At 43.3% G+C, this 144,179-nt stretch overlaps 1 protein-coding gene across 2 annotated transcripts; it reads right to left on the bottom strand.

The window, feature by feature from the left end:
- Positions 1-81,088: 81,088 nt before the first annotated feature.
- On the bottom strand, positions 81,089-134,177 carry STAT2 (signal transducer and activator of transcription 2). Of its 2 annotated transcripts, none has more exons than XM_069970469.1 (24): positions 134,073-134,177; positions 125,258-125,421; positions 119,301-119,445; positions 115,420-115,515; positions 113,389-113,481; positions 110,643-110,721; positions 100,783-100,880; positions 99,889-100,037; positions 97,402-97,560; positions 96,435-96,527; positions 94,815-94,874; positions 93,756-93,776; positions 93,560-93,647; positions 92,761-92,817; positions 92,599-92,682; positions 91,830-91,928; positions 90,781-90,916; positions 90,456-90,505; positions 89,947-90,041; positions 89,080-89,219; positions 88,459-88,647; positions 86,651-86,705; positions 85,115-85,257; positions 81,089-82,768 (listed from the first exon to the last, which is right to left on the bottom strand). In XM_069970469.1, exons 2-24 carry the CDS (start codon positions 125,386-125,388, stop codon positions 82,656-82,658), a joined length of 2,373 nt encoding a protein of 790 aa, XP_069826570.1. In that variant the 5' UTR covers positions 125,389-125,421; positions 134,073-134,177; the 3' UTR covers positions 81,089-82,655. The 2 variants fall into 2 exon arrangements, with proteins under 2 accessions (XP_069826570.1, XP_069826571.1); XM_069970470.1 differs by having other exon boundaries at positions 100,795-100,880.
- Between the last annotated feature and the right edge of the window lie 10,002 nt (positions 134,178-144,179).

Genomic DNA, 144,179 nt, shown 5'->3' with positions numbered 1-144,179 from the left:
TGCTATTCGGGAGCCCTGTTATAGATTTTTACATTTGGATCCAGAAGTTTTAAGTTACCTCTCTGACATTTATTCCTAATGGGATCTATAAGATCCCATAGCGTTTCTGTGTTTTTCCTTACAGTCTTGCTGTCAAAAGTATAAAATTTTCAGAGCCTTCAGAGCCTTAGGCTCTATTCATACGTCCTGTTCATGTCCTTAATTGCGGATCCGCAATAATATAGGACCAATGTATTTCAATGGACCTATACACACATCCGTGTTGTGTACTGGGCTGCAATGCGTTCCGCAAAAAAAAAAGGACAGACCCTAGTACGGACAGTAACTGACACATCCAATACAACTCTATGGGGTCTGTATTTTACTGAAGCAATACGGATGCAATACGGATGCAATACGGATGCAATACGGACTGAATTTGCGGATTGTATACTGACTGAAATTTGCGGATTGGAAAAATATACTGACGTGTGAATAGACCCTTAGACTTAATATTTTAAATGTGACGTCATAAGTAGAAACATGAGAATGTAAGTATGTATTTCATGCTAATATGCTTACATATATATATCTGTAACAATGCCATATTATATGTTTTACATATTCATTACCATATTATGTGTTGGTGGGAGAGTTCATTCAACCCACTATGGATTCATCATATGCTTACTTGTGGTATGCAAATATAAAACTACGTCAACGGTTCTTAGAAAATCTGATTAGAAGAGGCTTCCCTTTTTTACAGGTATGTGTTTGTTTTACATTCATCGTTGAATTACCCACAGTTATTTCCCTTTCCAAAATTATCACTATGATTATAGTAGCTTTCTGGAGAGGCTGATACATAAAGTAGGAAAGCCTAGCTATGACTATGACTCCACCTCCTAGAGTAGGCAGCGTAGCTTATGTGTCAATTTGTGCCGAAAAAACCCAGGCACAGTAGTCCAGGAGGTGGGACCAAGCTGAGTAAGAGCCTTGCTAGTGAATTGGCTCCCCCTCCCTTCCCTGTCTTGTACGATTGACAAACAGTTCTTGGCATGCAGCACATACCCACACACTGCGTATACAACTTGTACTACACACATAATGCAAGTTCCTGTTGTGGCGAGAGGCTTGCTCCATTGTACTCCAGATGTTATACCCTAGAAATGATTCACTCTTAAAGGGAACCTGGCATTGAACCATCTGTATTAACACCTCTGTGAGAATGATTACCAGTGCAGGAGCCTGCAGGGTCATAGAGGAAGACAAAGAATATATAAGACAAGGCCACAGCACCTCATCGGGTGACATGTAACTAGGCCAAAAACGTAAAAGCAGCTCAATAGGTGCACTCTCACATGACCACAACTGTTTATCATGCACTTTTATCGATAGGAAGATCATCAGCCGCAGCTAGGGAATCGCTCAACTGTATACCACCGGTAATCAGTCAACAAGATCGATTGCACAAAAAAACAAGCAAATTCTGATAAGCACAGGGCCCCTAACTAAAATAATTTATTCAGAAGTCCATAAAAAAATATAAATATAAAATAAAAAAAATATATATTTGCTATTGCCACATGCCGAATTGCCCGAGCTATTACATTATAACATTCTTGATCTTGCATGGTAAACGGCGTAAGTGTGAAAACCCGTAAAAAAGTGCAAAATTGCTGATTTTTGGTCAAATCACTTACGGAAAAATTGTAATAAAAAGTGATTAAAAAAGTTGTATATACACAAGCAAGTTTCAAACATGGCAATTTTCCAGAAAGAACAATGGAAATATGCCACAGATGCTGCACATCTGTAAAAGTAAAAAAAAATCCAGATGTTATAAAAATAAAATATATATATATATAGTCATGGCCAAAAGTTTTCAGAATGGCACAAATATTATATTTTCACATGATCTGCTGCCCTCTGGTTTTCATGTGTGTTTGTCAGATGTTTTTATCACATACAGAAATATAATTGCAATCATATTATGAGTAACAAAAGCTTATATGGACAGTTAGAATGAGTTAATGCAGCAAGTCAATATTTGCAGTGTTGACCCTTCTTCTTCAGGACCTCTGCAATTCTCCCTGGCATGCTCTCAATCAACTTCTGGACCAAATCCTGACTGATAGCAGTCCATACTTGCACAATCAATGCTTGCATTTTGTCAGAATTTGTTGTTTTTTGTTTGTCCACCTGTCTCTTGATGATTGACCACAAGTTCTCAATGGGATTAAGATCTGGAGCCCAAAATCTCTATGTTTTGTTCCCTGAGCCATTTAGTTATCACCTTTGCTTTATGGCAAGGTGCTCCATCATGCTGGAAAAGGCATTGTTGATCGCCAAACTGCTCTTGGACGGTTGGGAAAAGTTGCTCTTAGAGGACATTCTGGTACCATTATTTATTAATGGCTGTGTTTTTAGGCAAGACTGTGAGAGAGTCGATTCCCTTGGCTGAGAAGCAACCCCACACATGAATGGTTTCAGGATGCTTTACAGTTGGCATAAGACAAGACTGGTGGTAGCGCTCACCTTGTCTTCTCCGAATAAGCTGTTTTCCAGATGTTCCAAACAATCGGAACATGGATTCATCAGAGAAAATGACTTTACCCCAGTCCTCAGCAGCCCACTTCCTGTACCTTTTGCAGAATATCAGGCTGTCCCTGATGTTTTTTCTGGAGAGAAGTGGCTTCTTTGCTGCCCTCCTTGAGACCAGGCCTTGCTCCAAGAGTCTCCGCCCCACAGTGCGTGCAGATGCACTCACACCTGCCTGCTGCCATTCCTGAGCAAGCTCTGCACTGCTGGTAGCCCCAACCCGCAGCTAAAACACTTTAAAGAGACTGTCCTGGCGCTTGCTGGTCTTTCTTTTGCACTGTGGAGCCTTTTTGGCAACAATGGAACCTCTCTCCTTGAAGTTCTGATTATGCGATAGATTGTTGACTGAGGTGCATTCTTTCTAGCTTTGATACTCTTCCCTGTTAGGCCATTTTTGTGCAGTGCAATGATGACTGCACGTGTTTCTTTAGAGATAAAGAACATGGTTAACAGAAGAGAAACAATGATGCCAAGCACCAGCCTCCTTTTAAAGTGTCCAGTGGTGTCAGTCTTACTTATTCATGACAGATTTATCTCCAGCCCTGTCCTCATCAACACCCACACGTGTGTTAATGGAGCAATCACTGAAATGATGTTAGCTGGTCCTTTTAAGGCAGGGCTGCAATGATGTTGAATGAATCAGTCAGTGAATTAAACCCCTTTTTTAAATTAATGTTTAAAATTGATAAAAATTAATGTAATACTATAGTCTGTGGTCTCTGCAGCCACTGGGCAAGCACAGGCCCCAGGCTGCTATGGCAATGGGTTGGCTCACTGTGATCTTGTAGAAGGGAGCCAATTTGTCCCACTATACCATCAATGGCACACATTTAGGCTATGTTCACACTACGTAAGTTGCGTAATAATCTACTAAGGAACTTACGTAGTGCTGCCTTCTAAGGAATCCAAGCCAGAGTGTATACACATATACAGATTTATACAGACACACACAGATTTCAATGAAAATCTGTCAGTGCACACAATGGAGCATGCGGCTCCAGCCACATGCTCCATTGTGTGCAGCGGTGGATTTGGATGCGGGTACGCATGGATGGCAGGCATGATCTTCTGTGACACCGGCCGTTCCATGGTAGAACAGCCAAAAGGTGTGGCACTTCAGATTCCAAGGAAAATCATACAAGCACATAGCTGTGACACTTCAGCTTCTGAGGAAAAATGCAATTTTATAACTTTGCAATTGGCCATCAGCAAAGACTAAAGCATCACTTGTTTTATCTCGCTACCACCTATCTGCCTGTGTCTGCAACTCTGTAACTGGTATGGACCTGACGGATTTCCTCTAACCCCCTCCTGCAGAAGAAAGTACCGGTACGGAAGTATCTGCTGTGGGTGGGGAGGTTCAGAGAGGGGCTGTGCCACGACCCCTCTCTGAACCGCTGCGATCCCGGCTGCTTTCTGCAGCCCAGGAATGCGGCTGTTAGCTGGTGCGGCCGATCCCCGCACCCACTATTTAGGACAGTTTAATGCAGCTGTCAAACATGACAGCTGCATTTAAAAGTCCTCAATAGCCCGTCTTCCTGGTGTCTTCCTGGGATCAGCAATGCGATCCGTAGGGGAGATCCGTTGTACTGGCCGGGCCAATGACGATGATCCCGGCTTGACAATCCATGTATCTGGTCTGCAGCAGACCAGAGTAATAGACCACTGATCTAATGGATCAATGCTCTATTATATACACAGCATTGATCTCAATGGGAGATCAGTGCTGTGTATATAGAATTCCCCCCCAGATAAATAAAAGTAAACATATTTGGTATTGCCATGTGCGTAATCGCCTGAACTATTATAATATAACACTTCTGATCTCGCATGGTAAATGTCTTAAGCGCAAAAAAATTCCGAAGTGTAAAAATTTAGCATTTTGGTTGCATCAAATCCAGAAATATATACAAGTAAGGTACCGTTATATACAAGTAAGGTACCGATAGTACATATAAGCAAAAAATGACACCTCATACATCCCCATAGACCAACGGATTAAAGCGTTAGGGTAGGTAACACTACGGAATTCACGCAGATAAATTCCGCCAGCTCCATAGACACCCTTTATGGCAAGGCAGCTTCCGCTGCCCGCCGAAATAAAAGTTATGCCTGTCGTTGTAATCATACCAACTTAACAAACATAGATAAGATGTCAGTTTTACCATAGGACGAATAGCGTAAACACAAAACCACCCCAAATAAAAAATATTGCGTTTAATTTTCAATTTCAACGCGCATATAATTTTTTTCTGGTTTTTGCAGCATATTTTATGCAAATATTAAGTGTCATTGCGAAGTACAATCAGTGGTGCTAAAAATAAGGGCTCATGTGGGCCTGTAGGCGATAGGTGAAAAAATGCAAGCGCTATGGCCTTTTAAAAGCGAGGAGGAAAAAACTAAAAGGAGGGAGGGGGTTAAACAGTTAATAGTCCACATAGAGCAGTTGCTCCATGTGGGCTATTAATGGCTATTCAGAAGCAAAAGCTGCCAGATATGGAGTGCACAGGACTACAAAAACCACCATCGTGACAGGAGTTAAACGTTGTGTGTTTTTTTTTTATTTACATAAAATTTATTTTCATTAAATAATTTTTTATTTAATTTTTTATTTGTTTTATTATTATTGTCTTAGGCTGGGTTCACACTACGTATATTTCAGTCAGTATTGTGGTCCTCATATTGCAACCAAAACCAGGAGTGCATTGAAAACACAGAAAGGCTCTGTTCACACAATGTTGAAATTGAGTGGATGGCCGCCATTTAATGGCAAATATTTGCTGTTATTTTAAAACAACGGCTGTTATATTGAAATAATGGCCGTCATTTACTGTTATATGGCGGCCATCCACTCAATTTCACCATTGTTGGAACAGATCCTTTATGTGTTTTTAATCCACTCCTGGTTTTGGTTGCAATATGAGGACCACAATACTGACTGAAATATACGTAGGGTGAACCCAGCCTATTAGGCTGTGTTCACACTGCATTTTTGCATTCCTTTTAATATATATGTTTGATAGAACATATTTATTTGTGGATACAAAAACATTTGCAATTGTGTACAATCCGTTTGCATCTGTTTTTCCATTGACTTCCATTATAAAAAAAAAAAGGATCAAAATGGATGTTTTTTTTCTTTTTTACTGTACACAAAAAAGTACAAGAATACAAAAACAGATGCAATTGCGTACAATCCATTTGTATCCCTTTTTCTATTGAATTCCCTAATAAAATAAAAAAAAGGGTCAAAACGGATGTGGTTGACCACATTTTTGTGTACGTAAGGTGGATATGTTAAACTGACTGCAAAAACTGAGTGTAAACCCAGCCTTTTACTCTCATAGGGTGGGTTCATATAACAGAAGAAACAGAGATAACACATTCATTAAGCTTATAAAAGTGATCTAATGGATAGATAATTTTGTTGCTAGTAATAGTAATTTACATCTAGAGAAAACATAGGTCGAAACCACCCTGCACCCCTTGATACATGTGACAGTTGAATGTCCTTTCAACATCATGGATTTTCATATCAACCACCCAAACCTGGAAATGTGAAGAATCTTGTGATGTGAAATGTTGATTTGAAAGTTGGGTTCACACACTGTAAAAGGAAGGCAATAGATGGTTGTAAAATAGGTATGCAGAACTGCCTTTTTTTAATCTAATTGTGGCGGTTGCTTAACCGGTCACTTGCTAGATGGCTATGTGTGACTCCACTACTGTGGTGGTTGGTCGTTGGAATATAGCTCAGCTGGTTAGGAGGTTATCGTGACACCAGTGCTAACTCAGCACACAGGTGTGATAGTATACCTGCTTGTTGTGTGTGTGGCTGGCCATACCTTTCCCCAGTGGTCGGTGACCTGCCGGGCTGTCATGGGTCCCTTGGATGCTTATCACAGTGGTCCGGAGTGGAGTTATGACCCACCTGGACTGTTGGTACCGCCACTCACAGAAAGGGGATATGACCCAAGGTCTGTGTAGCTTGTGTGTAGGTGCAATGATCAGAGTCCCAATAGAATAAATAAACTTTTCTTTACTAGCAAGTAGAGATGAGCGAACCTCGAGCATGCTTGAGTCAATCAAAACCCGATCGTTCGGCATTTGATTAGCGGTGGCTGCTGAACTTGGATAAAGCCCTAAGGCTATGTGGAAAACATGGATATAGTCATTGGCTGTATCCATGTTTTCCAGACAACCTTAGAGCTTTATCCAAGTTCAGCAGCCCCAGCTAATCAAATGCCGAACGTTCGGGTTCGGATCGACTTGAACCCGAACCCAGTTCGCTCATCTCTACTAGCAAGTCTCTGGTAATACAAGATAAATAGTGACTGTGGAGGTACAGACTTGCGTTCACTGAATCTGTGCTGAGAGATACTAAGGTAGTGAGTAGAATAGCAGTGTGGACTTGGTTACGTGCTGAGAAGAGTAGAGAGTTCAGAGTAGTGGAGAGGAGTTTGTCTTAAGAGTCCCAACCCAATGTAGTACTGTGCTCTGCTGGAACTTTAGTACAAGAAGAATACTTGAGAAGTAAATACTTTAGAGAAGAAGAATACTTGTGCCCGTGTTTCAACCTTTGTTGCTATACCACCTTTTGCCCTGCAGTGTCAGGGTACCCATCCTATCAGGGTGACACAAGCCCTAGTCTTGGTTACCTGAGTTGAGCCAAGTGTCTGAGAGTGTCCCGGTGTTTGCTCCATCCAGATCAGCTCCTCTGCTCTAGGATACTGTCCTGTACTGTGTTGAGATGGTCACGGCGTGAGTTGTGGTGTCATCTGACTTGTCCTCTCTTTGGGGTTTAGCACTGCATCTTTATTGGAAGAGTTGCTTTAAGAAGAAGAGTCTCTGTGTTCCCCATACGTATTTACACTACAGCTGGTCTGTCCAGGACAGGGAACCTGGCAGAGGCAGGCTCCTGGCTAAACTCAGCAGGAATTCCTGATCTGTGTGTCTTGCTCCTCAGAGAAAGAAAGAGAAACTGCCCTACACTTCCTCTCCCCATGTGACTACTTCCTACAGGGTGTATGCAACAGCTTCTGTGAGTGGTGGAGAAGAGAGTGTGAGAAGAAGGATAATGAAAGGTAGAAGAAAAGAGTCTCATTGGTGCACAGAATCATAAGATACAATACAGCTGACTACAGCTGTGCAACATATATACATGAATCTACATAGTGACATCTAGTGGCAAAACTTCATTACCACTTTACTTTTGGAGTACCTGGCTTTTTGCGAGGGGTGTTCAAATTAGAAACACCTGTGATGGGACACCACATGATGTCTACTAATGTCTACGAAAAAGCAGCAGTTAACGCACACGTTGGGGGGCTTTGTGTGCAAAATGTTTGCACAAGTCTAAATTGTTTTGACTCTTTATGTAAACGTGGGTGGGGCTTGAAGTTAAGTGGGCTTGGTATGGCCGAAACGCCATATTGATCATTGTTTACCCTGCAGAGTTAGCATACATTGTTGCTAAAATCTGCAATACTTTTTATCAACATGGCCGAACAACCTGCTTCACTGTAGGCTTTATTAAGAAGCAGGTGTCTTCCAATAAATTAGGGTAGTGGAAAGCAGCATATTATCATCTAAAATGTTGATAATTTGATCATTTCATTGCATTGTACAGGTCCTTCTAAAAAAATTAGCATATAGTGCTGAAGTTCATTATTTTCCATAATGTAATGATAAAAATTAAACTTACATATAGTTTAGAATCATTGCACACCAACTGAAATATTTCAGGTCTTTTATTGTTTTAATACTGATGATTTTGGCATACAGCTCATGAAAACTTAAAAATCCTATCTCAAAAAATTTGCATATTTCATCCGACCAATAAAAGAAAAGTGTTTTTAATTAAAAAAAAAAGTCAACCTTTAAATAATTATGTTCAGTTATGCACTCAATACTTGGTCAGGAATCCTTTTGCAGAAATGACTGCTTAAATGCGGCGTGGCATGGAGGCAATCAGCCTGTGGCACTGCTCAGGTGTTATGGAGGCCCAGGATGCTTTGATAGTGGCCTTAAGCTCATCCAGAGTGTTGGGTCTTGCGTCTCTCAACTTTCTCTTCACAATATCCCACAGATTCTCTATGGGGTTCAGGTCAGGAGAGTTGGCAGGTCAATTGAGCACACTAACACCATGGTCAGTAAACCATTTACCAGTGGTTTTGGCACTGTGAGCAGGTGCCAGGTCATGCTGAAAAATGAAATCTTCTTCTCCATAAAGTTTTTCAGCCGATGAAAGCATGAAGTGCTCCAAAATCTCCTGATAGCTAGCTGCATTGACCCTGCCCTTGATAAAACACAGTGGACCAACACCTGCAGCTGACATGCCACCCCAGACCATCACTGACTGTGGGTACTTGACACTGGACTTCAGGCATTTTGGCATTTCCTTCTCCCCAGTCTTCCTCCAGACTCTGGCACCTTGATTTCCGAATGACATGCAAAATTTGCTTTCATCAGAAAAAAGTACTTGGGACCACTGAGCAACAGTCCAGTGCTGCTTCTCTGTAGCCCGGGTCAGGCGCTTCTGCCGCTGTTTCTGGTTCAAAAGTGGCTTGACCTGGGGAATGCGGCACCTGTAGCCCATTTCCTGCACACGCCTGTACACAGTGGCTCTGGATGTTTCTACTCCAGACTCAGTCCACTGCTTCCGCAGGTCCATCAAGGTCTGGAATCGGTCCTTCTCCACAATCTTCCTCAGGGTCCGGTCACCTCTTCTCGTTGTGCAGCGTTTTCTGCCACATTTTTTCCTTCCCACAGACTTCCCATTGAGGTGCCTTGATACAGCACTCTGGGAACAGCCTATTCAGAAATTTCTTTTTGGGTCTTACCCTCTTGCTTGAGGGTGTCAATGATGGCCTTCTGGACAGCAGTCAGGTCGGCAGTCTTACCCATGATGGCTGTTTGGAGTAATGAACCAGGCTGGTAGTTTTTAAAAGCCTCAGGTATCTTTTGCAGGTGTTTAGAGTTAATTAGTTGATTCAGATGATTAGGTTAATAGCTCATTTAGGGAACCTTTTCATGATATGCAAATTTTTTGAGATAGGATTTTTGGCTTTTCATGAGCTGTATGTCAAAATCATCAGGATTAAAAAAATAAAAGACCTGAAATATTTCAGTTGGTGTGCAATGATTCTAAAATATATGAAAGTTAAATGTTTATCATTACATTATGGAAAATAATGAACTTTAGCACTATATGCAAATTTTTTGAGAAGGACCTGTATAAACCCCCCCCCCCCATTTTAATAATTTTTTGTTTGTTTGTTTGTTTATACCATGTGTGCATAGTCAGATGCTGACTTTAAATAGACTTTAAATACATTTTATACCTATGTGAACATGCCTGTATGTATACGTTGGCAGTCTGTTGGATGTATAGGGAGAAGGGTCAGGAACTGAGCCTGCTCCATACATAGCTGGCGTCTGCTGCTATGTGCTGTGTAGCAGATGCTCACTGCAAATGACTGACATCAGCAGTCTCGCTGATGTAAGTAATTGAAGTCTTTACATTTTGCAATCAATAATGATTATGGTATTTAAATGCCCAATCGGTACCCCCGCAGTGTGATTGTGGTGTGCCAATAGGTTATTACTGCAGCTGGAGGGCTTTATTTACCCTCTCTACCTGCCAAAGTGACTCGCAAACTTGCTTTATATCACATCTACTGTTGATTTACATTTTGAAAGTTATAACAACAGTGACACTTTAATGAGAAATAATTACTGTTTTTTTAAAACAACGGCTGTTATTTGCCATTAAATGGCGACCATCCACTCAATTTCAACAGTGTGTAAAAATTTCTGTGTTTTCAATCCACTCCTGGTTTTGGTTTAAACATATTAGGATAATACTGGTGTCTGCCCTCTATAGGCATCCAAATACATGAACCATTTGATTCCAAAATTAGAACGTAAGTACATCAGGTGAATAGGAAGGTTTTTGAAAAGTCCTAAAGTTGATGAATATATACAACACTCGCTTAGGGTGGGTTCACACTAAGGAATTCTCGCGGATTTTCAGGAGGATTCCACGGCAAAATGTGTGCGGAATCCGCACGGAATTCCACCCATAAAGAATCAACATTGTGAATGTACATTGGCTTTAATGGGCTTTCCGCTTATTTGTTCACACAGCGGAATTTCCGCGCTGAAAGTTCCGCCGACATGTCAATTCTTTGGGGGGATTCCGCTGGAGGAATCCTATTGAATCAATGGGGCTTTAATTCTGCTTGAAATTCTGCTTGAATTCCGCTCACATTCCGCTCGAATTCTGCTCCTTTTCTGCCAGAGCTAAATAGGCAAGGAATTTCATGCAGAAAACTTTCTGCTTCAATTCTTTGAGAATTCCTCAGTAAACTCAATAAACTCAGCCGGCTGTACGCGCTCATGGACGCGCGCCTTTCCGCCGGCTCCATAGACACCATTCTATGGGCTGGATAATTCCGCATTCCGCCGAAAGAATTGACATGTCAGTACTTTCGGCGGAATGTGGAATCAGCCGGCCCATAGAATTGTGTCTATAGAGTTGGCGGAAAGGCGCGCGTCCATGAGCGTGTACAGCCAGCGGAATTCTGCGGAGTTTATCCGCAAGAATTCCTCAATGTCAACCTACCCCTACTGTTTTTTTTTAGGCACTATCCAAATCCAGGCCAAGCGGACCACACACTCTATGACCCAGGTCCCGGCTCAGACCAGGAAGCAGCCATGGACCTGGGGACCGATGCGGCGGTATGCGACCGCCAGTGCTGGAGCAGGGGAGGTAAGAGCATGTTATTTCTTTTATCCATCCCACTCCCCAACACTTGTTAAAAAAAATAGTTTTGCTCGGACTTCTCCTTTAAACATCAGTGATAGGGATGGTAGGGATGCAAGTTTAAAAAAAATGATATGTTCACCTGTCCGCGCTCCCCCAGTGCCCTCCTCTGTGTCTCCGATGTCTTCAGCCACCTACAGCATGCTCAGCATCTACTGACTGAGATGGGACAGTGCCGCCAGTGGACTCCAAAAACAAAGAGGAGGATACTGGGGGAGCACGGACAGGTAAGCATCCAGACAGGAGTGACAGTCTGCTGAGCGGAAATTTTTTTTTGCAAAACCTGGTGAACAAAATTTAAAAAAAGGTTCCTACACAAATCACAGAGAATTTCTTTGCCATGCACAGCATAGAGCTGTTAGACACGTGTTTAACAGTTCTTAGCTTGTATTATTTCTGCTTACATGCATGAAAAAAACCTGCTGCTCTACCCTCTTCCATGGTGCAGCATGCTGTTTGAAAGATAATAGTTTTTAAATAAATTGTACCATGTAGGTTGTCCTTAGTTGACAACTTTGTTTTGTTATACCCAGGCCCGCCATGAGTTGCAACATTATGCAAGCAGATCACAACACATTCCAATTAGATGCTCATAAGTTTAAAAGTTTACTAATCAATATCCAATATTCCTGTGTTAAGCATACACGGTTACACGACAGCAAAGCATTTCGGCCTTCCCAGAACTTGATCACAGTAGTACAAGGCTAGTAGTACTATGGATCAAAATCATGTCCAGAGTGAGCAATTCACTGAAGTGTTAGGTTACAGATTCAGTATAATATAATTCTGTAATCAGAAGAGAAGGGGTGACTGGAGAGGGAAAAAGGGAGGGAGAGAGCCTCCAGCGGCTTATAGTGGGTGTTATATCACAATCCAGTGCTCTGTAGTAATATCCATGCTGCTGGTGCAGAGTGTATGCTATATAGATATAAGAAAACAATATCGACTCTTTATGTATGTAGTATATAGGTTGGGGACAACAGAAAATTAGAAATAAAACCTGGAAGAAAAAATGCCATACTCATATTCAATTTATATACCCCATGTGCATATATATGACAGCTTATCATGAAAAGTTGCTTAAAAGGACAGGCTTTAGTCTAAAAACAAACAAACAAACAAACCATATATTAAATAAATTCCCATTAAGGCTTGGTTCACACTATATATTTTTTTCATCCATTTTTTTAAGCATTTTAAGCATTTGTGTGCATCTGTTTTGATCCTTCTTCCATTGACTCCCGTTATATAAAAAAAGCATCAAAATGCATCTTTTTTTTAGCGTACACAAAAATGTGGTCGACCACGTGGATGTGTTTTGATCCATTTTTGTTAATAATGGAAGTCAAGGGAGAAACGGATCAAAATGGATGCACACAAATGCATCTGTTTTTCCTCCGTTTTTTTGTAAAACCTGATGAAAAAATGCAGTGTGAACCCAGCCTAATCTTAAAAATAAAAATAGTGCTTACAGTTAAAAAATGTCTTCCTCCATTCTGGCAGGGGTGCGTCTTTTTACATCATTGCACATCATCTGTCAGGTTGGTGCCCAAAGCAGTTGCATCCCCCGCCCGATGCTAGCAACAGCCTTCGGTGGGAGGGGTTAAATAGAATTCAGCTCAGTTTTCGGGTGATCCTTAAAAATTTAGCTTAGGAAAAGGTTGCTGATCATGCTAGGGTGGCTTATAGGAACGAATAGGTTTACATGCCGGTTATTTAATGCATGTATAGTATAGTCCACCAGAACATTAGCTGGAGTAAACTCTACTATGCTTACTTTAGAATTTGCAGGCAACACCACTCAGGTCTTATGCACACGTCCTGTAATTTACGGATCTGTATTTACAGATCCGAGTTAGTGCACATTGATGTCTATTGGGCTATTCACACTATCAGTAGCAGAAATGGATGAAAATCTATCCTGAAAAAAAAAAGGATGTGTCCTAGTGCGGACCCGGTGCGGACCCATTTTTTTGCGGATCCTCTCATTGAAATGAATTGGTTACGGATTGTGTACAGATTGTAACATGTTGGCATCCGTATTTCCGCAAAAAATACGGATGAAGTGCATTGAAAAGCAATGAGTAGTAAAAAAATGGAATTACAGAAATACAGATGGAATACGGATGGAATACGGATGTCCAATCCGTAATTTCTCATGGGTTGTTTCAGGACCAGAAAAAAATACTGAACGTGTGCATAAGGCCTCACTTGGCGCTGTAGTGGTTGCTCTAATTGGCTGATACCTGGGTATAATAATAATGGATATATTAAATTAACATTTTTTCATGGGCAACAAGACTTCAGGTATAACTATAGATTTCCAGGTAACTATTTTTTTTATGGAAATGCCATTATGTCAACGTAGAATTTCCTGTGTAAATTCTGTGTAATTTTAATGCCTACCTCTTTGTTGTTAGAATGTGCTTGGGTCATTGCATAGCAACGATGCAAGAATGCACTAGGTAACAATTGTAAATGAATAGCATTAGGGTGATTCACACACCCACTACCTGCTTTGATTGCTATGAAGTAATATGGTTTTAAGAAACTCCTAATGGAAACATTTCTACATGTTGGTGATATTGTCTATATCTATTAATATTATTATTATAATTACTAATCTTTATATATCATCAACATATTCAAACAACATTTTACAATACAGAAGGTACATGTGCTTACAAAATACAGTATGTAGTAACAAACTAGTAATTGCAAACAGAGAGGAGATATAGGAAGGTGCAACACTGTGGAGAGCTTTGTGGATTTAGGATTCTAAGGGTCTTTTTAAACAGACGGATTTATCTGACAGATTATTGAAGCCAAAGCCAGGAACAGACCATAAACAGAGGACAGGTCATAAAGGAAAGATTGCGATTTCTCTTCTCTTCCATTCCTGGCTTTGGCTTCAATAATCTGTCAGATAAATCTGTCTGTGTAAAAGGATCCTCAGTTGAATTCTAAAGCGAATGAGCAACCAGTGCAGTGACTGCCACAGAGTACAGGCAATGGTGGATTGGAGGATCCCCTATTGGACCTCAATAGCTGTACAGCTCTGCTGCAGGGCCCTCCAAGGTATCCAAGACACCTGTCCCGGATTTCTGGGTGACCTTTCTATGCAATTCTGTGTGCACCTTTAAGAGGCACACATTGTTGAATAGGCGATGCTAAGCTTTCAGGAGCTTCTTAAGAGTGGCCGATGCGATCCCTTCATCTTATCACGCCAGGCCTCAGTGTTGCAATGATGCTGATCCCAGCTCTGTAATGGATTGCAGTGGGCTTCATCAGCCCAAAGCAATCTAGCACTAATGTAACTGATCAGTGCTGTATTAGGCTATGTGCACACTGCGTATCAGACCAGCCGTTCCGTGACCCCGGCCGGGTCACGGAACGGCTGGTCTGTGCCCGGATCATTGCGGCTGGTACTTGAGTATCGGCCGGATGATCCGTCCGGCCGCAGAGCTCTGATGCGGGCGCATCAGCGCGCGCCCGCATCAGAGCTTCCCATAGCCCACAGTGAAGCGAGCGAGCTTTACTGTGTGAACTGACAGGTTTTTCTGCGGCCGGAATTCACTGACATGTCAGTTTTTTCCGGCGCCGCATGGGATCCCGGCCGGAGCGCATACGATGTGTGTATGCTCTGGCCAGGATCCCATTGAAAATAAGGCATTGTTACACCCCTCAAAACTACGGCCGTAGTTCTGCGGCGAGAACTACGGCCGTAGTTTCACGTAGTGTGAACACAGCCTTAAGCATATTGCACCTATCGCTACATCCAAACATATTTGGTATCGCCGCGTGCATAATTGCCCAAACTATTAAATTATCACATTCCTGATATCACAAAGTAAATGGCGTAAGCGCAAAAAGTGCCAAAATTGTATTTTTTTTAATGCATCAAATAAAGAAAAATTGTAATAAAAAGTGATCAGAAAGTTGCATATACACAAGCAAGGTATCAATAGAAAGTACAGGTCATGGTGCAAAAAATGACAGCTCTCATTGCCCCATACACCAAAAAATAAAAGTGGTATAAGGATGGTAACAGAGCAATTTTAATCACATGTAGATTTTTTTAAATGTTTACATTTTTTTTTAAAGCAGTCAGATAAAAATAAAAGTTATACAAGTTACATATCATTGTAATCATACTGACTTGATAGATACAGTAGCATGTCTTTTGTATCATAGTGAAAACAGTGAAAAACACTCCCCCCCAATGAAAACAAATAGCTTTTTTGTTCAATTTCACTGTACATTTTTTTTTTTTTTTTGTTTTACAGTATATTTTATAGAAAAATTAAGTCTGTGATTGCAAATTAGAATTGTTGTCGCAAAAAATAAGGGTTTATGTGGGTCTGTAGGTGGAAAATGCAACACTATGGCCTTTTAAAAAAAAAAATTTTTACACCAAAAACTTGTAAATTCAATAATAAATCTTCGCCTATAGGTTTACAAAGCACATATGTAAACCTTTCTATGGTTTAGTTTGTATGGCACAGTTGGATCTTCCTTTGGAAGTTTTCTGTTGTTTTCTGGAAAAACTATGATGATACCAGATATAAAATCCTACCATCAGCTGCTGCTTCTCTCTAGGAAAAATCTGCACTCACACAACAAACAATAATTATGGGAGATTTTCTGGTTACATATAAGGCAAAGGTCATTCATATTGTGTGTGTTTCATTGTCAGCTGGATACTGTTCCTCATTTCATTTACTTTCCTTGAACTGTCAGAGGCTGGGATAACAAAGTTATCCAAGTGTTTCCTCAACTGTTACATAATACACCAATTGAAACTGAAACTGAAATCCAGTTTGTACAACTGTGATGTCACTTCCTGTGATGTAAGGAAACAAGGAAATAATCTGCTTTCCCAGTTCATTCCCCAGCAATGTGGCCATTCAGGAGTGGAGAGTGTTGTACTTTGTACATCTCTTGGCATTTCCAATTCAGTCACAACACATGGTCCAGTTTGTCAGCCACTTGTATTACATCTTCTGAAACTAGTGTAGGAAGTGAGTAACCACAGACCGAGATTTATGTGCACATTAGGCTGTTACTTGACATGCTGCATTGTGCAACAAGGAAGCTTTCTCTGGAAGTTTGCATGTTATTCATTGCAGACTTTAATCACTTACAGTTTTTTTTTTAGTAATTTCCCTACATAGAGTATCTCCACTGACATCATCCATGGGTTTGGTCCAATATATCCCCTGCATCATGTTTAAATAAAAAATAGGTATATATTAGGTACATGCAGAAAGGCTCATTGTAAAGGAAAAAACATACCCTCCTGCCCCCCCCCCAATAAACATGCACAAGGCAAAATGTATCTACCATATTTTCCAGTGTTTAAGACAACCCCTGACTCTTAAGAAGATTTTAAGGGGTTTATCTTATATGCTGGAAAATGTTAACCCCTGCCTGACCACAACAGGGTTTACCAGCTGGTGCCCTGCTGCGGTCAGGCAGGGGTGAACTGAAGCAGGAGGCTGGAACCCCACCACCACCACCACCATCTGACTCCCCCTGGCTGCAAGGCCCCCATAAAAAAAACAACAAAAAACAAAAAAACACCTTTCACCCATTCCCCGCAGCCGTGTCTCCCCTCATGTTCCAGGCGCAGGCATCGTGATTTGGACACCCTGCCTGCGCCGGAGGTGCCGAAGCTCTCCCGGGCAGCCGAGTGTCTCATCGGAGAAGCTCAGAGACGCTCAGCTGCCGGGAGAGCTTCGGGAGAATGGCAGAGGCACCAGAAGTCCTCAAAGCCTCTGCCATTCCCTTGAAGCTCTCCCAGCAGCCGAGCGTCTCCGGGCTTCTCCGATAAGATGCTCGGCTGTCCGGGAGAGCTTTGGGGACCTCCGGCGAAGGCAGGGTGTCTACATCACGCTGCCTGCGCAAGGAACATGAGGGGAGACATGCGGCTGCCGGGAACGGGTGACAGGTAAGTTGAATTGTTTTTTTTTATAGCGGTCACCGCATACGGTTGGAAGTTTTTGAGCTCCCCCAGCGTTTGCGGCGACCATTCCCGCCATATAAGACGACCCCCGACTTCTGAGCATATTTTTTGGGGTCAAAAAGTCATTTTATACGCTGGAAGGTTTGAATATACTCTCAAGCCATATCTACATGTCAGTTTGTGCTGATTTGGCATCAGAATTAGCTTGGTTTTGCCAAAAAATATCACCCATGACTACCCTCAGCTACTTTACCTAACTTCAAAAGCCACGTAAAAGCGGCAATATGCACTAGGATTTTTAGAAATGGACCACCCTAGACTCTCCTCCACCCTTTTCCCCCCGAAACAAATCCCCCTAACACAAAAAGAAAAACAAGCTAGACTGGTCTGGTTGCAGGTGAAAAAACATATCTTAATTTACTGGTGTACCTTCTGAAATGCCTTTATGGGCCAACAAATATCATCCTCAGCTCAACTCTCATGATAGTCCCTATGTTTGGATTGCCCATAATGTATGTACTATAGGCGTTTTTATGAAGGATCTGTGTGCATCTCCTTCATCCAATTACAATCATGGTTTGAACTCCCTCGGGTACAATTCTATTGCTTCTTACAATTATGTAGTGGGCTTCAACAACATTTTAGAGGTATGGGAACCACACCCGTTGTTTTCTCCCTCTGATTGGTGTAATCAAATCGCAGGAACCTCAGGAATCATGGGCAGGAAAGCTGGGACCACAATGCTAGGTAGCCCCTGCACATGGGCTCCAGTGTCCGCTTTAACAGAGGAGCGGGTGCAACGGTGGCCCGCCACAGCCATAACAATGTCCATGTATTTCTGTGAGAAACTTTCCTTTTTGTTTGCAAAACCATTGTTTTAAAGTGTATGAACTAGAGTGCAACCCATTTGAGCATCCCGTTTTTGGTAGATGACTTGCTCATAAGAGTTCAATCGTTTGACATTTAATTACCGGTGGCTGTAGGCTGTATGCATATTTTTCCAAACACCCTAGGGCTGTATCCAACTTCATCAGACACCGGTATTTAAATACCAAATGATTGGACTGGAGCATAATTGCTTATGAGCAAGTAGTCTACCAAAATGGGATGCCTGAACAAATTTACAAAGATTTGGGATAACTGGAAACCTCCACACTCACTGTTGTTTTCTCTCTACCTCTGTTGTAGGCTGGTCCACGCGCTCGGCTCCTGGCACCGCTGGAGCGCGCAGCATGCCTGTCACATTATAACGCCTGGAGTCGTGGATCCACTGAACCGTCACTAGCGATGGTAGTAACCGCACCAGGGAGCGGAGACTAAGGGGCCGCTGGTTTTCACCAGAGCCTGCCGCAAGGCGGGATGGACTTGCTGCGGCAGGCGACCCCCAGGTCGCTACCCCTGGCTTGGTTGCTAGTGACAGCAGGTGAGGCGTGGCAGGAGCAGTAGGCAGAAGTCTGTAGGCGTAACCGCAGGTGGCAGGAAGTGCTGAGGAACAATGGGTAAGCAGGGGACGCGCGTGCCGGCCGGCACAGCGGGTGACTGGAGCGGGGCGAGGTAAGGCGCCCCCCCGGGGCCGAACTAGTAGCAACGCCGGGTCCCTGCACATGGACCCCGGCGGCTGCATGGAGAGGTGGCGGCCCGGAGCACGGGACGCCGCCGTGGCCGTGACAGTACCCGCCCCCCCTTTGGCCTCCTCCTCTTTCTTGCCTGCAGATGGAGGCAAATCAGTGATGAAGTCCATCCCTATGTGGCGCCAGGAATGGTCTGGAACTGGCAATGGCTGAAGTAGACCGGCAGGTCTTTGACGGGGTGATTTGTTTTTGGCACAAAGGGCACAGGAGGCCACAAAGTCCTTGGCATCCTGGAGGAGATTGGGCCACCAGTAGTGGCGAGAGATCAATTGCCCGGTCTTTTGAGCTCCCGGATGTCTGGCCACAAAAGAGGAATGACCCCACTTCAAAATTCGTCTTCGAAGTGCAGGGCGCACATAGGTCTTTCCGGGAGGCACTCTCTGAAGAGTAGAGGTGGTGATTGTCACTAGGCGATGTGGATTTGCGGATGAAACCCTTCTGTAAGTTCTCTCGGATGTAGGAGGACATGGCCTCAGTCTCGGGTACGGAGAGAGGGTACACCCGACCTTGTGGAGGAGAAGTTCCAGGAAGGAGGTCTATGGGACAATCGTACACCCGATGAGGTGGTAGAGAGTCCGCCTCCTTGGCAGAGAAGGCATCAGGCAAGTCTTGGTATTCCGCCGGTAGGCCGGATAGAGGCTTGGCGGGGTCAGGTGACGACATAGAGTACTTGGGCTGAGGTGACTTCAGACACCGGTTGGAACAGTCCTGACCCCAACTGAGAATCTTCCCAGTTCTCCAGTCTAGCTTAAGGGCATGTAATCGCAGCCAAGGGAGTCCTAGAAGGATGGTGGAAGAAGAATGGGGCAGGACGTAGGAGATCTTTTCCTGATGTGAAGTGCCCACCTGGAGGACTAGAGGTGCGGTCTGGTAGTGCACATGGTTGGTAAGAATCTCGCCCGTGACCGAGGAGATAGTCAGGGGTCTGGCTAGTTGGGTCACGGGTAGCCGCCATCTTTGGACCAATGTTGCTGCAATAAAACTGCCTGCTGACCCAGAATCGAGAAAGGCAGTAGTCTGGTGATTTTGTCCCGTGGGTGTCTGGATGGAGACTGGCATAGACAACCTTGGAGAGGTGGCATTCACACTTAGGGAGGCCTCTCCCACCGGACCTAGGTGCTGGCGTCTCCCGGACGCTTGAGGACGTTGGGGACATCTCAGCTGAAAGTGATCCGGACCACCGCAGTAGAGGCAGAGATTCAGCTCCATATGACAAATTCTCAGGCATCAGGTGAGCCCGTTCCACCTGCATAGGAATCTCAGGAGTCGGCTGGGACACCGGAACGTCAGGATTCTGGAAGACCGGCGCCAGCTGGTGATGGCGACGGGACAGGCTTAGTCGCCGTTCATGCCGGACCTCATCCTCTCTCTCAGAAAAACGGTATCGACCCTGGTGGCCAGTAGGATGAGTTCGTTCAGGGAGGTAGGTAGGTCTCGGGCGGAAAGCACGTCTCTCACCCGACTGGACAGGCCCTTCTTGAAGGTGGCTATTAGAGCGGCCTCATTCCAGTCTAATTCTGCTGCCAGGGTGCGGAACTGGATGGCGTAGTCGCCAATGGAGGAACTCCCTTGTGAGAGATTGAGTAGAGCAGTCGCAGCCGAAGACGCACAGGCAGGTTCCTCAAAGACGGAGGGAAACTCGGCCAGGAAGGTTCGGAGATTGGCAGCAGCAGGGTCATCTCGGTCCCACAGCCGCGTGGCCCAAGCCAGAGCTCTAGCCTCCAATAGGCTGATGATGAAAGTCACTTTAGAGCGCTCGGTGGAAAACTGACTACTTAAGAGTTCAATATGCATGTTGCATTGAGTCAGGAATCCTCTGCACAACTTGGAGTCACCACCGTATTTGCTTGGGAGAGCCAGTCGAAGTGTCAAAGAAGCAGCAGGAGGTGGTGTGCGTTGGGCTGTAGTATGCTGCTGTAAGGCGGCCGTCAGTTGCTGGATCTGCTGCGACTGTTGCTGGATTTGTTGAGCCTGTTGGGCGACCACTCGGGCTACGTCGCGATATCAGGCACCTCGCCGGGATCCATGGTTGGAGCCTACTGTAACGCCTGGAGTCGTGGATCCACTGAACCGTCACTAGCGATGGTAGTAACCGCACCAGTAATCGTGGAGTCTAAGGGGCCGCTGGTTTTCACCAGAGCCCGCCGCAAGGTGGGATGGACTTGCTGCGGCAGGCGACCCCCAGGTCGCTACCCCTGCCTTGGTTGTTAGTGACAGCAGGCGAGGCGTGGCAGGAGCAGTAGGCAGATGATGTGCATACACCAATTAGGGGCGGACTGGCCCTTTAAGGCTGGGTTCACACTATGTATATTTGAGGCTGTATTTGGTCCTCATGTCAGGTCCTCATAGCAACCAAAACCAGGAGTGGATTGAAAACACAGAAAGGCTCTGTTCACATAATGTTGTAATTGAGTGGATGGCCGCCATATAACGGTAAATAACTTCCATTATTTCAATACAACAGCCGTTGTTTTAAAATAACAGCACATATTTGCCATTAAATGACGGCCATCCACTCAATTACAAAATTATGTGAACAGAACCTTTCTGTGTTTTCAATCCACTCCTTGTTTTGGTTGCTATACAGCCTTAAACATACAGCCTCAAATATACGTAGTGTGAACATAGCCTAATTAATCTGAGACAGCCGGCGTGCGCACCCTAGGAGACGGGGACGCGCGCGCCGGCCGGCACAGCGGGTGACAGGAGCGGGGCGAGGTAAGGAGCCCCCCGGGGCCGAACTAGTAGCAGCACCGGGTCCCTGCACATGGACCCCGGCGGCTGCATGGAGAGGTCGTGACACACATGCGCTGATGGCATCCCTGGTAACCGGCCTGGCCGGCATCCGCGGTGTCCCTAGTGATTCAGACGGCTCAGGTGTTCAGCTTTAAGATTAGGCAAAAAAAGAAAGGGCACCCCAGCTTTAAGATTATGCTGACTGGCAGCCGGCAACGCCAGTCAGCTCTGTGTGTGTGGGGGGGGGGATGGAGTACAGGATAGATAATGTGATGATGCCCTGATTTGTGCAAAATTGCCATAAAAAAACTGTGATTTTTTGCAAATCATGGCAGAAGTGTAGCCAGGAGACAGTACACCATTGAAAGTATCAGTCTTTTTGGGTGGTCATGGGCCCCCCAGGAGCTCAGGGCCCCGGGCTGCCGCCCAAAACGCCCCTATTATAATCCACTGCTGCTTATCGCTATGCTGTTAGTTTCTCATATCTATTTTCAGTGCCTCTTTCCTGACTAGTTTTATCAGTCTCACTGACTTTATAAAAGTTGGCATTGGCGTGCAGGACACCAGTCGTTTTTTTTATACCCTTCTTGTATACGTCACCCTTGGTCATACATGCAATAGCCTATCATTATGTTGCTCTGTGATGAGGCTGACAGTTAATGTGCTGAATCAGTGATTGGCTATGAGATTGCCAACTGTCAGAATCACTAAGATAGGTAAGAGAATTTATCACAAAAAGTAGCACACCAGATTTAGAAAATTTGGGGATGCAATCTGTCCAAAATAGCCCACGTCCTCAAGAAGTTAATAGCTGGCATAAATGGACAAGGTTATTAAAAATTAAGGTTCTCCCTAGGTCTTTTCTTTATAGGAAGTTTAACAAAAACAAAAGTTCCTTATTTTGACGAAACAGTCTGGAAGGGTCATACTTTCAGTTCCAGGAATTCTGGGTCAGCAGTATCAGTATTTGAGGCTAGAAGGAACATGTAAACGCAAAACAGTTTGAAAACAAAGTGATAAATAGTGCTGAAATCACTGGGGCTGTCCCTTTTAAAAGGTGTATTTTGATTTTCATGCATCTCTGATTTTTATTTCATGAACAGATCTTATATTATCGCAGATAATAGGTGTTAGGTAATTGTAAGTATTACATGGTTTACTATCATACATTGTATAGAGTACTTTTTCTATTGCTATTTGCAGTGCATTAGGGATTGCCATAGGTGTTCTCCTAAAAATCATGACCTATTGGAATGGCAGTTTGGGCATTGACTTCATTTTTTTTTCGCACCTTCAAACATTCCACAGGATGCCAATACGGATCCTGTGTGCCTTGATACTAAAAAGAGAAGTCCGGCAAATTTTTTTATTAAAGTATTGTATTGCCCCCCAAAAGTTATACAAATCACCAATATACACTGATTATGGGAAATGCTTATAAAGTGCTTTTTTCCCCTGCACTTACTACTGCATCAAGGCTTCACTTCCTGGATAATATGGTGATGTTACGTCCCGACTCCCAGAGCTGTGCGGGCTGTGGCTGCTGGAGAGGATGATGGCAGAGGGATGCTCAGTGTCCCTCCAGTGCCCTGTGTCCCTCAGTGTCCCCCTGCTATCATCTTCTCCAGCAGCCACAGCCCGCACAGCTCTGGGAGTCGGGTTGTGACATCACCATGTTATCCAGGAAGTGAAGCCTTGATGTAGTAGTAAGTGCAGGGAAAAAAAGCACTTTATAATCATTTCCCGTAATAAGTGTATATTGGTGATATGTATAACTTTTGGGGGCAATACAACACTTTAATAAAAAATTTGGCAGGACTTCTCCTTTAACCACATTTCTTGTACAACATACGTATCCTTTTTCTTTAAAGGATACCCTTTTGTGTGAGGTGCCCTTAAGCGATCTTAAAACGATTGTAAAAACTTTTTTTGAACGATTTATCTCTTCATCTAAAAGCTGATCGGCATAAAAACCAAATTGTTGCTTCAAAATCGTTAAACGATCAATTTGCCGACTTAATATTCCGTGTAAACGGAAAATATACTCTGTTATATTTAGTTACATCATTGTGTGCAAGTGAAACAATAATAAAGTATAACCAGATATAAACATCAAGCTTTTAATGTTCTATCCAATCTGCTTTATCTGCAAGACAAATAAAAGCGAACAAAAACAAATATTAAAGAGATTCTGAGAGAACTGGCTAATTTCATAGGGAGACATGTATCATCTGGAGTAACTTTGATTTTCGGCGGAAAGTTCCGTTTTGCGAATATTTTATTCGCAAAACGCCCATTTTGCAAATAAAACATTCGCAAAGCAGCACTTTCCGCCAAGTACACCGGGGGGCGGGAAGGGAGCAGAACGGGGGCGCGGACTCATAGTCCACGCAATTCATTATTTTTTTCTCTTAAAGTTACGCCGAAAACCTACTCCAGCCCTCAGCTGGCGTAGGTTTTCGGCCGCGCGCACCGGAGCGCACGGGATTTAAGTAGAGGCAGTCCACCTCTACATAAATCTTGGTAGCGTCGGAGATGCGGGGACATTTTTAAGTCATAAAAAACGTCAGACTTAATAAATGTCCCTCATAGTCTCTATGTGGACCATGCGGTTCTTGTGTGATCAGAACATAAATTTAATAAGCCTCTCTGTATAAAAGCCCACACAGGCATTTCATGGCATAAGTCACATTACTGCTATTACAGCTATGATGTCCTTTTGATTTGGGAAATAGGTATTGCTCATTTAGTAGAGTAAGGCTATGTTTACACAAGTCAAAAAAAGAGAAAAAGTGTCTGCTTTTTCTTTTTTAAAAGACGTCTGTTATTGCCGCGATTTAACTGACTGCAATGCAATGCATTGAAGTCAATGGAATGATGGATGTCCAATGCACACAATGTATGAAATGTTGGACGTGTGTGCCGATGTCAAAATAATGGTCAATTATGTCTTATTTTCGGATATCTATTGCAAACAGCGGACGTAATTTTTTTTTTTGCTGTTCACACACAGTTTGACTTTTTCACTGTCCTTTCTCCGTTTTTACTATTAAATTCAATGGACTTTTCAATTAGCCCCTTGCCTCTAAAGCCTGTTTTGGCCTTAATGACCAAGCTAATTTTTTAAAATCTGACCTGTCTCACTTTATGCGCTTATAGCTCAGTGATACTTTAACGTATGCTAGCGATTCTGAGATTGTTTTTTTCGTCACATATGGCACTTTATGTTAGTCGCAAAATTTGGTCACTACTTTGTGTTTTTTTGTGTGAAAAACATCAAAATATCATGAAAAATTTGAAAAATTTGCATTTTATGAACTTTGAAATTCTCTGCTTCTTAAAAAAGGAAGTCATAACACATAAATTAGTTACTAAGTCACATTACCAATATGTCTTCTTTATTCTGGCATGATTTGGTAGACATATTTTACTTTTTTAGGGTGTTATGGGGCATAGAAATGTATCAGCAAATTATCAAATTTTCATGAAATTTCCAAAACTGATTTTTTTTAGGGACCAGTTCTTTTTTAAAGTTGATTTAGGAGGCTTGTTTACTTCAAACCCCCATAAGTGACCCCATTTTGGAAACTATACACCTTAAAGAATTAATCTAGGGGTATAATGAGCATTTTAACCTTACAGGGACTTGAGGAAAGTGTTCACCATTAGGCCGTAAAAAAATGGAAAATTTAAATTAAGTTTCTCATTTTTAAAAGGAACATGAGAAAAAAAGCATGCCAAAATTTGTAATGAAGGTTCTCCTGAATACAACGGTACCCCATATTTGGGCGTAAACCACTGTAAGGGCACACAGGAGGGCTCAGAAGGAAGGGAGCGCCAATTAGCTTTTTTAATGCCGATTTTTCTGAAGAAGTTTCTGAGCGCCATCTGCGTTTGCAGTGTCCCTGTAGTGTCAGCAGAGAGAAACCCCCCCATAAGTCACCCCATTTTCGAAAGTGCACCCCTTAAAGAATACATCTTGGTGTGTGGTGACCATTTTGACCCCACAGGTATTAGAGGAAAGTATTCAAAATTAGACAGTTAAAATGAAAAACCTTATTTTTTCCAATAATATGTTTGTTTAGTTTGTAATTTCTCAATTTCACGAGGAACAGGAGAAAAAAAAGTACCCCAAAATCTGTAACGCGGGTTCTTCTGAATACAACGGTACCCTATATGTGGGCGTAAACCACTGTATGGGCACACAGCAGGGCTCAGAACAGAAGGAGCGCCAATTAGCATTTTTTGTGCAGATTTTGCTGAAGAAGTTTCTGAGCGTTCAGGTGCGTTTGCAGAGCCCCTGTAGTGCCAGCGGAGTAAAATCTCCCCATAAATCACTCCATTTTGGAAAGTACACCCCTCAAAGAATTCATTTTGGGGTGTGGTGAGCATTTTGACCCCACAGGTATTACAGGAAAGTATTCGAAAGTAGACAGTAAAAAAGAAAAACTCGAATTTTTCCAATAATATGTTTGTTTAGTTTGAAATTTCTCAATTTCACGAGGAACAGGAGAGAAAATTCAGCCCAAAATCTGTAACGCAGGTTCTCCTGAGTAGAACGGTACCTCATATGTGGGCATAAACCACTGTATGGGCACACAGCCGGGCTCAGAAGGGAAGGAGCGCCAATTAGCTTTTGCAGTTCAGATTTTGCTGAAGAAGTTTCTGAGCGCCAGGTGCGTTTGCAGAGCCCCTGTAGTGCCAGCGGAGTAAAATCTCCCCATAAGTCACCCCATTTTGGAAAGTGCACCCCTCAAAGAATTAATCTTGGGGTGTGGTGAGCATTTTGACCCCACAGGTATTAGAGGAAAGTATTCAAAATTGGCCATTAAAAATGAAAAACTCGAATTTTTCTAATAATATGTTTGTTTCGTTTGAAATTTCTAAATTTCACGAGGATAAGGAGAAAAAATTCACCCCAAAATCTGTAACGCAGGTTCTCCTGAGTACAACGGTACCTCATATGTGGGCATAAACCACTGTATGGGCACACAGCAGGGCTCAGAAGGGAAGGAGCGCCAATTTGCTGGAGCAAAACCGCAGCTAGTAATAGTTATTAGAATAGTGCAGTTACTAAAATACAATAAAAAAATGAGATTACAGGTAATGCGGGGTGGTTGCGGACAGTCTGGGGTGGATACTGGCAACCTGGGGTGGTTACGGATAATCTGGGGTGGTCACGGGCAACCTGCTGTGGTTACAGGCAACCTGCTGTGGTTACGGGCAATGTGGAGTGGTTACGGGCAACGTGGGGTCGATACGGGCAACCTGCTGTGGTTACGGGCAATGTGGAGTGGTTACGGTAATCTGGTGGTGGTTACGGGCAACCTGCGGTGGTTACGGGCAACCTGGGGTGGATACTGGCAACCTGGGGTGGTTACGGATAATCTGGGGTGGTCACGGGCAACCTGCTGTGGTTACAGGCAACCTGCTGTGGTTACGGGCAATGTGGAGTGGTTACGGGCAACGTGGGGTGGATACGGGCAACCTGCTGTGGTAACGGGCAATGTGGAGTGGTTACGGGCAACGCGGGGTGGATACGGGCAACGTGGGAAGGATACGGGCAACCCGCTGTGGTTACAGGCAACCTGCTGTGGTTACAGGCAACCTGCTGTGGTTACTGGCAACGTGGGGTGGATATGGGCAACGTGGGGTGGATACGGGCAACGTGGGGTCGATACGGGCAACCTGCGATCAGCGGTATATAGTATATACCGCTGATCGCTTGTACTGGGACCCCGATCACTACCCATGCTCTCCGCTACCTCCGGTGGCGGAGAGCATGGGGCTTTCATTCATTTTTTCTTTTCCATCCCTGTGAACAGATATAATCTGTTCACAGGGATGGGGACGGCCATCCTGGAAATGATGGCCGCCCGGGGCGGGTTAGTTACTGGCTACTAGGGGGCTGATCTGGGGTCTGATGAATACATTTTCATCTCCCCCCACCGTGAATCGGGAGATGAAAGCGATCGGCGGCGCCGGTACCGGATATCGCCGATATAACGTTGATCGTGGCAATCTCCGGTACCGGCGGCAGGGGAAAGGGGGCCGGGGGACACAGTTACAGTGGCGGCGGGAGGAGGCAACGTGCTGCAGCCTCCTCCCGCTGCCCGATCGCAGGCTGACAGCAGATCTCTCCCATAGACGCTGCGGTCCCATCGACCGCGGCGTTTATGGGGTTAACTGTCCGGGGGGAGCGCGGCTCCCCTCCGGGCATAGGCAGCGGGAGGATGCTGTGTGATACAGCCTCCTCCCCCTGCCCGATCTCACTCAGGGACAGAGGGGGGAGGCAGGGAAAGCATGATGTTTGGGGAACGTCATGTTGCGGGAACTACCTGCTTTACATGACGTTTCCCAAACGTCATTTTGCGGCAAGGGCTTAAAGACACACCCAAAGGCCAATTAGTCCACCTAAACTAGAATAATGTACCAGCAGTTGTTATTGCACTGACGGGAGGCAAAACAGCTAAGTGACGTCCATCATTTTGGACTCAAAATGACGAATATTTTGGCTGAAAAAATTAACGTAGACTAGGTGTGACCACCAGTAATGTAGGAGACTGTTACTGTCTCTTTCCTTGCAGAAAATATCAGTACTCAAACAACCTTGAGAGTCAAAGAAGACAGTGGTATCAAGGAAATTAACCCTGTCGTGGCTATATGTAACAGTTAAGTTCAGCACCTTTCAAACTTCATTAAGATCAGAAAAGAAAGTAGTCACGCTATCAAGTGGCTCCTAGGATAGAACATTTAAAGCTGGATGACAGGAACATGTTTATATCTGGTTATACTTTATTATTGTGTTGTCACACTTACTCTACTAAACGAACATTTAACCCCTTAACGACATCGTGCGTAAATTTACGCCCTCGCGCCCTGGTACTTGGCGCATCAGGGCGTAAATTTACGCCCGATGTTTCCCCGATCGCTGCGTGTTCACACACAGCGGTCGGGGAAGATGGCCTGCTATAAATCATAGCAGGCCATCTTAGCTTCACGGCACGGGGGGTGGTTAACACCCCCCGTGCTTACGATCGCCGCTATAGGCTGATCAATTCAGATCAGCCAATAGCGGCGATCGGAACCTTTCCGGGTCATCGGCGACCCGATGACCCGGAAAAAAATGGCGGTCGGTGCTGTCCGAGGACGGCACCGACCGCCATTACTGTAAAAAGTAATGGTGATCGCCGTGCCACCGGCCCGATCGCCGTGAACGGCCGGCCGGGCCGGTGGCACGGCGATCAGAGTCCCACAGAATAGTAAATACCTGCCCTGGACCCCTCAGCTAGGTAGCCGAGGGGTCCAGAGCAGGTATTTGTACATTACTCACCTGTCCCGGGCTCCTGATCGGCGTCTTCCGGGTTCGCGGCATCCTCGTCTTCGTTCGGGTCTTCGGCTTCTTCCGTGACGTCACGTTCGGCTTCTCTCGGCTATTTTCGGCTCCAGCGTCGGCTCTTTCCGTATTTTGCGCTCTGCTGCCCTCTAGCGGCTGATATGTGTAATACACTTATCAGCAGTTACAGGGATGTTCAGAATGTAGAAATTTTTTTTTTTTTTTTTTTTCAAATTTTTTTTTTTCTATTTTCCGCACCCTATTGCCGCTGAGTGTTGATCATCATCGCACGAAAGTGCGCTGCTAATCAGCAACTCCTCCTTTTTGGCGTAGGGTGTTTTTTTTCTATATTCTACTGCCACGGTCTGCTTATAAGTGCCGCACATAAGTGCGGCATTTATCAGCAACTCCTTTGTTGGCGTAGGTTTTTTTTTTATACTTACTGTAAAAAAACACATAAAAAACACTACATTACACCACACTACATTGAATAAAGTTTGACACTACACCACTACATACCCCATATACCAATCCCCGTATAAAGATGGCCCCCAGGGTGTTTTCGGCGTCAGAGGGATACGTTATTATTACCTCCGACACCGAAACAGCCAGTGAGGATGAATGGGGGGTCCTTCTTTCCTCCATTCATCCTCATCATCCTCATCATCCAGTGACATGTCTGGGGGTAGCGTAGCGTACGCTGCCCCCCAGACACGTCTTTTCCGCCAGTACCGTCCCAATAAGAGATCACGGTATGGTGTGAAATTCTACAAACTCTGTGAGAGTACCTCAGGGTACACTTACAGATTTAGGGTACGTACACACTGCGGAATGGCGAAGGATAACCCTTTGTGCATTCCGCAGCTGGCACCCACCGGCGGACTGATGGAGGCGCGCGTCTCCCCCTGTGTCATAGACTCCATGTTATGCACGGGCGGATTCCATCATCCATCCAAAGAATGAACACGTTGGACGGAGAGCGGAATCCGCCCGTGCATAGAATGGAGTCTATGACACGGACGGAGACGTGTGCCTGCATCAGTCCGCCGGTGGGTGCCAGCTGTGGAATGCACGAAGGATTATCTGTCGCGATTCCGCAGTGTGCACGTACCTTAGAGTGTATGTAGGAAGGGACACCCGAATCCAGCCCCCAGATGCCCCCGCCCCCCCCATCCTCGGAGTTAGTGGGGAGATCGTCCGGGAACTGATCTTCCCACTGCTGGATAAAGGTTACCACCTGTATAGGGATAACTTTTATACCAGCACCCCCCTCTTCCGGTCCCTCGCTGCCCTGTAGCTTGCGGCACGATCCGAACATATCAGAAGTAGTAATAGCGCCCTAATATTTAGCAGCCATGGAGCGGACCCAGCGCTTCTGGATATGAAGGACCCCGTATCGCACCAGGACAACATTTTCCAGGCGACGTCCCCCACACTGGAAAACAGGAGACCCCAGAATAAGTGCAGAGTGTGGCGTAACAGGGGGATCAGGAAGGACACCATTTTCCAGTGTGACGCCTGTCCTGATCCCCCCGGCCTCTGCATACTGGATCGCTTCAAGGCGCACCACACGTCATTGGGGTTCTACATTATCTAAATTCTGTCCCTTATTCCTATTTCAGGGGTCACGTTGATCCAGGGATTATTCTGATCGCCATTATGGAGTCAGGAAGGAATTTTTCCCCTGTGATGAGGCTACTGTCGTCTGCCTTACGAGGGTTTTTTTTTGCCTTCCTCTGGATCAACACAGGTTGAGTTTGATGGACACCTGTCATTTCCAACCTTATAAACTAATAATTGGCCTAATACCCCCAAATAAATTAGAATGGTCCCTTTTCCCCAGCTAAGTAGGTATGGCCGCCATTCCCATTAGAGGATGCCATGATGCAATTACAAAGCCTCTGTGCGGCCAGGACAGTAGAAACCCCCCACAAGTGACCCCATTCTGGAAACTACACCCCATAAGGAATCTAAGAAGGGGGGCAGCGGGGATATGGCCCCCTGGTGACGGCCACATTTGGGACGTGAAAATGAAAAAAATTGTATTTTTTATTTTCTCGGCACATGTTCTACGTAAGTGCCCGTCACCAGTGGGGTCCATATGCTCACTGCACCCCTTGTTAGATTCCTTATGGGGTGTAGTTTCCAGAATGGGGTCACTTGTCGGGGGTTTCTACTGTCCTGGCAGCACAGGAGCTTTGTAATTGCGACATGGCCTCCATCCTCCATTCCAGCCTCTAAATGGCGCTCTGTCCCTTTGGTGACTTGCCCTGTGCCCATATGGCACATTATGCCCACATGTGGGGTATTTTCGTACTCAGGGGACACTACCCTACACGTTTTGTGTTCATTTTCTTTTTTAACCCCTTGTGGAAATGGAAAAAAATCAAGGCTAGACCAACATTTAGTGTAATTTTTGTAAAATTTTTACTCTAAATCATTAATCTTGTCATGTTTTTTCATTTTCACAAGGGGTTAAAAGATAAAAAAAACATTTAATGTGTAGAGCAATTTCCCCTGAGTACGGAAATACCCCACATGTGGACATAAAGCGCCGTGCGGGTGCAGGGTAAGCTTTCAAAGGGAAGAAGCGCCATTTGGTTTTTGAAGGCTGGATTTGGATGGAATGGATTTCGAGGGGCCATGTTGCATTCAAAAGGCCCCTGTGTTGCCAAGACAGTTGAAACCCCCCACAAGTGACCCCATTATGGAAACTGCACCCCTCAGGGAATGTAACAAGGGGTGTAGTGAGCATATGGACCCCACTGGTGACGGACACAAATGTGGAACAATGTGGCGTGAAAATGAAATATTACATTTTTTACACTATAATGTTGGTTTAGCCTTGAATATATCATTTTCACAAGGGGTTAAAAGAGGAGAAAAAAAACAAAATGTGTAGCGCAATTTCCCCCGAGTCCGTAAATACCCCACATGTGGACATAAAGCGCCATGTGGGCGCAGGGCAAGCCTCCGAAGGGAAGGCGCGCCATTTCGTTTTTGAAGGCTGGATTTGGATGGAATGGATTTTGAGGGGCCATATTGCATTCAAAAGGCCTCTGTGTTGCCAAGACAGTTGAAACCCCCCACAAGTGACCCCATTATGGAAACTACACCCCTCAGGGAATGTAACAAGGGGTGTAGTGAGCATATGGACCCCACTGGTGACGGGCACAAATGTGGAACAATGTGGCGTGAAAATGAAATATTACATTTTTTACACTATAATGTTGGTTTAGCCTTGAATTTATCATTTTCACAAGGGGTTAAAAGAGAAAAAAACACACAATATGTGTAGAGCAATTTCCCCTGAGTCCGTAAATACCCCACATGTGGACATAAAGCGCCATGTGGGCACAGGGCAAGCCTCCGAAGGGAAGGAGCGCCATTTGGATTTTGGAGGTTGGATTTGGCTAGAATGGATGATGAACGCCATGTCGCATTTACAGAGCCCTCGTGCTGCCAAAACACTGGAAACCCCCCACAAGTGACCCCATTCTGGAAACTGCACCCCTCAAGGAATCTAACAAGGGGTGCAGTGAGGATATGGACCCCTTGATGATGGGCACATTTGTGCCATGAAAGTGAAAAAATGAAATTTTTCCCTTTCACGTCACATTGTTCCACATTTGTGCCCGTCACCAGTGGGGTCCATATGCTCACTGCACCCCTTGTTAGATTCCTTGAGGGGTGTAGTTTCCAGAATGGAATCACTTGTGGGGGGTTTCCAGTGTCTTGGCAGCACGAGGGCTCTGTAAATGCGACATGGCCCTTGAAATCCTTTTCAGTGAAATTCAGCTTCCAAAAGCCAATTGGCGCTCCTTCCCTTTGGAGGCTCGTCCTGCGCCCCCTTGGCACTCTATCGCCACATGTGGGGTATTTCTGTACTCGGGAGAAACTGCGCTACACATTTTTTGTCTTTTTTTGCCTCTTATCCCTTTAAGAAAATGAAAAATTGAAGGCTAGAACAACGTTTTAGTGTAAAAAATAAATTTTTCTTTTTTCACGCCATATTGTTCGGAAAATCTGTGAAGCACCTGTGGGGTCCAGATGCTCACCGCACCCCTTGTTACATTCCTTGAGGGGTGTAGTTTTCTGAATGGTGTCCCTTTAGGGGTGTTTTTTAGGTTTTGACACCCCAGAGCCTCTGCCAACCTGAAGTGGTACAGTCAAAAATGACCAAATATAACGGAGGCGTTGAAATTCACTAGGCGCTCCCTTATATCTGAGGCTTGTGGTTGCGTCAAATAGCGCAATAGGGCCACATATGGGGTATTTCTACAAACTGCAGAAACGGGGCAATAATTATTGGGGTGCATTTCTCTGGTAATAGGTTTATAATTATGAAAAATATTGGATTACAATAAAATCTCTGCACAGAAAATAAAAATTTTCAAATTCCTTACACACTTAGCTTTTATTTCTGTGACTCCCCTAAAGGGTTAAAACACTTTCTGGATGTGCTTTTGCAGAGTTTGGGGGGTGCAGTTTCTGAAATGGGGTGCTTTGTGGGGCTTTCTAACATACAGGCCCCTCAAATACACTTTAAATCTGAACAGGTCCCTAAAAATATCTGATTTTGAAATTTTACTGAAAATTTGGAAATTTGCTGCTAATGTTTTAAGCTTCCTATCGTCTAAAAAAAATGAAAGATAGTTTAATAAATGCCGCCAACATAAAGTAGACATGTTGCTAATGCTATTTAATATATAATTTATGTGGTATAACCACTTTCTGTATACGCAAAGAAGTTTCAAAGTTGGAAAAATGCATTTTTTCACATTTTTTCACATTATTTGGGTTTTTTTCATAAAGATTTGTTATGAGTATCGACTCCAATTTACCAGAAATGTAAAGTACAATATGTCACGAGAAAACAATCTCAGAATCAGCCGGATAGGTAAAAGCATCCCGAAGTTATTAATGACTAAAGTGACACTGGTCATATTCATAAAATTTGTCTCTGTCATTAAGGCCATTTCAGGCTCTGTCCTTAAGGGGTTAAAGCTTGATGATGTTTATATGTGATTATACTTTATTATTGTTTCACTTGCACACAATGATGTAACTAAATGTAAGAGACTATATCACAGGTTAAAGGGGTTAACCAGCACTACAAAAACATGGCCACTTTTCCCCTACTGTTGTCTCCAGTTTGGGTTTGGTTTTGAAACTCAGTTCCATTGAAGTAAATGGAGTTTAATTGCAAACCGCACCTGAACTGGAGACAACAGTAGGGGGAAAAGTGGCCATGTTTTTGTAGCGCGGGATAACCCCTTTAATGATCTGTGAGGGTAGCAATCATTTCTCATGATGCACCCAATGATGATATCTCTGTTTGATGCTGTGAAGATTAATTGCTGCACTGTGCAATTCTCTGTTGGATAGATTATGGTCGGAACGGGTGCAGTGTCCAATATGTGTGAATAAAACACATCACCTTGCTTTAAAGGGGTACTCCAGTATTAGAAAATTGTATTTAAATTAGACACCAAAAATCGAAAAAAGATAGAAGGGCACTCACCACGTAGCGTGAATTCTTCTCTTTATTTGGTGATACAAATCACATAACAAACTGCTGGGAGAGGGAGCATGGTCTTGGCGTCCTCCGCGATGCACGTTTCGTGTTATGATAACACTTTGTCAAGCTGAAGTGAGACCTTTTTCTATTGTTGTTGTCTGGATTTATGCTGCCCCATTGACATAAGCACCAAAATAGCTTAGCTGAACAGTGTCTAAGTAATTGAAGTCACCTGGCTCCAGTAGTGCCGAGTCTTTCGCTTCTTTTTGCTTTCTGTATTTAAATTAGGCTATCACCCAAAAATATATACCTTTCTAATATAATGTTATTGCCAATAGTCCTTGCTTCAGAGGCTTTTCTAGCTTTTCACCACTGACAGGAAATGGAAAATGGAAGGACTACAAAAATTGTATTGACAAAGGCCAGGAGGCCGAAACGTTGCATTTTTTGTGTACCCTGATGTGTGAATAAACACCCCTATTTCATAGTGGATGCCAACGTCGGACTGGGGTACCTTGGGCCCACCAGGGAATTTAATTCCAGGGGCCCACCCTTCATATACCAGATATAACCAGCACCAAACCTTTACTTTACTATAGCGAGTTAGCATGGCATTTTGTATATGACCATTAATGCTAGTTCACTGCTAGTAACTTGTCAGTCACTCTGCGAACAGGAGAAGTCCCATGAAAGTAACAAATCTCAGGAAGGCAGGGGTGTTTGGGAAAATAATAACAAAAGTATACTTACTCGACCCCGTGCCCTCGTAGCGCTTCCTTAACCCCCTTAAGGACTGAGAAAATTTTTGTGCTTTTGTTTTTTTACTCCTCATGTTTAAAAAGCCATAGCGCTTGCAATTGTTTTTTATTAAATACATTTTCATGCCGCACATGTTTGTGTCCTAATCACATTCAGCGGCATACGTGCATTTTTATTTTACATTTTTGGCTGGTTCCGCTTTCATCTTATGAAGAAGTCCTCTTTTATCTGCATGGTCCGGGCCGATGTCCCTGTTTAATTTGTAAAACACCAAACACATATCCTGCTACGATTTCACAAAAAACAAACAAAAAAACATAACAGAAAAATGTCCCATGGGTATTGCGTTTCGCCATTCTCCACTGACTATAAGCTAACATCTGGTCACAGCGTTTTTGACCTGTAAAAATGCCATATTTCTGAAAAATGCCTAGTCTGAATCCGGCCATATAGTACATGAGAACATACCCCTCTCCCAAAGTTATTTACAGGATAAGGGATAACAAGACCCATAGAGAATTATTTGTTTATTTGAGGGGAACATATTCCCCCCAATTTCCTGACCACTGGTACCCCTACCAATCAGCTTGATATCCCCTATCCTGTGGATTTTAGGGAGGGGGGGCAGGTACCTAGGCCACACCTGGATGTATGTGTGTGGGGGTGCAGTACTTTGCATTGTCCCTGATAATGCCTACACACACAAGAGCCACTGGGTTGTGTATATATGATGTATATTTATGTTGGTGTCCATGTTGCTATGATATGCTATGATTGGTGTGACCCTGTCACTTGAAAAAAAAACTTTTGACAAACCTTGCAGATTTAGGTATAAACCTTGCGATGCATGTTTTTTCTTCAAGAGTTCTACTATCCACTGCTCCATCCTACTTGCCCTCACTGTGCAGGTGATAGATCTGTGTAGCAGGCAGATGTCCAGCTTTATGACTCTGCAATATGTGATGGATCCCCAACTCCCAAGTATTATAAATTACATCAAAGAACGCAAAATAAAGACACAACACAATGAAATCAGGTGTCAAAGGGGTCCCATTTTATTTAAAATTACATGACGCCGAAAATGTCAGACCCCCGACTCAGAAAGAGTCACCATCCAGCACTCAGGCGAGGAAAAACCTCCTGTGGGGGAAACCTTGAGGGAGCCATGGCTGGAGAGCTGCCCCTCCCCTGGGCTTAGAGGGTGATACCATACTATAAATGTAATCTGGATGTGAGAGAAATCTGGCTGCAATGTCACCTTATTGATTGCTAGGCGGCTGTAGCTCTTCTTCCTCACAGATCCAGGTTCATTTCTCATGAAGGTGGAGACTTGATGAAGGGGTAGTCTAATGCAGATCACCCCTTTTCCCCTGCTAGAACCTCCAAATTCCATCAAGGGTAGGGGCAGTAAAGTATACAAGCTCAAGATCCTCTGGCGCATCCAAGATGGCACTGATCAGGGCGCGGTGCATTGCTTTATGGAACCTTCTTTATGACATAAGCGCTTGTCATCATGCTGCACAGTTACCATGGTAACTGCAGGTAAACACATCTGAAACATTAACTCATTAATTACTGGCGATGAGCTTTACTGCTTGGTTACTAAGCACACTTGTAACCAAGCTAACAGCTTATGGTTAGGCCACACTAAAACACTAAATAATATGTTTTCATATGGCCCATAGCAACCAATCACTGCTCAGCTTTCATTTCTCAAATTACTTTGGTAAAATAAAAGCTGAACTGTGATTGGTTGCCATGCGCAACTTAGACAGTCTAACCTGCCCATAGCAACCAATCAGAGCTCTGCTTTAATTTAATAAGAGCTTGTTAAGATATGAAAGGTGAGCTGTGATTGGTTGCTATAGGCGAATCTCTGGCAGGTTGATGCTCCATTGCTGAAAAGTTCATGATGATGATGATGACTGAAAACACATGACATCAAGCTTCCCCATAATGCTTTGCAGTCAGCCCTTCCTCCATACCACCCAACTTTTTGGAGGGACACTTGTGGTTCACAGACATTTCTATACACTACAATTCCCAGCATTTCCGGTCACTCAGTTTAGAATCCACCAGTATATGGTTTTTTTTTATAATTGTCATTTTTATTGAGATTTTTTCAAACAGAAAAATTTTGTTTTTACATGAACACATATAAAGGTATCCCCGTTACCGGGAAATCATGAAGTAAACAAAACAAGGCATATAGTGGGCATGTACAAGTAAGTAGCAAAACATCAGTGCCGCATAGCACTCGTGAGGTTCAAATTAAAGACGCAGAACAGTATACAGGCCCTAAACACAGGTCCACTAAAACAGGGGGTACAGACAAGACAAACCAACATAGAAGACAAGGGCGAGACAAGAAGGGATAGGTAGAGAGGAACGTAAGGCTCTAGGGTAACCCAGTGGCGGAGAGGAGGGGAGCATAATAAGAGTCCCATGGAGACCAGACCGACTCAAACATGTCCATTTTATTATTAAGAGAGGCCGTTAGTCGCTCCAGGGATCGTAATTCCTGGATCCTAGCCGTGAGGCAATCTAAAGTGGGGGGGGGAGGTCTGTTTCCAGCCCCTAGCTATAAGAGACTTGGCGGCTGTTAGGAAAACCAGCAAAAGTTTAGCTTGTTTTTTCCCAAGGAGCTTGGGGAAGAGGTTGAGCAGGCATACTGCAGGGTCCCTAGGGATATCCACTCTGAGGACTGTGGCAGCCAAGCCGCAAACATCCCTCCAGAACTGTTGAATAAGGGAACATCCCCAAAAGATATGAAAGAGGGACCCAACAGCACTCAAACACCTCCAGCACGAAGGGGAAATTGTGTTATTCAATTTATTGAGTAGTTCTGGGGTATGATACCAAAGCATCAACAGTTTATAATGTGATTCTTTATACGTAGTACAAATGGAAGACTTTGCCGCCCTCTCCCAAATAACACCCCAGCATTCCGGTGGAAGCTGTCTACCCAGGAACTCCTCCCATTTTAACATGTATGCGTGTCTCACCAAGGATCCCCCCACAGGTGAATTAATGATGCGATAAATGTCTGAGATTAGCCCAGAGGTAGAGGTGTTACATCTCACTAGCTGCTCAAACGCTGAGGGTTTAGAGACCGTGAGGGAACCCAGGCGAGACATCATGAAATGCCGCATTTGTAGGTATGTCAGCCTTTCGGAAGACGGCAGGTCCGATCTGTCCATGAGTTTGTCAAAAGGTAGCAGGGTCCTAGTCAGTGGGTCAACAATATCTGCAAATTGAAAAAGCTTTTTAGTACCCCATAGTCGTACAGTTTGGGACTGGAGGCCAGGTAAAAAGTCTGGAAAAAGAAGGAAAGAATTAAGAGGGGAAACTTTAGACAGGAGCCCAAACTTAGCCGAGCAGGACGACCATATGTGCAAGGTAAAGCGTATGGGCCCTAGTAGTCGGAGATGGGAAAAGGAGGGAGGCGATAGGTGCCAAAGGAACGAGTTAGGATGGAATGGAGCCAACCACACCTTCTCTATCTCGGTCCATTTTTTGTAGGCTAGGTACTTAGACCAGGCTAGGATTTGTCTCAAATGTGTCGCCCAATAGTAATGGAGGATGTTGGGTACGGCTAGCCCCCCCTGGGTTTTACTGCTCATCATCACCGATTTGGGTATTCGATGTCTCTTTGAGGCCCAGATAAAAGAATCCACCAGTATATGGTTATATACAGCGTATTCGTTAACATGAAGGAGGCTTCTGACAATCTGATGTAATTGTATGTTTAAAGGGCTGGTGAAGAGTATAATTAATAAAGCTGTTGAGATGAATAGGAAAGGAGGGAATCCATACCTGGAGAGTACAGAAAAGCAGTATGGCTGGCATGTAAAACTACATTTCCCAGGCTTTCATAGGAAATCGGTGATCACTGGAGAAACTGCACTGACTGTACAAAAGGGGTTGTTAAAAAGTAAAATAGTTCACAGTATTAAAGTGGTACTGCAGCAAAATAAATGTTTCAATTATTTGTAATATATTTCTATATAAAAAAAATCTGCAGTCTTTCAGTACTTATCAGCTGCTGTATGTCCTGCAGGCAGTGGTGTATTCTTTCCAGTCTGACACAGTGATCTCTACTGCCACCTCTGTCCATGTCAGGAACTTTCCAGAGTAAGTTCCTGACATGGACAGAGGTGGCAGCATAGAGCACTGTATCAGACTGGAAAGAATATACTACTGCCTGCAGGACATACAGCAGCTGATAAGTACGGGGCGGGTTTTAAATAGAAATATATTACAAATCTATATAATTTTCTGGCACCAGTTGATTTGAAATAAATTTTTTAGGGGGAGCACCGCCCCAGCCAGTGTCAGACTGGGGTACCTTTGACCCACCAAGGAATTTAATTCTTGGGGCCCACTCTACTTACAGATATAACAAGCACCAAACCTTTTACATTACTATAGTAACTGCACTGTGTATGTGACCAGCAATTCTCGCTCACTGCTAGTAACTTTTCAGTCACTCTATGCAAAAAGCATAAAGTGGCACTTAAGGAGGTACTCCGGCCTATGTGTATTTTCCTTGTATGGCCGGGGAGGGGGTGGGTATAGAGGCTGCCGTTCACTTACCTCCCTGGTTTCAGCACTGGGTCCCAGATTGCGCCGCCATGTTCTTCCGTCCCGCGCCCGCCTCCTGGTCCGAGCTGCGGCTTGAGACATGACATCTCAAGGCTGCTCAGCGATTCAGCGGCCGAGGAGCTGAATGGCTGAGCTTCCTTGAGACGTCACGTCTCAAGCCGCAGCTCAGACCAGAAAGCGGCAGCCGGACGGGAGAAGGGGGCGCCACAATCCAGTACCTAGCGCTGGAACCGGGGAGTTAAGTGACCGGCGGCCTCTATACCCACCCCCTCCCTGGCCATACAAGGAAAATACACATAGCCTGGAGTACCTCTTTAAGTTTCTTGAGAGAAGTCCAATGATACTAACAAATCTCAGGTAGCCACCGACCTCCTGCAGCTCCTCCAGCTGCAGCATCACATACTCGGCTGATGGATTGCCCAATCAGCCAATCCCTAATTGGGGATGGACACCGCTGCAGTGATTGACTAGCTAGGCAGGCAATCCATCAGCTGAGTATGTGACATTGCAGCTAAAGGAGCTAGGGCCATGACATACACGGAAACCAGTCAGAAATGATTGAAAATGACTTCCATCGGCTTTGTGAGAGAGTGGTGCAGGAGCACAGGGACTGGTGAGTATAGTTTCTTTATGATCTTCCCGCACCCCCCTGCCTGCCTGTCATTTGTTAGTTTCAGGAGACTTTTCCTTTAAAGGAATCTGCTGACACTGTTAGATGCTGTTAGGTCAAGAAGACACATTGTACCTTAAAAATATTTGTCTGTGCTTCTATAGCATAGAAAATGTTTTTATTCTCTGGTACAAAGAGGCTTCTCCAACCTAATAGCTAAAAGCTGGAAAGTCTCCCCTCTTCTCCCTCCCTGCTTAATTGACACCGGCTGGTTTAGGTTTGGGAGGGGGAGTTTTCGGGGTGTGCACAAAACTTGTACATACATATTACATACAAATATGCACAATACATACACACCTCATACACAAAGAAATGCACATTACCTATATGCATACATAGCATGCACACTATACACACATCTAAACAAATGCACAATACATATATGCATATATAATACACACATGCACCATACACACAGACTCACATAATATACATACTTCATGTCCACACACAGATTTACCTCTGTAACAGGAAAGCACCAGGTACAGCTCACATACTGTCAGATTTGCAGCTCCACTTTGCAGGCTGTAGCTCCTCTCCCTCCTCTCCTCCAGTGTCCCAACTGCCAGCAGCAGCATATAGAGCAGATGGGGGTAGCCTGAGAGGAGGAGGTGGTGGAGGGTCCCAAGGGAGAGGAGAGGGGCTGCACTAAATCTGCATGTTACATGCTGCTGCCTGTCACCCTAGTCACTCCCTGCCATTATATAATATTATGAAACCCCAGGTTACTCCATAGAGGCAGTGAGTGACTGGGTGAAAGGTATGTGCTGGATATGTCATTCTGGAGCTGCTAGACAGGGAGGCCTCCTGCTCAGGGGCCCACCAAGGGGTAGGGCCCACCGGGGGATTCCCCTGTTCCCCTGTGGGCCAGTCCGAGCCTGGTGGATGCTGTGGGAATTCCTTTCTTACAGCACGCTGTGTGGTGTTACAGGTAGAGAATACATTGTGCTGTGTGGTGTTACAGGTAGAGAATACAGTGCGCTGTGTGGTGTTACAGGTATAGAATACAGAGTGCTGTGTGGTGTTACAGGTAGAGAATACATTGTGCTGTGTGGTGTTACAGGTAGAGAATACATTGTGCTGTGTGGTGTTACAGGTAGAGAATACAGTGCGCTGTGTGGTGTTACAGGTATAGAATACAGAGTGCTGTGTGGTGTTACAGGTAGAGAATACAGTGTACTGTGTGGTGTTACAGGTAGAGAATACAGCATGCTGTGAGGTGTTACAGGTAGAGAATACAGCGTGCTGTGTGGTGTTACAGGTAGAGAATACAGTGTGCTGTGTGGTGTTACAGGAAGAGAATACAGCGTGCTGTGTGGTGTTACAGATAGAGAATACAGTGTGCTGTGTGGTGTTACAGGTAGAGAATACAGTCCGCTGTGTGGTGTTACAGGTACAAAATACAGCGTGCTGTGTGGTGTTACAGGTAGAGAATACAGCGTGCTGTGTGGTGTTACAGGTAGAGAATACAGAGTGCTGTGTGGTGTTACAGGTAGAGAATACAGTGTGCTGTGTGATGTTACAGGTTGGGAATACAGTTCGCTGTGTGATGTTACAGGTAGAGAATACAGTGTGCTGTGTGGTGTTACAGGTAGAGAATACAGCACGCTGTGTGATGTTACAGGTAGAGAATACAGTGTGCTGTGTGGTGTTACAGTTAGAAAATACAGAGTGCTGTGTGGTGTTGCAGGTAGAGAATACAGTGTGCTGTGTGGTGTTACAGGTAGAGAATACAGAGTGCTGTGTGGTGTTACAGGTAGAGAATACAGTGTACTGTGTGGTGTTACAGTTAGAGAATACAGAGTGCTGTGTGGTGTTACAGGTAGAGAATACAGTGTACTGTGTGGTGTTACAGTTAGAGAATACAGAGTGCTGTGTGGTGTTGCAGGTAGAGAATACAGTGTGCTGTGTGGTGCTACAGCAAGAGAATACAGTGCTATGTGGTGTTACAGCTAGAGTCCTAGCCCCCTGGCTCTGAGCCACACTGCGCTGTAGCAATAATTAATTTTGCACAGCACCGCACCAAACAGAAGCAGATGGATAAGCTCATCATGTGCCAGCCAGTGAACTGAACAGTGTAAGGCCATGTTCCCACTGCGTAAGTTTTGTAGTAATCACGGCTGTTGTAACAAAGGAAAGACCTGGAATTTTTCCTATTTTCAAATCCATTCTTGGCTTTGGCTTCAAAAATCTGTCAGATAAGTCTCTCTGTGTAAACACACCATTAGGGTGCCTTTACTCAGATTTATCTGACAGATTTTTGAAGCCAAAGCTAGGAATAGATTTGAAAAGAGGAGAAATCTCAGTCTTTCCTTTATGACCCGTTTTCAGTTTATAGGCTGTTCTTGGCTTTGGCTTCAAAAATGTGACAGATAAATCTATGGCGTAAACACACCATAAGATACAGACCCTATAAAGAATTGTTAATTAAAAATAACTGAGCTTGGAGGAGTGCTGGAACAAAGAAAAAAAATTAGGGGACAGAATATACCAAAGTAATTCTACAAGCTATACACTGATGCTCTGCTTCTCAGCACAATCAATACTAATACTAGTCAGATATATTTTATACATTATACGTTAGCACAAAACAAATTATAATTTAAAGAGAAAGGATTAGGCATTTTGCAACACAAGTTATATGAACACCTGGGCTTGGAGTAGTGCTGGAAGACTTGAAGTTGCATTGCATCTGCTGCAGATCCTGTACGTGTGAACACACCCTAACTGTATATCATTCTGTTTATCATACCCAACTCTCACTGCCTATCATAGGCACAGATTCTGAGCTCACACCAACTGTATGTCAAATTCTGACTAGGCACTTAGAAATGTAAGGGAGTTAATATAGAAGGTACTGTATATTACATAATTATGTAACTCTCCATTATACAAAGAATATGCCCTGTGTGCTTAAACTGCGACACTTCTTTTTTCATAGGTAGATCATGTTAACATCTATTATTGTAATATCCTCAAAAAAATAGGCCATTTTCTAAAACATACAGCAACCTCCAAAGTCCTCATTTTGAATATAGTTTTGCAGTTCACTTGCTTTGAAGTGAATGGAGCTAAATAGTTATACTACTCAGAACCTGGGGACAGAGGTAGTGCTGTTTTTGCAAGAAAGTAGCTGTGCTTTTTTTAATCCTGGATTATCCCTTTAGAGGAGATAGGTTATACCTTTTTACCTCTTCTGTTTTCCTTGGGGAGGGAAGTTTCCTGCAGCCCCTTATCTATAAAGATAATAAATACACTTACGGTTATCTTTTACAATCAGTTTATCATATCTGGCTTTACTATGGTGATTAAAAAATAAAATCTAATGTTTACAAATAGAGATAAACATTTAAAACATAAATCGCAGCAGCATGCACAGAGCCCTGAGGCTAAGGAGAACCCCAGCTTCCTTATAAACTTCATGATTATGTAACCTTGGTGGTGGTGATGATGTTTCCGTCCGTGGTGATGAAACAGACTGCTAGGAGAAAGATCTAGAATTGTGATAATTGCTGCACGAGTTAAAATAGGAATTTCATCCTTTAACACAAAGTAAAGAAAGTGACTAGAGATAACTACATTCTTTATGAAGTGTGTACAGTGTCTATGCAGTTTATCAACTGATGTGTAAGTAAGAACACCTGTGCTTAGTCAAAATAAAGATCTGTTCTAAGGGTGTTCTAAGGTTTTTGGTTGCGTTTTTTATGCCACAAAAAACGCCAATGTGGTGCATGACGTTTTTTTCATGTGGTTGTGTTTTTTCTGGCTTTTGAAGCCTTTTTTTTACTTTATGCGAGAATTATCTGTTTATTATGTGTTTTTGCGTGGTGAACTTTTTTTTTCCTCTGCCATCACATGACCTAGCTGCTGGACCACAAAAGGTCACAAAAATGCCATAAAAAAACATTATATATACGCACAGCAATGGCATTTTTGCGACAAACAGAACAATCCCATTGAAGTCTATAGGAGAAAAAAAAAAACAATTTGCCCAGAAAAACGCCACACTCTCAGCATGCTACGTTTTGAAAAAAAAAATGACACAGAGCCTCAAAAACGCCACACCAATAAAAACTCTATGAGGGACATTTACTAAGGAGTCTAATGTGTGCAACTATTCTAATGAGGATTGGTGTGTATTTTGTTCCAATATCTTGTGACTGAGTTATTAACATGCAGCTGATAAGGCCAGGTATTGGGATTTTACCTACTTGTACCATACCTATATGACTACACCTATATATACTGCCCTCTGAAGAGACTGGAGATGATCAGAGCGTGATCAGAGGGTGACAGAGAGTTGTTATGGATGAAGAAGAGGAATGCTGGAAGCACGTCAATGAGAACAACTCCTGGAAAGTTATCATTTATAGTTACAATACCCAAGGAACGAAGGGTCGAAGGAGAGAAACTTATCTATAAACAATTTTTGAATAATAAAACATTGTGTTACCTTGACTGCGCAGTACAGGATGCTACTGACCATTTATGGACTGAGCTACCAGAGTGTGACATGTGTGTGTCTTGTGACTTGGAACCCCGCCTGTATTGGATGTTACATATTTCATATGAATGAGTAGTAACGCCCCATATTCTGTCTATAAAATGTGATTACCATAATAAAACTTGGGCCATTTATCCAGGCTTATAATCATGATACAATGTCTTATCTGTGTCCGTGATTTATAAGTGACGAGTTGGTAATAATGCAGGTTACAGCTCTAGATATATTGAAAAACCATCCATCCTGGGTATTTGACTTTTCTCCATAGAGACAGGTCAACATCTAGACTTATCACAGCTCTACCATAGTAAATGTATCTAAGTAAAATATGGCAAAAATGTCGCACAAAAAGTCGCAAAACATATTCACGTGACCAGACGTAAGGCCGCAACTGTTTGTGTGACTTTTTTAAAAGTCGCCAATAATAAATTGGGCGCTAATCCCAGATTATGCAAAATTTTGGGTAAATACTCAAAACAGGCCAATTAAAAAAAGTTGCATCTAAAAAATATTCGCCTGTCGAATACTGGTTCATAAACAGAGCTTAGACCAAAAGTGGGCGAAAAATCCAATTATTCACCTAAAAGTAGGCACAAAGCCTTTGATAAATTTCCCCCTTTATGTGTAAGGCATATCATTGACCTCCAGCTAACATCTGCCATGGCGGTTTTATTGGCGTTTTTACAAAAAAAAAGAGGCAGTGTAAAAGCAGCCTAAGGCCATGTTCACACTCTGTATTACACAGGCCGTTTTGTGACCCGGCTGGATCACAGAATGGCCGGTGTTACTGAAGATCATCCCGGCCGGTACTGCAGTTGGGCTTCACTCCTAATGAATTCGCATGCAGGTGCACCCATGTTTAGAATCTGAAAAACTATTTGTAAGATAAAATTAAAAAAAAAAAAAAAAATATGTGTGTGTTGTGGGGGCTCATGTCGTGTTCAGACATGATCCATCCCACTATACCACCTACAAAGCGCATTTAGCCTATGTTCACACACCTGGACAGCCGTCATTTAACTACAAATAACGGGTGTTATTTTATACCAACAGCCTTTATTTGTATAATAAAGGCTGTTATTATTATTATTATCATTTATTGAGCCCCCTTGATTTCAGAGCACTATAGAAGCAATAGGGGTTGAGAAACAGGAAGATTAAAAGATCAAAACACATTACATAAAGGTAAATGGCTCACTGGTACATGGGGAGAGAGGACCCTGCCCGCAAGGTATAAGGTTAGGGGAGGGAGACAGAAGGTAAAGTGCAGCCAGTCAAGTGTGATGCAGAACTATTATAGGTTTTAGCCTAGTTTGAAGAGTTGGGTTTTCAGTAGAGATGAGCGAACCTCGAGCATGCTCGAGTCCATCCGAACCAGAACTTTCGGCATTTGATTAGCGGTGGCTGCTGAAGTTGGATAAAGCCCTAAGGCTATGTGGAAAACATGGATACAGCCAATGACTATATCCATGTTTTCCAGACAACCTTAGAGCTTTATCCAAGTTCAGCAGCCACCGCTAATCAAATGCCGAAGGATCGAGTTCGGATCGACTCGAACCCGAACCTGGTTCACTCATCTCTAGTTTTCAGGTTACTTTTGAAGGTCTTGATGGTGGATGAGAGCCTGATGTGTTGGGTTAGTGAGTTCCAGAGTATGGGGGAGGGTCGGGCAAAGTCTTGGAGGCGGTTGCGCGAGGTGCGAACAAGGGGGGAGGACCAAAGGAGGTCATTGGAGGATCGTAGGTTACGTAAGGGATGGTAGCGGGATATCAGGTCAGAGATGTACGGAGGGGACAGCTTGTTGACGGCCTTGTATGTCATGGCCAAGAGTTTAAAATGAATACGGTGGGCAATGGGGAGCCAGTGAATGGATTGGCAGAGGGGAGAGGCAGAGGTAAAGTCAGGGGAAAGGTGGATTAGTCGGGCAGCAGAGTTCAGGATAGACTGGGGGGAGCAAGGCAGTCAGATGGAAGGCCAGAGAGGAGGATGTTACAGTAGTCCAAGCGGGAAATAATGAGCGGATGTACCAGCAGTTTTGTGGACTCAGGAGTGAGAAAAGAGCAGATTCTGGAAATATTTTTGGGGTCAAGGCGGTAGGAGGTGATCAGGGTCTGAATGTGCTGTTTAAAAGACAGGGTAGAGTCAAAGGTGAACCCAAGGCAGCGGTTGTTATAAAATAACAGACGTTATTTGTAATTAAATGATGGCCGTCCAATAAAAACATCCATCCTTTTGACTGTGTGTGAATAAAGTGTTACAGTTTGTACATGCAACTGTCACCTTTAATGTTTCTCTCTGACACATCAAAAGTTTTTTTTTCACACTGTCACCCAGTTTTTTTTTCACCCTGTCACCCAGCATTCCGACGCTGAGCCCGCCCGACCCCCCGATGCAGCCCCGGATACTCACCATTTGCTGTAAGTCCCGCTCCTGGAGCCGGTCCCGGGACAGAGATATCGTTGTCAGCAGCCGTGCCTGCGTGCTCCAGAGATGAGTCCGACAGCTCCAGTCATTCTCTATGGGCATCGGACTCATCTCATATAATTTGCATACAGCGCGCGGTCACCTTCCGGCGCCGATATCTCTGTCCAGGGACCGGGTCCAGGAGAGGGACTTGCAGCAAAGGGTAAGTATCCGGGGCTGCATAGGGGGTCGGGCGGGTTCAGCGTCGGAATAGGTGACAGGTACATGCAGGCGTAAATAATGCTAAAAATTTATGCGTGTTATGGTATATTTATGCAGTTGGAAAAAAATAAATTCCCTTAGACCCCTATACTTTTTTCTGCTCAAAAACACATATGGAGATGGGTTGTGGTTTTATGGCATTTTTTTCATACTGTTTTTGGAAAAAGCTAAGAAAAAAAAACACCAATAGTCATTTTTAGTGGCCTTTTTTTCAAGCCAAAAAGTATTTGTGAAAGATGCCTTTTGGTGGCATTACATGCTGCACTAACATAAAGTACTCAGTTTTTGGCATGCTAAAACATTTGTGCTGATTGGGCTCCCAGAACACACCTCGCAGCCGGCTCTTCAGTGGGGTTGGGGGATCCGCGCTCCACGTGCTGTAAAATGCATTTTAATTTGGCGCACAAGGAGAGCCGTAAACTAGTCATCTGCACTGTGACTAGTCACGGCTCTCTGTCCTTTACATGGATAGATGGGCATCTGTTTTGGCATCAGTATTGTTCCCAAGAAAATGCGTATCTGCAATAGGCAAACTGGTTACATCTTTGTCTTAACCTGACAATTTTTTTAAAACTAGTACAGTACAGATCTGCAAAAAAATACAGATTGCGGATGTACAATCCATATTTTATTAGCAGATTGTGAATGTTGATAGCGGAAAGAAAATGCGGGCCATAAAAAAATGTTGAATTTATGCCTTATGATCATCTACAGTCATACGACAAACAAAGATGTTGGACATGCACAGCTGAATAAAAATAATGGGTGGTAAATGGTAAGCATATAAACCAATATAAGTATACCAAAGATAAAGCTATGCCAAAAATATATACCATAGCACACCAAAAAATTGGAGGAAATAAAAGTACTTTACTCCCATACTTTACTTTACTCTCATAGGCTTAAAAACAATTAAAAAAATACAACAAACATGGAGGTATCCGGTATGGTACCACCCACAATGACACCCCAATATAGGTATATCACACACCCCGTACAAATAAAGTGCAAATACAATGTGTAAATAACCAAACAATAGGTATGAGACCTAAGTCACACAAATAATCCACAGTACTATAAAGTATAAGCACTATGACCAATATCGCATAATAAGAGAAGAGAAAAATATTTTAGGAGCAATCAAACCAAGTAGTGAAATGTCATCATAGGTATTCAGGTAACAGGGTGGTGATGGGCTCCTTCCCTTGACACCCCATCACCACCCTGTTACCTGTATACCTATGGTGACATTTCACTATTTGGTTTAATTTCCACTCTATTGCTCCTAAAATATTTTTCTCTTCTCTTATTATGCGATATTGGTCATAGTGCTTATACTTTATAGTATTGTGGATTTTTTGTGTGACTTATGTCTCATACCTGTGACGCATAATGTTGAAGTATTCAGCGCTGCACATAATTATGGTATTGACTGTATACAAACTAGATTGTTGTGAAGTATTTAGTGTTGCATGGACTTGTTCTTGATATAGTTTATATACAAATGGACATTACCATAATTATAAGCAGCGCTGAATACACTACTCATATTACTTAGCTTATAGAGGCACAGGGTCTTTTTTGTATTTAGCAGCCGGCATACAACTCTGCAGTGCAGCTCCGTAATTGTGTATCCTCCTAGGAGATATACCACGTAATTCATTACTATATATTAAAACCACAAATGACATGAGTTGTGCCAGCTCTTAGCTCTGCTGCAACTCACAGACTAAGCTCTGCTAAACCTGTACTCTTCAAATATTTTATTCTAATGCAATTTATTTATTTTTTGCTTAATGAAAGAACATATAATATATAAATAATACATAATGTATGCTATATTACTATTTATCATTTTATGTCTCATCATAATAGAACCCGCACTTTTTATCCCGCTAAGGGGAAGTCAGCAGATAAGAGTTATGATCAACTACAGAGATTAGAAACAACAGCGTTGTGACATTAGAGCATCGTAGAATTTGTCATCACTTTTTGTAACCTATGTGATTCATTGGTTCCTCTCTAATATCCTAACTTTCTGTGACTAAATGAAGTCGCAATGCAATATATTCGGATTGCTTGGTCATTGATTTGTCACTAAACTTTTTGGGGGCATTATTGTGTGTTCACGCAGCCCCACAAAATGTGATGAACTCAGCCCTGATCGATCTTTAGATAGAGGAAATGAAATATCTGGACGTCATTTAGATTACAAACATCTAAGGCTGGGATTACACATTGATTTTTGGTCAGTGTTTGGTCCACATTTTTGTCAGTATTTTTAGCTTTAACCAGGAGTGGGTTCGAAGCATAAAAAAATGCAAATCTTTCCATTATAGCTTCTCTCTGTGTTGGTCCCACTCCTGGTTTAGGACCAAAAATGTACTAATATACTACATATGAAGCAAGCCAAAGGATAGTTGTCAGGACAGGGAGGTAGGGATAAGACGAGATAGTGAGCCCTAGGTCTGAACCTGCACACTGTCCCTACCTACTTGCCTCAAACAGCCCTAGGCAGCCGCGGACAACCACAAAGGCGATCCCTGCTCTGGTATAAGTGTAACACAGAACGAGGCCGAAAAACAAACACAAAAGGAGAGTCAACAAGCCAAAGTCAAAACCAAACACAGTACAAAATCAGGAAACAATCAGGTAGTCAAAGGTCAGGTGGGAGGTCAGGTAACAGGTCGAGCAAGCAGAGGAATTAGGAACGGGGATCGCAGGAATAGACGGGGAGCAGGGATCAGGGTATGAACCTTAATAGCCAGCAGGGAAAGACTGGCTTCAGCTTTCATTTATGAGGATCCAGAGCCCGGTCCGGATCCCCATTAATCCTCAAGACTCTGGAGAGGCAGAGGCATGTGTTACTCAAACCACACTGCCCAGCTGCAGCGATCAGGCTAGCAGTGAGTAGTGTAACTCTTGCATTGCCAGTAAGCTGAAAAGCAAGCGGGTGTGTCACACAAAAAGTAAAAAACAGGCCCAGTTCACACCAGGCTTACTGCACATTCCTGACAATAGTATCACATACAGGATGGATTAAAGAGGACTTGTCACTACATGAATGGCTGGAAACCAGGAGGCTCACTAAATATGCAAATGAATCACTGGCTAACCATCATGGTTTACACGCCAGTCCAGAGTTCTGAATTGCCCACGTGCCATCACCAAAATCTACACCACCTCAGAGCTGGCATAGATTTTAGCTACAATTTACCATTATAAATAAATTGTGATAAACGAGGTGCGTGAAGAGGCCACACCCCCTTCATGCACAACCATGTCTCCCTTCCTGTCCCCTTGCTGAGCCTGGAGCGGACCTTGCAAGAAGTAGCACATTTTTGCACAAATAATGGCGGCTTCTCCGTGCTGGCCCCATTCTATACATGGGGAATACTTAAAGCGAATGTACCTAATAGTACATTTGCTTTAACGGTTGGGATATATAAAGTTACTTTACAAAAGGTATATATGATCTTAGGTAGTAACATAATTTTAACTATTGCAATTCGACCCATCCATGGTGATGGAAGTCTTTAAAAAAAATAATATCTTATTCTATAAGACTTTGAAATAGATCTGAGAAAAGCCATTAGGAAACTAAACATCCAGAGATTTTTCCTGCAGAAATCCAGCAACAGCGAGCAGATGGAATTTATGGGACAAACGCAGGTCCATGTAGGCCCTTTGGGCTTTATAATAGCCGGTAATCCATCTTCGGCAGATCAGGCTGTATTATCCTTACTCATGGGTTTAGAAGATAGCTCCCCAGGTACACAGGTCGACCATACTCCAGCAGCCCCTTCTCCATCCACACCTTTCTTAGGAGGGGTTCCGTCCAAATTTAACCCACCCTTGCCTGCCGGGTCTCCTATCTCTCTGTTTATGGACAAGGTCATACAGGATGTCAAGGCGTTAATTTATCCTCCGTCCAGTCCGAATCTTTCGGATGGTGAACGCAGGGCCTTGGTATGGCTTAAGTCTCAGAGCGAGATAGTGATACGCCCGGCAGACAAGGGTGGCAATATTGTCATTCTGTCCAAGGATTACTATTTACAGGAGGCACATCGACAGCTGTCAGATGAATCCACATATACCAAATTGCCAGCAGACCCTACACATTCATATACTAACAAAGTGCGTGACGTATTACGTAAAGGGGTAGAGCAACAGATATTTTCCAGTAATTTTGCAGAGAAACTGTTTGTGGATATTCCTAAAAAACCCTATTGGTATTGGGTACCCAAGATACACAAGGATATACAGCGACCGCCTGGTCGCCCTATTGTGGCGGGTATGGGATCCATTATGGAACCGATTTCTAAATACCTAGATTGGTTGCTCAGGCCTATCCTAAAAAATATTCCATCTTACGTTCGGGACACGGGAGATCTGCTGGAGACATTGGATCCTTTTTGCTGGCAGGAGGACCATCGCCTTGTGAGCATCGACGTTGAGAGCCTGTACACCCGGATCCCTCATGACCGGTGTGTACAGGCTGTCAGGTGGTGTCTCCAGGTGATAGGTGGATATGACACATTGTTTGTGCAGTATATCTGTGATCTTGTATACCTGGTCATGACATGTAATGCGTTTGAATTCAACGGTCAATGGTACCGCCAGAAGTCAGGGGTAGGGATGGGTAATCCGGTAGCCCCAACGCTAGCCAATATATTTTTGGCATATATGGAAAGTGAAAAGGTATTTTCAGTAACCAACAGATTTTCTTGCTTTATACATCTATATTTAAGATACATAGATGATATTGTCATTGTGTGGTCAGGAGGGGAAGAAAGTTTCCTGGAGTTTGTGGGATACATGAATGATAATAATTTCAACATGTTTTATACATCTGTGTATGGGGGACTGGAGCTGGACTCTTAGATGTACACCTGGACATTAGCAGCGGCACACTTACCACATCATGCTATAGAAAAAAGACGGCTGTCAATTCACTGCTTAATTACTCTAGCTACCATCCACACCACACTAAGAGAGCGTTACCGTACAGTCAATTTATCAGATTGAGACGCATAAATAACAATGAAATTTTATTCACTAAACAGGCAGAGGAATTGAGCCACCGACTGAGAAAAAGAGGATATCCCCAACAACTAATTAGCGAGAGCCTACAGAGGGCGTCAAGTGTGAACAGACTCCAATTGCTCACAACAACAAAACAGCGTAATATACATGTAAATAAAAAACACAAGGCAGATAAAAAAAGAGTGGTATTCACATTTGATTATTCACCCCTGGAGAGAACCATTAAGAACGCTATTTACAAAAACTGGCACATTGTAGAACAGGACGAACACCTAAGAGGACACATTGCTGAGCGCCCCACAGTGACATTTAGACGCACTCAGAACATTAAAGATCTACTAGTCCATGGGAGACTTGACAAACAGAATCCACAAAAAGAAGGGTCATGGCTTACATCCAGGTCAGCCAAGGGTAATTTTAAGTGTGGCCATTGCCACTACTGTAGATCATTAAATAATGGTAGATACATTAAATTAGGTGGCCATGAACATGTGGTTAATGACTTTATGACATGCAAAAGCCAGTATGTGGTATATGCTTTGATTTGTAACTGTGGCAAATATTATATAGGGAAGACCATCCGTCCCATGTGGAGGAGATTCTCAGAGCATGTCAGATCAGTGCAGACAGGGAAAGGTAGCCCCCGCATGATCAGACATATTCAGCAGGAACATGATGGGGATTCCTCACAGTTACATTTTGCTGGGTTATGTATTGTCCCTCCCCCAAAAGGTGGGGGTGATAGAAAGCGGTTGCTCCTTCAAAAAGAAACTGAACTTATTATTAAATATGATGCGCTTGGCGCCCTGGGTCTTAATACTTGTAGTGATGTGAATATTGCATGAATCCCTATATCCGAATATGCTAGCCAGTGTAATTTGTACTTTATTTTAATGGATGTTTGTTTGTTTGTCACTCACATTGTTTGATAAAGTTGCACACATAAAAGGAAGTGACGTACCAGTCACATGAGGGTTCGTCAAAGCGGCACTAAGCCGCGAAACTGCGGTCACCCACCTTGTCTCCCCCGCTCCCCCTGCGCACAGCAATAAAAGCCGGATGGTCTGAATACACTGCTGGTGAGTGCCTCCTTTTATCCTTTATTCATTGCTTATTCTATAGTATTGACCCATAGGTTGTAATTAACTTTCTAAATTTTAGAAACTGGAAAGCACAACGTTATGCCAAGATACCTTATGTCCGCCAAGGGCCACAGAAAGGGGTAATCTTTTTTTTAAGGTATCCTTTATTGCTGTGGGCAATCCTATATCTAGAGCCATGCATTTTGTTAAGTTAAGCTTGTAGTATAACATCTTCTGTTCGCTCCCTTCACCTTAATCCCAGTAATATCAGGGGAGGCTCTGACACTATGGACCAATAATTCCATAATTAAATCAAACAAAAATAGCGACAAGGGGCACCGTTGCTTAGTGCCATTATGTTAATCAATTTAATAAGGCACCATCTGAGTGAACATGAGCTGATGAACAGTCAAAAACAGCCATAATAGAGGACACCATATTATTAGAAAGACCAAGGGGTAGATTTATCAAACTGGTGTAAAGTAAAATTGTCTTAGTTGCCCCTAGCAACTAAGGGAAAGTGAGAGGTGGAATCTCATTGGTTGCTGGGGGCAAATAAGACAATTCTACTTTACACAAGTTTTATAAATCTCCCCAAAATGTCTCCAGTATATGACCATATAAAATAGTTACATCTCTGTATGACCATATACTTTAATATATGGCATTTACAAGTTGTAAATTATTCCACAGAAAAGTAACACTTTAAAAATATTGATTACATATAAGTAATACTGGTTTATTAAGCAAAAGAGTTTCTGTTTTCCTCCTCCCCTCTCACTTCAGAAGAAGCAGGATTTCTGTGTCTATTATGCTTTATGGAGAGGGGAGGGGGTAGAGGGTGGTGAGTGCACATGGAGAGGAGAAAAGGCAGCCCTGCAAAACACTACATCCTGCAATCTTCTCTCACCAAGCTCCCAGATAAGCGCTGACCTTTTTGACCTGCGAATCCAGAGTTTTAGGCGCAGTCTGCAAACTGTACAAGCTGCTTGTCTCCTCTTCCTGCTCACTCAGAACAGCAGCAAATTTCTATAGAAAACCTCTCCTGCTCTGGACAGTTCCTGTCTCGAACAAAGGTGGCAGCAGAGATCAATGTGTCAGACTGAAAGAAAACATTTCCTGCAGGACATACAGCAGCTGATAAGTATGGGAATATTTGAGATTTTTAAATGGAAGTAATTTACAAATCTAGATATTTTTCTAAAACCATTTCATATGAAAAGGTAAGATTTTCGCTGCATAACCCCTTTAAGACCTGATTTCTCAGTCTTGCCTATGAGTCTGATAGTTCCTGTGAACAATGATTTACCTCCCAGCCTTTTCTCCAAATGTCTCTTTCCTTTCTCACACCAATATGGCTGTACAAGCTGGAGAAAATTCTGAAATGGTATATAGAATAAATATGGATGCAATAGAAATGTGGAATAGAAATCTGAACAGAAATAACTGCAATTATTACATCATATTTTATTTGCCTTCAAAAGGTCTATTTAGCTGTATATAAAGGTACACTTGATAGGTAGACTTCTTTGCTAACTTTCATAATGTTATACTTTAAGTCCTATTAATTGAGTTACTTTCATTTTGGGCGGAAAACCCATCTTCAAACAGCCATAGGCAAAACGTATGTTAGGAGTTATTTCCGTCCCCATGTTCAGCATACCTTGTTCCTTTTGTTCCTTTACTATGCTGTGCATTCAGTGCTTTACCTGACATGGACCAAATTTTATCTATTACATTATCTTTTCCTTAAAAGAATTAAAATATAACAATAGTAAAATAGATCACAGGAGTCTGGCAGTTATACATCCTGTAGTATTGTATAATGGTTTTACTTGGTTTTTAGCATGTTGTTACCATAAAGATTAAAAACATTTGTTTCATATGTTTATCTGAAGTTTTTGTATCATTTCTAACACAATTTTTTTTTTTATCTGACAGATTCCCTTAAATTATATCATCCCTGATGGTTTAGGGTGGAAGGTGGATTAAAGCGACTCTGTACCCACAATCTAACCCCCCCCCCCCCCCCCAAACCACTTGTACCTTCGGATTGCTGCTTTTAATCCAAGATCTGTCCTGGGGTCCGTTCGGCAGGTGATGCAGTTATTGTCCCCAAAAAACAACTTTTAAGCTTGCAGCCCCGTGCCCAACGGTTGTGGCTTGGAGTATCTGTGCCCTAATTTTGCACCACCCCTCCGTACCTCCTCCCCACCCTCTTCATCATTAGGAATGCCACTGGAACGTTTTCTCCTGTCTATACATTGCACAGGTGCCTTAACGATCCAGCCCATGTGCCAGGCTGACAAAGGTGGGGAATAGGAAACAATCTGCCTGGAGCATTCCTAATGATGAGGAGGGCGGGGAGGAGGGACAGTAGGCATGCAGACAGTGTTCAGCCTTCTAACTAATTACATCTGGTGGGAAACATCTTCAGTAATCAGGCTTTTCTCAGAGCATCAGGCCTCAGGGGTGGTCCCTGGCCAATTGGCCAATGCTCCTGGGGAGGTGTGATTACCAAAGATGTTTGACTAGTTATCTGCCAAGGATCGCCCTGATGCCTACAGAGGTATGATTTACAAATGGAGTGGCACATATATAAAGTGCATTTTTGGCCCATATACTGTATATATATATATATATATATATATATATATATATATATATATATATATAATCGATATGAGCACTATGGCTGGAAACTGTGCTGGGCGCTGTATACCAACGTATTTATAGGTGCAATCTTGTTTTTCTAGTGATTGGTTCCCCTTAATAGGAGTTAAGCAGCGTCACAGAGAAAGATGGCACGTGAAAAGCATGTTGGCGATCATTGAGGGTAAAAGGGGCATGTATTGCATAGAAATTATTTCACTGGTTTGAACCATTAGTACAGATTTTTTTTTTTTTTTTTTTCATTTTTGGGTGATAAGGCTGGCATTCACCACAGAAAATGGGAGAATCTGCCCCTTTTCCATTTCCTACACTGGGGGCACATGATAATAAATGTCCTTCATATTGTTAATTTTCTTGCCCTTCTTGTTTTATACAGACAAGAGAATGCTGTGTGGTGCAATGCAGTAGCACAGTTATCTGTGTAGCCAGAGTGTTTCATATATATATATATATATATATATATATATCCTCCTGCTTGCAGGAAGTGACAGTGAAATGTTTTCATGTTCCTCCTGGTACAGAGTGCTGGGCAATTGTCCAGTTTGCAACCCAGTTATGCTGGTTTAGGATATTCTCCTTCTAACAAGTGTCCTTTATTTCATTAGACACCAAATACATGGTGCATTAATTAATATGTCAAATAATGTGTAGCGCCATCTACTGGAAACATATTTTACTGTACAAACCAAGCACTTTCAGCAACTGATCTTTCATCAGATTACAAGGATTTCTTCTGCTGATCTCCTCCCCATTTTTATAGGAAAAATACACAAGGACCCAGAGCTGATTCATCTACATATAATTCATTGTTCATGTTTTCCAATAAAAAAAAACCCTCCAATTATTCCCACTGTGAGATCATTCATTGGAAAACAAATGTTGCATAGGTGCTTATGCCAATTTTCAGTTAGTTTTTAGCATCTTAGCATCTATAAATGAGCCTTATTTACTAGATAAAGCTTTATAAATAATAAATATGGTAATCCCATTTATTTCCTACATGGTTGTCATAAATAATCCACTGGGAATATTGCACACACTGCGACAAATTTACTAAAGACCAACATTTTAAGCCACATGGCATTTATTTTGCCTTGTTGGTGCTACGTCACTGCGATCACACAATACGCAACAAAATAGCATTAAATTCGAGCCCAAACCGCATCAGTAACACAAAATAAATGACAGGTGTGAACAAATGCCTTAGTGCCAGTCTTTGGTTAATTTGCACTAAATTGGTCCAACTTTATTAGGAGATGCATCACAGCAAAAACAGTAAAGGGCTTCAAAACAGGCTTAGACAAGTTCTTAGTACAAAATAACAGAAATGCATATGTATAGAACCTACCCATTACCCTCCCCCTTCCCTTCATCCATCCCCTCCTTGTATATCCCCCTTCCCTTCATCCATACCCTTCTTATATATCCCCCTTCCCTTCATCCATCCCCTCCTTCGTTGAACTTAAAGGGGAACTCCGGATAAGAAAAACTAGTTTTCTATTAAAAGTACATTAAAAGTTATATAGATGTGTCTATACAATGTATTACCGTATCTGTGCGGTTCTGCCACACTGGTACTGTAGTTGATAGAAATCCAGGAAGTGAAAAAAAGGCCCCTGTGCCAATTCACATTGTCTTCTGCTCCTTCTGCTATCCCCCCTTAGGAGACAAATCCCGTGCTGTGTGGTGTTACATGTAGAGAATACAGCGTGCTGTGTGGTGTTACAGATAGAGAATACAGCGTGCTGTGTGGTGTTATAGGTAGAGAATACAGCGTCACTGGCGGAACTACCGCCGTAGCAGCCGTAGCGGCCGCTACGGGGCCCCGCCGTATCGGGGGCCCGTGGCGCGGGCCCCCGGAGCTCACATAGCCTGTAGCACCCGGCGGCCGAGCAGGCCTCCCGGGTGCTACAGCTGTTTGGGGTCCAGGCAGTGGCCACAAGGGGGGCCCGCGGGGCCCTCCCGATCAAGGCTCCGTCTTCCCCCGGCTGCTGCGCGGCTGCCGGGGGTGTCGCGTCTTATCCCCGGCAGCCGCGCATCCCAGAACTCCCTGCGCGCCTTGGGCCCTGACTTCCGGTTCCGGCGCGCAGGGAGCTCTGGGATGCGAGCGCTGCCGGGGATAAGACGCGACACCCCCGGCAGCCGCGCAGCAGCCGAGGACAGACCAGGAGGAGTGAGGATCAACGTGGGAGCGTGTTGTCAGGTGAGTTAAGTTTTGTTTTTTATCAGCCTGCAGGGTGGGGGGGAAGGGTGGGGGGAAAGAGGGGGGCAATCTATGAGGGTGGGGGGGGGAAGAGGGGGGGAAGAGGGGGGGAAGAGGGGGGCAATCTATGAGGGTGGGGGGGGAAGAGGGGGGCAATCTATGAGGGTGGGGGGGGGAAGAGGGGGGCAATCTATGAGGGTGGGGGGGGGAAGAGGGGGGCAATCTATGAGGGTGGGGGGGGGGGGGGAAGAGGGGGGCAATCTATGAGGGTGGGGGGGGAAGAGGGGGGCAATCTATGAGGGTGGGGGGGAAAGAGGAGGGCAATCTATGAGGGTGGGGGGGGGAAGAGGGGGGCAATCTATGAGGGTGGGGGGGGAAGAAGGGGGCAATCTATGAGGGTGGGGGGGGGGAAGAGGGGGGCAATCTATGAGGGGGGGGGGAAGAGGGGGGCAATCTATGAGGGGGGGGGGGGGGGAAGAGGGGGGCAATCTATGAGGGTGGGGGGGAAGAGGGGGCAATCTATGAGGGTGGGGGGGGAAGAGGGGGGCAATCTATGAGGGTGGGGGGGGGAAGAGGGGGGCAATCTATGAGGGTGGGGGGGGGGAAGAGGGGGGCAATCTATGAGGGTGGGGGGGGAAGAGGGGGGCAATCTATGAGGGTGGGGGGGAAGAGGGGGGCATCTATGAGGGTGGGGGGGGAAGAGGGGGGCAATCTATGAGGGTGGGGGGGGAAGAGGGGGGCAATCTATGAGGGTGGGGGGGGAAGAGGGGGGCAATCTATGAGGGTGGGGGGGGAAGAGGGGGGCAATCTATGAGGGTGGGGGGGGGAAGAGGGGGGCATCTATGAGGGTGGGGGGGGAAGAGGGGGGCAATCTATGAGGGTGGGGGGGGGAAAGAGGGGGGCAATCTATGAGGGTGGGGGGGGGAAGAGGGGGCATCTATGAGGGTGGGGGGGGGAAGAGGGGGGCATCTATGAGGGTGGGGGGGAAGAGGGGGCATCTATGAGGGTGGGGGGGGGAAGAGGGGGGCATCTATGAGGGTGGGGGGGGGAAGAGGGGGCATCTATGAGGGTGGGGGGGGGGGAAGAGGGGGGCATCTATGAGGGTGGGGCGGGAAAGACGGGGGCATCTATGAGGGTGGGGGGGGAAAGGGGGCCATCTATGAGGGTGGGGGAAAGAGGGGGGCATCTATGAGGGTGGGGGGGAAAGAGGGGGGCATCTATGAGGGTAGGGGGAAGGAGGGGGGCATCTATGAGGGTGGGGGGAAGGAGGGGGGCATCTATGAGGGTAGGGGGAAAGAGGGGGCATCTATGAGGGTAGGGGGGAAGGGGACCATCTATAAGGGAGGGGGAAGGGGACCATCTATAAGGGAGGGTGGGGGGAGAGGGGGCCATCTATAAGGGAGGGTGGGGGGAGAGGGGACCATCCATAAGGGAGGGTGGGGGGAGAGGGGACCATCCATAAGGGAGGGTGGGGGGAAAGGGGGCCATCTATAAGGAGGGGGGAGAGGAGGCCATCTATAAGGGAGGGGGTAGAGGAGGCCATCTGTATGGAGGGGGAGAGGAGGCCATCTATAAGGGAGGGTGGGGGGAGAGGGGGCCATCTATAAGGAGGGCAACATGGGGGGAGAGGGGCCATCTATTTGGGGGGGGGCAAATTAGGGGGAGAGGGAATACACAGAGGGGGGCATATATTATTAGGGGGTCACATAGAGTCAGGCTACCCACTAAATGAGGGTGTAAAGGGGACAGTACAGATGTGCAGTGTGTATAGAGATGAGGTTGGTGCCAGAGTGAGGAGTCTAATATGTCTGTCTGGCAGATTCTGTGGATTCGTGGCTCGGAGAAGTTCTCATAATGGCCCAGGACGGATGGAGAAGATGAAAAGGAAAGAACTCCGATCAGAGAAGACGTCCCCTGTGAGTCACCTAATATAACTGTACTGTAATTTATATGGTGTACAGAACCTGTGTAGAGCTGAGTGTGTTTATGGCGTAGTGGTCGATTGAGAGGGGGTGGGGCCCCAATCAAAAGTTTGCTATGGGGCCCAGCCATTTCTAGTTACGCCCCTGTACAGCGTGCTGTGTGGTATTACAGGTAGAGAATACAGTGTGCTGTGTGGTGTTACAGGTAGAGAATACAGTGTGCTGTGTGGTGTTACAGGTAGAGAATACAGCGTGCTGTGTGGTGTTACAGGTAGAGAATACAGTGTGCTGTGTGGTGTTACAGGTAGAGAATACAGCGTGCTGTGTGGTGTTACAGGTAGAGAATACACCGTGCTGTGTGGTGTTACAGGTAGAGAATACAGCATGCTGTGTGGTGTTACAGGTAGAGAATACAGTGCTGTGTGGTGTTATAGGTAGTAACTGTGTGCTGTGTGGGTGGGACCACAATGAAATCATAAATTACTGCAAATAATTCAGTAACACAATGAAACTGCAATGTGTGAACACAGCCTAGATGTTCTGCAACAGCTTGAGGCGAGGAATAGGCAGGTTGGAGGACTGTGATGAACAGCTGAGGGAAAGCATTGCATTCTGGAACCTGTAGTACTGTGTACAACTGATAAACCAGGAAGTGCAGAAACACAAAAAAGAACAAAACCCCCAAAACAAATGGATTTTTGGTAGTTTTAAAAATGGAATAGAAAGGTAAGTAATGCTTTATGCTTCTGCAGAAGTTTCATTTTTTTAACCTCTACCTGGAGTTCCCCTTTAATGGACCTGTGTCTTTTTTCAATTGTACTAAATATGTAAGTATATGCATGCCTTTTAATACATATTTCACATCTGTGGCTGTCTGTGAACCACAGACAGGAATCTACAGCAACTAGGAACTGGAGTGGATTTTAGCTGGATTCACACAGTGTCAAATAAAAACAAATTTCATAACAACGTCCGTATTTGCGCAAACAACGGCTGTTATTTGTGAAAAAATGCACAATTACGGCCATTGTTATAAAATATTACTGTTTTTTACGCAGTGTGAACGTAGCCTAATAATGTGATTCATTAAATAGGCACCATCGTGAAAAACAAATCAACGAGAAATCAACAGGGGTTAAGAAATTAACAGGGGTTGTGATCGTAAGCAGTTTTGCAATAATAAGCAGCCTGTATTTTTTAAAAAAAGTTTTCTATGATTAATTTAACTTTATACATATGGCCAAATTTTGATCCAGGCCCCCACCATGCCGAGATGTGGTCTTTCCTCTGTTCAAAAAAGAGACTAAACACAGAAAGTCCCTGTCCCTTGCGTCCTCATACAAGGAAAGACACCTGTTCATCATACAGGTTGTATATAAACTGACAGCAATTAACTCAGGCTCATTATATTATCAACTATGCATGCTACCCAGGAGACAATGCTCTTTGTTATTAAACAATTCAGTCAGTATAATGTTACTGTGTGGTTACAGAAGTTTTGGTGCTGTGTGACAGGAGAGCTGACCATACAATGCGATCACCCCCAGGATTCTCTGCTGCTGAATTTGGACATGCACCAGCAGTAAACAGGCACAGTAAAGACTTGTCCCGTTCCATGCGCGCTCAGGACACCCCAGGACCCTGTACGTCCTGCTGAAATTAGGTGGGTCCAGAGAGCGCTCAGTACTGTGCAGCTTTAAGCGCCTATCAGTAGCCAGGGACAATGTGCTGTGCCATCAGCTGTGCAGGCTAGTTAAATGGCTGAAAACCTCATACCTGGTGGTCTTGTGGTGGAACTGCCCTACAACAGCACAATGCGATCGCGGAACGGTAATCTCTGCTTCTTTTGAGCCTGGGTTCTTCACCCCAATTACGTTGATCCCAGCTCAGCAATTCTTTACTATGGGCTCCAGCAACCCATAGTAATCGAGTGCTGATTTCATTGATCAATGCAGTTACTGGAATAATTGTAGGAAAAAGTGATCAAAAAGTCACAAATGTGCAAGCAAGGTACTTATAGAAAGTAAGGATCATTCTCTGATGGATTGTCGACCCACTATAAAGTGTGCACGGTGACCAAATTATTTGATCTAAAAAAACCACACCTAAAAGACCACTTTTCAATGCAGTTTTGGGGCCTATAGATAGGTTTCTAAGGTGGTAGTATTTAAAAGATCTATAATAGAATGTCTTCTATAATTATGGGTGAGAGGGTTAGTTTTAGGAGGTGGCACACTGGTCAAATGCCTGGGGGGTGGTAAGGGGGTCCACAGGGATTAATTTGTATTCATAGGAAATCCTTTTACCACCATAGGCTACCAAGATGTTGTAAACCAGCAGCGGGGAACCTCCGGCCCGTGGGCCGCATCCCGCCCCTGAGACCTCCCAATGCGGCCCGCGGCTTACACAGCATCCTCCTGTGTCTTTGATGTCATTTCATCGCGCACGCGATCACGTCATTTCATCGCACGCCACTTGCAGGAGTAGACGTCTACAGGTTAGAAGGGAGAGCGTGGGAGCGGAGAAAAGGTGAGTGGGATGTTTATTTTTTTTATTTGAAACAGGCTTTGGGGGGTTAACTAGGCTACCAGGGACATGACTGGGGGGTTAACTAGGCTACCAGGGACATGACTGGGGGGGTTAACTAGGCTACCAGGGACATGACTGGGGGGGTAACTAGGCTACTAGAGACATGACTGGGGGGTTTAACTAGGCTACCAGGGACATGACTGGGGGGGGGGTTAACTAGGCCACCAGGGAAATGACTAGGGGAGTTAACTAGGCTACCAGGGAGTTAACTAGGCTACCAGGGACATGATTGGGGGGATTAACTAGGCCACCAGGGACATGACTAGGGGAGTTAACTAGGCTACCAGGGACATGATTGGGTGGATTAACTAGGCCACCAGGGACATGACTGGGGGGGTCAACTAGACTACAAGGGGCATCACTGGGGGGGTTAACTAGACTACAAGGGGCATCACTGAGGGGGTTAATTACAAAAGCAGGGGCATTAGGGGAACAATACTTTGCCTTGCTCCAGGTGCTGCAAACCCACGCTACTAACTACCGCACACAGTATGCGGCCCTTGAATTATTTTATTAATGCTTGACTGGCCCTCGACATGGAAAAGGTTCCCCACCCCTGTTTTAAACCATTAGTAAATTGATGTATTGATCTGTACATGCTGAACTGCTTGTTAGTACATCAGTAAAGAGAACCATGATTATATACCAATTATTATTATATCACAATTGCAGACTCCTCTGTACATAGACATCACTTTGGAAATGTATATACCCATAGCAGAATAAAGGAAGTCGTGCAAAGGCTTCTAGACACCTCACTATAGTAATTTTAATTTCCTCTAAATATGACAATGATGTCATGCATCCTCCTCCTACTGACCACATAGTGGTTTAAGCTGCCATTATTATTTGATGCAGAAAAGGAATATGACATGGGAAATCCACAGCTTAATAGCACCTCTCTTCCCAGTATGTAATAAAACTTCCAACAATGTAATTTCCTTAATTACTCTATGATTAATGGTATGGATTACTGAGGGCAGCCATGGAAATTCAATTGGCCTGCCTTAGCAATTGGAGTGTTTTCCTGATAACAAGTTTTACAACATTCCTTAAATTCAGAGACAAAATTTATACTACACTGCTGGAACACACAGACTATGCTTCTGTTCAAATTAGCATTTTGTCTTTTCTATCATGATATTTTTTTTATAACCCTGGCATTTCATCAAAAGTTCCAGAATTCTGATGCAAGCCAGATAGCTGGTATCCCCCTTCTTTTTTATGGGTGCTCTTCGAAAATAGAGCAGTTGTAGCTGTTAAAGCGCGTTAAAGTGTGTGTTGTTTTTTTGCCAATAAAATATATTGTTTTATATTAATACTGTGCACGGACTTTTTTTTGCATCCCAACTTTCTATTCTGTATTTATGTTTTTCTGATATGCAGGATTTGTAGCACAAAAAAAGGTCTTACCTATTGGTGCCTGCCTATCTTTGTAGTCTTTATCTGTTCTAAATGCCTACGATAACCAAGACTATTTATTTTAATTTGTAAAGGAATATTCATTGACAAGAGATGTTCTATAAAATAAATTCAATGAGAGAAAAAATTGACATAGCCGCACATCCTATAAAATAAGCTGCACAGTAATGTATACTGTATAATAACTGATTTCAATTGTATGTTAGCACATTGCAGAAACCTGGAATTTACCATTACATGTACCCATAACTTATGCACCTATTACATATAGAAATTATCATGCAGGGAAAACCTTAGCAATTGCTGCATAGTAAGAGCAAAGTGGCTTAAAAAAGCCACATAAAATCCATTTATAATATTATTATTATTCAATAATAATAATTATAGTAAAAATTTTGAAATTGAATTATGGTGTGGTTTTGTAATGCACAGCATGTCAGCTAGTGTTATGGAGAATCTGCAGTCTTTAATAGGCTATGTTCACACAACATTTTTTCAGCTTAAAATAATGTCTGTTGATGTCTGTTTTAGACGTTTGAGTCTAAAATAATGGACGTCATTTAGCAGCCTGGCCTCCCCTTAGTGCAATGATGGCTGTTGGTACATTATTCTAGTTTGAGGTTACTAATTGGACTTTGGGTGTGACTTTATTGAAAAGTCCATTGAATTTAAAAGTAAAAACGGTGAAAGAACGGTGGAAAAAGAAAAACTGCGTGTGAACAACTAATAAAAAACGTCCACTGTTTGCAAAAGACGTCCGAAAATAATGATCATGTTCATTATTTTGACATACGCAGCACAAACGTCCGTTATTCAACACATTGTGTGCATTGGACATCCGTCTTTCCATTGACTTCAATGCATTGCCATTGCTGTCAGTTAAATCGCAGCAAAAACGGGCGTTATTTTGAATATCAAAATCGGACACCTTTTCTCTATTTTTGACGTTGTGTGAACATAGCCATAGGGAGAACGAAAATTCTTAAAGCCTGCGTTTTTTAAAAGCCGACAGCCTGCAGGGGGAGGGGGGAATTTAATTTCAAGTACTAACTTACCTCTCTGGGTGCCCGCGGTGAGAAGTCCCGTGCCCGCCAAAAGTCATTTTCCCCTGGGTTGTGATGATGTCACGACTCAAGAGAAAATGCCTGTCCCTGCTGATGGACTGTCCACTCAGCCAATCAGTGACTGGAGCAGCGTCCCGCAGCGTCACTGACAGGCTGAACGGGCAGTCCATCAGCTGGGTTGTGACGTGGACATATCAAAGATCCCAGACCCTGGCGGGGGTCCCGCGGCTGCCCACCCCCCCACTCAACGCAGGCACAGGGAGAGGTAAGTTGTTACTTGAAATTCCTCCCTTGCCCCTGCAGGCTGCCGGCTTTTTAAAAGCACCTGACTTCTTTAATAAATGCACAGTGCTGCGGATGTGCAGAAAATCCACTACTGTGGGTTTCAAACGAATAGCTTTTTTGTTTTTTTGTTTGTTTGTTTGTTTGTTTGGAATCAACTATTGCCATTCCCAATTCACACCAAAATCAGCAGTGGAAAATGTGTACCAACTCCATTCAAATTGTTGCAGATTTACTGCCAAAGCAAATCCGCTGGAAATCAGCCACCAGTTATAAGCTCAAAGTGCACCTCCAACTTTATGCAGATTATAGTCTAGCATAAACTTTGGTAAAAAGTAGTACAAAGGAAAAGTCGAAGGGCTTTCCATAGTAAGCAATTGGATTCAAGCTCTCATTTTTCAAAAGCCTTTTTTTTAAACTCTTTTACAGGATTGCAAGGGGCAACTGCTCCACTGTACCAAATGTTTTGATAAATCCCCCCCATAGTTAGTGTAGCTGTAAGTCTACTTGTTTTTGTTTTTGATAGGGGTGTTTGATTTCGGGTTCTTTAGGGTTCTGGTCTATGGTCCCTTAGTCCACATCTCTGGACCTTGTATATACAGTATTATGGAAACATGGTACACTCTAAGTAACTCGCCTCATTGCCTGGAACCTAGGACCCTTATATAAGACTATCATGGCTTATTAATGTGCTATTGAACCCCATTAAAGTAACATTTTCAGTGGCCAAAATAGCCCCCTGGTTTATATTTTATACTACAATTCTCACACCCTCCTATGGTTCAGTTGTTTGCATCCATGTCCATTTTAGTTAAAATTATACACACATTTTTAATGATTCATAGTTAAAATAATTATGGTTATATGTTATAGTTTGACTTTTTGTCCTGTTACCAGTTATTCCAATAGTGGCTAATGCCTAGGTCATTTAGGGACTCTACAGAAGAGGTGGACACAGGCTTGTCCCTTCATTGAATTACAGAATGAAACTAAACAAGAGTTAGAAGGACATAGATGGAATTTTTTTTTATGTTGAGCAATTCAATAACAACTAAAAGTGTCCCCATCAGACAAGTGAGTGATTCAGCCGCCCTCTCTGTGTGCCTTTGAGTGCTAGGCATATTGTTACCAAACCCTTCATGTATGAGCAGTGGGCCTGCCCCACAACTCAGGTACATACAATTGGGGATGCCCCTTTCTGAGTCAGAAGAAGAGCATATATACAGTATCCAGAAAGCATGGTTCAGTATTTACAACTAGTGCACTGAACAGGATACATCCAGAGCTTGTGCTGAACAGACAGAAGATGCCTTCCAGGAATCTACTACTTTTACTGGTCATTTTCCTGACCCAACACCAGGACATGGCAGTCTCTAACCCAATACATAATACTCACTTTAGAAATTGTCACTGGGATGATTTCAAGAACCTGACGCAGGAACTCTACAATCAGGCACTGAAGATTTATAATTCTATGGTAAGAAGGGCAGCTTTATTTTTAGATAATACCATACATTTATTCTTAAGCATTGCAATACTAATAGTTGTGTCCAACATTCCTGTCTCTTATCGTATTATAAATTGCTGATAATTTTATCCAGGACATCAGATGTAGGGTATTTATTCCCACCATCCATAAAAAAAAACTTTTTTTACAGAGTGGGTTGCTTGTACAGGTTATTGTGAGTGTACCTACCAATAACTATGCCAAATGTGTTCATCTTGGTATGTGATCTCTCTCTCTCACTATATATATATATATATATATATATATATATATATATAAAATGAATTATTATGCTTCTCCAATATTTCTGTGATTTTGGATGGGTAAGCAAGATAAAAATAAGGATTTCAACTCTTGAATTAAATTAAATATAATTGGTTTGAATGAAATTAAAACCATTGTAACACAATAACACAACATTACTATTTGAAGAACGTGACAAAATAAAACTCAAGCAGACGTAGCTAAGTTGAATTTGTTTGTTGTGCACCATTTTGATGAATATGCTTCAGTTGCTTTGACAACATATTAGTTTATCCCATAGATTATTATTATAGATTAACATTGTATTTCAAAATAAATATCAATATAACAGTTAATAGTCATCTTTCCACCATACATATTCTGTGATATGTCACTTATCACTTTCCATAATATTAAATAAATGTGTATTATTCCGCTTTCTACAGAATTCCACAGAAGATTCCATAGTTCGAGATGATATTCCAAGAATTCACTGCCACCATCACTGTGGACCTAAAGATCTTGTTTCAAATCCAGAGGTAACTATTCCGGGATCAGAATATACAATGGCATCACCGCACTGTGCCAACTAGTGTCTTGACAATAGAGACAGAGGTCTTTAAGAAATAGGATGTGCTTAGGTGTCCATGGACTACACTCAGCTGACACATCTCTTCTGTAGGATGAAGGAAGAGTCCTGAGATTGTTGGTTGTGCATAGACAGGCATCCAGTGACCTCACCAGAGGTGTGTCTTAGTGCTCGTGTAAGAACTGTGCTCATCAAAAATTACAACAGTATTTTTAGTTACTGGGAAATTTCCCACAAGTAACACAATAGAGTCCAGGAAACACAAGCCGTTCAGGGGAATCATCTAGCAGCCAGTAGATCAGAGAGACAGTTAAGTGTCATTCACTTTCAACCATTGCAAACATCACTCAGCCCTGCAGCATTGCTATCCAAGAACAACCAGGAACTAGGTACCTAGAGAACAAATTCTACGAAGGTGGAGCTGTGGAATATCCGTTAGTATCGTAGTGACTGTGTACACTCCAGGACTCACCTCTTCTATTTCAGGGACATAATATTTTGATAGATAGATAGATGATATGCACTATAAAGATATTAGATAGATAATTAGAAATATAGATAGATCTAAGGTATTAGAAATATGATGATAAATAGATGCTAGATAGATATCTATACAAATATGATAGCGATATTAGATAGATATATAGATAGTTAGATAGATAGATAGATAGATAGATAGATAGATGATATGCAATATAAAGATATTAGATAGATAATTAGAAATATAGATAGATATATAGAAATATGATAGAGATATTAGATAGATAGATATATAGATAGATAGACATTAAAAGTATGATTGATTGATTGATTGATAGATACTGTAGATACTACGAGGATAAATAGATCAATGGATTAATTTTATTCTCTTTTTCTTATACAGACCTGCCTAAGACGGATCACCCATATATTGTCATATTATGAAATTGCTCTATCTACACTCCCACCTACCAGTCAAAATCACGAGTTTACTAAGGCAAAATGGATTATATCAGATATTCTGCCTAAACTAGAGGTAAGTAAAATTCAAAAAAAAAAAAAAAAAAAACATAAAATGACTTGGATTTGTGTTTTGTTACTGGAATTTTAATTTTAAGTAATTTTCAAGATAAATGAAATTACTACTAATACTTTGGAGTAAACACTCCGTGCCCAGCTGACGTGTACATTGAGACAGGAAGCACAATGAATCCTCTTACAGTGCGGCTTCTTTGCTTCCTAAACAAACTATGACATCTAGTGGCCACACTTATTGTTGCAAAAATGTGGAAAAATGAAAAAAGTTCCTTCCGTACATTTGAGATTATGTTCACATATTGTTGCCTGGACAACAATTACCAGCTTGCCCATAGGAATAAAACTTAACTTTTATTTGAATATTTAATTATGAAAACTCAAAGACGTGATAAATATGTACAGTGCTATATATTTAAAAATAGTAGCGTCTGAAAAAATGACCAAAAGAACCCGTTTTTCCGACAGTAACAGTGTAGATTGAGGGTATGCTATTCAACGTATAGTAGCAGAATAAGTATCGAAAAACAAGTACGCACTTATGTGCTGTCTATATATAGTATCGAGTAACTTGTATTATTCCACTTTATTAGTACAGCAATAGAAGGGGGTATAACAGTGTGTGGCTACAGTTGTGTTCAGATAATGGGGATAGCTCTACTGCCCAGACCGCCGGCCAGTCTTGCAGTGGTTAACCCGTGGGTATCAGGAGATGCAACTTGAATCTGCATCAAGTGTGTGAAACGTGTATTAAACACGATAGTTGATGATTGTTGATGATAGTGGTTAGATGTTAGTTTATCATGTCACACAGTACAATCATTAGTGATTTGAAAACCCTGACCGCGTGATTAGCTTGTCAGAGTGAGCTGACACACTGTAACGAAACAGGAGAAGAAGCACACTATGTCGGTTTGCCGCTATAACTGGCAGTATTAGCCCAGCGGGGATAGCTGCAACACACGAGATTAGTGTTATAGGTAAATTAAGTTCACACACTGTGGTATAACAAGAAAGAGGGAGCGCTGTATCAGTTCGCCGCTTTAGCTGGCGATACTTGCTCACTAAGAGTAGCCGCAGCCACCCGAAGCTAGTGCAACCGGGTGGTGGGGGTACACCGAAACAATCGTCGGGTAATGACCCGCGATCACGGTGTATCCCGCTCTCTCCTCTGTCTTGTATGTCTACACTGTTATTGATTGCCGATATACTTCGGCTCTAAGTATTGATAAACTCAGGGTATCAATGGACAGACGCTAGCTATGTTAAAATTGTCATGCCTTAAAAGACCTGACTAGTTTCACCAACTACGTTGGCTTTCTCAAAGGAGGCATATAGTGTACATTTGAGATTAAACGGGAATTTTAAGCATTAAGCTTTTTCTATACTTGACCTTTAATATTTAGCTCAATAAGAACCTTAGCGTATGTTTCAAGCCCCTTTCATGTACATCCCCATTTTATTTATAGACATTAGATAATTATGGGTCAGAGGTTCTGATCGTCAGGGTCTAGGTGTTTAGACCCCATCTGATCATTACATATACTCTTGAGAAGTGTACACTATGCACAATATCTCCCAGCTCTGTGCATGTGACTGAGACAGTGATAATGTAAGTCTATAGGACCTGCACGTATCACATGCATAGAGATTGGGGAGAGAAGCAACCTCACTCTCCCCAATCATCCTAGCAGTCAGTGGGAGTCTGAACTCCCACCAATTTAAAATTTTCTTAGAGATGTCAAAATTTTTGATCAGTTGGTGTCTGGGTAATCCTGGGAGACGGATTATACTGGGCAATTATCGACCAAGCGGCTTGTGGGGGCTTCTTTCTATAAGGATCCTCTATGCACTCCTTATTGCTGTGCTAGGAACATTAAAGCCCTTTATAACATAAAATATATTTTTTTTCTTCTGCACTGTTTATTATCCTGTTACTTCTTTAATGTCGCCTTCTTCCCTCAGTAAAGAAATCACAATATTCCTTTTTTCCCCCAATAGGCCTGTAACTATAAAGCCAAACATCTGACAGCACCCAGAGAGGTGACAAAAGAATTTCTGAGAAGAAAGATTGGCTCTCCCTTACTATCTGTGAGCATCCTCATTGCCCGGGTCTTTTCACCTGGAAACCCAGCCGATCACATGCTACATTTACTGCATTAGCACATAGTCCGCACTGTTTTCAATGTATTAAATATTATATATTTAATGTAATGATTTATGCCTCCAATGCAGGCTGACAAGTATTTATATATTTAAATGTATATGCATCATGTGCATCTGTTATAGAAATCCTTGTTGTCATTTCTCAGTTATGTCACCTTAAAGGGAATCTGTCAGCTGCAATTCAGCTTTCAAGCTGCTGACACTGATGAAAATGGATGGTAATGGACAAAAGATACCCTCCAGTGAAATATAACTATAAATATGGCTTTATATAAGCCTCTGTTTTTATTCTTTTTTTTAGATGTTTTGGAATGTAAATTGCAGCTGACAGATTCACTTTAAGTCAGACTGGTTGCTAGGGACATGCTGTCTTACAATCGTAATAATTTATATCGGTTTGTCAAGTAACATTTCCATAGCAACCAAAGATGGTTCGCCTATCTGATTATTATCTGATTTTTGCAGATATATAGAACCTTTAATCTACAGAGTAGTATAGTATTACATACTATCAATGTTGTTGCATGAAATGTAGTACCTACATACACCTATGGTTGTTGATTTATAGTCTAAATGTTGTATTTGATCTGTGAGTACTAACTGGATATCTGTATTGTAACAGGTAAATGTTATGCACTAGGTACATGAATTATATATTTATTTATTTATTATTAATATTTATACACTATATTTATTGTAATTATTTATATTCTTTGTGCTAAAGCTTATTTATTGTGATCTGTGAGATGTATTGAATCCATAAAAAAATTATAACTGTGCGCCCTTGAGTATTTTTTATTTTAATACGTTTTTTTTTTGGGGGGGGGGGGGGGCAGGTTTTGTTGAAGATCTGTCTGTGGCTCCTCCACCTGATTTTGAAAACAATAGAAACATGCCGGGTTTAGAAAGTCAATTTTCAAATACTATAATTTTTTTTTTAAGTGAAGTGAGTGATTTGCTGAAAAGGGTTACCAGTTAAACAGTTATAAAGATTTATAATGGTCATATTCTCTGTTATAGTAAGGCAGTTAAGGGGGTAACACTATTCTCCCCTTCCTTGCTCCCCTTCCACTGCCACAGTCACAGTGTGCAAAACACTTTCCTTTGGTTTCAGCACCAAGTCTTTCGTGAGCACAGTTAGATGGAGAAAATAACTCTGGAACTTTCAGCAGCATCTTTGTAGAGAAAGAGCAGTAGGCTTCTTTCTTTCTCTTGCTTCTCCTGCCAGGACATGGGTATAGCATCTTTAAACACCAGCTGCAGCATCAGCTATCACCCATCGGAGAGCAGCTCAGCCAATGAGACAAGCTCTCTGTTGAGTATGATGCAGTGTCTGGGTAAAACTATGTTCACACTGGAATCACTGCCTCTACTACAGAATCCATAAAATGTAAAAGGCTCTGTCACCTGCCTCTTGGTAGGTCAGTGAAGTATTGTACATACATAACTGAGAATAGGCAATGCTTGCACTGGCCCTGAGGCAGTTCAGCACCTAATGGCCACTCGCTGTCAGTTTGTGTGGTCTCTTGATTTGTGTTACTCTAGACAATTCAAAATTACCTTATTAGCACATAGGGGTGACTGGGGCAGGTCTAGCATCAGTTTACCTTTGACTTCAAAAGACTTTTGAAATGTCAAACACTAACTGATTGCTCAAACAAAGGGGACGGGAGCATGCATATGACAGGAGACAGTCCCATAGAAGTTCATCTACACTCCCACGACAGAGCTGGGAGAGAACATGCTTAGTGTGCATTCTCTGTGCCATATCCAACGATCGGCGGAGGTCTTAGCACTGATGTTTAAAACATTTCTCTATCGCATGTCAAACTTTTTTTTTTTTAAGTGACAGTGCCAATTTAAAGTCACAGAGCTCATTAGTAGGACCCATACAGCATAGCTGGGCCACTGAGTGATGGACTACCTGAAAGGCCAACTAGGCCTATGATTATCTACAACAGAGCTCCAGACTGTCGCTGGAAGTGACATCACCATAAGAACTGAAAATCAAGGCATATTTTAAGAGCAAAAAACTAAAAAACAAACAAAAACTATTAAGCGATTGCAAGTTCAAGCCCCCTAAAAATATTTTTTTAAACTGTGAAAGTGTCTAGAAAGAAAGCGATATAACAAAAAAAAACACAGAGGATTTCTATAACTAAGTTCAATAAGTGTGAAAACTTAAATGATACAATTATAACTTTATTATCTGTACAGTAAAGTGTGTTAAAAAAAGATCATTGACAGTGTTGTGTCAGACTGAAGAGAACACAGCACTTCTTGCAGGACATACAGCAGCTGATAAGTACTGGGACACTGGATATTTTTTAATAGAAGTAAATTACAAATCTTTGGCACTTTCTGTCTCCAGTTCATTTGAAAGATTTTTCTTCCCTGAACTACACATTTAATTATTTTTGTTTAGTTATCATGCATTAAAACAAAGCTATACTTACTTGTATCCAGGTCCAGTCTTCTGAAGACAGCTTATTAGTCTTGTGCTGGTTGAAAAAAAGGGACCAAAAGCAGGTCCTGGTCCTCTGCACACATAGTGCAGTCATGTGATTGATGGACGCATTGATGCCGTGACACTTCATGTGTTTAGTCTCTTTTTTTCACCCAGCACAAGACTTAACAGCTGCCTTCAGGAGACTGGACCTGGATATGTAAGTATAGGGTTTGGGTTGTGCTGCCAGTGACCTTCCGCAATGGTAAGGGGGGAGGGGGTGGTCTCTATTGGTCTCTGACACAGAGTGTCACATTCAGCTGAGCTCAATCACATTCATTTCAGCTCTGTGACACATTCAGAAGATTGGGATGGGGGGGGAGGTATTGGGGTTGGGTTTCTGTGGGGATGCGCTGCCAATGTCTCTTGGGGGGGTGATGCACTGCAGAGTGTGACATGTTCAGCTCTGCTACATTACATCTGACATAGGTGATGTGATGCACATCAGTGAAAAACACAGACACGGGTGCAAAACGGATACAATCACAGTCACGGATCACAGAGCTAGATAGCGGATCTCATCCACGGACCTTGAAACACAGACGATATTATATGTCACTGACAAACCCCAGTACATCATTGGAAGTTTCAATGTTGATCATAAAACAATTCGGTACAGTATCATACAATCATCTAAACGCCTCTAAAACTCAGGCATTGCCATTAAACATATCCCCGTCGATTGTATCACATATGAGATCCAAGTACGATTTTGACTGGAAACATAATTTTATAGAATACCTGGGCATAAAACTTACACCAACTTACTCTTCACTTTATAATACAAATTATGCAGCATTCATTAGTCGAAACAAACCTAAAATTATTCTCCACATTGGATATATCCTGGGTAGGACGTATAGCTACATTTAAAATGTTCACATTGCCAAAATTCTTATATCTATACAGAACTATACCCATAGAAGTCCCAAACTAATTTTTTACCCAGTCACAATGTATTGTAAACAGATTTCTCTAGGCCAACAAATGCCCTCGGATTTCTGCTAAAATACTTTTTAAACAACGTAAGGCAGGAGGTTGGGGGTTCCATACTTAAAGGGTTATTACATCGCATCTATGGTCTCTACATTGAAAAAATGGTGGAAATTAGAAGACATTCCTTGGGTAAACATAGAAAATCATCTTGTCGCTCCATATGATGTGAATCATATAATGTTTTTACCATTTTGGTCCAATCCAAGACTTACCTGCTCCAACCCATTGATTAGAGTGTCATATAGGGCCTGGGAACAATTCCATATTAACACCAACACTGGCTCCTCCTTACCTCACTCCTTACTGCCAATCTCTTTCCTTGAGGCAGGCCTATGCGGCAATGATGTCATGGATGGGGCGGGGCTAAGTGGTGCTAGGGGCGGAGTGATGTGACACATAGGGCGCGAGGCCACGCCCACATATACCAATCCACGGGTGATAAAAATGACTTTTTACCAGAACAAGCACCATGAGGTGTGATATAAAATAAGTAATGAAAGCTGTAACATTTACCCTTAACACCTGTGGAGAACAGTCAAAATGCAAATAGGGGGTGACAGTGTCACTTTAAATTTAACATGTTGGAAGGTAAAGGGGATAAAGTCTATAGCACAGTTATACAATAACAATGACATTACCTCTTTCCAATCATTGCAACGTCAGTATAATATCCCCCCGGTCAGATTTTCATAAATTTCTCTGAATTAGGAACTTTTTAACAGCTATGACTCCATCTGGCATCAAAGCTAATAAGTATAGATTTTTATATCTAAATTCTAAGCTTAAAGGTTTAAGACCTATCTATGAAAGCATGAATGATGTCACAACCCTTATGAAAATGCGCCCCTTCAGCCTCTGGGAAGGTGATCTCAGCATACAATTTACAGATGATGATTGGAAAGGAGCTTTTAAAAATATATATGATGGGGGAAATTTATCAAACATGGTGTAAAGTGAAACTGGCTCAGTTGCCCCTAGCAACCAATCAGATTCCACCTTTCATTTTCCAAAGAGTCTGTATGGAATGAAAGGTGGAATCTGATTGGTTGCTAGGGGCAACTGAGCCAGTTTCAGTTTACATCATGTTTGATAAATCCCATATTGAATCTGCTTTTAAAACTATTATCAGATGGTATTACACACTAGATAAGCTGTCATGTATGTTTGAAGGGACAACTGACCACTGTTGGAGAAACTGTAAAGTAGAGGCCCCCCTCTGCACATATTATGGCAATGCCCGGTAATCAAACCTTACTGGAATAACTGTTTTCATTTATTTAACACAGTTCTCCCCATAGGGATTCCCCAGACACCCCAACATTTCTTACTCTTCCTAAATATAGATCATGTCCCATTTAAATATAGACGATTGACATGCTTATTGTATATTCATACCAAAACAGTCTTAGCTAGACATTGGAGATCTACCACCATCCCGGAGTTAGTGGAAGCTGTGACCATCACTGGTGAATCCTATGTTTTATGCCTCCAGCTTTATAAAAGAGCTCATACCTATGTCGACAATGAGATGTCTGCTGAGAAGTGATGTCTATAGCAAAGGCAGTGTCAGCCATTATATTACAGAATTATATTACTCAGAGTGAAAACTGCAAGACTTTTTTTTTTTTTAAATATGTGATGACATTGTTAACCAAATGTAGAAAGAAATATATTTTATATCAGGGGTACTCAACAACTTTTAGTTAAGGTCCACTTACCGGGGTCTTTTGTCAGGTGAAGGTCCAAGCTTAACATCAGTAGTAAACATATTTTGTTACTTTTCACAAACGTTGTTGAACTATTTACATACAGAATTGATGCTTATTAGTGTGAAAACTGGCATTTCTCTCTCACCAGCCCTTTGAAATTAGGTACAAAGGGGGTGCTGCCCCCAGTAGCATATAGCCCCCCTGTTGCTCCCTTAGTAGTATATAGACCCTTGTGCGCTCCCCCAGTAGTATATATCCCTCCTGTGCACTCCCCCAGTATTATAAAGCCCCCTGTGCGCTCGCCCAGTAGTATAAAGCCCCCCTGTGCCTCTCCCCAGTAGTATATAGCCCCCGTGTGCTCCCCCAGTAGTATATAGCCCCCTGTGCGCTCCCCAAGTAGTATATAGCCCCCTGTGCACTCCCCAATAGTATATAGCCCCCTGTGCACTCCCCAGTAGAATATAGCCCCCTGTGTGCTCCCCCAGTAGTAGATAGTCCCTCTGTGTGCTCCCCAAGTAGTATATAGACCTCCGCTGTGTGCTCCCTTAATTATATAAATTCTCTCTGCTCCCCCCTCCCATCTAGCATATAACATTAAAAAAACACTTATACTCACCTGGGTCCGGGCGTCTCCTCTTTTCTTCCCCTCTTGTGGCCGCACTGCAGCGGTCACAAGAGACCCCTCTCCACTTGTCCTGGCGCCGGCACTCCAGAAACGCCACTCGACAACCGACACCAGAGGCAGAGTGCGGCCTCTTGTGACCGCTGCGGCCAGTGACGGGTGACTGATATGGAGGGATCCAATGGCTCCCTCTCTGTCAGTGCTGCTGCATGGTAACTATGAGCGCTCCTTACGAGCGCTCATAGTTACTGTGCAGAGTGCAGCTCAGTATACAGGTATACGGAGCTGCAGCAGGGGTCCAAACAGCTGGCCTCCGCGGTCCTCGTTCGGACCGCAGTCCGCCAGTTGAGGACCCGTTTTATATATTAATATGTCTTGGACAATACATTCACATTATGACAGCTTTATTTGTCAGTGTAAAGTATTTGTGACATGATTATAAAAGAGAAAAACAAGTCAAAACAAACAACCTGGGGCTGTCATTGACTATACTTTGTGGTTGACTTATCTGCATAGAGATTTGAGCAGTTTTATTCCCTGTGCTACCATATACGTCACCCACACTGTTAGGCATTTCCCTGTTCTTCATTTCTATGTGTTTATATTGAACAACTGAATAAAGAGGAAGAATTCAACTCCCCTTTTCTGTGTAGCTCAGAAACCTTCAGGGTGTCTTGGGGACGTGGAACCAGCACTGAAGTTTTTGTTTTTTTCTACAGAGGAATTACTAGTATGGCAAATGTACAGAGAGTACATGCCACATCAAGTGGTTGTCATCTGTCCTAGTCAAGAGGGAGTTTTTCCTTGAGGTCATATCTCTCATCTAATACAAAAATTTTCTTTTTGGCTTATCATAGGCCAACACACACAGGATTTTTTATTGGCCTTATGGGTATAGAAGACTAGAGAAAAATATGCACAATTGTCCACTCTGCCTTGTCACAATGGAAAAATAAGAGGAATATATTATCTCATAGAAACAATGTGTTGTGTATTGTAGAAGGTACAAGACTGTATTATACATTGGTGCATAATGTAATGGCATACCTCCAAAGTGTCCCTCATTTGGAGGCACAGTCCCTACTTTTGAGCCAAGTCCCTCTTTTCCCCTTACATGTCCCTCTTTTTGAACTAAAAAATAGATTTGCATTAACAGACTTTTTATGTTGCTCTAGAAACATTACTCCATTATGTGATGCATGATGGAAAAATTGTTATATTCAGGTGACATTATGGCCCCTTTCACACATAATTTTACACATGCAGTTAATATGGCCCCATACACACATCAGTAGGTGTTACGGATGCATTTTGGGGCCATTTTCCATGACACAAAATTTTTTTTTAAGCCATGCATCCATGTCACCTATTTGACAGTGGGTTCCTGCAAATCTGGACAGTTACTGAAACACATTTGTAATACTGTCCGCCGTAGCGGGTCCGTAATAGACAGGGTTACTATGTGTGAATGGGACTTAAGGATGTATTCATATACACAGGATCTGCTGCAGATTTGTAAATATCAGTGTAACGAAATGCATGCATGCAAAAGTATAGAAGTGTCATGTCTGTAAAATTTTCCTAGAGTGAACCACAAGTGTCCTTCTTTGGCCGTCCAAAAAGTTGGGAGGTATGTGTAATGGCCATATGGATGCTGCAAGGTGTGGAATACATACATGACATGGGGTCACAAGACGATCAATAATCACATCTTAGCTGTGTTATGAAGTCTCCTTGTTCAAACACTGTGTGGGGAGTAAATAAAAAAAAAGACTTTATGAAATCTTGGCACAAACCAAATTAAAAGTGCCGCCACTTTTTAACATTTGCATAAATAATCTGCATCTGGGTGTCATACTTCATAAAACTGAGAAGAAAGCAAATCTCCTTATAAGATGGCTTTGTCTAGAGCATACAAGAATAAAAGTTGTTTCCCCATCATGTAGGGTTGGTTTTTCTTGAGCCTCATACATGGACTATTGTGTAATCATGGAAACCACCAAGCAGCTGGAAGTGAAAAGTGGTGCATAGCACATACATTTTGGCGCAGATGTGGAAAAATGTCTATGTCTTGAAATTCCATCATTTCATGTTAGGTACAATGTGCACCACAGTGCCAAAAATGGTGTACTGTGTTTGTTTGTGCATCGGACAACGTTTTCTCGCAATAAGCCACACCCTCTTTTTGTCAGATTTGTCTGGAAAATTATATTTTACTAATGAAAAGCAGGCATAACACTCACAATCACTTATTATCTAAGTGTCTTCCTGCCAAGTTCTTCCCTCTAGCAGTGGAGCCCACATCATTACTGCACTTAAAGGAGAAGTCTGGCGAAAATTTTTATTAAAGTATTATTTTGCCCCCCAAAAGTTATACAAATCACCAATATACACTTATTACATGGAATTGCACATAAAGTGCTTTTTACCCTGCACTTACTACTGCATCAAGGCTTCACTTCCTGGATAACATGGTGATGTCATGACCCGACTCCCAGAGCTGTGCAGGCTGTGGCTGCTGGAGAGGATGATGGCAGGGGGATGGTCAGTGTCCCCCACAGTGCCCCCCTGCCATCATCCTCTCCAGCAGCCACAGCCTGCACAGCTCTGGGAGTCGGGTCGTGACATCACCATGTTATCTAGGAAGTGAAGCCTTGATGTAGTGGTAAGTGCATGGAAAAAAGCACTTTATAAGCATTTCCCGTAATAAGTGTATATTGGGGATTTGTATAACTTTTGGGGGGCAATACAATACTTTAACATTAATAAAAAAATTTTGGTTGATCTCTGCTCCCCTCTCTACAGCGGCTCCTGTAAATTCTACATACAAACAGTGGATGACAATAAACATACTGTGGAAGATTTATCAAGCAGTCTTAGTAAAATTGTTCTTTATTGCCAATCAAACAACCAATCACAGCTCAAATTTCATGTTGTTGAGCTCAGATGAAATTACAGCTAAGCTCTGATAGGTTGCTATTGGCAACAAAGAACATTCTTACTATAAGAAGGCTTGATAAATCCTCCCCCCGATGGGACCCCATTAAAGGCTAATGAGAGATGGGGGGCTTTTTTGCGTATGGCCGAGGATGAGGGCAATGACGTCCCTTTACCTCCGCGGTTCAAGCGCCGTGTCCCAGATCGCTCCACTTCGCGCTGCCTGGCCGCTTCCCGGTCACTGATGCGGGCTTGAGACGTGACGTTTCAAGTCCGCTAAGGCAGTCAGTGGCAGAGGCGGGAGGTGGCCGGGCAGCACGGACCAAAGCAGTGCGATCCAGGACACGGCGTTGGAACCGGGAGGTAAGGGGACGTCATTGCCCTCATCCACCTCCTCCCCGGCCATACGCAAAAAAAAACCCCAGCCCGGAGTACCCCTTTAAGTCTAATGTTCCAGTACTGACATAAACCTATTGCTTGTAGTACAGTCCGGAGGCATTGACCAGGCAACATAGGCAGCTTGATAACTACTGGTATTTTTATAGGCGCAATTAAGACTTTATTAAGAATTCTACCAAAATTTGTGACATATATGTCCTATAATGTTTTATGCAAGTTAGAAGATAAAGCCCATGGAGCACTCTCCTGGACTGCAGAAAGCATGGCAACATCCAAACTATAGTATAATAATATAATATAGAGTATAAAAATTACTTTTATTCCAAATTAAAAAAAGACATTATGTGCCACAACTTACAACTCAATAATAATCTATGATGTCCAGATTATAGTAAATGCAGTTTTATTGTTACAGGGTTCTGGCATCTGCATTAAATGATTTACACATAATGGTATATTCCTAATAAAGCCGGGAGCTCTTTCTACTTGAAGGGAGCCTGTTGTATTGAAAATACAGTCCACTTTTCAGGCAGCATGGTACAAAACAGAAGGAGCTAGGCAGAACGAGATATAGTTTTGTGGGATTTCCAGGATAACCTATAATTATTCATGGAAATCTCTGCTCCAGTCGGGATAATTGAGGTCTATGGTTCAACATATAGTTCAATTAAAAAAAATATACTGGTGATTAACATGAATTCTGGTTCTGGATTAGAAATGGATCAGACTGATAAAATTATGGACACATAAGAAGTCTACAATTTCCATGATTTATGTAGCACCTCCAAAGCTTCTGTATAAAGACTTGCAAAAACAAGTTTATACAATACAACTAGTGCATATTTATAACATAGCAAAACTTCTGCTTCAGCATACAGTAAGGCTGCATTCACACGTTTAGTGTTTTTCCTGGTCCGTGATTCTGGTCTGCTAGCAACCTCCGTGATCCGTGCAAAACCGTCTGTGTTGTCATCCGTTTTACATCCGTGTCCGTGTTTTTCACGGATCTGTTTAAAGCATTTTAAATTACATTGATTACATCACGTCCATGTTTTTCACGGATCTGTTTAAAGCATTTTAAATTACATTGATTACATCACATCCGTGTAAGATATGGATCTCATTGATTTCTATGGGGAATCCTTTCGTGCATCCGTTCCGAGTAATGACATGTCCTATTTTTTAACAATCACGGATCCATGCAATCACAGATCTGTGAGCACGGACAACTTCACGGAACGTGTGAATGCAGCCTAACGCTGTGATGATGCTGGTATGTAAAAAAGCTTGCTACTCTGGGCAAGACTGTAAAAAAAGGTGCTTTGTGCTTTTAATTAAAGAGCCAATGTCTTCTCAACAAATACATTTCTTTTTCTCTATGGTAAGGAACATTCCATATAGGCATTCCCTTTGAAGCAAAAGTGTCTGAATTTCAAGCGGAGTCTGTGCCGTGGGCGCTGCTTGAAATGCCACCTGTCCCATTGATTTAATGGGATTTCTAGTGCATCTCCGCTCTCCGACAAAAGAATTGACATGTCAAGTCTTTGGGTGGAGAGTGAAGGCGCACAAGAAATACCACTGCAACAACGTGACATCTTGAAATTCTGCCACATTTGCTCAGTATAAATGGGCCCTTAAACGTATAGCTTTTTGTGAGTATTCCAGTACATGCAGATAAGAACACTTATCTAACTATACCTGACTTAGTATAAAGGAATGCACTAAATAGCTTGTAACCATCTGAACACAGATACATGTTGGGGTTGGTATTGGTACTTCTTCCCTGATGGCATAGATCACTGAAAACAGAAAGTTTATTCACAAAAATCAGTTCTTCCATTATTCTGTGCAAAATAAAATCAGCTTCAGTTATTTAAGCCGTTGAAAGAATCCAGGGACGCTTCATTAGAAATTGTGAGCTGATGTGAGAACATTGGATCGCTGTCTGGATTTATGAGTATATTTCCCACTGTCATCCCTGAAAAATATAATAAATAATATTTCACACTCAGTGATATGTGATACCAGTGGTGTAATAACATGCTGACGTATATGAACATAAACACATCAGGGACAAATCTATTAAATGTATCCCCCTTTCTGCTACAGCAAGTACTGGTTGGAAATTGGCAAATATAGTGTTTCCAATTTAGAAGTGCTATGCTCCCCTCTTTACCAAAGACAATGTAACTTTTGTTTTATAAAGGGGGTTATCCCAAGATCCACAATTGTCACCAGGGCTGGGCAATATGGCTTAAAATTAAATCGTACCTGTCATGGCATATTAAAAATAAGAAACTATAGCAAATATATAGTTGTATAGTATTCTGTCAGTTTTAGTGCCCCATTGCGCTGCAGTCCCTTTAGTGCCTCATTGTGCTGCTCATGCTTCTGCATTTTACTCTGAGCTGGTGGATGGGCTTTTTTTTTTTTTTTTTTTATAAATTTGCCTTAGATCAGTTGGTTTACTAAGCTGCAGCAGTGCACAGGGGTGTGTAGAGGGGCGTGCACGGCTGCTGACCAATCAGCATTCATCTTTACTGGACCAGTCTGCACAGAGCAGAGGGACAACTGACATCACTTCCTGCGTTTGGTCTTTTTTTTTTTTTACTGTTACTAAAGACAAAAGATATTCATGACGGAGCGGCTGATTTTATGGCATTGTATTTTATACAGAAAACAGGTAAAAAAAATAAATTAAGCAAATATGACATCCCCTGGTAATGACATTTCAAAGCTCAATTTTTTCGATGTAAGAATTCTCAACTCTGAATTTTAATTTAGATTTTTTTTTTGTTTGCTAAAGAAGCTAAGGGAAAACCAAACCACAATTTTGACAAGAGAATGACATACTCAGCTTTTCATTAATATTCATATACTGATCATTAGAATTCGGATCACTATATATTAATAGTATTATCTCCAAAACAACATCAAATCACCTATTCACAGGGTAGGTGATAAATGAATGATCGGTGTGGATTCAACTGCTGGTACCCCCATTAATCATAACAATAGGGGTCCTGAGTCCCCCAGTTTGAACAGAGCAGCAGTCATGTGTGTGCGCTGCTGCTCCATTCACTGGCAATGTTTTGACAGAGATGTTGAAATACAGTGTTTGGCCATTTCTGTCAGTCTTAATCATTGTTGTGATCAGTGGGGGTAATATTAGTTGAAACCCCAGCAGACATACATTGATCACCTACCCTGTGGATAGGTGTTTAATGGTGGTTCGTGGAACAGTCCCTTTAAGAAAACTGCTGTGTGTGCATAATTATCACTGTGTTATCTGTGGTGTCAAATGGGACTGTGGGGAACATCTACTAAGTTATCTGTTACTCAGAGAGTTATTGTGTGGTGTCTGTGGTGTTACATAAAACTTTAGGTAAAGGCCCTTTCAAAGAGGCTGATTATTAGCTAGCAGGAACACTCATTGTTCAATTATCAGCCTGTGTGAAAGAACCAGTCATCAGCCAACGAATGACATAACAATCACCGCTAGTGGCTGCACATCTTCCTATGTAGATGGGGAATATGCGACCAATTATGATTAAATGAATGGGCAGCATGAACCACCCAACTATAAATCACATGACCTGACTGCACCTTTGATAGAGCCTTGTATCACTGTATTATCTGTGGTGTTACACAGGACTGTAGGAAACATGTACTACATTATCTGAGAGTTATTACTGTGAGTTATCCGTAGTGCTACATAGGACTGCAGGTGACATCTACTACATTATCTGAAGACACTACTAGTTACTATGAGCCAAGGGCAGAGTGAAGCTCTAAAGGTCACATTGACCTCAATGATAGCTTCAGTACCTAACCAAGTGGAGGTTCCCTGCCTCTCACTGAAGTAAAGCAACGTGGGGTTTCAGACGGTGAGATCATGTGGTTTCTGCAGCAAAAACCATGTGGCTATTACCTGTGTGAACAGAGACGATATTAGATTATCCAGGTAAATAATTTGGTTGCTTGTATTTTTTTAGAGAACCATAAATGCATTAAAATAACAAAATCATCAGTTCTTTACCTTTCCAATCTTGCACTGATCCCCTGCTCAGGCTCCAATAAGCACCCCGGTCTTCCTATTAGCGCTGATATTGTGTGATCGCCGAAACCCATCTGCTCCAATAGGAAGACCAAAGTGCTGACCAGTACCTAAAGTGGGCATCAGTGCTGCATCAGAGGAGTGAGTAACTGCTGGTTTGTTACTTCAATGCATTAGGGCTCTTTAAAAAAAAGAAAAAGAAAAAAAACCTCTGTAATCCATTTAAGTTAAAAACACAGAAAATGTAAAGAATTTATTACAACTCACCATTCATTGAGTCCTCCAAACCTGCTATATGTGTGGGATACTCAGTTTGGTCATGCAGAAAAAATTCAGTGCCATATTGTGGAGTTTCTGGAAAATATTGGGGTGTTCCTGAAGCAATACTGCTCTGTGCGTCATCCACGTTCCTAAAATTAAAGAAAAGAGAGATAAATGTCTACCATTTTCTGTTAAAAATCCTACAATACAATATGCCAAAAGTGGTCGGCTGGGAATGAATATATTGTCATTTAATCTAAGGCTTGTAAAGCAAGATCAGAGCAGGGAATAAACAGCCCCGACTAGTAGTGACTCTCTGCTTATATATGACATATATTCTAATAAGTCACATGGAAAGGGCTTCATTTAAATAAGGCAACTGCCAAGAAGAAGGTGTTTTTTTAATATGCGGTCTGGGCTGAACTGACAATAACAAAACTGGTCACTTACTCCACCAAGTGCCCAATCTCAGCAGTGGTCTTCTTCTTTTCTAGTTCCGGTGACGTTCTGTGCTAACAGGAAGTGCCCATTCAGCATCTGATCTATATGTTGGCAATTCTCATGAGCCAGTGACCAGGCATTTCCTGTCCACAGTATTAAAAAATAGAACTGCGGCAGAGACTGGGCACTTGGGAAATCGGCAGCAATGAGGTAAATTTATCACTTTGTTAACTTTATTGCAGTCAGGCAACATATTAATATTGAAACTATAGCTTGAAAATTAGGCAATAAGCAGGTGGGAACAGTAAGAAACCACCCAAGGTGGTAATGAGGAGAGTAAATGTGCCATTTACTATAGATACATGGTGGGGCAGCCGTTTGGTCCTGCACATGTGTCCAGAGAACAGAGGTGGTGGGAAATCATATATAGAGGGTGGGGGTGCCATTACAGCGTTGTATAAAATCATGGATTTATAGAAGAAATTAAGCCTGAAGCATAAGCATAAGCATGAGCCTAACAGCCTAAAATAATTCATATGTGAGATATTGGTGGTCTGATCATCAGACACCAACTCAAACAAAAACTCCCAGAAAATATGGTCTTAGATATTTCCAACCTATAGTATCAGCACCTGAAAGAAAAGGCAATATGTCAGCTCTAAATCATGCTCAGAGCTGCAGACATGACCAGATACCTGGAGATAAAACAAATTATACCAGCTTCTTAGGCAATGGCTGTTGGAAAAGTTATAAAATCATGTTTTCCTTTCAAGCCCCATATAGGCAGTGCTGAGCTGCAGCATGCTTGCCTCCTTTCTCCACCACCTTTCTCTACCCTGCATGATTAATGTACAGGGTTTGGCTTTTAGCCCTGTGCCTTGTACATTAGTCAGTCAGGGCTTAACTAAGGAGCAGGTATCATTTGTTTCATACCCCTACCTGCTATCTGCCAATGTCAGCAGCTCTGAGCATGATATATTGTAGTGCTGAGGGATTTCTTTTGAATGTTTAATTTGCCTTCAAAATAAAAATTGAAGTCTGTTTATGCAGATGCCATAGCAAAATTTCATTCATAAAATCTATTAGAGCTATTATTCTTACCTTTCAGAAACCATGATCAGTCTGCGTGTCATGTACTTCTGGTATTCCATGGTGGCTGTAGGGAAATATTCCATGACAAGTGAAATGAATATACATTTTGACAAAAAATTATTTTCTGCAAACAAACTAAGGAAAATCTAGTAATCCAGGAAGCCCACAGTAATTCTGCACAGCGACTACAGATGATCAGACAGATTTCCTCAGTTCAAGTACTGTCACTTTGCATAGATGGCAGTGTCAGACTGGCAGCTCTAAGCAGCTCTCTGGCCCCGGGGTCCCTGGTATCATTGGTAATATTGGTCTCAGTATACAGGATTTAGTCCGTAAGAGTATAGTGATAATATGTATGGTAGAAATATTTCCTTCCTATATACTGGTATTATTGGTAATATTGGTCTTGGTTAACTGGATTTTGTCAGTAACAGTAGGATGGTAATATGTATGGGGATATTTGCTCTTTATATACCGCTGTTGTTTGGTTGTTGTATGACTTTTGCATTTAAGTTTTCATGGGCCAATTATTGGTAACAAGTAGAGATGAGCGAACCAGGTTCTGGTTCGAGTTGATCCGAACCCGAACGATCGGCATTTGATTAGGTGGCTGCTGAACTTGGATAAAGCTCTAAGGTTGTCTGGAAAACATGGATACAGCCAATGACTATATCCATGTTTTCCACATAGCCGTAGGGCTTTATTCAAGTTCAGCAGCCACCGCTAATCAAATGCCAAAAGTTCGGTTTCGGATCGACACGAGCATGCTCGAGGTTCGCTCATCTCTAGTAACATGCGCTCCTGGGAATGCCTATTCCGCGGATAATTGCCCCATGTAAAATTGCCATAGGTAAGCCAACAAGCAAGCAGATGCCGGAAAGTCAGCTGATTTGATCTTAAGTGCGTCTGTAAAATCATTGTTATTGGCCGTACATCTCTATGTGTAATCGTGCTTGTTAAGACACTGCAAGTGAGCACCTTGCTGATCGGCACTCATTTGCAGCCCTACACTGCCCCATATCCTGCCGTGGAAATGGACCCTTACCAATGTTAACATAGATAAGTATGGAGGCTGAACAGATGGGCCCCAAGAATGATTTCCTATGGTAGGTCCAGACACTATTGGATGGCATGGGCAAATTAATTTACCTCACTGACTTTCCCATTATATTGACTAATCTATCTGCAAATCAGGCTGAACACTGCATACACATAAGAGGAAAAGTTGTCCAAACCTACAGATGTTATCAGGATTGGCCAACCATCTAACGTGTATGCCCTCCACCCACACACACACCCCACCACCACTCTAGTGCTAATATGCTGCTGTTCCATTGCTGTTTCTTTTGATGGGGGAATAACAAAAAAAAAAACAGCAATGCAAACCCAGAGACCCAGAGCAGCGCACTTAATATTGACAAAAGGAAAGAAGGAGCCGTACACTATGTCAGCGCTGCCCATCCGACAATACATCCTGGCAGGAGAAGATGGGGCTAGGCTTTCTCTGTCAGTGTTTTTGAAGTGACTTTTTCAAAGTTACCCCACTACAACTGTGCAATGATGATGATCTTTGGGCTCTGAAACCTTACTCTAGGCCGCAAGCCAACTTTTGCATCGGGGCCCATGAATCAGTTGCTATGCCCTTGTCTTTTATTTCTAATTAAGACGTCTGAGCTGCATCTAGAATCAAAACTGCATACAACTCTACAAAATTTTGCAAATCATGTAGTCTCACTACTCTTGTAAGTAAAACGTGCAATACAAATTTCCAGTGAGATTTTCAGACGTGTTTCATACAAAGGACTACATATATTCACCTTCACTTCTAGGCTCATAATACTGTCCAAAAGCTTCATCCTTAGGGATATTGGGATACAGATATTTGAGTGGGTTCTCTGGGATGTTTTCCTCAGTTAGTAGTTGGTAGTTTCGGATGATCTCTGTAAGGGGGATGCTGAATAACTCTTTTTTGGTGAAAGGCTCAACAGACCGGATTACATAGGTTCCTATGAGGAAATATGTTAAATCACTTTATAATATGACCTACATGTACATGTAAGATATTTTCTTTTTATCGGATTTAAATTTCTACCTTGGCATTATACATAGAAATAAGCTGATTTACAGTAATAATGAAGCAAATAGCTTTGTTAGTTCGGTAATCGGCTTAGCAGCTGGCTGCCTTTAAACTCAGCTAGTGCTGCTTCTCCCCTGTTGGCGGGAAAAGCTGGAACCAGTCCTGGGGAACTGAGGGAAGTTTCCCAGGACTGGTTCCAGCTTATCCTGCCACATGGGAGAAGCGTCACTGAATTAAAAGGCAGCAGACATGTCTAACCATGTTCCCCAACTACCACAATTCATCATAAATCTATAACTTGTATCAGAAACAAGACTAAGCCTTGTCCATACCAAAATGACAGCATATTAGTACAGCATACCATCAGGATGATGGTCGACCCAGGAACATGTAATCCCTCCATCACGCATGCTTTCACTAAAGCGGAGGAGGAAAGTACCCTGCTGCATGGTCTTCAGAAGATTCTCCTCGGTACTCCGACTCACAAATCCCATCACAGAACTGTTACAAGGAGAAGAAAAACTAAATTATACAAGGAGATCTACTGTGTTACTGAAAACACCAACCTGTCTAAGAAACACACAGATGAGCATAACAGTTAATCATCTGCTTAAAGTTAATGTACCACTTTACAGGCTTTATCAAGCCTACACATACCATTGGATGCGAGCCACTGTGCTGAATCAGCTGCTGGGGTCCATTTTCTGATCATCCCATTCGCATTATTTTCACCTGAATAGCTATATGCAAATCAGGTCAGATGTGCACAGGAGGTGAGCCTGGGAAGAGCGGTTCAAAGCTCTCTCTGTCCCCAGCTCTGATGACGCGTGCCTCCTCTTCTCCCCAGTCCTGCCTCCAGTCTCCTCCCCACCTGGCCCCATCTCAGCTCCAGATCAGAGCAGTCATTGATGTAAAGTGGTACGTTCGCTTTAATATAGTGTACTATGGAACTACACTGCCCCATATGCAGGAATCTGGTCCATCAGAACCAGCTTTACCCTTTTAAGCAATTTTCCAGAGTAACATAATTATAGGATATTCATCTGCTCAATAGTACAATATCACACATACAGCTGAGAAATGCAAACACTGGTCCACACCTCCATTACCTACAGCTACATTATTTTGGGTGAATGGAAACAGCACTGGTTGAACATGAGCAATTACACTTACTTCTGTTTACAAACAATGAAAATAAGCATATGATATATCTCTGCCCAATACTTACCCATCATTCCAGATGTTTTCCAAGTGTTTTTTAACAAGAGCCAAAACAGCATCAAACCACTCCCAAAAAGTGAAGGAAACCCTAGACATATTTTCCTGTAAAAGTGAGAAAAAAAAAGATTTTTAAACTACTGTACAACTGCTTAATGTGTCCTACTGTATCAGATTTTACTGCAATACCCTTAACCTCAGCCCATCTGCAGTAACGGACTGACCACACAATGCCTGTAAATGGGCAGCAATATCTATTTACAAATCGACAATGCAAAAAAACAAAGTAAAGTGAGACAAGGATACCTTGGTGAAAAAGAGCAAACTGTATTTCTACATGGATTGGACCTTTCCTTAAGGTGAATTCTACCTGCTGAGTATAGGTATTGGTATAAGTTTGTTAGTTTAGGTTGGCTAAAGCTTTGGAATTAAGGATGTGGGTAATTTGTTAATATTCTAAAAGTTAATATTGAATGTAGCATGTAAGAGCATTCTTTTTACTGAGACTGGTCATTTTACCTTTGAGAACTTACTCCACGTCACAACGCTGTCCTCATTTGTTACTGACCCTGAACATAGAATACAGAACGTTAAAGAGCTGTTTCTAAGAGCAAACTAGACTTTGAATAAGAGAAATGAGTGAAATAGGAATAAAAGCTCAGGAAAATGCATACATGCTGTAAGTTGCATGAGAGTTAAAGGCATTTTTTATTTTTTCCCCTACCTTGAGCCCAGGCAATTTTAGTTGTTCATCTTAAACCATAGACAAAATAATAGGGATTGTGCCTATACCATTTATGTATTAAATAAATTGTGACATTTAGAATGACTAAATATATTGTACCACAGAGCTTCTTTCTTAGCATTTGCAGCTGGTCTGCATTCAGACCCCGATTTGTGCAGTATGAGAATTGCCAGCTAAGAGCATTTGCCATAAGACTCCAAGGAGCTGCTGGAGGATTGGAAAAAAAAGTCACATCCTAAAAATAAAAAAAAATAAAAACATGAACACAAATCAATATAGCCCATTATTTAGGTTTGCGCTATACAAGAAGCAAACAATTGCTTTTTATAAAACTGCCCACTGTATGCCCAGTTCTTGACTTGGTGTGGTCACAGCCACATTACATTATTGCTTATAATAATAACAACAACAACAATAATAATAATTATAAAGACACACTTAGGGTGGTATTACATGGGACGATTTTTCGGTGATGGCAAACGATTTTAAATCATTTACCCTATTACACAGTACAATGATGATTACTTATGGTCGTTCTTGTGCTCATCCTTTCCTGGCTGATAGACCTGGGCACGACCAAACTACGTGTTATTACACCGAACAGTGTTCCAACAATTTTTGAACGATCAACAATTTCTCGTTGGTCGTTTAATCGTTGCTTGCTATTACAAAACGATTATCGTTTAAATCCGAACGATCTAACAATTTTTCAAACGATAATCGTCCTGTGTAATACGGCCCTAAGGCTTTTAGATATGAGAGTCGATAGTGAGGGGTTTGACGCCTAATTGTTAAACTGCACTCACCAGCTGGTGGTGGGGGTTGAGAGAAAATGACGCTGCACCACTGTAGCAGACAGCAGCTCCCACATCAAAGTACTGTACAATGATGTACAGCATGATGTAGGTGGTATGAAATGAGTAGACAGCAGCTGGTGCTACGATAGCCGTATTGTAACATGGAGGCAAGGCTGGCAACAGTTTTGTTTATACCTCAGATCTTCAGTATAAAAGCTCAGGACTCCCAGGGGCCATTGTCCCGGGACGGCTGAGATGCATTTTCTGTTACAGTCATCATCCTGGGACGAGCTATCTACTAGCTATGGCATATTTTGGTGGTTTACATGTATAATCTACATTCATTCTTACCTTAGGGTTAGTGCTAAGCAAGTTGAACCACAATACTGATGCCAATGCCCGTACAAACTGAGAAAAGTTGGAGATCACAACGAAAGGCAAAGTAGTAGCCTATAAAAGATATTTAAAAGACAATAATATTAAAAAGATGCATAATTACAAGTGAACTACTACAATATGAAAAGGAAGATCAACATTATGGACCTACATGGTCATGAGATAACTTTGCCCCACCGAGTTGAGTCACCAGAACATTAGCTTTGTGTAACGTATAGGTTATTCTTGTCTGAGCACTAGGTAGCTGCTTTGGCTCTGTAACTCAATGTACTGTAAGCCCTGAATCTGAGCCTGTACCTGTATGCTAATCTGAACCTAAAACCTCACCTTAAAATTCCTGATATTAATTGTTTCTGCTACCCAAAACCATGCAGTGCATATCGGGACTTCATTGATTAAAACCTGAACTGTATTTACTGCCACCCAAAATTCCTTTGTGGTTTGGATTTCCAGAACTGATGCATATCCAGACAGTTTGTCACCAGGCTTGTCATTAGTCTGGCCCTAGAGTCCAAAGGCTTGCTGATTCCAGGGCTCTTGGATGATTTGTGCCACGTGGTTAACTCTGTTATGGTCTGGTTCTTATTAAGACTGAAGATTACTGTATAGTTTACTAAAGGCTTGCTGCACAGAAGCCTATATATGTCAAAATCCCAACTTTATCTTTCATAAGAATGTTGTTTATTGAAATCTTAAGTCAGATTGGATCATAATGTTAATGTACCTCTATGTTCAACTGCACTCCACCATAGTTAAACTGAGTCTTTAAGGTAATGATGTGAAGCTCTTCCATGACACTCAGTGAGTTCTAAACAAAAAAGGGTAAAAACTGAGAAATACAGAAAGATGCAAAAAGATATTTGTAGTTTAACTAAAGATTTATTACATCATTTGCGCCTTTACTTCCTTTTCCTCCTCCTCCAGCTCTTTGCTCTTTCAGTGTCTAAAGAAAAAAGGTAAATGTTGGTTACATTGTTGCTAAATTATTGTTACTAGAAACACAGCACAAGTCTATTACCGAGCACCGACCGGGCATGAAGCACAGGGGGCGGGCATTAGAATTAGGGATGGTCCGAACCCTCCGAGGTTCGGGTTCGTATGAACCTGAACGCTCTGCATCAGATTCCCGCTGTCTGCCTGCTCCGTGGAGCGGGTGGATACAGCGGGAGGACCGCCTGAATAACTGGGATACAGCCTATGGCTATGGCTGTATCCCAGTTTTCCAGGCGGTCCTCCCGCTGGATCCGCCCGCTGCACGGAGTGGGCAGACAGCGGGAATCATTACCGAGAGTTCGGGTTCGTACGAACCCGAACCGAACTCGGTTCGGACCATCCCTAATTAGAATCAATGGAGGTGTGTCACAGAGGTGAGGGCAGATCGTTACACTGGGGGAGAGAGGGACAGCCCCCAGTGCTTCATGCCCGGTTGATGCTCAGGAACCAGGCGGCGGTTCATAAAAAGACTGCGGCACCGGCATCCCCACGCTGGTGCTGGTCTAGTCCTGTAAAAAAATAAAAAAGCAATGTACCGGTGGTACAGTTGCTTTAAAAGGTGTGCAGTAAGAATATACTATTTACTTGTACACCATTTTAACAGGACAAACAATTAGATGGCTACAATGTTGTTTCTGCATCTAGATGCCAGAAGAAGCACAGATAAAGAAGGAGTACCAACATGAACTTACCAAATGCTTATACTCTACTGCCAGCCCCTCTTCCTGCATATACTCCAAGTCCTTTTCTTGTGGACCAAGCAAATTAAATCTGCGATAACTAATAAATAAAGGATAGAAAACAGTGATGTATGCATGAAAACCCTAAATACACTGTAATGGTATTCCGGTGTATGTGAGCACCTGAATGATTCAAAGAGGGTCTTACCCTTTGAGATCGGGAGGATCCCTGTTAAAAACAGATAAACAATATTAAATACATATAGTCAACACATAAACCTACAAAGAATATGTTTTTTTGCATGACCTAACAATACTTCTATATATTCCTCTTAAAACAAAAACACGCCATACTCTAATCTTTTTCGCCACTGACTGTGGGAGAACAGATATTGGCGATTAACTTTCAATAATGGAATCTGGACGTTAGATGGTCTAAAGGTGCTGTAGATCATTATGGGCACCACAACACCAATTTTGTTATGATGAACTAAAAACTTTTACAAAGAGGAGGTAATTTTCTCTAGAACCATCTGAAACTATGAACATTTTTGATAAGCCAGGATCATCCCACAGAAATCAGAACATGAAAGGATTGCACCATCCCTCATCCCTCAGAATTATTGCATCATCACCAAAACGACACAAAAAAGGAAAGCAAATGTTAAATAATGGAAGTACCTCAATGGGGTTTGCCCATACCTATCCATATAGTAGTGCCTAATCTGTGGAGATCTGACCACTGGGATCCTGTATTCCGCTTCCCACCCTTTAATGGTGCAGCAGTCATGTGATTTATTGCTCAATTTAGTAAAGGTCAATAGGGGTGAAAGTGTCTGGACCCCCACCGACCAGACACTTACCAAACACTCTGGCCCAGATTTATGACAGGGTGTAAAATATACACATGGTGTAAACCGCCCACAGCAACCAATCACAGTTCCTCTTTCATTTTACCAGAGCTGAAAGCTAAGCCGTAATTGGTTGTTATGGGCAGTTGTTTACACCAGTAAATATTTCACACCCTTTGATAAATCCCCCCCCCCTACTCTGTATAGGTTATACGGATTGAATATGGGAAAGCCTTTCCAATTAAATAAATAACATGTAAGTAAATGGAGGATATTCTCAGCACCTAGAATTCTCTAATCCTGGCCTACACTGGTCATGATGAATAGTTTTTCTGCTAGTATTTTTTTATTTAACATTTAACGCTATTAACAGGTATTAGTAGTATTCAAAGTTTGTTATTTTGGAAGCAACTCACGTATCTATTGAATAAGAGACCTTCATATTGTTGCGGAGTTCTTTTAAATTCACAAGAAACCTAAGAAGAAAAAAAAACAAGGAAGCATTTCTGCAAGGAATTCATTTCTTCTGCTCATTTAAAGGGGGTATCCAGGCTTAGAAAAACATGACTGCTTTCTACCAGAAACAGCACCACTATCATTAAAGTGGGCTCCGGGGACCAGAGCGCCGCGATACGGGACCCGCCGCTGAATCCGGGGAGGTGAGTGGACGTCTTTTCTCTCAGCCACATCCTCCCCGGCCAGATTCCAAAATAGCCCCCCCACTGGAGTACCCCTTTAACATTGATAGCCACAGGACAGGCCATCAATATCTGATCGCCATGCTGCTGGGACATACGGTACTGTTATACAAATTAAATTGCAGGTGCATCATGTGGGTAAACCAAGTAGCTTCTTCATCAGCATAAATGCATGTAATAAAGAGCCAGTGCAAAGACCATTATGCCAATGGTACACTAAACAGGGTTATGCTTTATACAATTATAGAATTCCTCAGGGACTACTCCCTGAGGAATCGGAAAGCGGAATGGTGTTGGAGTGTAAGGTGAGGGCCAGCGGACTGGGACTCTGGTGTCATTACTGGTATTACTTTTTGATGTGTATTACTTTTTGATGTGTATTGGTATAATTGTATAATGCACAACCTTGTTCAGAGTACTACTGGCATGATGGTCTTTGCATCGGCACTTTATTACCTGCACTTTAATTTGTATTACAGTATGTCCCAGCAGTATGGCCTCCTGCCTCCAAGGTCTTGTTTTTAATGTTTGGATCGCCAAATGACAATTATTAGTCTGTTCTGGTATGATCAGTGCAAGATTAAAACATTAGACCATAAGTCCAAGAACAACACCAAAAATGTCAAGTCAAAACATCCAGGATAGAAGTTTGGAATAGCTGCTGAAAGCTGTATATCACACTGTAAATCCTATTGTGTAAATGTAGTCTGACACACTCCCCCTACTCTATTCTGCCCTTAATATTCTGTATTTCTATGTATCATATTGAGGCGCTACTAGACTGCAGGTATCTTACCTGAGAAATACCCATGGGATTTCACAGAAGCCATTAGCAATGGCTGTAGCATTCTGCCTGAAAATATAATAACCTAAATCTACCTCAACTTGTATTATTTAGTATGTACCTTGAAGGAGTATTCTAAGAAAATCAACTTTTCCCCTATACACAGGATATTGGAAAAGTAGAATATTGCGGGGGTCCGACCTCTGTTCCCCCTGCCGATTTCCATATAAGGCCCCCCAGCATCTGTGTTATGATTAGAGCCGCGGGTACGGCACGTGACCCCCGGCTCTATTTATGCCTATGGAGCGCCGGAAAAAGCAGAGTAAAGCGTTCTTTTGGCATACCCAGCTCTCTGAATGAATAGAGATGCGGACCATGTGCCTTACCCATGGTTCTTATCATAACACAGAAGCTGGGGGGCCCACAGAGGTTGGACCCCCCGCGATTTCCTACTTTTCCCCTATTCTGTAGATAGGGGAAAAGTTGATTTTTACGGAACACACCTTTAACAGCTCTAAACATTAACATCTGTTGTCACTTCATTCACTTCTCACCTGGCCCCCACAGAGAATTGTGTACTGGTTTTCAGCACCAAGGGTTTCTTGAATGGAAAGATCATGATCGGTTGCTTATGTACAACAAAGGATCTGACAGGGAAAATATAAGGAAAAGGTTAAACATTTAAAGGCAACAACACATTTTTCAGTTTACAAGAGGTGGTGGATAAAAACATAATCCAAAAAACCTAGCCCATTTATTGCTGCTGGCAACTGCTCCAATTTACGTGTTTTTTCTTGAGCAGCTACTCTGTTAACATAAGCAGAGATCTGCTTTACAGGAGCCGCATGGGAGATATAGGACTGGTGTCTGGATACACTCCTGCCAATCAGCTGTTCCACATCTGCCTTACACGGTGAATGGGGGCAGATAAAGGGGACTCTGTTCACTGTGTAGTGGTGGCGCTGTATAACTGCAACTCAGTTGCCATTCAAGTAAACAGGTGCTGATCTGCAGTTACCAGACCTGGCCACTACATAGTGAATGGAGCAAAATGCTTCCAGCACCATTTACTGCATAGTGCAGTGGCCGCAGAACAGTGATTGATGGCCTACACTGATAGGTCATCAATCATATTAGCCTGTAAAAACCCTTTAAACATTAATCAGCATGGAGTTTTAGACATTAAAAAGGCAGAGGTTCACCATAAGGGTGTATTTACATGGGATCCATGTTTTTGTAGCAATTTTATTTTTATTACAAAAAATCTCCTATAAAGACTTATTGTTAGAGCACTTATTGTCAGTTTTGACTGTGATTTTTTTTCCAGACCACCACAATACAGATGGAGTCACTCATAATATCTATGCCCTATCTATGAACTATCTTAGGAGGATTTTAGAAGATTGCTCTACTTTAATTGGCTAAGGTTGGCAGAATATCTGATACAAAAAATTGTGTATATATATATATATATATATATATATATATATATATATATATAGCGCAATGGCTTAACTTTACCTCTGTAGAAGACACAACAGCATTTCAAGCAGCTTTTCTTGTAGTTTTGGAGGGTCAATTTTCAGGGGGTCTCCTTCATATGACACCTGCACTGAAAGCTCACTAAGCTTACACAGAACACGCTTCAACTGGAAAAATACCTCCACTGTCTTTGTCACCCTGAATAACAAGTAGAAAGGGTTATTTAGGAGGTTTTAAGATAATTATTTTTACAAAAGGTTTTTAATACAAAACCCTAAGAAATGCTACTACTGAATCATGTTGCATGAATAATTTTTTGGACACTGGTGACGGAGGGCCCAAACCTTATTCTGCATAAAACTTATATTTTATAGAGCTGCTTCCTTAAAAGCATTGAAAGAAACCTGTCATTATTTTCTTCACTGTGGTTCTCTGTGGCATATCCCCGTACCTCCCTGTACCAGCCCTGATAGATCTCTCCCTATGCCCAAACAGGGCAGCTGAGAACCGCCCCAAACGTTTGGTTTGGGCAGCATTAAAGTGATGACAGATTACCCCTTTAAAGGGAATTCTTGAACTCTCAATACTGATAACCTATCCTGAAGATAGGCCATCAACATCAGAAAGGTGCAAAGGAACACCATCAACATCAGACTTTTTGAATGGGCCATCAATATTGGGATCTCTTTAACCAAAATGATTTTACATTTTTTCAAAAGGTTAAAGTGAATGTACCAGCAGGTACATCGCTTTAAGATCTTTACATTACCAGATCAGTGCCGGCGCGGGGATGCCAATGCCGCAGGTGCTGAGGGAAGGGGTTAGTCAAAGTGGGGGCAGGCGGTATCGCACGCCACAATTCCTTTTTCGTATTAATGTCAGGGATACACCCATGTGTCCCAGGTGTCATGTCCATGAAAGGGGTCTTTTACACATGTTTTGGCGATGCCCCAAGCTGTTCCGCTACTGGAGAGGGGTGGCGTCAGCCATACACAAAGCCTATGCGGTGGAATTGCAGCAATCCCCACTGGTGTATATATTGGGCTATGTAGATGACCTAGCATTGAATATGGGGGAACAGACTGCAGTAGCTCGTATCCTGTTTATGGCACGTAAGCTTATAGCCCAACACTGGCTTGATGAAGCCCCTCCCTCGGTATCGGAATTTGTGGGAAAGGTTAATTGGTTAATTGGTATAGAGAAATACACATATGAGAAGCGAAAAGCTAGCAAAAAGTTTGAAAAGCTTTGGGGCAGGTGGATGGCTGTGCCTGAGTTCGCGCCCCCAGGTTCCCGCGCATAAGTTGAGTTAAGCCGCACATAGGTAGAAAAAGATGGTATATGTTACTAATTTGTGTTTACCACTTGCCAGTAGATAGTCGGTGAATTTGAGCTCAGTGCGTTTGTAGCTCGAGAATGCTCATGCTGCAAATGTGATGACATGGTTTTCGGAACGTTGCACTTTATTTATGTTTATATAGAATGTGGAGTTGGAAAGTTTGGGGGGTGGGAGGGAGGCACTGGGGATGGGGGCGGAGGGGCAGGGAGGGAGCGGGTTGGAGGGTATGCCCTCCAGGGAGTTTGTGATTGTATGGGGATAAAAAATTTTTGTAAAAAAGTTTTTCCAATAAAAATTATTCTGATTAAAAAAAAAAAAGTGGGGGCAGGCAGGCCTACCTCCAGTGGTTCAGGTTGGTGACCAGGAATAGACCAGACTGCAGCACCGCGGCACTGGCATCCCCGTGCCAGCGCCAATCTATTAATGTAAAGATCTGCTGGTACATTCGCTTTAAGAAGTATAAAGATACAAGGTTTTAGGCTTGGATAGAATACTGCCCAAATTCCAAATCATATAAAATATTTTAATATTCCTTGTTCTGTCGTTTCACTGGCTCAAATTAATTTCTCAAAATTCACGATCAAATACTCTCAAATGTTCGCTTGAATGGGACATTGCTGCAGTATCCTGTACCACCTTTACTAATAGAATGGTAATGCAGGTATGCAGGAGGCTGCAGCACTCTGATAATATTGATAGCCTATTCTCAGGGTGGGCTAGCAATTTTCAAAGGCAGGGGAAGAAAACCCACAAAATATGCCGATTAGGTATTTCGGGTTACACGACAGTGGATCAGGTTGCCAGGGAAAAATACCACTCCTGAGGAGTTTTGAACAAGAGCCCTGTTATTAATATAGGGCTCATGCATAGAATGTTTCCTCAACAAGCCAATCCCTCATAATGAGCTGTGTCAAGAGCACATAGCATGACCACGGCACACAGTAACTCTTTAAAGCAAACAAAAATGTATTATATACGACATGGAGAGAAAGAAGCTGTTGCACATCACACCTATGGCTGACACTAATGCCACTCGGCTATATTTAAAAACCAAAATGTATTATATAAAGGAAGGTCTCAATTGTTAGATCAACATAGAGGGCCAACCAAAAAAAAGTCTATTAAAGAAACCAAACTGGTATAACTAAAAAAAAAAAGTCAAAAGAGGTTTATATTTTTCTACTTGCCAGCTCTCAAGTTCCTTGAGACAAGTGTTTGTGTCAGCACCAATGCAATATAACCTTTGCCTCTGAAGCCAATCAGTCAATTCTTGCTGGAGAAAAGCAAGAAGGGTCTCGCACAGTCCTAGGAGTTGTTTTATCTGGTCAAGTATCTCCTTTTGTTAAAACACAAAATAAATCATATTAATTAATGCAACACATTTGTATTAATACATGTACATTACATATGTAGACCTGGTAAAAGCACTCAGGCATCAGTCTTTGTGAAGCCACACTAAAACTTAGGTTTACAAATTAAAGATTTGTTGCATACATTTCCATGCATCTAAATGGGACATGCAGAAATTCATGCGCATGCTTCAGAGACATCCACAATCAGAAGTATTTTTATTCGCAGATTTTTCTGCAACAGAATAGCTGCATGGCTTAACTGCAACTACAGCTGGCTAAAACTGGTTACAGCATTTTAATGCATATATGGCTCTAGAACTTTTATTCAATGAAAAGGAAGACAGACAATTAGAAGATGCAGTAAAAAAGTAAAAAAATATAGTAGAGGGAACTCTTCGTGCAAAACATATGAAAACATCTGAATATAAAACAAATTATTTAACTACATTGCACTATTAGAAGCCCTAGGGTGGCGAGGATCTTGGGAAGGAGGGAGAGGGTACAGAGTAGGGTACAACTAGGGAGAAAAGAGCAACGTAAAAGAAAACTTTAGTGCTTCAGTGTATACATGGCAAGCATTTTACCTAGGTTAATTCAAGACGAAAAAACTATTTCACAAAGCAAAAAATAAAAATTGTAGGCCAGGGCCAAATGCCTTACTAGTTACTAGACCTTTTGTATACAACCAATGTAAATAACCTTCAAAAAGAGAAAAAAGAAATCACAGACCTCCATTCTCACCCTGCGTTTTTTGTCCAGCTCATTCAACTGTAACTGAAGCTCCTGGCCCTTTTTCTTGAGCAGCGGATCTGTAGGACGTTGCCTAACTGTAAGTGATAAAGCAGAAATATTACACTTATTCACACTTGTTTAGCAAAAAGAAAATAAAACGCTCATAGAAACAATTTGGCAGGACATAAACCAGTCATACTGCAGGAGAAATGTTTGAAGTCCTGGGATTTTTTTTCCTTATATAGTGAGGCACAGACTATTCTTAGAAAATAATCCAGAGGCTATTATGTATGCCTTGTGTATCAGTTTTGACTGATGTGGCATACATGTGTTCTCTGCCACACTGACTCCTATTTCCGCTCTGATATGGTTTCCTAATGGAGCTTACATTTACATGGTGCCCCTGGCTTTGCACAGACAGAGGGGATGGAGTCTCATCACACTGCGCTTGCTAACAGTCAAGTGTAGCAAGTGGTAGATCAATGACATAAAATGTCTGTCCCTTAATTCACAATATAGAGTATTATGACATCCAGTGTTAGTTTGTCTCTTTTTCTCTCTGTAGCTCTTACACACAGAAAAGTGGATGTCAAGAGTCCTTTACATAGCATACAAGATAACTTGCTCACAGAAGGCAGTGTGATCAGCTAACTGTGATGCTAATTATTATAGACTCATCTACTATATCATTGCTCTCCTGGTCTCCCACAGAGAGAACACATTGTAGTTTCTGCAGCATGGGGCACATACAGAGAAAAATGGAGGGTGGATATCAGTGTCGAGGGGAAATGTCTGAAAGCTGTCTGGAGTGATCTAATGGGAAATTAGGTACTTTTTCCTGAATAGTTAGATGGATAGGAACTTCCTTTCAAAAAGGGATGTGAAACAGACTTGGGGGGAGGCTGAATATGAGGCTGAGGGGGTGTGAATCAAGCTCAAGTAGTGTCAATATGAAGCTGAGGTGATGTGAATCAGGCTCAAGTAGTGTCAATATGAAGCTGAGGTGATGTGAATCAGGCTCAAGGAGTGTGAATATGAAGCTGAAGGGATGTGAATCAGGCTCTGGGGGTATGAATATGAAGCGGAGGGGATGTGACTCAGGCTCAGGGGGTGTGAATATAAGGCGTAAGGGATGTGACAGGCTCAGGGGGTGTGAATATAAGGCGGAAGGGATGTGACAGGCTCAGGGGGTGTGAATATAAGGCGGAAGGGATGTGACTCAGGCTCAGGGGGTGTGAATATAAGGCGGAAGGGATGTGACTCAGGCTCAGGGGGTGTGAATATGTAGCTAAGGCAGGGCCGTAGGGAGGGGGGAGCAGAGGGGGTAGCTGCCGCGGGTGCAGAGACCAGGGGAGGCGCCAGCATGCCCCTGAAGTTACATGGCAGAGCTTCCTACTACTGTTTAGCTCTATCCCCTCCTCTATGCCTTATCCTCTGCCAATAAACCAAGCTTTCTCCTCCAGCAGGAGGGGGACTCAACACATGGCAGAGGAGAGCACTGACCTCTGCAGTAGCAGGAAATCTCTCCTCACTGCTCAGAGCTTCGATAAAAGACGACCCATCTCCCCCGACCCGGCCTGCAGAATAATGGAAAAGGTAATCTAACTGCTCATGGAGGGCGGGGGGGTTGTGGTCTGCCAGCTGAAGAGCCACATGTTGCTTAACTACAACCCCCATCACAAACTGTCAGCATGACATGATGGGGGCTGTAGTTCTGCAACCTAAAGAGCAACGTAGCAATGTATGCCAGCAGCTGCAATAAACAAGCCTGGGAGCCCAGAGCCGCATGGTTCTGTTATTACAGGGCCTTGGCGATTCATTGCATTGTTACATCATGCCGTGCAGAGAAACAATCGAGGACAGGCATTCACAGTCCATGTCATGCGTGATTCATGGAGCGAACACGGAACGTGAATGCTGCCAGCCATCAGTCTTTTGGTCAGAATTTTTTCAACCAAAACCAGGAATGGGTTGGAAACACTGAAACTGTGCAGATCTTACTATTATAATTTTGTCCTGTCAGTTCCACTCCTAGTTTTGGCTACAAACTCTGATCATAATACCATGTATGAACATAGCTTTAGAGTGGGTCTTAGAGTGGGGCTTGGATCCACTATATGGCTGTGTTCACACAATGACTTTTCTCTGACATATTTTGTTCGTCTTTTTTGACAGCCGTCATTGTGAAGCAAAAAGACGGGCAAAACATGGCCATAAAAAGACGTTGTGTGAACACGGCCTAAACAGTGTTTGGAACACTGTCAATGCAGTCCTCTAGAAAAAATTGCACATTTTTGGTCAAATCATGTTAAAAAAAAAAAGATTATTGTATGCATCTCATTAATAAAAATGAGATCTGTGCAGGTGTTAAAGAGTGGCCTTCAGTCCAGTGCGCAGTTACGGCTGTCAACACCATGGAGTGTATGTACGGGGGTTTGCCAGACTAAGTCTTTGCCCCGGGTGCAGGAGAAGCTAGCTACACCTCCGGCTAAGGGGATGTGAATATGAGGCTGAGAAGGCGTTCACATCCATTTTATAAATAAAGTTTCCAACCCTAAGGGAAAAGTGAAAATACTCAATCAAATATGCCAAGAAAAAATGTGAGTCAAGATTAAAATGTGCATTTAATTCCACCTTGAAAATTTTCCAGAAATGTCTGTCATAAGGTACACGAAAACCATCAGTTTGGGTTCCAGAACCGTCCGTGACCCGGAAAGAGAGGGCTAACTTCCTGAACCAAAGGGGTGAGGAAAAGTGCCATACCTGTTGTTGAGTAAACAGCAGTTAAAAAGACTGGGCAGAGCTGAGATACAATCCTACAATCCTGCTGCCATTCTTTCCACTGAGGTCTGCTCCAACTAGAATCCTGTCCCTGCAACCTGCTGACTTGTCCTGGCTGACTGTGGGGGAGATCTGGGTTGCCTGTGCTAACACTGCTGGGCCTACCTTAAGCCTATTCTGCGGGAGGATATATGTGATGATAATGTGGAGTCTCTTTGGGTAGAAATAAGGGGAGGGACGAAGAATAATAAAATTCTTATAGGAGTGAGTTATAAACCTCCAAGTATAGTGAAAGAATCAGAAAATCTTCTTATAAGACAAATAGATGTGGCAGCGAAGCAGGGGGAAGTCATTATTATGGGGGACTTTAACTACCCAAATATCAACTGGAAAGCAGAAACCTGCAGCTCCAGGAAGGGAAGCGTGTTTTTGGAAATAGTAAAAGATAATTACCTTTCCCAACTAGTAGAGGAACCAACAAGAGGGGGGGCCCTTCTGGACCTGATCTTAACCAATAGGCCAGACAGAATATCAAAAATAGAGGTGGGGGGTCACCTAGGTAATAGTGACCATAACATAGTAAGTTTTCAATTATCCTTCAATAAAATTATTAGTAGAGGGGCTACAAAAACATTAAATTTCAGGAAGGCTAATTTCCAAAAACTAAGAGAGGACCTTGGGAACATAGACTGGGACAATGCCTTCAGAAATAAAAGTACACAAGAAAAATGGGACATATTTAAGAGCATCCTGGGTAAATCGTGTGAACGACACATACCATATGGGAATAAACGTAGTAGAAATAAGAGAAATCCAATGTGGTTAACTTCAGCTGTAAGGGGTGCAATAAATGATAAGAAACAAGCATTCAGACTACTAAAACAAGAAGGTAGTGGGGAAGCATTGAGCAACTATAGACAGAAGAATAGAATGTGTAAAACGCAAATAAAAGAAGCAAAAATAGCAACAGAAAAAAGGATAGCCACAGAAAGTAAAACAAATCCCAAAAAATCCTTAAAACCGAAAATGTTGGTCCCCTCAAAAATAATCTGGGTGTAATGGTGGAGGGGGAGGAGGAAAAGGCCAATCTACTAAATACATTCTTCTCTACTGTATTCACAGAGGAGAATCCCATAACAGACGACATGACTAGGGATAATGTTAATCCTCCCATAAATCTCACCTGCCTAACACAACAAGAAGTGGGGAAATGCCTTAAAAACATTAAAATCCATAAGTCACCGGGCCCAGAAGGTATCCATCCTAGAGTTTTGCAAGAATTAAATACTGTGTTGGACAGACCATTATTCCTATTATTTAAAGATTCTATTACGACAGGGATTGTTCCACAGGACTGGCGCATAGCTAATGTGGTACCAATATTCAAGAAGGGGTCAAGGAGTGATCCTGGAAACTACAGGCCCGTAAGTCTAACATCTATAGTAGGTAAAGTATTTGAGGGGTTTGTAAGAGATGCTATACTAGAGTATCTTAATGAAAATAATCTTATGACGCAGCACCAGCATGGATTTATGAGGGATCGGTCCTGTCGGACTAATCTGATCGGCTTCTATGAAGAGGTAAGTTATAGACTGGACCTGGGGGAGGCTGTGGATGTTGAGTATCTGGACTTTTCAAAGGCATTTGATACTGTGCCGCATGAAAGGTTGGTCTACAAAATGAGGATGCTGGGACTTGGGGAAAACGTATGCAAATGGGTAAGTAACTGGTTGTGTGATAGAAAACAGAGGGTGGTCATTGATGGAAAATATTCAGATTGGGTTTTAGTTACTAGTGGGGTACCACAGGGGTCAGTGTTGGGTCCACTTCTTTTTAATATTTTTATTAATGATCTTGTAGAGGGGCTACAGAGTAGAATCTCCATTTTTGCAGATGATACTAAACTGGGTAAAGTAATCAGCACAGAGGAGGATAATATCATATTACAGAGGGATTTGGAGAAGCTAGAGGCTTGGGCGGAGAAATGGCAAATTAAGTTTAATGTGGATAAATGTAAGGTTATGCATTTGGGCCATAGAAATAATAAGTACAGTTATGTGCTAAATAATAAAACACTGGGTAAAACTACTTCCGAAAAGGACCTGGGGGTATTGGTGGACAGTAAACTCAACTTTAGTGATCAGTGCCAGGCAGCAGCTGCCAAGGCTAATAAAATAATGGGGTGCATCAAAAGAGGTATAGATGCTAAAGATGAGAACATAGTTTTGCCTCTTTATAAATCACTAGTCAGACCACATATGGAATACTGTGTACAGTTTTGGGCACCGGTATATAAGAAGGACATAGGTGAACTGGAGCGGGTGCAGAGGAGGGCAACAAAGGTCATTAAGGAAATGGGTGGTTTACAGTACCAAGACAGGTTATCAAGCTTGGGGTTATTTACGCTAGAAAAAAGACGTCTTAGGGGCGATCTGATCACAACGTACAAATATATGAATGGACAGTACAGAGATCTTTGTAGTGGTCTTTTTACTCCTAGGTCTGTAACAATGACAAGGGGGCATCCTCTACGTCTAGAGGAAAGAAGATTTCATCATCAGCATCGACGCGGGTTCTTTAGTGTACGAGTGGTAAGACTGTGGAACTCTCTGCCACATGAGGTTGTCATGGCCGATTCATTAAATAAGTTCAAGGGAGGCCTTGATACTTTTCTTGAACAATATAATATTACAAGTTATGGGCATTAGATTTCTGGTGATACGTTGATCCGGGGATTGTTCTGGTTGCCATTGCAGTCGGGGGGGGGGGGGGGGGAGTTTCTCCCTGTGGTGGGGCGGTTGTCTTCTGCCCCATAGGGGTTTTTCGCCTTCCTGGATCAACACAGTAGGATTCTCCTAGGTTGAACCTGATGGACTCTTGTCGTCTTTCAACCTTATTTACTATGTTACTATGTTACCTACCTCCCCGCCAACTGTTTTTAACTGTGTTTTTAATATACATATCTTGGATACACTTTATACATTTTATATTGTTATTTAATAAAAATAAAATTTTATATATTATTTCTTCATTAGTTTGGAGTACACTATTTATACTGTCAATAGGGGAAGCCACAAAATAGAGGGAGCCTATGTGGGCTTAGGGCCCTATGTGTTTATTTAGTTCTGTTTTTAACAATGGGTCACTGATCTCAGGGAGACCAGCCAAAGAAGACACTGTTGGCTGCTGGTTAAGGCGCTCAATACAGTGAAATCCTAGGTGCATTGCCCCCTGGGAAACATAAATATGCAAAAAGGTCCATGGAGCCTCAGTTACACAGGACCAGCCAGATATAAGGGATGGTTCCTGTATGGAGACCACCAAAAACCACCATATTAAGGGGCCCCTTCAGTCAATATCCAACTCAATTATGAGTCTGGTGATATGACCAGGGACATACCAAAGCCAGGAATCAATCCACAGACAGCTGTTTTGGGGTGTTCCCCTCATCGGTGTGGAGCAGGATTCTGGCTAGGTAGGAGCAATGCCTAGTGGAACTGGCCTCCGTACAGAAGCAATCCTTTTGCTAGGTACTTCATTGGAGGGATATCTGGCTAGTTCCGTGTTCCATCTTTTTAAACAGTCAGGCCTCACAGGGGAAGAGACACGGTTGCTGCTGCCATACGTACCTGCAGCTGGACGCTGCCTCCTCCTCACTGCTATCGGGCCTCTCTGCTCTGCTTCCATAGCCCCGCTACAAGTTCCCTGCTCACAGGTCGCCCTCCGGCCGTGGCAGTCTACCGGAATTGCGGGGTGCAGGAGTGCTGCACAGGAATGACGCTTGCTGACTGGGCGAGTCCCTGCTTTTCGTGCTGCCTGCCGCCCCCCACTGTGGCACAGATAGTTGGGGGTATGCCCACCCCAAAAGACCAGGTACCAGAATGCCCTGACGGAGATATGGCCTCCCCCTCCCATGTGGCTAGAAGCTTCCATTGAAATCCAGCAATTAATGGCCATACTATCCTCTCACCGCCTACCACGTGGTGGGTAGCGGCGGCACAACGCCACTACCACTGACAATACTGGGGGCTTCATTCTCCCTGCTCTTCCTGACTGGATCCTTATCCCACAGTGGCCCCTTGTATTCCGTCTGGTGTCACCCCACTAGGCCTTCCCCCCTTGCACAGCCGGACTGTACCCTTTGGGCTGGTCTGAAAGTCACACGCCAGGGTCTAATAAGGTGCCAGTTTACAGTCAGCTCTGCTCATCCACAAAACTCCTGTGTTCATTGCTGAGAATGTGCAATCCTCCATACAACTTTACAACTATAGGGGAGTGAAGACATTTTCCAGTTAACACCTCTGAAAGTGGCACAGTGGAGCTGAATGCAAGTGTTTACTTAGTACACTGTTGGTTAATATTCAAGACTTGTGAGGCAAATTCTATATACAGTCATTTTGTTTACTGTACTTTACAGTGCTGTTCCCCTACTTAGCTCCCTGGCGACATCTGCTCGTTTCTCAATTAAAGTGCATTGCTCAGCTGTCTGCATTACTGGTTGCTGGCTCAGTCTACTTTACTAAACTGAACTCTCTGCTGGCCACGGAAAGTCAAGAACAGGCTGACCTTGATAAAATGAATACAGAAACTAAGGGTCCTATTCCACGGGCCGAGGAGGGCCCGATCAACGATGTAAACGAGCAGCGATCTGCTAGATCGCCGCTCGTTTACTGGGCCTATTCAACGGCCCAATGATCGTTGAGCAAGGGCTGCAGGGACATCGTTACCGATGTCCTTGCAGCCCTTGCAGCAGCAGTAATACATTACCTGTCCAGGCTACTTCTCCACGCTGTCTTCATCCCCGGGTCCCGTGCGCTCTATCTTCCGAATGGCCGTTCAGCTGACAGGCCACACTCAGCCAATCACAGGCCGCGGCAGTCCTGGCCTGTGATTGGCTGAGCGCTCTGTCAGCTGACCGGCAATTCGGAAGATAGAGCGTGCGGGACCCAGGGATGAAGACGACGCGGAGAAGAAGACCTGACAGGTAATGTATGATGCTGCGCTTCTGAAATCGTCAGTCGCCCGCCGCGCACCGCTATTCAACCGTAGTGATGCGCGGTGGGGGGGACGATGATTTTAGGTCTGGCCCTAAATGAACGATCAGCCGATAACACGATCATCGGCTGATTGTTCTCTCTATTTCACCGAACGATAATTGGCCGAATCGGGCCAATTCGGCCGATTATCGTTACTGTGGAATAGGGCCCTAACTCTCAATGCTCACGGCAGATCCGAGGAGGGTGATGGGCCCTTAGAGCCTTTCTCTGAACTCAGCGCTAGAGCAGCGCAGCAATTGGGGAAATTCTCCAGGTCACATTCTCCAAAAAGAGTGCCCTTTCCACCACTTTCCCTGTTTGATGGGTCTCCTAGTCCATCTCCTCTCATGTGGTTTAGAGGTTCCCCTTGTAGAGCCTCCCAAATGGACTTTAACAAGATTCTCGTGGCCAATGTCTGCATGCAAAGTGGACTAGTTAAAACAATATTTCACAATTCTCAAACATGACTCACTGAAGCTCCAAGATCACACTTCTGAAGTTGAAAGGTGAACCTCTGACTTGAAGGAAACCCTGCGCTCCATGCCAGCACAGATTGTGGAACTACAGCGGCTGGTCTCCCTCTCAGTCGATCATACAGACGATTTAGAAAACAAACTAAGGAGGAACAACACTTTGGCTGAAGAACTAACAAGACCAATTCAGACTGAGCCTGCGCCACAATTTAAACTTTGGCGCTTACACCTTAGTTGTTTAAACACACAGGAGGTAATCGGTGAGGTTAAAAAGGCACACTCTAGTTATTGGGAATTTAATTATACATTCCCAGATCAGCTAGTTTAATGGGATGAGTAACTAGAGGGTTTTTCACGATGGGGTGTAGCTACCTTTAGGAAGGCTCTGTGCTCTCGGGAGGTGAAGTTGGAGGATAAACTTGCTGCTGCTGAGAATGCATTTAAATCTGACCCCACTGACAGTGACACATGTAAATGGCTCAAGCTGCAGAGAGAGCATCTTTTACTGCAGACAGATAAGACTAAGTGTATTCAACTTTCTACCAAGGCATTGGTTTTCACCTTTGGGGACAAAAATGGGGAACTCTTGGGTTAAGTGGCCCACTTTGAGCGTCACTGCGCGCCTGCCCCGTACATATCCACAAGCAGGTTTTCCATGACTATAATACTGACTTATTTGACTCACATCATCGACCTGATGAGGGGGGACATCCTAGCCTTCTTGGACTCCCTCACCTTCTGTAAGCTATCAGCGGAGCAATCTGCCTTGCTTGAAGCCCCGATATCCCTGGAAGAGGTTGCAACCACCATCATGCCCCTTTCCTCAGGGAGAACTTCGGGTCCTTGTGAACGACTGGTATAAAATGCAAGTGGAGCTGTTGAGTCCGATCCAGGTGGATCTATTTAATGGGGCTGTTGAGGGAGGGTCCTCCCCTGCCAGTATGAGGGAAGGTCTTATCGAGTCATTCCCAAGCCTGGAAATGATCCCTCTCTCCCTAATTCATATCGCGCAATTTCTCTCCTTAATTCTGACATTAAAGTCCTGGCTAAGATTCAAACTAACTGGCGAGAGTGAGCTTGTGACATGGTGCTGCAAGGGCACGGGGATGGCTATGTAGAGCTTCTTTATTATGACAAGGCAAGGAAACAGATGGATGGCAGCGCTGTGATCCCGCAGTGCCCCTAGGGATTGAAAAAGCTGCGTCCTGACGTGAAACCGGTCACCTGAATTCTTACTCCGCTGCACCATGTTTGCCTAATAAAGCCGGAATTGTTCATGTAGCTGCTGCGTGCCATCGTCTTCCTTATACAGTTGGATCTTCTTTATTATGATCCAGTACCCTACTGCCTGCAGTGGATTTTTCATTTAGCCAGACTTCTACTTTAATAATTTGTACACTTGATGGGGTTTAACACTTTCTATTGTGAAATAATTCTTTCTAAACTGTTTAACAACAATGTCAATACATACTGTAATTCATGAAAAGCTTACATATTATATGGGCAGATAACTAATTTTTTGCTTTTCAATTGAATTACATTGGGAGGGAGAATTAAAAATACTCACTTTGTAGTTCATAAGTCATGTATCTGAAGTTAAAAATTTCTTGTTGTTCTTCCAAAAACTTAACTGCTTGATCAATAAGCTGAAAAATACAGAGGACATCTCCTTTCACAGTGTTACCATACAGTTCACTGTAATAAGATTAAAATACAGAAGTAATGTTTTTTTTTTTAAATCAAAAGTATTAATATTCATCAATATCCACAGATATACACTCTCTCTCCTAGATGTGTGTAATAGTGTGTTTACACAGACAGATTATCTTACAGATATTTGAAGCTAAAGCCACGTCTTTATGATGAGCTCTCCTTAAGGATAGTCACTACCCCTATGACCACTGTCGATAGACCTCTCACTAGCCAGCCAACACCCTGCTCTGCACTGATGAGGGGCAAAAACCCCAGAAACAGCTGTATGCAGATGGGAAATCTTTCCTTTTGGAGGGATTGTTTGGCTTGGCATAAAATCCCCAGTCAACATTCTAAGGCTCCTGGACTGAGCGAGACTTGACTTGAAGGGACATCTCTTTGCTCAAGAGGTGTGAGAGCTATTTTGCATATCTTTTCTTCCCAGAATTCTCAGTGGAGCAGCAATGGTCTGTAACAAACTAAGGAGCTTGGGGGCGACCTTCTCCGCCGGCGGTGCTGGCCGGGTTCTGGTGTGGTGTTTTTGGGTCTGGTCCTGTGGCATGGGGGTCGCAGGGCCGTCCCATGGCCCCCGTTCCCTGGCTGTGCACGCCTGCGGGGTTGGTGGCCACTGACTGGCACGGTGTGGACTTAGTGTAGGGACCCATGTGTATCAGATACCGGCACGAGGTACATGGGGCAGTATGGCTTGATCAATTCATACACAAAATTCTGATGTGTTTTTTATTTAGCCAAGCGGCACTAGTATCAGCCATAGGTGTGAGGTGCAGCACTCTGTTTCTTCCCTGAACCGCATTTTGTTTCTCTCTTTTCTCCGTGTATTGCACTCCTCCTGGTGAGACCCACATGACCGCAATTAGCAGGAGACACCTGAGTGCACATGGTTTTAATCCCTCCTGTTTTTTCCCATTCTGTTTGCTGCAGCTATGGTGAGCGCAATACCTTATCCAGACTTGTGCTGCTTGGGGGCGACCTTCTCCGCCGGCGGTGCTGGCCGGGTTCTGGTGTGGTGTTTTTGGGTCTGGTCCTGTGGCATGGGGGTCGCAGGGCCGTCCCATGGCCCCCGTTCCCTGGCTGTGCACGCCTGCGGGGTTGGTGGCCACTGACTGGCACGGTGTGGACTTAGTGTAGGGACCCATGTGTATCAGATACCGGCACGAGGTACATGGGGCAGTATGGCTTGATCAATTCATACACAAAATTCTGATGTGTTTTTTATTTAGCCAAGCGGCACTAGTATCAGCCATAGGTGTGAGGTGCAGCACTCTGTTTCTTCCCTGAACCGCATTTTGTTTCTCTCTTTTCTCCGTGTATTGCACTCCTCCTGGTGAGACCCACATGACCGCAATTAGCAGGAGACACCTGAGTGCACATGGTTTTAATCCCTCCTGTTTTTTCCCATTCTGTTTGCTGCAGCTATGGTGAGCGCAATACCTTATCCAGACTTGTGCTGCTTGGGGGCGACCTTCTCCGCCGGCGGTGCTGGCCGGGTTCTGGTGTGGTGTTTTTGGGTCTGGTCCTGTGGCATGGGGGTCGCAGGGCCGTCCCATGGCCCCCGTTCCCTGGCTGTGCACGCCTGCGGGGTTGGTGGCCACTGACTGGCACGGTGTGGACTTAGTGTAGGGACCCATGTGTATCAGATACCGGCACGAGGTACATGGGGCAGTATGGCTTGATCAATTCATACACAAAATTCTGATGTGTTTTTTATTTAGCCAAGCGGCACTAGTATCAGCCATAGGTGTGAGGTGCAGCACTCTGTTTCTTCCCTGAACCGCAATGGTCTGTAAGTCTCCACACATCTTTATGACGGGCTCGTCTTCAGGAGAGTAACTACCCCTATGACCCACGTCGATAGACCTCTCACTGGCCAGCAACACCCTGCTCTGATGAGGGGCAAAAACCTACCTTGGCTTGAAAAAGGGTCAGCGGAACCTGATTCTCATGACAGATAAGGGTCCCAGAAGTAGGACTTCTAACTATTAGATATTAATGACATATTCTCCTGTAAGGTTATGCTCACATGTAGAGCATACACTGAGGATTTTATGTTGCATGTTTGAGCTGTGTTCAATGATTTATTTATATTAATTTATTCTTCTACTATTGAAGCAGAATAAACTCTGCAGCATATAGGCTACATATGAATACACCAGAATATTGAAGCCTAATGGAGCCATCTTACAAAGTGTCTTTCTGTCCTGGCTTAGAGGGGGCTAATGAGTTAGGCACCTTCCTCTATGATGTCCATATTATAGTAAAATGATCCTTTCTATAGAAGTTGTCTTTACTTCAGTGCACCCACATATATATACTTTTCTTCACACAGTGCTCTATGTACCCCAAGAAAATCTGAAAGGGTTATTCATGCGATTAGTGCTTCATTAGTGGGGGTCCAACCTTGGGGCCCACTAGCAGTCCTGAAAAAAGGGGACCTAGTGGCCTGCCCATATTCAGCTGTTAGGCAGTCCTGGCGCTCCATTCTAACAAAATGCCTATGGCAGGCAGTAACAACACATTGTTAATGGCAGCCATGGAGCCCTAGTACCGACCCCAGGCTGTCAACAGATCGGCCCCCGCAATAATTTAAGATGCTTTCTTACCGCAACCCGTTCTTTAGCTTGATTAACACGCTGTTCTGTTTTATGTTGCTGAACTGTCTCCATTGGTAACTGCACTCTCTGTCCATTCTGTAGCTGCAGAGATAGTTGAGGATTATAAAACAACAATAGAGACAGGGCTCCTTGTGAGCACAGACAGCACTGGAACTGACACACAGAAAGGCTGGGTTCACACTATGTATATTTGAGGCTGTATTTGTGAGGCTGTATAGCAACCAAAACCAGGAGTGGATTGAAAACACAGAAAGGCTCTGTTCACATAATGTTGTAATTGAGTGGATGGCCATCATTTAATGGCAAATATTTGCTGTTATTTTAAAACAACGGCTGTGGTATTGAAATAATGGCCGTTATTTACTGTTATATGGCGGCCATCCACTCAATTTCAACATTGTGTGAACAGATCCTTTCTGTGTTTTCAATCCACTCCTGGTTTTGGTTGCTATGAGGACCTGACATGAGGACCAAATACAGCCTCAAATATACATAGTGTGAACCCAGCCAAAAGATGGAAAAAGCTGCCTCTTTTTCTGTGTGTTCGATCCACTGACTAAAATAAGGGCTGACATGAGGACTAAAATACTGTGTGTGCACATAGCCTTATACAGAAGTGCAGAAGAGACACTTACATTACAAATTTGTACCCACAACTAGAAACAGATATACATGTAGAGCCCAATGGCACAGAAATAAGCCAACCATATCCATAAGGCCTCTTTGAGAGGGTGCTCTAATTTAGGTGTTTGTGGCATATCTACAGAATATGCCAGAAATAGATGCCAGAAATGTCAGATAATTGCGCTCCCCTGGCCCCTCTTGTTTGCCCCTACTTGAAGTGACTGAAAGAACTGGAAACATCAGACTGGGCTGTAACATGCTACACAGTTAATTTTTTTTTATTCCCATTAATACCAATGGGAGTTACGCTCACTAAGTACAACCTCACTTGTATTTGGCTTCTCGGCCACCTCCAGTGAATCTAACCTGCTGATAGCTCCCTATTGTACAGGAGGCACTGAGGATGAAGGTACGTCTCTAACTTTCATCCTCTGACCTGTTCCCATGCTGTTTGTTCTGAAATCCTTGGTCTGGTAGGGTCGGTAGGAGCACTGGGGGCAGGGCTATCCCTCACAGGCAACGATGCAGCCTGTCCTGTCCCCTTTTTTGGCATTTCCGTGCTGTCTGTTCTGAAAACTATGGTCTGGTAGGAGCACTGGGGGCTACTCCCCCCAGCACTGATCCACCCCTCCCCCAAACAGCCCCCTCCATTGATAACCATTGGAAGGCAATAGCCCTAACCCCACCACCACCACCAATCCACCCGTGGTAGCCCCACCCTCAGTGCTCAGAACAAACAGCACGGGAACAGTGCAGAGGATGAAGGTAGCAGACATACCTTCATCCTCAGCTCTCCGTGCCCACTTCGGAGCGATCAGCAGGTTAGATTGATCTAAACCGCTGATAGTTGCCCTTTAATGATCGCAAATAAAATGCTCCTGTGTCTAGATATTGCTGATACATTGTTGTTATAGCGCCCCTACTGTTTATTTTTCTCACAATGTCCACTTATTTTTACCAACTGAGCATGTGTGACGGGTATGTGGAAATAGGTGGATGTTGTGGGAATAAATCAAAAGAACATCAGAGGCGCTCAGTAGTTTAGTCACGGATCCTCTTGTATATAAGCAGCAGACAGAATCCTGCTATTTTGCAGGTCAGCCTCTAAAAAAGCTGCACACTAGAAGCAGTTTCTTCTCAACACGCTGGACACATTCGATTTTGAAAAGGAATTTAAAGAACATAGGAAGGCATGGTAACATGACAGCAATATCTAAGCTCAGGAGCATTTTTTATGGTTCCATTTTTTTAAACATCTTATATTTTGTCTGATCTAACAGCCCAGTGTCCACCCCCATCTATGGAAAGTCACATCCAAACTGGGACAACTCCTTTAATTAAATTTAATTATATGCATGTTAGAAAGATTTATTGCGAGCAAATGAGAAAACACACCTGTGTGTGCTCATACTCTAAAATAATCCGCCTCTCAGTCTGTAGAAGTTCATTCATCAGGTGGGCGAGGAGCTGTGGATTTTTCTGGTACTGAGTCTGCAAAAAGAAACTGGTCAAACAAATTCTGCAAATTATTTATCACACAAATATGAGATTATAGGTGGACTGAAGCACACATGTAATGTTACTGGTTAAAATATATTGTATTTCATGTCTGCACACATATATTCATAGAGAGCACTACCCAGCTCATTACTAGACGCAACTCTGATAACTGTAATTTGATGGGTCAATTTTCATACAGCAGATCTGACGGCATAATTTCTGCGACAGAATTTAAAGAGTTACTGTTGTATTTTTTTTTTTTTTTTTCAGAAATCAATAGTCCAGGAGATTTTAAGAAACTTTGTAATTGGGTTTATTAGGCAAATATGCCATTATCTGCATTCAAAACGACTTTTCCTAGGTCCCCCCCCTCCTCCTCTTTTCCATTCACTGCAAATTATCAGGAAATTGTGTCTTATTGCATCAGACACAATCTGGTCTGTTCTATAGAGAGGGGAGGGGGAGGAGGGAGCAAATGATTACATTGTGTGAAGCTGGTATTCAGAGGTCAGAGAGGTCAGTGCTGACTGTCAGAGGAGATAGCCAGTGATGTAGCTGTAAATTAACTCTTTGTTCTCCTGTTTTGGTGCCTCATCTCCCTCCACCCCTCCCCTCTCCATAGAGAACAATAGACAGGGGAGAGCCTGGCTAATAAACCCAATTACAAAGTTTCTTAAAATAGCTTGTACTATTGATTTCTGGAAAAAAATATTTACATTTTTTTTAAAACTATGTACAAATGTATATAATAAAAACTATAAAAACATAAAGAGGTACTCTGCATCAGTATATAGAAAATAAGAAAGAATATGCTTCCCTTGCTACGCTCCCCCGATATCCTCCTGCTATGTGTTTGGGTCCCCTGCTGATCACAGATGCTGCCAACACTTCTGAACCCATCTGTGCAGTGACAGCCTACTCAGCCAATCACTGGCCACGTAGCTGTCTCATCCTGCTCAGTGATTGGCTGAGCGGGCTGTCACTGCAGATGGGTTTGTCTGTAGCGGCAAAAGTTGTGGTCATCGGTTGACACCAAGGGACCGTGGAGAGGTAAGTATAACATCTTTATTATTTTCTATATACAAGGTAGCCTATTATTATTTATGTAGGCCGTGCATCACTGATACATGAAGCAATGCGCAGACGGTAGCAGATGATTTTTAAACTTGTTGAAAGACAACAATCAGTCGATGGGCAAATGAATGCTGGCTCCTTGGTTGATAATCGCTCTTTGTAGGGTACCACGGACAGCCTACACAAAAGGTACCTAGATCACTAGGGCACTGTCATCTTCAGCACACTGTCAGCACCTTGGGTCAAGTCCGAGTGCTGACAGATTCTTTTCAAATCAACTGGTGCCAAAAAGTTATACTGAGCTGGCAATTACTGTGACACAATGCACTTTGCTGCCACCTCTGTCCATGTCAGGAACTGTCCAGAGAAGGAGATGTTTTTCTATGGGAATTTGCTACTGCTAAGGACAGTTCCTGACATGGACAGAGGTCATGATTATGGGGCTTGTCCGTAGACAACAGCGTAGACATGCTGTTTTTAACATGGTTGTTTTTTAACATGCTTTGGTATAAAGATTTTTGGACATTTTAACTCCTTCACGTTTTTTGGAGCTGTGATTTTCTTCTACTTGTATGGACTGGATACCTGGGTGAACAGCCCATCTCTTATCACTTGCTCCTTACCAAGAGGGTTGCCGTCAATATTGGGACATATTCACATGGTGAGCTGACCTTGTTCTATACTTTTTTGCATTCCATGGACAGAGGTGATAAGTACTTGAAGACAGTTTGTTTTAAAGAGGTTATCAAGCACTACAAAAACATGGCCACTTTCTTTCAGAGACAACACGACTCTTGTCTCCAGTTCAGGTGCGGTTTACAATTAAGCTCCATTCACTTTAATGGAATTGAGCAGCAAAACTCCGCCCAAGCTGGAGAAAAGAGTGGGGCTGTCTCTGGAAGAAAGTGGCCATGTTTTTGTAGTGCTGGATAACCCCTTTAAATAGAAGTAATTTACAAATTTTGATAACTTTCCAGCACCCGTTGATTTGAAATATTTTATCCCTCTGGAGTGCCCCTTTAAGGATACTTAACATGGCGATATGGTACACTCTGTTTGATCAAATAGTTTGCTAAGATCCTCACTTTTTAATATCTACAGAGCAGGTGTTTACCGTGTGTTCACTGGGAGGAGTATATATGGTAAGCCCTTGTACCCATGGGTTGCTGTTGCACCTTCTGTTTTTTTGCCTTTAACCCCTTAAGGTCAAAGCCAATTTTCGTTTTTGCACTTTTGCTTTTCCACTTTATGTTTAAAAGGCCATAGCGCTTGCATTTTTTCACCTGGAGACGTATATGAGCGCTTATTTTTTGCAAAACCAATTGTACTTTGCAATGACAGGCATTATTTATCCATAACATATGCTGCGAAACCGGAAAAAAATCATTGGCGCTGTCAAATTAAAAAAAAAAGGAATTTGTTTTGATTTCGGGGAGTTTTGCATTTACGCCATTCGCCCTATGGTAAAACTGACTGGTTATGCATGTCCCTCAAGTCGTTACGATTACAACGATATGTAACATGTATAACTTTTATATTATCTGATGGCTTGTAAAAAATTCAAACCATTGTTAACAGATATATGTTCCTTAAAATCGCTCTATTCCCATGCTTACAGCGCTTGTATCCTTTGGTCTATGGGGCTGTTTGAGGTGTCATTTTTTGCGCCATGATGCGTTCTTTCTATCGGTACCTTGATTGTGCATATGCAACTTTTTGATCACTTTTTATTACATTTTTTCTGGATTTGATGCGACCAAAAATGCGCAATTTTGCACTTTGGAATTTTTTGGCGCTTACGCTGTTTACCGTGCAAGATCAGTAATGTGATTAATTAATAGTTCGGGCAATTACGCACGTGGCGATACCAAACATGTTTGTTTATTTGTTTATTTATTTATATTTATAAAATGGGAAAAGGGGGGTGATTTGGACTTTTAATAGGGGAGGGGATTTTTTTATTAATAAAAAAAACATTTTTACTTTTATTTTTACTGTTACTAGAAGTCCCCCTGGGGGACTTGTATATAAACAGCACTGATCTCTCATAGAGATCAATGCTGTGTATATACACAGCAAAGATCGATGAGATCGGTCATAGATTGCTATGGCCTGCTGCAGGCTATAGCAATCTATTGCCGAGCCAGGATCAGCGTCATTCCGACGCTGAGGCCCGGCACGGGCAGAAGAACGGATCTCCCCCCCGAGATCCGTCCCACTAGACACCAGGGACGCGAGGTCTGAAGCCTCTAAGTGCAGCTGTCAGGTTTGACAGCTGCACTTAGAGGCTTGATTAGCCGGCGCGGGACCCGCGCCGGCTAATAGAGGCACTGCCCGGCTACACATGTCAGCCGGGATCAGCGCTGTTCAGAGCGGGGTCCCGCTGGGACCCCGCTCTGAACACCCCCCGCGGCACCATGACGTATCAGATACGTCATGGGTCGCTAAGGGGTTAAGGATACTTGCCATATGTTATAGGAGATTTCCCCACACACTGGCAAACATTCTCCACAAACATGGGGTAAATAAAACTCCTCAAGATATTACTAAACTACAGAATTGTTATGCTGTAGCTTTGGCGTTGTATACACTTGAATTTTGTACAGACATATGAAGATAACATGAATCATATGTATACCTGTGGTGTTCTGAATTTTTAGATGGTATCTAGAACAAAACTAAAATGGAAAAAAAAATACTACCTGTACTTTCATCTTGAAGTTGCGGATAGTATTTGCCTCCAGTATTTCCTTAGACTCTGTAGCGCGGCTGTACTGCATGTCCAGAAGTTCAAAAAGATTCTGGAACAAAACATTGGCCAACTGCTGGACAGTTGCTGCCAGCCTCCTGTCATGTGGATTTAAAAGAATTACACAATGTTATTGCCCATTGGCATGAATACAGCGCACAGTTCTATTACTTAAAAAACAAAACCAGCTGTATAGTTGTGAGATACAACACAGTAAATTATACCAGCAAGAAAAAGCTAATTTAACACTCTGAAGTTTTCGCTTTCCTTTTCCTCTCCATCTGGCCCAGACCACCAGGATTTCTTCCAGCTATCTCTCTAGAACTTGCCAGACAAGCATCTAGCAATTTTATTTCCTTTCTCCCTCCTATAGGCTCCAAAACAGTAGTAACTGCGCTGTTTGGTGTTATGTGCAGTTAAGCGAGTAGGTTTGTGGGTTGCCCCTGTATTTTAGATCCCCTGCTGCTCCCCCATATACTAATAATGCCCCCTGCTGTGCCCCTCATACAATAATACCACCTGCTCTTCTCTATATAGGAATAATGTCCCCTATATACTAATAATGCCCCCTACTGTGCCCTCAATATAGTAATAATGTCTCCTGCTGTGCCCCTATATACACTAATAATTCTGCCTGCTGTGTACCCCCATATAATAATAATGCCTCCTGCCATGCCCCCATATACTAATAATGCCTCCTGCTGCGCCCCCATACAATAATAATGCCTCCTGCTGTGCCCGTATAGTAATAATGCCCCTGAAGCACACTCCATAGTAATAATGTCCCCCTGCTGTTCCCCCAAAGTGATAATGCCCCTGCTGTGCCCCCTTGTAATAATGCTCCTGCTGTGCCCCTTATAATAAAAATGTCCACTGTTGTACCCTCCATAGTAAGAATGTTCCCCTTGCTGTGCCCTCCATAGTAATAATGTACCCCCTACTGTGTACTTCATAGTAATAATGCCCCCATGCTGTTCCCCTCAGCAATATTAATAATATAGCAATGCATAGTAATAATACTCCAGATACTGTGCCCCTCATAGTAATAACGTCCTCCATGCTATGCCAGTCATACTACTAAGCCCCCACCCGCTTTGCACCATTTAACCTAATCCGGGCTGTGTGGATGCAGGGAGCAGCTCTTCTTTCTCTTCTGGCTCATGGCTTTGTGCTGCAGGGATGTATCCTCTGGTAGGTCTAATGACATCATGTCATCACGCCTGCTGGAGATCACGTCCTGGCATCCCATAAGTTGCAGGCATGAAGTTCCAGCAGCCTATGGGATTGAATGTAGGAGCAGGACGCTGACAGTTCCTGCTCCTATATTCTGTTCACTTCAATGTTTAGCCTGCTCACCCTGCATTAGAATAAGCGGGCAGAATATCATGGTGCACCCCTAGAGGCTGCACGGCCACAGCTTCTAGGGATGCTTAAAGTGACAGTGTCACAATTCACACCGGGATCCCACGGTACTCCTGACGGGTTCTCTGCTGCGGCACCCCGGTTGAGAACCGCTGATTACATAGGAGTTGGATTTCAACTTGCCTGATCCTTTATTGCTCTGTAAGATACAGTCACTGCCAACAGTAGTAGTAAAAATGGCTGTTGAGATTTTGATAAATGTGTAGGAAGGGGATAGGGACGGGAATCGGTACATAGTACTAAAGAAATGGGGAAGTGAAAGCTTATTACATTTATTGAGAGTTGCTTAGAATCAGAATCAACTCTGCTGCTTTTTTAAAGTGCCCCGTCACTTTAAAAAACTTTACATGTTCCGAAACGTATTATCAGATCGCTTTAAGAGTTTTATATCAATAGACTGGTGCCAGCACGGGGATGCCGATGCCGCGGTCCTGAAGCACTGGAGGCAGACCAGCCGGCCCCCAGTGTGATGATCAGCCCTCCACTATGTGATGAGCTCCTATAGACTCAATGCAGCCAGGTCACAGAGGGGAGGGGGTTCTATCACACTGGGGGCCGGCGGGTCCGCCTCCAGTGCTTCAGGCCAGGCCAGTGCCCGGGAATAGACCGACCTTGCACGCAGTAACCAGGCTGCAGTTAAAAAAAAAAAAAGACTGGGGTCAGTGTTGGGTCCACTTCTTTTTAATATTTTTATTAATGATCTTGTTGAGGGGCTACAGAGTAGAATCTCCATTTTTGCAGATGATACTAAACTGGGTAAAGTAATCAGCACAGAGGATGATAATATCATATTACAGAGGGATTTGGAGAAGCTAGAGGCTTGGGCGGTGAAATGGCAAATGAAGTTTAATGAGTTTAATGATGCTAAAGATGAGAATATAGTTTTGCCTCTTTATAAATCACTGGTCAGATCACACATGGAATACTGTGTACAGTTTTGGGCACCGGTATATAAGAAGGACACAGCTGAACTGGAGTGGGTGCAGAGGAGGGCAACAAAGGTCATTAAGGGAATGGGTGGTTTACAGTACCAGGACAGGTTAACAAGCTTGGGGTTATTTACACTAGAAAAAAGACATCTTAGGGGCGATCTGATCACAATGTACAAATATATGAATGGACAGTACAGAGATCTTTGTAGTGATCTTTTTACTCCTAGGACTGTAACCATGACAAGGGGGCATCCTCTTCATCTAGAGGAAAGAAGATTTTATCATCAGCATCGACGCAGGTTCTTTACTGTACGAGCGGTAAGACTGTGGAACTCACATGATGTTGTCATGGCCGATTCATTAAATAAGTTCAAGGGAGGCCTGGATGCTTTTCTTGAACAATATAATATTACAAGTTATGGGCATTAGATTTCCGGTGATATGTTGATCCAGGGATTATTCTGGTTGCCATTGGAGTCGGGGGGGAGTTTTCTCCCTGTGGTGGGGCAATTGTTGTCTGCCTCACATGGGTTTTTGCCTTCCCTGGATCAACACAGTAGGGTTCCCCTAGGTTGAACCTGATGGACTCTTGTCTTCTATCAACCTTATTTACTATGTTACTATGTTACTATGTCATCCCTGCGCTGGAACCAGTCCATTGATGTAAAAATGGTGCATTTGCTTAAAGTATTTATTATATGCTATGCTATTCTTATAATCCTCAGAAAATAATGGTTTTCAGTAGTTTCATGCTACACAACTGCTTTGAATTACAATAGTCAACCTCTCATGACATTCATTGCACAATTCTCCAACTAAATGCCAAGCTTTGCAACCACAAAAATTGTTTCAGCAAGAAGTAAAAATTCTTTGCTTCATACAAATGATGAGCTGTACTTCACCCTGGCCCACATTGTGGTTTATATTTACAGCGCAGTGTGGAGTTGAGAGACCATTTTGTCTGTGTTATATTCTTAAAATGTATACTTGCTTTGTGTAACACAAGTATACATAAAACATAGTTACTAACTATGTTGTTTTATGGCTATGAGAATTTTGTTATTTTATGCTCTTTACTTTAATTCAAGGTCTGGACTGGGAGTCTTCGCAAATAGATAACAGCTAGAGAGGTTGGAGACTGATGCCATGACGTATTGCCGTATTTTCAGGCAGCCCTGCTGCAGTCAGACAGGAGTTAACTGCAGCTAAATTAAAAACAAAAAACAAAAAAACATTTAACTTACCTGGGGCCCATTACAGACATCGGCACGCCTCCCGTACCGTACCTGCGCCGGAGATTGCAGAACCTCTCCTGGGCAGCCGAACGTCTCATTGTAGAGGCTCGGAGACGCTCGGCTGCCGGGAGAGCTTCGGGAACCTCCGGCACCTCTCTCATTCTCCTGAAGCTCTCCCGGCAGCCGAGCGTCTCCGAGCCTCTCTGATGATATGCTCAGCTGCCCGGAAGAGGTTCCGCGATCTCCGTCTCTGGCGCAGGTAATGTACGGCACACTTTCTGCGCAGGGAACGTTACGGGAGGCATGCCGATGCCGGGAACAGGCCCCAGGTGAGTTAAATGTATTTTTTTTTGTTTTTTTTATAGTGGTCGCCCCATACGGTGGGGATGCAGCCATTTTTGAGCCCCCCGTACCCGGCATATAAGATGACCCCTGACTTCTAAGAAGATTTTTCAGGGTTAAAAAGTCATCTTATACGCGGGAAAATACGGTATGTAGGATGTTTGAAAAACCTGTGTCGTACTCCTGTGTCCTCCTTCTCCTCCTCCTACCTTTTGATGGTCTCATGTTAAGATATGATTAAAATAAGATATTATGTTCTTATAATAAACAGAATCAGCGTGAACACTGGCTTGGTCTCATGTGTTTGGTTGATACTCACAGACAGGCTGCAGCTGCCACACCACTTTACCAATTTGGCAGCCCCCTGGTATAGCGAAAAGACTTCCGCTATACCTAACAGTCAGGATGTACGTATAGCCAAGGCTCCATTGCAAAGGCTGGAATATAAGGTAACTTAGATTTTGGTTTCTTAATCCTTTGGATGCTATTGATCATGGCATCTAAGCCTGTCAAATATCTGACAAAGATAAACATCTGAATAGACAGGATCCTTCAAGAAACTTAAAAAATGTGCCACTCAAACTAATTTTACAGCTGCTCTCTTCTACACCAGAAAATAATGGCAAAATAGTGGTCAGGCCCCCACCACACGGGACAAGGCTCATTCCCACATCCCCTATATTACAGAGGCTACGGACAGGGAAGCCCTGTAATGGAGTGTTTCTCCACCCGGCATTATGTATCAATATCAAGCAGGCAGTGGGGAAACTTTTTGTATCTCTGCAGCACTGTAATGATAAAGCTGCATGGCTGTGTCATGACAGTGCTGCAGAGATTCAGACTGTTTCCCCACTGCCGGCTTGATATTGATACATCATGCCGGGCAGGGAAACACTCTACTAAAGGGCTTCCCTGTCCATAGTCTCCGTAATATAAATTGGGCGCTAATCCCGGATTATGCGAACTTTTGGGTGAATACTCAAAACAGGCAGATTTTTTTCAAAAAGTTGCATCTAAAAAATATTCACCCGTCGAATACTGGTTCATAAATAGAAATTAGACCAAAAATAGGCAAAAAATTCAATTACTCACCCCAAAATAGGCGCAAAGCCCTTGATAAATTCCCCCTTATAAATCTTGCTGTTTATCTAAATGATAATGGCCTACCAGAATCCCAGTCTCTGCTCCAACAAGCCCCACTAAAGGCCCTAGTCCACGGAACGATTATCGTCCGTATTTGGCCGATATCGGCCGCTACGGACGATAATCGTGCCGTGGAATAGAGTGCAACGATCAGCCGACATTGTTTATGTCGGCTGATCGTTGCAGTCGCTTGTTTTTCAACATGTTGAAAAACAAACGACTGATACAGCAACAATCTGCTGCCGTCACTCCGTTGAATAGGAGCATCAGCAGCAGATGCTACTGTATCCTATGGGCTGCCCGGACGATCAGCGATCACCCGGGCAACCCCCCCGCAGCTCCCCGCCGCCCCTCCCGCACTCACCCGCTCGCTGGTGCCATGTTGAATAGCGGCGGCAGCTGAGAGCGCTCGTTTGCTCCTCTAAACGACCCGTGAAATAGGGGCTTTAGGGAACTGGCCTTTAACACTGTAAAAGGTAAGAACTATATGGAGTTCGCTAACATAGATGAGCTCCACAGACATATAATGGAGCTTGTCTTATGCAGCATGGTGGAGATCTCTACAAGCTAGGAAGTGAAGAGCATAACCATGTGTTCATATGAGAGATTGTGGGAGTCTGAACCCCCAGACCCTGACCAATCAAATCTTGTGACATTTCAAACACTTTTCAAATGACAAAGACACTTTGGCCAAAAGCCCCATTGGCAACAAAAAGTGATGTGAGTAAATTATACAGAACATTGTGGAACAGGCAGGCACTTTAACATTGGGTAAAAAAGCAAACAAAAGAATAAATTTCACTAATGTCTACACATGAACTTTTCCGCTCACTCACCAGTCTTGTGATTCGATCCATACAGCTAGGCACTGCCGCACCACCAGTGGAACAACTTCTTGGTTGTAGACAGCCAAGGCTTGCTCTTGGAATGCACCAGTTAGCCTCAATATCGCCTCCCACTGGCTCATGTTGAGACCACAAGCCTAAGCTACCCGTCAGTACTACCGTAAAAAGAGGGAAAACCTTGTAAATTAATGTGAGTAAATAGAAAACAAAAATATTTATTACATTATAGTCAAATTAACAAAATATAAAATGCCAGCACTGCAAGGACAAGCAGTTATCAAGATAATGAATATAAGAAGCATCACTGTTCTGTTATACAGGCTACAGATACCAGATTGGTACAAGTCAAACAACAGAATCCCTGTTGATCAGCCAATTAAAACGGCCACAATGCCGGTACCGACTCTTGTTCATTTACCAGGTCCAGCTTCAGACATACGATATTGTAGCATCCAAGTAATTAGGATGAGCTGCGCAGGTACGGCCACTACCACAAGTATAGAGCTACTGTACGCCTGATCAGCTAAAAAGAGGCAGCAAGGCTATAGACTGTTAGTGTATAGGGGCCTTGCAACTTTTTAAACATATTTTTCCTTTGCATTACAGGGGTATTCGGCTCAAACATAACTTTTAATATGTTGCTGCCCATGATGAGAGTAGTAGAGTATTGTTGTACCGTGTTAACCAAAGAAATCAGTAGAATAGAGAAGAAATCAGGTGATACTTTTTAGAGGCTAACTGAGTATATTTGGTTGTAAGCTTTCGAGAGTCTAGCTCCCTTCATCAGACAAGATGTTATACAAAACTGAAAAAAATCACAGACTTAGGGCCCTATTCCACCGGACAATTATCGTTCAGATTATCGTTAAATCGTTCGAATCTAAACGATAATCGTTCGGTTGAAATGCAGTTAACGATTAACGACCGAACGAGAAATCGTTGATCGCTTTATAAGACCTGGACCTATTTTTATCGTTGCTCGTTCGCAAATCGTTCGCATTGAATAAGACATCGTTCGGTCGTTCGCAATAGATACGAATGCAATAGAGAATAAATAGCGAATAAAAACGATCGCAATTACGATCATAAGTAACGATTATCGTTCCATGGAAATGAGTGAACGTTTTCAGGTCTTTCGCAATAGCGGTCGTTTGAGATCGTTAATCGTTAACGATTATGCAAACGATAATCGTCCGGTGGAATAGGGCCCTTACAGTGGGGAAAAAAAGTATTTAGTCAGTCACCAATAGTGCAAGTTCTCCCACTTAAAAAGATGAGAGGCGTCTGTAATTGACACCATAGGTAGACCTCAACTATTAGAGACAAAATGAGAAAACAAATCCCGAAAATCACATTGTCTGATTTTGTAAGAATTTATTTGCAAATTATGGTGGAAAATAAGTATTTGGTCACCTACAAACAATCAAGATTTCTGGCTCTCACAGACCTGTAACTTCTTCTTTTATGGTGCGTTTACACGTAACGATTATCGTGCGAATTTGCGCGATAACGATCGAATTCGAACGATAATCGCAGCAAACGATCAAACGACGAACGAGAAATCGTTCATTTTGATCTTTCAACATGTTATCAAATCGTCGTTCACCGCTCGCAAAAAATACGCCGATCGTTCCGTGTAAACAGTCGTCGCGCGATAGTCCGGCCGCCCGCTGCCCAGCCCCCTGCGTCGGCTCGATTGCCACCCCGATCGCCACCCCCGCCGCCGCTCCGATTGGCTGAAGAGGGGAGCCGGGAATTTCAAATGGCTCCTCTTCAGCCAATCAGTGCTGAAGAGGAGCACTGGTTGGCTGAAGAGGAGCCGTTTGGAATTCCCGGCTCACCTCTTCAGCCAATCAATGCACTGAAGAGGGGAGTCTGGGATTTTGAAGACCTGCTACGCGGAGCAGGTAACGTATGCTCGCGGACGGGGCGGCGATCGGGGCGGCGGGGGTGGCGATCAGAGCGGCGGCGATCGGGGGAGCACGGGTGGCAATCGGGGCAGGGCAGGGGGCTGCGGTTGACCGTGGGGCCGGGCTGCGAGCGGTGGGGCGGGCTGCGGGCGTGCGATCGCAAAACGATCGCAAAACGATTTTTCCGTACGATATATCGTACCGTCTAAACGCTGATTGTTATGAAAAAAAAATCGTTACTCCGACATCGTTAATCGTATGATCGGGCCAATTATCGTTTCGTGTGAACGCACCATAGGAGTCTCCTCTTTCCTCCACTCATTACCTGTAGTAATGGCACCTGTTTAAACTTATCAGTATACTTAGGCTGGGTTCACACTACGTATATTTCAGTCAGTATTGTGGTCCTCATATTGCAACCAAAACCAGGAGTGGATTAAAAACACAGAAAGGCTCTGTCCACACAATGTTGAAATTGAGTGGATGGCCGCCATATAACAGTAAATAACGGCTATTAACAGCCATTGTTTTAAAATAACAACAAATATTTGCCATTAAATGGCGGCCATCCACTCAATTTCAACATTGTGCGAACAGAGCCTTTCTGTGTGTTCAATCCACTCCTGGTTTTGGTTGCAATATGAGGACCACAATACTGACTGAAGTATACGTAGTGTGAACCCAGTAAGGCTATGTTCACACTGCGTATATTTTCGCGGCTGGACATATACGCGGTAAACTCCGGCCGGAGATTTACGCTACTTGCGGCCGGCTACGTACGGACCGCGAACTTACGCCCGTAGTCTACTTACGCTTCCCGAGCGCCTTACGTAGCGATCTGACAGCGGTCTTTTACTTGGAAATCTTCGCCTAGCCCCGGACACCCCACAGAACCTTTTGGATCGGCACAAAAAGCTGCAAAAATGAAGAAATCACCACTATGTACGGGACTGCATGTAACGCTACGGGCGTAAGTTATGGCATTTTCGTCCTCAAACAATGGTCTGGTTCATTTTTTACGGTGCCGCGTACGATCCGGGCGTAAGTTGGTACGTAGTGTGAACTGTGCAGCCGTACATCGTATACTTTCCATTGTACGCAAACTACGTAAGTCTCCGGACGCTTATTCACGGAATGCGCTACGGCCGGAAACTTACGTAGTGTGAACATAGCCCAAAAAGACACCTGTGCACACCCTCAAACAGTCAGACTCCAAACTCCACTATGGTGAAGACCAATGAGCTGTCAAAGGACACCAGAAACAAAATTGTAGCCCTGCACCAGGCTGGGAAGACTGAATCTGCAATAGGCTTGGAGTGAAGAAATCAACTGTGGGAGCAATAATTTGAAAATGGAAGAAATACAAGACCACTGATAATCTCCCTCGATCTGGGGCTCCACGCAAAATCTCACCCCGTGGGGTCAAAATTATCACAAGAACGGTGAGCAAAAATCCCAGAACCATGCGGGGTGACCTAGTGAATGAACTGCAGAGAGCTGGCACCAATGTAACAAAGCCTTCCATCAGTAACACACTACGCCGCCAGGGACTCAGATCCTGCAGTGCCAGACGTGTCCCACTGCTTAAAGGGAACCAATCAGCCCGTTTGAGCATTGAGCATTGTATAAAGCACCTGGAGCGGCCCCGGCAAGTACCGGCCGCCGCCGCAGCAGGTGCTTTATAACGGAGAAAATGACTTTTATTCCCCGGCTCGTGACTAGATACGAGCGGGGAAGTAGTCATGCTGGGCGGCTCCCCGCTCCTATCTAGTCACTGCGCTCTGCCTGTCAGTGCGTTCGGCGGGATGATTGACAGGCAGAGAGGCTAGTAAAGGACTTCTCTTCCTGTCAATCATCCCCTCTGAGCGCGCTGACAGGCAGAGCGCAGTGACTAGATACGAGCGGGGAGCCGCCCACCATGACTACTTCCCCACTCGTATCTAGTCGCGAGCCGGGGAATAAAAGTCATTTTCTCTGTTATAAAGCACCTGCTGCGGCCGCGGCCGGTACGTGTCGGGGCCGCTCCAGGTGCTTTATACAATGCTCAAGGGAACCATATCAGCTCAAACGGGCTGATTGGTTCCCTTTAAGCCAGTACATGTCCGGGCCCGTCTGAAGTTTGCTAGAGAGCATTTGGATAATCCAGAAGAGTATTGGGAGAATGTCCTATGGTCTGATGAAACCAAAGTGGAACTGTTTGGTAGAAACACAACTTGTCGTGTTTGGAGGAAAAAGAATACTGAGTTGCATCCATCAAACACCATACCTACTGTAAAGCATGGGGGTGGAAACATCATGCTTTGGGTCTGTTTCTCTGCAAAGGGGCCAGGACGACTGATCCGGGTACATGAAAGAATGAATGGGGCCATGTATCGTGAGATTTTGAGTGCAAACCTCCTTCCATCAGCAAGGGCATTGAAGATGAAACGTGGCTGGGTCTTTCAACATGACAATGATCCAAAGCACACCGCCAGGGCAATAAAGGAGTGGCTTCGTAAGAAGCATTTCAAGGTCCTGGAGTGGCCTAGCCAGTCTCCAGATCTCAACCCTATAGAAAACCTTTGGAGGGAGCTGAAATTCCGTGTTGCCAAGCGACAGCCCCAAAACATCACTGCTCTAGAGGAGATCTGCATGGAGGAATGGGCCAACATACCAACAACAGTGTGTGCCAACCTTGTGAAAACTTACAGAAAACATTTGACCTCTGTCATTGCCAACAAAGGATATATAACAAAGTATTAAGATGAAATTTTGTTACTGACCAAATAATTATTTTCCACCATAATTTGCAAATAAATTCTTACAAAATCAGACAATGTGATTTTCTGGATTTGTTTTCTCATTTTGTCTCCCATAGTTGAGGTCTACATATGGTGTCAATTACAGGCCTCTCTCATCTTTTTAAGTGGTGGAACTTGCACTATTGGTGACTGACTAAATACTTTTTTTCCCCACTGTATATACACACTAGGCAGAGCTCATCAAAGGATTTTAGAAACTTCAAAAATAACAAAATGCAATATACACGGAGTCTGCTATTTACAACAGGTCAATAAACTAAAGCTTGTGAGGCGTGACAAGAGGATGGTAAGCTCTTGTTGCTATCTGTTTGTTGTCAGATTAATGGCCTAATAGCAATTAATGGCCTTCATAGCTAGAACAGGTCACACATAGGCCGATATGAAGCTGGCATGGATATTTACATCAATATGCCGCACACCGACAGACCAAACTGCTTACCTGAGAAGCGACAGCTTCCATCCTAAACATACAAAACAATCTATTATATACAGCCAGGCTATTCGCTACAATCGTATCTGCTCAGAAAAAGCAGACCTGGACCAACATCTCTGTACAGCTCCTCAGTTGGGCCAAAAATCTATGCGTTTCAGCAACTATAACAGTTGCCCTTGTCAGGATTAAGGATCGTTAAGGATAATCCTGACAAGGGCAACAGTGATAGTTGCTAAAACGCATAGATTTTTGGCCCAACTGAGGATCCGTACAGAGAGTGATGTCACCGAATCTCCTGGGAAGTATCAATCGGACTACTGGGTTTCATTGTGGAGTACCTCCAAAACACACTATACAGCATTACCCAAAACGGACTATACGACATCATCTTGTGGTGATCATACCAAGAATACTAACACATCCACTTCCAGTAGTGAAGTTTCCATTGCGGACATTGTTACACTGACGGACGAAAACAGAAGCACGCTACAGGTACTGATATCTTTCATTACCACTGGTAGCCATTGATAGCTCTCACTATTAGCCATAGCATATAGGGTAGTATCGATTGCGCTGAATGTCCCTTTTTGTTATATAGCCTCTAAAAGGTATCGCCTGATTTATTTTCTATTCTCATGATGAGACTAACAATTCCTTTGATACTTGTTATTGTCTATTTAGTCTCCTTCCCCCAGTTCTGAGCTGCTGCTTTCTGCTGAAGAACACAAAAATCTGTGTGTGAGTCTTTCTCTCTGTCACCCCTCCTCCCCCTCCCTTCTGAGACTGCTGATGTAAACAAGTCCCTGGCAGGCTTTATCTGCAACATTGTAGCTTCTTTGTAATGCTGGAAGGGTCATTCTGAGGTAAAGTTGCTAGTGAACTTAGTTGCTGTGATTAACCCTCCCAGCATTACAAAGAAGAAAATGAGGGATGGTTGAGCTAAAAACTAAGGCTACACATCTCATATTAATTATGAAATTTTGATTGCTGAATCCGCTAATACTCCACAACTAATTACAGTACAATGGAAACCAATAGGGTTTTATCAAGCTCAAGGCTCAATCAATTGTGCAGCCTGCTAACTTCATTTATAGTCGACCGCACATTTCCATTTACACAGGAAGATGTGCGGGTTACTAGAGATGATTTAAAGGGGTATTCCGCTCAAACATACCTTTTGATATGTTGCTGCCCATGGTGAGACTAACAATTCCTTGCATACTTGTTATTATGTTTCCAGTCTCCTTCTCCCAGTCCTGAACCGCTGCTTTCTGCTGAAGACACAAAACTCTGTGTGTGAGCTTTTCTCTCCATTTCCCCCTCCTGCCACCTCCATTCCTAGATGGCTGATGTAAACAATCCCCTATCTGCAACTTTGTAATGCCATGTGGATTAATCAAAGTGAGTCCATCAGCAACTTGACCTCAGAACAACCCTCCTAGCATTACAAAGAAGCTACAAAGTTGCAGATAAAGCCAGTCAGGGACTTGTTTACATCAACCGTCTCGGAAGGGAGGGAGAGGAGGGGGAGACAGATAGAAAAGCTCACATACAGATTTTTGTGTCTTCAGCAGAAAGCAGCAGCTGAGAACTGGGAGAGGGATACTGAATAGATAACAACATGTATGGTAGGAATTGTTAGTCTCACCATGGGCAGCAACATGTCAAAAGTTATGTTTGAGCAGAACACCCCTTTAAATGCTGGCACATAAAATGCAAGACTTCCCGTTCATCAACCAACAGGGTTTGGAAACACTAAAATTGACAAAATAAATTTTAGTGATTGTCAATCATAGCCTCATAGCAACTGTCAAACATATTCTTAGGCCATGTTCCCACACTGCAGTATTGCTCAATATTTTTGGTCAGTATTTTGCAACCAAAACCAGGAGTTGATTGAAAACACAGAAAGGCTATGTTCACACACTGTTGAAATTGAGTGGATGGCCCCATCTAATGGCAAATAACAGCCGTTACTTAAAAACAATGGCTGCTGTTTTGAAATAACGGATGTTATTTGCCATTAAATGGCAGCCATCCACTCAATTTCAACAGTGTGTGAACAGATCCTTTCTGTGTTTTCAATCAACTCCTGGTTTTGGTTGCAAAATACTGACCAAAATACTGAGCAATACTGCTGTGTGGGAACACGGACATGGAAGGCCTGTAACGGAGTGTGTGTGTTCCCCCCCCCCGCACGGGCAGCAACCCGCTCATTCTTTGGGTGACAGAATATGGCAAACTATAGAATTAAGTGGGAGTGAATTGCGCGTGGTGCGAGCTGCAGAATCTGCGACTGGTGTTCTGTCGGGATTCTGTAGTGTTCACATATTTGGCTGCTTGCACCTTATACAGGGCTGCAGTATAAGCCCAGCATGAGCCAACATATCAAATAGAGTTGCGCAAACATTGGGCACAGTCGGGTTCTTCTGAGCAGGCAGCATTTGATAAGTGCTGGCTGCTGAAATTGGATAGAGCTCTAGGGTGTCCTGGAAAACAAAGATTTGGCCATAGGGTGTAGCCATATTTCCTGTCAGCCCTAAGGCTGCCACCAGGAGTCAAATATGGAGCGTTGCCAAAGGTTTCGGCGCGTTCGCTCATCAGTAATCATGAAGTGTGGGAATAAACGTTTGCATACCACAATGGGATGATGGCGCTACAGGTGAATATCAGACTGTGATACATTGGGTATATGCACTTTTTGTTACTTTGAAATTATAAGTTAATATCTGAACAATATTGTATTCTGTGCAGTACCTTTAAATACAAACGCTTACTATCTGCCATCTAGTCTATTATGGGTGTGTTGAAGGGTCACTTCAGGTCAGATTTACATATAACCATCAAACTGGATCTTCCTCAGAGGAGAATGCCAGAAGCAGGAAGCTTCATCCTTTGCATCTGACATCCCATCCAAAGCCGCAAAGGCTGAAACTGTTAGGAAGTTGGGAGAAGCCCACGGCTATGTGCTTCGCTCCCGTCTCACTGCTTGTTTCCTCACTGCTGGAGACAGGCAGGGTTCAGCTCACATTTTGTTCCTCTGAAAGGCGGATACATCGCCATTCTGATTCAATGATCTGACAATAATCAGCGACTACGTTTGCGTCATTTTCTAAGTGCTGGACTGTAGTGACTGAAGTGACTGGGGCCTGAACCGATCTGAGCACAGATATGTCTGCAGCCGATCTTTGCTGATATGTCGGTGCCTTGGAGATACAAAACATGAACTCCCAATAGTCACCCTGTCACCTGCAGCCAGATGGGCAGTGACATGATCCAGGGAGATGGAAGCTCAGCCATGCACTTCTACCAGCTCTAACAATCACGCAGACACTGACCAATCAGAACGTTGTACATAACTGTGTGACATGTCAAAAATTTCTTAAAGTGACAGGAACACGAAAAAAAAGTTGCATACATGTTGCACTGCTGGAGAATGCTGCTGCCGCCTCCCTCTGCAACAATGAGAGCAGCCCTTAGATAGATACGCCAAAACGTCACTCATCTATGTAAATAAAAGAGATTCCCCTATTGTGTCACATAAAACCCGGACACCTACAGCACTGCGGTCATTGTACTATGAGGGCATCACTGCGGCAGAGGGTCTTCCTGTCACTGACAGCAAGTCCTATGGCCAAAGATAAACAACATGAGTACATTACCACGGACTCGCTGCGGCTTCCACGATCGTCCCCCTCTGTCCCCTGCGCAGAGCAGCCTGTGACACTATCAGAGTGCACAAGATGTCACAAGCTGCCATTGGTGGGCTGGAGCGTCAATCCTCGGACAGCAGCCAATCAGAATAAACACACTGGGGAAAGGAGGCGGGAGGATAGCGACAAGCTCGTTTTGTCCCATTGACAGTTCGTGATTGGATGCTTGAGAGTAGGCGGGAATAGGGTGGGGTTAGGGGCGGGGCGTGCAAGGCTTCTCTCCTGTTTCCCAGGTTTTACGTCATCATATGGGTGTGGTGTGTTGTGTCAGCTGTGTGTACGGTGCTCAGCCAGGTGAGTCCTGTGCTGTACTTGAGATTCGCAGAACCCGAGGCTTCCGTATTTCTGAGCAAAGGCGTCCACTGCTGCCAGCTCCGTACTGTGTGGATTGTGGGCGCCCTATCTTACCTATAAGAGGAGATGTGTCAATGGACTCCCCAGCCAGAAGCCTGTCACACATATGCTTTGCCTGGCTTTCTTTTGGGATGAAACGTTCATTTTATGAGCGGAGAAACGCAAGGGAAATCCCATCAAGAAATAGGCCGAATATTGAGCGGAATCCGCTGGTAAATTCAGCCTCTTTTACCCGCATATAAGGGTATGTGTATACTATGGAATCCCGGCGGATCCCCTGCCGCAGATTCCGCAGCTCGTCCGCACGCATCTTTGTTGGTCCCATAGGCTTCATTGCATGGTTTGGCAGATTCCGCCATTCGCCCGAAGTATGAACTTTCTCATTCTTCGGGCAGATGGTGGAATCTGCTAAACCATACAATGAAGCCTATGGGACCAGCAAAGATGCGCGCAGCCGCAAACTGTGGGTGATCTGCAGCGATTCCATAGTGTGCACATACCCTAAGAGAACAGAACAGCAATGGCACACCTGTGCTGGGACATTTCTGTTAATCCCATTCACTTCTATGGGAGATACAGAAACGGCAAAAAAACAACCAACTTGGCTGCTTTCATGGTCACCACATTGTGATGGGTAGTTCCATCTGTTATGACTAAAATAGTCATACCCTGTTAAATCTTGTTCTCTTCTTACTAAATTCTTATGTGGCAGGATATATGGTATGAAGGTAACATCCTTCCCATTTCACATATTTCTGGCTGCCTCTTCCCCTGCTTTGTCTTTTGTTATTCTTCAGTTCTTATTTAGGGCCCGTTCACACTGAGTAAAAGTGGCGGAATTTTAGGGCGGAGCCTGTGCCGTGGATGCCGATTGAAATTCCACCTGTCCCATTGATTCAATGGGATGTCTCATGCGCCTCTGCTCTCCACTTATAGAACTGACATGTCAATTCTTTGGGCGGAGTGCAGAGACGGACGAGAAATCCCATTGAAACAATAGGACAGGCTAAATTTCAAGTGGCATCTGCGGCACAGGCTCCGCCTGAAATTCCGCCACTATTACTCAGTGTGAATAGGCCCTTATGGTCCAGAGTTGTCTTCTGCAATGATGTAGAGGAGTCCTCTAAATTTCTATGGCAAATGAGTTCCTGTTTCACTGTTCTTTTTTTGATGGGAGGTCCCAGTATGCAGTCTGTGGGCCAGGGGTCCTGACACCCTTCCCCGCCCATCAAATGTGTGCATGTACTGCATTGCACTGCCTGCTGTAGGCCGTGTCCAGCATGGAAAAGACCTACTGCTTGGTATGGGAATGGGAAAAGGTGAGTTTATCTTTAAATTTTTTGTTGGTGTAAAGACCCCAACCGATCTCTAGAACAAGTGGTGAGAGAAGTGTGCGGCTGAGTACTTCTTCCTGAGCGCTGTCCCTTAGACTTGAATTATGAGACCATCTTGGCCATGTGGTACAGAGCCAGAGGAGAACACGCTTAGGCTGCATTTTACACATTTCACTTTCGCTCCATGAATCACAGATAACACCGTAAATCCCTTTCCTGAACTGTTTTCCCGCTCTGCATGATGTAACAGTATCGGGGGGAAACTGTTTGAATTTCCCCAGCACTGTGGTGAAAGAGCTGCGGAGATTCAAGCTGTTTTCCTGCTCCCGGCATGATATAGATACAACGTGCCAGGATAGGACATGGCATTCATTGTCCTTGTCGTCTGTGATTCACGCAGCGAACACGGAACGTGTGAATGCAGCCTTAGAGGTCAGTCAGGGTCTAAACACTCAAAACTTGTTACATGTTTCTACAACATATAAAAAGTTTTAAAGGACAATGTCCACTGAACTTGTTTCGTACACTGCACAGTGAACTGTCAGTCAAAGAATAATGGAGGAACTGCATTTATTCCACTCCACTTATACAGTACACTGTATCTGTACTTAGTCCTGCAACTGGGAGGTTCTCAGAACAGATTTGTAGCCACTGAAAGTCAACACTAAAGCTTCCTACTGGATAACCACATATATTGCATATACAGTGGTACCTTGGTTTAAGAGTAACTTGGTTTAAGAGCATTTTGGTTTAAGAGCTCACAGTTTTTCAAAAGTGGGAAGGGGCATGGTCTGCACAGCGTGGTCTACAGCCCTGTACTATGACCCAGGAAGTCTCCCTCACCTTCCAAATCATAGCAGATCCACTTCTGGCTGGGGCTTACATCAGGGGACAGGACTGTGGAGGTAATCTCTCCATAGCTGTAACCCCTCTCTCCCCAGACAGAGAGCGCTGCATGTATGTGCCCACATATGTCCTGGTCATTCCTTCATGCTCCCTGCAGTCTCTGTCAGCCCATCCTCTCCATTACAGTACACTAACTTATAATATCACATATTCTGCCGTTTCTCATAGTTTGTTTCATCTGTTTTACATGTTATTCAGAATAATAAATCATTATTTTGGGGTGTGGAACCAATTGTCTGCATTTCTATGATTTCTTATGAGAAAATTAGCTTTGGTTTAGGAGTGGATTCGGATTACAAGTGCGATTCTGGAACTAATTATGCTCGTAATCCAAGGCACCACTGTATTGGGAAAAAGGAAAGTCTTTTTTCTCCTATAGAAAACCTAAGCTATACTCCTGAAAAGAGAATGCCTCCGGGGTTATGCTTACACCACCCAGATTGGTAATTGGCAGATGTACTTGTGGGTAGAGCAGTATATAGCAACCTTGCCCTTTGTTCCCAGCCATGATGACGGATTAGCTGTTCCTTGTGGAATGCGGTTTTACTTGTTTATTAATTTTTCTGTTAGGCTGGTTTTACACAGCCTTAAATTTCTGCAAAATGGCCCAAAAAGCGATGTGCTGTTTATTTGAGCAAAAACGCCTATGGCCAGATGATTGCTGTAAGTCACTGGCATATAATGTATACATACATACTTGCCGTTTTTTTTCTGTGGCGTTTTTCTCTCCTCTTTGGTGTTCAAAAACACAGCTTGCTGAGGGTGTGGCATTTTTTTTCTGCAAACTGTGGCATTTATCTCCCATAGAGTTCAATGGAATTTCTTCTGTTTGCCTCAAAAACGCCACTCCTAGAAGCACAAACAAGGGCCATTCACACCTAAAATCCAAAGCACCAGAATCATCGCCAAAAAAATCTGTCCGTTTTTCTGACCTCTAGAATTTGCACAGATTATGTTTTCCACCCACTCCTGGTTTTGGTTGAATTTTTTTTTTTTTTTTTTTGTAATGACCAAAAGACTGACGAAAATCCTACTATATGTGAATATAGTCTTAGGCCATGTTCCCACACAGTAATTTTGGTCAGTATTTTGCAAACAAAACCAGTAGTGGATTAAAAGCACAGAAAGGCTATGTTCACACACTGATGAAATTGAGTGGATGGCCGAGATTTAATGGCAAATAACGACCAATGGTTTTTTTTTTGTTTGTTTTTTTAATAGCAGTAATTATTTGTCATGAAATGATTTCCATCCACTTAATATCATCAGTGTGTGAGCATAGCCTTTCTGTGCTTTCAATCCACTCCTGGTTTTGATAGCAAAATACTGACAGAAATACTATGGGCCACATGTATCATCCTGCGAAAGGATGATTTTCGGCGGAAAGTGCCGATTTGCGTATTTTTTTTATACGCAAATGGCCGATTTGCGAATAAAATATTCGCAAATCGGCACTTTCCGCCGAGTACGCCAAGGGGGCGGAAAGGGGGCGTGTAGTGGGCGGAACGGAGGGCGCGGACTCAGAGTCCGCGCGATTTACCATCCGTTCCGCCCAAATATACGCCGAAAACCTACTCCAGTCCTCAGCTGGCGTAGGTTTTCGGCGGTGCGCACCGGCGCGCACAGGATTTATGTAGAGGCAGTCCGCCTCTACATAAATCTCCGTAGCGCCGGAGCTGCGGGGGCATTTTTAAGTCCGGCGTAAAAAACGCCGGACTTAATAAATGCCCCCCCTATGTGTGTCCATAGCCTTAAGGTGTTGTGTTTTGATCCAAATTTAACGGATGAGGAGTGTTTGTGGGGAGTGACATCACAACCATATTTTCTTCCTGCAGAATCTCAAGGTTTTTGTTAAAGGGGTAGTGCGGCGCTAAACATTTATTCACAAAATAACACAGATTACAAAGTTATACAACTTTGTAACTTTGTAATGTGTGTTATGTATGTGAATGGCCCCCTTCCCTGTGTTCCCCCCCACCCACGCTAGACCCGGAAGTTTTGGTGCCTTATACTTACTGCATTCGTGTCAGCCCCCGTCCGCCATCTTGTGACAATGACGTCGTCTTCGGGAGGCCAGCCGAACCGCTCCATCCGTCCCTCATGCCGGCCCCCCTAAGTATAATGCACCAACACATCCGGGTCTAGTGTGGGTGGGGGGAAACACGGGGAAGGGGGCCATTCACATACATAACATACATTACAAACTTTGTAATGTGTGTTATTTTGTGAATAAATGTTTAGCGCCGCACTACCCCTTTAAATTAGTTGATACATAACAAGGCAAAATATTTAAAGCCATCTTCCATAAAAATACTCTATAATGCGTTTAAATCTGGAGAGCAGGATGGGTCCAGACAGTGTCACAGACCTGCCTCTGTGACACTGTCAGTCTGAAATAAAGATATTTTGTTCTGAAAACGCAGGATCACAAAGACAAGGCAAAGGTACCTATGAGATGCTCACTTTATAGGTAACTGGAAACTGGCAGCACAAATATATGAATATCCATGCTGTCAGTTTCCATTTAATACTGCAGGTATGGAAAGAAATGAAGGGAAAGTATGTGCCAGAGGCCAATCCCAGGTCTGAGATAAGGATTGTCTCTGGGATTTTATTTAGGAAGCAGCAAGGTCTATCAGGCGGTACTCCTACCTGTCAGTTATCACATTGAATGTTGCCTGGTAAAGTTCCCACTCTCTTGAGTCCACCATTGTGTGGCTCTGGCATTCCACCTGAATATGCTTTTATCCTTTCAGGTGTACGTTTGACAGGGACAGAACTGATTTTTCTGCCCATACAACATTTTCACCTGCTGTATGCATGCAGAACGTGATGTATTCTTTCAATCTAACACAGCGCTCTGTGCTGCCACCTCTGTCTTTGTTAGGAACTGTCCAGGGCATTCGCAAACCCTTTTCCTTATCTGCTGCACTTTCAAGTTTGAACTCTGAGCCAAATACATGAAAATATTTGAAGGGAATGTAACAAAGCTTATTTTTAACAAAACGTCCCTAACCCATAATTTTAATTAAAGTGCTTGGTGGACTAAATTAGATAGTCAGGCCAACTTGTCCCCAAATATAACCAACTTCACCCCGCCGATGCATCAGCCTAAAATCCCATAGCCATTTTCAATGCAGGCATAGACTTTTTTTTTTTTTTTCCTGAGTACCTTGCAATAGGCAAGACAAACAATTGAATATAGACTTAGGTCACAGACGTTGCAATATTAGATTTTATATTTGAAGAGTAAACCATCTGCATTACAAAGTATTTTCTCGGGAAGAATCCTTGAACGAACTATAAATATGTTGATCTATTCCTGGAATCTCCTTCCTAATCTTAGAGTCTTCGGCATCAATTCAAATTAAGTCTATTCTTAAACACTCAGTTGTTTTTACTGTGTCAACCCACTGCTATCTGTTTGAATTGGAGGGCTTGCGTGCCTCTCATGTCAATATCAATTCTTTAATCGGAGAGCGGAGGCTCGTGCCCTGCCATTCAGACAGATAGCAGGCAGGATTCGGTTCCGTACGGAATTTTGGCGCTGATTTTTAGTGTGAACAGGCCCTAAGGGTTGCAGTTAATAAACAGTATCAGCTAGAGTATTTTAAAACTTTATGGGAAAATATTCACAAATCAAAGAACTAGGTGACGGTAAAGGAAGTTGACCCTTTATTCCATTGCCTTTACTCACATTTCTTCAGACACTTTAAAGTCCACTTATTGGCCACACAGCTGGTAAAGGTGACGGCGTCCATGGTGTCCGTGCATTGTGAGGGGAAAGGGCAGTTCCTCAATAAGGATTACCTTATCCGAGTGCTGGGATTCATCATGGAGCTGTCCATCAATAACATCAACTACTGAACACAGACACCCCCCCACCGGACATGCTACATGTATATATAGACATCATCCCCATGTCCTTGCTGCTTCTTCCCATTCTCTGACAGCGGCCATGAGAGCCTAAGGCTTATGTATGAAAACTTCTGGTGTCATCAGTAACAACCAGCAGCAGCCGGTGATGACACACAAGCCTCTCTCATATATATATATTTCAATCCAATCCATTTCAAGCGTTTGGAGTGTTGCACTATGAATTGACTGAATAAACACAGCTTATAGAGCTTTTTCACTACGCTGGAGTGCTGTGGATTCTCTGCATACTGTATATATTTCAATGCAAATAGAAAGCAGTGATCACAGTTCCATAAGATTTGACTCCTTCCCGGACCTCACAACATGTAATAGATATTGGAGGACGGCAGCTCTACTTCATTACGAGGAGATGCCGTCCTCCAGGATCTATTATGTATGTATATGTGTGTGTATATCAGGGCTGTGGAGTCAGAGCTAGTTTTGGCTGGAGTTGGAGTCGGAGCTAGCTTTGGCTGGAGTTGGAGTCGGAAAGAAATGTACCGACTCCGACTCCAGCTTTAAAAAAATCTTTAAAAAATGTAGAATTGAATTTTGTTATGTATTTTACAAGTTTTGCTCATGAATATATATTATGAGCAACATTGGCCCTATTACATAAGGGTGGTCGGGGAATATATCAGTAATAGGACACTGGTCCTATTAGATAAGGGGGGTCATGGAAAAGTTGTCGGTCACTATTTGGCAGATTGTTTCTGAGCTGGAAGAGTCCATTGTGTGGGGGGAGATCTGTGCTGTTCTCTTCCTGATTGGTGGATGACTGTATATGAGCAGCAGTGTAATATGAAGATATCCTGTGTAATATAGAGGAGGAGGAGAAGACATAAGTAGTGTAGCAGTAACCTCTGTCCTCAGTGTGGTGTTTTCTCTCTGGGAAAAGATTGTGTGTTTTTCTTCAGTGTTCTATGGCTGCAGCTGTGTGTGTGTGTGCGCGTGCTATGGCTGCAGTAGGCTGTGTGTATGTGTGCTATGTCCGCAGCAGGCTGTGTGTGGTGTGCGCTATGGCTGCAGCAGGCTGTGTGTGTGTGCTATGGCTGCAGCAGGCTGTGTGTGTGTGCTATGGCTGCAGCAGGCTGTGTGTGTGTGCTATGGCTGAAGCAGGCTGTGTGTGTGTGCTATAGCTGAAGCAGGCTGTGGGTGTATGCTATGGCTGCAGTAGGCTGTGTGTGTGCGTGCTATTGCGTGCCCCCACAGTGACCTTCTATATCACTATGTTTGGCCCCTCTATATCACATACCTCCCAACTTTTGCAAAGAGCAAAGAGGGGCATGTGCGCTGCGGCCAACATAGCGACCCTCCATAGCCATGCCCCCATAGCCATGCCCCCATAGCAACCCTCCATAGCCACTCCCCTACAGTCACCACATGCTGCGGACTGAATAGTGCCCTATACAGTATCCAACCCCCCAAAAATGCCCTATATAGTATCCAATCCCCCATTATAGTACCCCACATAGTATCCAATCCCCCACATAGTATCCAATGCCCCCATATAGTGCCCTTACATAGTATCCAATGCCCCATATAGTGCCCCACATAGTAGCCAATGTCCCTATATAGTGCCCCACATAGTAGCCAATGCCCCCATATAGTGCCCCACATAGTAGACAATGCCCCCATATAGTGCCCCACATAGTAGACAATGCCCCCATATAGTGCCCCACATAGTAGACAATGCCCCCATATAGTGCCCCACATAGTAGCCAATCCCCCCATATAGTGCCCCACATAGTAACCAATCCCCCCATATAGTGCCCCACATAGTAGCCAATCCCATATAGTGCCCCACATAGTAGCCAATCCCCCCATATAGTGCCCCACATAGTAGCCAATGCCCCATATAGTGCCCACATAGTATCCAATCCCCCATATAGTGCCCCACATAGTAACCAATCCCCCATATAGTGCCCCACATAGTAGCCAATGCCCCCATATAGTGCCCCACATAGTAGCCAATGCCCCCATATAGTGCCCCACATAGTAGCCAATGCCCCATATAGTGCCCACATAGTAGCCAATGCCCCCATATATGCCCCACAAAGTAGCCAATGCCCCCACATAGTGCCCCTCATAGTAGCCAATGCCCCCATATAGTGCCCTACATAGTAGCCAATGCCCCCATATTGTGCCCCACATAGTTGCCAATGCCCCCATATAGTGCCCCACATAGTAGCCAATTTCCCCATATAGTGCCCCACATAGTAGCCAATCCGCCCATATAGTGCCCCACATAGTATCCAATCCCCCATATAGTGCCCCACATAGTAACCAATCCCCCCATATAGTACCCCACATAGTAGCCAATGCCCACATATAGTGCCCCACATAGTAGCCAATGCCCCCATATAGTGCCCCACGTAGTAGCCAATGCCCCCATATAGTGCCCCACATAGTAGCCAATGCCCCATATAGTGCCCACATAGTAGCCAATGCCCCCATATATGCTCCACATAGTAGCCAATGCCCCCACATAGTGCCCCACATAGTAGCCAATGCCCCCATATAGTGCCCTACATAGTAGCCAATGCCCCCATATAGTGCCCCACATAGTTGCCAATGCCCCCATATAGTGCCCCACATAGTAGCCAATTTCCCCATATAGTGCCCCATATAGTAGCCAATCCCCCCATATAGCGCCCCACATAGTAGCCAATCCTCCCATTTGTGTGGCCTGACCATAAAAACAATAAACCAGTAACTCACCTGTCTGCCGGTCCCAGCAGCTCCTCTCCCGGCAGAGCGCGCACTCCTGTCATCCTTCGGGGTGGGCGGTGGGGAGCGGGGTATACAGACACTGACTGTGCCGGAAGTAATTCATGATAGAGGCTGCAGGTCACTTCCGGCACAGTCAGTGTCTGTATACCCCGCTATCCGCCCCGGAGGATGACGGGAGTGCGTGCTCTGCCGGGAGAGGAGCTGCTGGGACCGGCGGACAGGTGAGTTACTGGTTTATTGTTTTTTTTGTTGGGGCCACATATAATGCGGGACACTGGGTGCCGTTCCGGGACCGCAGAACAGCACCCCGAAAACGGGACTTTCCCGCGGAATCCGGGACAGTGGGGAGCTATGATAATATCACTATGTGTGACCCCCTGTATATCACTATGGCTGACCTCTATATTACAGGTATTTGGCATTGTTAGCAGTGTTTCTTAGTGTATGGTGAATATTTAGTTAGAAACATAGAAGACTGTCAGCAGGAAAAGATCACCTGCTCCATCTAGTCTAGTTGTGAGTAGTTCAGGACATGGAGGCTGGAGACTGGCTGCATCCTTTGTATGTTTCATAAGTCGCCCCAGGATCATGTAATATATTAGGGAGAAACTGCTGAGCCAGTGTGATAAAAAAAAACTCCCCTGGTACATGACTGCCCATTTATGAAGGAGTCTGAGTCGGGAGTCGGAGTTGGAGTTGGTCCTGATAAAATTCAGGAGTTGGAGCTGCGGCTTACCGACTCCACAGCCCTGGTGTATATATTAATTTGTGTCCTCTTTCTCTCTCTCTGATTAGTATGAGTCTCTCTCTC

Source organism: Dendropsophus ebraccatus, chromosome 5, assembly GCF_027789765.1.
Source record: "Dendropsophus ebraccatus isolate aDenEbr1 chromosome 5, aDenEbr1.pat, whole genome shotgun sequence".
NCBI classification, from domain to species: domain Eukaryota; kingdom Metazoa; phylum Chordata; class Amphibia; order Anura; family Hylidae; genus Dendropsophus; species Dendropsophus ebraccatus.
Note: the sequence above shows the minus strand (reverse complement) of the source record. Positions and strands in the feature narration are given on the sequence as shown.

What these genes read in the sequence shown, in the direction of transcription:
- STAT2 (XM_069970469.1), bottom strand. Translation starts at nt 125,388, where the DNA reads ATGAGCCAGTGGGAGGCGATATTGAGGCTAACTGGTGCATTCCAAGAG. An exon ending in TGCTTAGCACTAACCCTAAG is followed by an intron (nt 90,917 to 91,829) that starts GTAAGAATGAAT and finishes TTTTATTTTTAG; the next exon opens with GATGTGACTTTTTTTTCCAA. An exon ending in CGTGGAGTAAGTTCTCAAAG is followed by an intron (nt 90,042 to 90,455) that starts GTAAAATGACCA and finishes TCACTTTTACAG; the next exon opens with GAAAATATGTCTAGGGTTTC.